This window comes from Phyllostomus discolor, chromosome 13 (assembly GCF_004126475.2).
Source record: "Phyllostomus discolor isolate MPI-MPIP mPhyDis1 chromosome 13, mPhyDis1.pri.v3, whole genome shotgun sequence".
Classification (NCBI taxonomy): domain Eukaryota; kingdom Metazoa; phylum Chordata; class Mammalia; order Chiroptera; family Phyllostomidae; genus Phyllostomus; species Phyllostomus discolor.
Window position 1 is genome coordinate 38753982 of NC_040915.2, and position 102937 is coordinate 38856918.

General features: G+C 66.6%; 2 protein-coding genes and 1 long non-coding RNA gene across 3 annotated transcripts; 2 read left to right on the forward strand and 1 right to left on the reverse strand.

Moving 5' to 3' along the window:
- The first annotated feature begins 12642 nt into the window (after nt 1-12642).
- Nucleotides 12643-87991, forward strand: TNRC18 (trinucleotide repeat containing 18). The gene is given in 31 exon segments (XM_036014290.1): nt 12643-13038; nt 14917-15349; nt 34924-35079; nt 37231-37356; nt 37803-38336; nt 38339-39514; nt 43633-43735; nt 44076-44281; nt 44569-44715; nt 45170-45360; nt 46679-47111; nt 48236-49222; nt 53596-53771; nt 54336-54472; nt 54670-54798; nt 56424-56595; nt 57987-58347; nt 61487-61762; nt 65900-66154; nt 70304-70734; nt 74429-74581; nt 75006-75147; nt 76395-76512; nt 76967-77042; nt 77158-77266; nt 81904-82020; nt 82657-82821; nt 83136-84475; nt 86953-87189; nt 87304-87378; nt 87665-87991. Coding segments are annotated over 30 exon segments (8922 nt in total). The 5' UTR covers nt 12643-13038; nt 14917-15162; the 3' UTR covers nt 87872-87991.
- Nucleotides 79097-79325, forward strand: LOC118497966. Its single transcript, XR_004900486.1, has 2 exons — nt 79097-79138; nt 79231-79325. It is a non-coding gene; the product is annotated as an uncharacterized LOC118497966 (long non-coding RNA).
- A 2692-nt stretch (nt 87992-90683) lies between the features above and the next one.
- On the reverse strand, nt 90684-102675 carry SLC29A4 (solute carrier family 29 member 4). The gene is made up of 11 exons (XM_036013970.1): nt 102535-102675; nt 99099-99278; nt 97430-97558; nt 97113-97226; nt 96474-96602; nt 95513-95587; nt 94266-94513; nt 93500-93641; nt 93212-93399; nt 92166-92406; nt 90684-91415 (listed from the first exon to the last, which is right to left on the reverse strand). The coding sequence occupies exons 2-11, from the start codon at nt 99265-99267 to the stop codon at nt 91273-91275; spliced, it is 1578 nt and encodes a 525-aa protein (XP_035869863.1). The 5' UTR covers nt 99268-99278; nt 102535-102675; the 3' UTR covers nt 90684-91272.
- Nucleotides 102676-102937: the final 262 nt, after the last annotated feature.

The following is a 102937-nucleotide window of genomic DNA, read 5'->3' on the forward strand; positions in this document are numbered from 1 at the left end:
GCTTCACGGAGGCACGTCCGGTGTTCGGAACTGAAAACGAGTCGTTTTCAAGCCCCCTACTCCGCCTCCCCTCCTTGGGGACACCCTTTGTCATCTGCGCCCAGCTTGTGTTTGGGGTTCTCCCCGGACCCCGCACGTGTACGGCTGGCTGCCTCTGTATCCTCACACAGGGTCGGTTCGGGCCTGACCCCCCACACCTGGGGGCTTCTGAGGGCAGGGACCCGGGTGTGCGCACGTGTCTCCAGTGGCTCCTGCCACCCACATGGTCTGAGACCGTCCGAGCCAGGCTGGAGACGGGAAGTGCCAGGAACGGCCTGGTGGGGTCCCCGGTGAGGGAGCTGGGTCTCTGAGACCCCCCCCACACACCCAAAGGGGCAGGGGATGGGGCTGGTTCCCGGGGGCTCACAGAGGACCCCGCCGGGGCTTCAGGAGGGCGTGGCCCCCTGGCAGAGCTCCTGGCCCTCCCTCCATGGAGTCCTGCGTTCTGTGTGCATCCCAGGCAGCCCTTGGCCTGGAGGAGGCTGGGGGGACCAGCAACGAAGATGCCGGTGGCTGCACCAGCCGCCATGGGCAGGCCCAGCCCCACCCCTGCCCGTGGCGCTGAGAGCCCCGTGGTGGGCGGCCCCACGCCTAGCACCCACCTCACAGACCAGAAGATTGAGCCTGGCCCAGGCCACGGAGGGGAGGGGAAGAGGTGGGTTTTGCTCCCCACTCGCCCTCCTTGTACCCCACCCAGCCCCGTCCTGGTCCCTGGTCATTTCGGGGACCGTGACCCATTCAGGCCCGCACCGCCTCCAGCCAGAGCCGGCTTCCAGGGCATTCCGAGCCCCCGAGGCCACCTCTGACTGACGGTGAATTGAGCTGACATGTAATTTGTACCTTGAGTGTGAAGATGGGGCCGTTGCTGGGAGAGGACCGAAACTGGCCGTGAATAATTCCTGTGCTTTCAGCAAAAACACCAATAAAATGGAAGTTTGAATAAACACCACTCAGCCCGCCCAGGCGTGAAGGGGAGAGATGCTGCAAGCCACCTGAGCGGGCCCGAGGGCGGAGGCGCGGCCCGCTCCTCCCGGAGGCGGGGCAGGCCCCAGCCCGCCGGGTGGGGGCGGCACGGCCACCTCGGGGTGCCTGTCTCTGTCCCCCCCCACCCCCCGCCGCCGCCAACTCCCGTCCGTCCTGGAAAACCGGACCCAGGGGTGTCCTTCCGCTTGCTCAGTGCTCTGAAAGGGGCTCTCACGGAGGTGCGCTGGGCGGGCACGGCGGGGGGTGCCTGCCCTGTGGGCTGCACTGCAGGCTGAAGGGCTGTGTCCCCCCCCTGCCCCCCAAGTCCCGTGTTGGGATCCTGCGCCCCAACGTGATGGTGTCGGGAGGGGGGCCTTTGGGAGCTGGGGAGGTCGAGCCTCCAGGAAGGGGGTCAGCGCCCTTGTTCAGAGGTCTTGGAGAGCTGCCCCGCGCCCCGTGCTGTGGAGACACAGCGGAGGGGCGCCTGGCGCCCACGAAGGGGGGAGTGGGCCCCGGCCGGCCACCGAAGCTGCCGCGTCCTCACCGTGGACCTGCGGCCTCCGGAACCGACAGAGTGAGATCTCTGTCGTTGAAGCGGCTGGTCCGTGTCCCAGCGCCCGAGGGGACGACTGTAGGAGGGGTGGTGGGAAACCCGGGACAGAGGAACACAGCCCGAGGGCTGGACTCTAGTCCCCTCCATCACCACTCAGCCCGGGGACTGTGGACCGGCCGCTCCCCCTGCCTGGGCCTCGGTTCCCACCTCCCAACAGGATCCCTCTCCTGGGGCTCCGGGCTCCAGCCGCCCCCTTGGAACTGAGCGGTGGCAGAGCGAGGCTGTGGCCCGCGCCAGGACACCGGGACAGGACAGGAAAGGCCGGGCGGGGGGAGCTGTGGGCTGGAGGGCGGGCTCCGGGAGGCGTCCTGACTCTGGGACACGGCAGAGGGCCCGGGGCCCCAGTCGGGCGTTGAAGGTTGGATCCTGCGCCCAAAAAGACGTGTTCAAGTCCGGGCCTGTGGGGCCTCGGCACCTGGCCTCCCTTGGACACGGTGCCTGCGGAGGCGATCGGTGGACAGGAGTCGTGCTGGAGCCGGGGGGGGGGGGCGTTTCTTCACCCGACACGACTGGGGTCCTCGGGAGAAGGGACCCGGAGACCCACACCCCCACCCACAGAGGAGAGGCCCCGTGAGGACGCTCGGGGGAGACGGCCGAGAGACCACAGGCCACAGAGACTGGAGGGATGCAGCTTTGCATTGAGGGCCCCCCAGGGCCACTGCCGCCAGCAGCAGCTGGGACGGGCCTGGAGCAGACTCCCCATCGCAGCCCCGAGAAGGAACCAGCCCTGGCGACCCCTCGATTTTGAACTTCTGATGTCCTTCAGTGGGAGAGCGGGAGTGAGCGTCTGTCGTCCGAAGCCGCCCAGTCAGTGGCACTGGTCACAGCGGGCCCAGGGGAGCGGTCCACTCGGTGCTGGTGCTGTGCTGGTCAGGGCGCTCTGGGGCCCTGGCGCTGGCCGTGCAGCGCCGAGGGAGGGAGGGAGGCAGGCAGGCGCTGGTCGCCTGGGGCAGGGGGCTCCTGGGCCCTCGGGGCTTCCCCAAAACCTGCTGGTGCCCGTTCACACAGGTGGCCACCCTGGCCACCGTCTACTGGCCCAAACTGTCCCCCCCGCACCCTCACTTGTTCCCGGGAAAGCCCCCTTTCTCTGCAGATAAACGGAGGTTTGCAGGTGGGCCCTGGCTTTGCAGATGTCACTCGTCGAGTGGGTGGCGGTCTGGGACTGGCAGCCAGGCCGGGGGGCTCCACCTTCATGGAATCAGCACCCCCCTGCAGGGGCGGCCTGGCCAGAGACAGGCCCAGCTCAGCCACCCCGTGCGACCCGGGCAGCCCCAGGACCCCAAGCCTCGCTGATGCCCGCGGCCGTCTGTGGGCCGGAGCACCCGCCCGTGGCCTGTGCAAGTGGCTGGGGCTTCTTCAGAAGCGCTGTGGGGCACGGTGGCCTCGGGCAGTCCAGCGAGAGACTCCCCTGGTGGCTCGGGTTCCGCTTGAGAGCATCCCAGCGCCTGGGGTGATGTGGACTCTCCCTTTCTGACCTTGACTCAGAGGTCACGGTGTCACTGCCTTGCGTCCGGCTGTAAGACACAAGGTTCCACCTCGGTGGGAGGAACGTCAAGGTCGCGCTGCAGAGGAGACACTCGGTGTGGCCAAGGATACAATGTGTCACGACCGCCCTCGGGAAGCCAGGCCGTGGCCTCCAGTGTGGTCGTTCATGCTGGGAATGAGACTGTGACCTGGTGCGGGCGGGTGGGGGAGGGGCAGTGGAAGGGGCTCACTGGAGGGGCTGGAGAAGGGGCACAGGGTGGGCGGCGGGGTCTGGCCCCTCGGGCGGGTGGGGCCGAGACAAGGCTCGCCCCTCAGTCACTCAGGTCCCACGGGCTTGTCCTGGGAGAAGAGCTCGCTGGGCAGAGCCTCCTCTGTCTGCCATGTGGTCGGTCCCTGTCGCCCCTTCTAGGGCTGACGCCCCCCCCCCCCCACCCCGAGGCTTTTTGGGCGTGGCCTCCCTCGTGCTGCAGATCTGAGGCCGGCCCCCTCTCCGCTCGGAGGAGGAGACAGTGGTTCGTAGGAGAGGAGGGAGAGTTGGGCGGGGGAGGGCGCTGCGTCCTTCCACACCTGACCGGGTCACACTCCCGGGCTCCGGCCAGCGGCACCCAGGGCTCTCCCCGGCGCTGGGGCAGCCGCCGCCCACAGCATCCCGTCCCTCCGGAGGGACCGGCCCTGCGCCGCCCGGCCCTGTCGTCCCCGGGGGCAGCGTCAGCCGCACTTTGGGCTCTTTGTCCACCAGCCGCCTGTCCCTCTGTGAGCCCCCGAGGACGGGACTGTGGTCCACTTTGTCCCCTCACCGTCAGGGCCTGACCTGGTGGGTGTTTGTTACACGAACATGAGTGGACAGATGCGAGGACGTGGGCGTGTGGCCTCAGGAAGGCCTTAGCCGTCGGGGGGGGGTGTCTGGACTGAGTGGGGGCGGGGGGAGCCACACGGGGGCCGAGCCCTGCGGGGCAGTTTTATCCGGTCAGCACGGCGCTAACCGCACTGCCCAGGAGCCCGTGCGGGAGGCCAGCTGCCCGGGAGGACAGCAGACGATGGGCCGGGGAGGATGGGTCTGTCTCTGTGTGCTGTGTCGCGGGGAAGGGGGGTCTTTGTCACTGCAGCCCGTTCTGACTGATACTCCGGCTTCCCGTGGACAGTGGCTCACCTGGCTGTCCCTCGTCTGCCCACCGGCTGCCCGCCTCACTCCCGAGGGTGCCTCCCTTTGGGGTCGTGTATCCGTCTGCCAGGGCGGCCGTCACCGCTGAGGACCCCAGGTGGGCGCACGCACCCCAGAAGCACCCTGTCCGCCAGTTTGGGGGCCAGGAGCCCGAGGCCAGGGTGTGGGCAGGGTGGGCTCCCGCCAGGCCCCGAGGGAGGGTCTGCCTGCTCCTGGCCTCGCCCCTCGCCTTGCTGCTTCCACAGTCTTCCCTCCACACCCAGGCCCCCTTTTTAGAAGGACAGCCGTCACGCTGGGTTAGGGCCCGCCCTGCTCCAGGGTGACCTCATCTTACCACACTTGCAATGGCCCTGTTTCCAAAGGAGGTCACACTCGGAGGTCCTGGGGGTCGGGACCCGGATGTGGGAACCCCTGACAGAGGGGGGTCTGTGGGAGCCCGTCCAGGTAAGTGGGGCTGGACAGGAGAGTGTGAGACAGAGTGCAGGCATTTCACGGCCGGCTAGTTCTAGAAGGTTCTTCCTCCACCTCCCCCCAAAGATTTTATTTATTTATTTAAAATGTTGTTAATTTTAGGGAGGGGGGAAGGGAAGGAGAGAGGGAGAGAGACATCAACGTGTGGTTGCCTCACGCGCGCCCCCTACTGGGGACCTGGCCTGCACCCCAGGCATGTGCCCTGGCTGGGCATTGAACCTGTGACCCTTTGGTTCGCAGGCCGGCACTCAATCCACAGAACCACACCCACCAGGGCTGGTTCTAGAAGGTTCTTAAGAAACTCCTTGTGTCTTGGGAAGATGGGGGCGTGCATGTGTGCGTGTGTGCACGTGTGCGTGTGTGAGGGTGCAGGGCGGGGGGGGGGGGGACGCCTGTGGAGCTGGGTCTTTGCGCGTTCGTTTCCGACTTTGTGCTGACTCTGAAAACGGATTGACGTGGGGGGTGGGGGTGAGACAGGCAGCAAGAAAAGGGAGGCTTTCAAAGCTATAGCCATGGGAAATGTTTTTATTTTCTGCTTGAAAGAAAATGCCAAAGAAAGTGTTTTTTTGAAAGGAAAGGAGGTGAAGAGAGCGAGAGAGAGATGGTGTGTGTGCGCGTGTGTGTGTCTGAGAGGAGGAGAGGAAGGGACAGACAGACACGGGGAGGGGGCGGGGAGAGGGAGAGGGAGAGGGAGGGACAGGCGTCCTGGGAGACCTGGGAGGAAGGGGTAGGCTCTGCTGGCCCCTCCCCAGAGATGTCACCCTGGGCCGTGGAGCAGCGAAGTCGCAGGGCCGGGCTTGCTCGTTTCCACCCAGGCCCGGTGACCTGAGGAGGGTCACCCACCTCTCTGGTGGCAGGGACCCTTTTGAGGAGTGTCCGTGGGGCCCAGAAGCACGGGACAGACCTGTGCGCGAGTAGCAGAAAGAGTACTGAAAGGAACACCTGGGGGTTGTGTGTGTGTGTGTGTGTGAGAGAGAGAGAGAGAGAGAGAGAAACCAGAGAACTCAGAGATCCGTGAGAAACGGCCATCTCCAGGTGAGCCCTGGGGGTCGCAGGGCAGGTGGGGCAGCTCCTGACCCGGCTCCTGGGCCAGGCCTGTTGCACTCCTCGCCACAGCCCCCTCCGGCCAGGAATGTGCCCTGGGTCAGCCTGACCTCACCCAGCCCCGGGCCAAATGGACTCCCACTGACCTCTGACCTGTCGCTTCCCCCCAGGGGAGGACAGGAGAGGCCCTGGTGGAGGCAGAGGATTGATGGGAAAGGGCGGTGAAGGGGATGGCAGGGTGGAGGGTGGGTTCCTGCCCCGCCCTTTACCTCCTGGAAGTTAATCTGAGTCAGGCGGGGGCTTCCAGGGCTGCCGGGGCTCCAGGTCTGTGTCCCCAGCGCCCCGCCCCCTCTAGCTGCCACTTCTTAGCTGTGCCTACGTGTCACTTCTTTCTGCACCTTGAGTCTCCCGTCTGTGAGGCAGAGGGACCTTACCAAAGTCAGGGGCCGTCCAAGTCATCCCCAAAGAGGGGCCAGTTTGCACAAAAGGAATTTTCAGACTATAAAAGAGGAAACTTCGAGCGTTCGGCGCGGAAGGGGTGGGACCGCCAGGATTGGCGGGGCCACGTGGGTCAGGGCCCTGGAAAGGGTCGGAGGCCCCTCCGGGGGCCAGGCTGGCGGAGGAATTTGCTGCAGAACTCTCGTCTTGCACAGGCCTGCCAGAGAGGGAGGGGTTCAGAGGCCCCGACGGGGCCGCGGCAGGGGAGGCAGACCTCTAGGAGCCCAGGCGGCCCCCCTCGGGGGCCCTGCCTCCCCGCCGGGGCCCTGCGCCCCTCCCCCACACACGTGCGGCCAAGCCCTCCATTAGTCACCCCGGCACTGACACACATAAATCCCATTAGTCACACCCACGCAGACTCGCCTGCAGCACACACCCCGGCACACCCAGACAAAGGAGGCGGCCCCCACAGTGCCCAGGCCGGTGCAGGCACCCTAGGCCGCTCCGTGCTCAGGTGGTCGGTGTCCCCCAAAGCAGCCGTGGCCCACAGTAACAGCCCCCCCCCCGCCCCGCGCCTGGGCGCTGACGGCTCCAGTAACCACAGCCCCCCCCCCGCCCCCCGCCCCCGACACACACACACTGCAAACCTCCTCCACCCGCTCTGGCCACACAAGCACCACAACAGACGCCCACGAACGCCCTTGGCCATCCCCTCTTTGCCTGTCTCTGGAGGGGGCAGGGCTGGCAGCGTGTCCCCCCTCCCCGCGCCTGCCCTCCGACTGTCTAGCAGGAAAACCATTCCCCAAGGTCAGCAGAGCGCTTCAGCGGGCGGCCGGGAGCTGATTTATTGGCGGTTTATTTGGAGAAATGCTATCGCTTTTAGATTCCGGTGGGGGGGAAGAAAACGCTCACGGTGGACTTTAACCTTGGGCTGAAACCGCAGCGCTTTGTTTTCGGAGGCGCTTCCTGGGGCGCCGCGGCGGGGCTGGGCCGAGGGGGCGGCGCGGCGGGAATGCGGCTGAGCAGCCTCCCCACTCCCAGGCTGCGCTCGGCCGCCCGCCGGGGCGGGCCTTCACAATCTTCCGGGCTCGGCGGGAAGCTCTCGGTCCTTCCGAATGTGCTAGAAATTCTAGGAAGGAGCCGAAGCTCCCGGGGCGAGCGCTCCTGGAAGCGAGGTGGCAAGTCCCTGCTTGCCGCCTCTGCCACTGACCGTTCTCACTCGCGTCGCCAGCTCCGGGAGGCCCTCGGGCGGCACCTGGAGCTGGCGAATGCTTCCCGCTTCCGTGGCTGTCCCGACCCGACGTCCTGAGCAAAGACTTTGTTGGTCGTGGTCCCGGATCCCGGGCATGGCCTGCTCAGCTGATACAGGATACCAGACCGAAGGCTCGTTCCCCACCCCTGCGGCACACAATGCGGGTGGCATCAGCGTCATTACAGCAAAGGCACTCTCTCTGGGCGCCCCTCGACTGTTGGGGTAGAAAGACTGCCTTTCCTGCCAGGCATCGCCCACCGATCCCTGCTTTCCCGATGGCTGGGCTGTTCGCGCCAAAGCATGTGGACGACAAAAAAGCCCAGGGCATCCCGGGCATGGAGGGGAAGACGGGCTGGCCTGGGCTGGGGAGCCACATGAGCGCCCATCTCCAGGCACAGCCCCGCACACATCCAGCTTGGTCCTCGCCTGGCAAAACAAACAAAACGCCCCTCCCCCACCCTGCGCGGCCAGAGGGCTCTAGGGTCGGAAGCATGGCGCGGGATGAAGGCGGGGTGCTGGGAGAGGCCGCTCAGACCCTGACCTCCACCTCACTCCTTTACGGTGAGGGTGGCGCGGGAGTTGCGCTCAAGCCGGTGGCCACACCCGTCCCAGCTTCACCCAGCTTTTGTAGGAGTAAGTGCTCGGACCGGGCACGATCTGGTGAGGCCCGGGTCACCACGAGGTCTGGCGACTGCGGGGACAGATGTGGTAGCACCAAGTGGGCGGCCGTTATCTCCCGTTGGGGAAAGGGGAAGCTCCCGGCTTGACGTCCCGGGCATACGGGGCCCTGCTCTCCCCGTTACGGCCTGGGGGTCCCGCGAGGCTGCGAAGGGAAATAAGCCGCAGCAGCCGGGAAGCACAGGGAAGGAGGGCCCACATGGAGATTTATGGCCACGGCCAGCCCCCTGCGCACCCAGCGCGTCCCCGTCTCTGTCCTCTGCACGCTAGGCAGTGGAGAGGAAGACCCGACCCGGGCCAGGGAAAAAGCCGGGGCCGGAGGCGGAGCCAGGAGGCGCCGGGATCCGCAGGGCCCCGCCTGGCGCTTCAGCCTCCGCTCCGTCCGCCCCGAGCCCTGAGCCCGGCTGCGAGCGCGGCTCTGGCGCCGTGTCCCTGGTGTTCCCGGCCGGCCCGGGCTGCTCCTAGCAGGGCTGCCCGAACCTTCGCTCGGCTCCCGATCGCGGCCGGGCCGGTAGCTGCACGGGATGGCAGGCACTGCTTTCCCGGGCGGGGCCTCTCCGGGTTTTAGCGGCGTCCGGGCCGGGAGCTCCCAGGTTGCTGGACCTGGGACCTGGACGCCGGAGTTGAAAAGACCCGGCCGCATCTCCCCAAACCGGCAAGAGGTCGGCGACAGCCCAGGCTCCTCTGCCGAGAGCCTCGCGGAGCGCGGGCGCGTCGGTCCCCACTGGGAAAGGCCGTTTGGGGCGAAGAGCGGAGGAGGCTGGGTGTCCTCACCTAAGAAACGATGCTCCCCCCCACCCCTTTGGGATAGGGGTGAGGGAAGAAACGCGTCCCCGCGGCCAGCAACCCCGGGGTTCCGGAGACCGCCGGGTTTGGCCCTGAATAGCGGGGCCGAGCCGGAGGACAAAAGCGTGGCCCGGGAGAGCTGGGCTCAAGGTTGGCTTGTCCTTTAGTTTTGAAACAAAGGGGAAGCGTTTTGTCGGTTGGGTCGCCACAGAGCCAGAGCCGATGGCCTGGGGGCACACAAAAGGCCTCGGCTCCGGAAGCCCACGCGGGCCGTGGACAAGGACACAGGCCTGGGCGCATTCTGCGGGACTGAGGTTTGGGGTTTGGAGGTCCCACCCTCCAGCCGATTTTCCGCTCAGTCAGTAACACACACACACACACACACGCACGCACGCACACTCACTCTCACACACACTACGTCAACACTCTTTTTGGCCACGGCTCCCGCGGGGTAGACAGAAGTATGTGGGGGGAGGGGACGGAAGATGGCGGCCGGGCTGCGGGCGGCGCGGCTGTCACCCGCTCCCGGCAGGCCGCCGGGGCCCGGCTTCCACATTGCAGCGCGGCCCGCCGGCGGGAGGAAGGCGTCGGCCCAGAGCCGGGAGGCCGGTGAGGGGTGCCGCAGAGGCCCCCCTGCGCGCGGCGAGCGTCTTCGCAGAAGCCCGGGCAGCTCCGCCTCTGGGCTCGGGAATCCGTCCCTCGCCCTAAGATGGCTCCCGGCCGCTGTTGATGCAGCGGCTGCGGGGGACGCCAGGGAGTGGGGCCGCGGAGGGGGCGAGGGTCTGGGCGCGCACGGGACTGCCGGCCGGGCGGGTCCTCGGCGCGGTCCCCACGCACGCCGCAGCTCCAACTGGCTCGGCCAGGGCCAGTCCTACCCTCCCGCCCCGCGGAGCTGCCACCTCCGCCGGCCCGAGCCCTGCACCGGAGCCCGTTCCGCCGGTGCGGGTGTAAGTGCGTGCGGGCGGGGAGGGCGGTGCCAGGGGGCTGGGACCACAAAGGCCGGGGAAGAGGACGCTGGAGGAGAGGGCCTCAACGTCCGGAGCCCGGAACCGCGGCCCTAATGAAATGCAGGCTCGGTTCATCCCGCCGACTAGGCAACACTCTTGGAAAAATGCAAACGCCATTGGCACATCCAGGGCAAACAGGCAGAATTTTTATTAGCAACTAAATGATTTATGGCACACAGACCCAGCCGTCACAATTACGGCGTCCTGGAGCACCCAGGAGTGAAAACATTAAACATTTATAAAAATAGGCTTTTGTTATTTTCCACCCTGCAAGCCCTTTGTATTCTCCAACCCCGGCTCTCTCAAGATACACTTTTTTTCCTTGAGCTATATTAAAATAAAAACATTCCAGATCTAGGGCGGGGATGTGGGATATGGAGGGGGGGGGGGATCTGGGTCTGGGCTCCGAATACTGGAGGGCAACCAGGGGGGTGGGAAGCACCGGGGACTCGGGCGAGGGAGGGTTTACTGGAAACCAGAAAGGCCTCTGGATAGGAATTGAGGATGGTCGGCGCCCACGAAGACGGCGCCCCTGCGCACGGCCCCTTCCCAAGCCTTGGCTTCCAGCGGCTCAACTGTGTTTATTTTATTTCTGCAGTCATCCCCCTCCCCCAAGGGACACAGACACAATACCTCCTTTCTTTTAACCCCCCTCTCCTCTCCGTCTTTGCTCCTGCCCGTCCGGGGCTGCGAGGGGAGCCTCCCGCTGCCCCGGCCGCCACAGAGACCAGTGCGCCCTGCTCCAAACGCGGCCGCCGCCGCTTGTTCCCCTCGGATCCGGCTATTTTCGTTCCTTTCTTTCCTTCTCCCTCCTCCCCCCTCCCCGCAGAGCTCTGGCTTCCAAAAGAGGGCAGCCTAGAAACCAGCGCTGGAGGCTTTAGGAAGGGCAACTTGAAACTGTCCTCAGGAGGCTGAACTTTTTTTTTTCTCCCCTCAAATTTATACTGGAATTAAATTAGACACCCCAGTTTGCTCTCAAACCGTAACCCCTCTTTTTTTTTTTTTTTTGCTAAAAATGGTTTAAATAGAACAAACGGGCGCTAACTAGCTTATTTTACCCCCCTCCAGAAAAGTCGCCTTAAAAATGGATTTTAAAAAAATTATGAGAGCTGTGTGAAAACGCTGAGTCCGCAGCGCGGGGGCTCAAGACCGGGCTCCTCTTGTTTTAATTAAAATCCAATCACCACGGTGGCTCTCCGAGGCAGGATCGGCAAGGATTTCTATCCCTTCCAAGCTTCCTTTTCAGGGTACGTAATGCCTAGCTGGGCATGGGTCCCTGCCAAGCTGCGGAGAGGGTGCAGGGTCCCCCTGGGCGGCCCCTACGACCGCGTCCTCTCTCCTAGCGCCCGCAGCCAAGTAGGTTGCCGCGGGCAGCTCCCGGCGACTCAACCCAGAAAGGATTTTGCTGAAAGCGCAAAATAAAAGTACAAAGTCTGGGGGATTGAGGCTCCCCTCCCCCTCCGGCCACCGCGGCCAGCCAAGCACTTTTTGGGCTTGGCTGCTGCTGTCTCTGAGCTCAACAGATTTTTTTTTTTTCTCCCGGTCTCGCCCTCCCTGGAGGGGGCGCGGCGGATGGAAGGCGAGAGAGGCCCCCAGCCAAGAGGTTTTTAATATTACACTTTAATAGGTTTCAGAAAGCCCCGTGGAGAAATGCTAATAGGCTGAAATGTCAGAATCGAGAGGGAGTTAGTTCGCGCTCAGCCGATCCAATCCTTTTTTCTGCTCTGATTTTTTTTTGTGGGGGGGAAGGGAAGGGGTGGGGAGTGCCCACGCAGAGAGACTTTGGGGAGGGGCGCGCGGTGCAAAGAGCCGCAGCCCTAGCTGGGGCCGTGGGGGTAGCGCTCCCCGGCTCGCGTTTCTATAGGAACCCCTTTTAGAAGATTAGAGACTCACCCGCTGCCGGCCGCCGCGGCCTCTCCAAAATATTAATCAGTAACCATCTGACACCGCATTTCTGGGAGGGACCCGCAAGCCGGGGCTAGGAAAACGGCCTTCTCGCCAGCCCATCCTACCTAACCGCGCTGCTGGGGGACCCGGAATGAATCGCTGCTTTGTTTTAAAAAGGGGGGGGGAGGGAGGGAAAGGCAGCCCTAGTCCGTTTTGGCGTCGCCAACGCGCGTTCTGGAAGGCGCGCCCCAGGGGAGGTGGGGGGCCCCGGCCCAAGCGCGGGGTGCAGCCGGCCGAGCCCCAGGCCCTTCCCGGCTCGCTGGGCTTGTCACCTCCTCCTGCAAGCAGGAAGCTGACAGGCGGCCCATTAAACCGCGCCTTGCAAAGCCCAGGATTGCGGCGACAACCATCTTCCTCTATTTTGATCACTAAGCCCAGACACTGGGGGAGGGGGGAGGAAAAAGCAGGAGGAGGAGGAGGAGGAAGGGGGGGCGTTGTCCGAGCTGGTGGAGGGGGAGGGCTGCCTAGAAACGGCCCGGAAAAATTCTCACCACCAGTTTTGATCATTCAGCCCCGCCGAGGGGAGCCTGGAAACTGCTGGAGCCCTTTGGTCCGTAATTGGTTTTATAGGAATGGCTGAGGGCCAAGGTGTTTACATGCGCGTGACTGGCGGCGCGCGCGACCAATGGGTGGCGGCCGGGGGCCGGCCTGGGGGGGAGAGGCGGGCCCGGGGGAACAATGCGTGTTTCTTCCGCGAAGAGTGCTCCCCTCCCCCAGCCACCCCTCCCCCCCGCTGGCTTTTTTTTTTTTTTTTTTTTTAGATCCAGTGAGAGGAACTTGAAAGGGGGGTTGTGTAATGTACCTTTTCCAATCCCGGGCTGTATATGGAGATTTGGGATTCTTTAAACCGGCGCTACCTGGATTTTATTAAAAAGCGGGGAGCTCGGCGGGAGGAAAGCTGGCTTTTCCGGGGGCTGCGGGAGCCGGGCCGCGGGAGGGCGGAGGAGTTGGCGCGCCGAGCGCTCGGCCCGGGGAGCGGTTTTCAACCAAAAAAAGGAAAGGCGGGCAAAAAGTGTGAGGAGGCTGCGGGTGGCGGAGGGGCGCAGCGGCCGCGGGATGGCGGGCAGCACGGGCGCGTAGCCGCGCCGGGAGCCGGGGCCGCCACCGGAGTCGCCGTCGCCAGAGTCCAGAGCCAGGAGCCCCGCTGCGCCAGGTACGCCGCCGGGTCGCCCGCCCGTCCCTGGCCGGGCGCGATGGTCTCCAAACTTCTCCAGCGGGTCCTCCACCCCACCTCACCCTCGGGGTGTGCCGGGGGATCCCTGCAGCTTTCCTGTCCTCGAGAGTGGCATCGGGGACCAGGGTCGGTGAGGCGGGGGAGCGCAGGGAGGGGCGAGGGAGAGCCGCTCTTCCTCCGGCTCTCACTTGAGCCCGCAGCCCTGCTCCAGCCCGCCCAGCCCGGCCCCGGGGCATCGGTTCTTTCACGGTTCCCTGTAGGCGGCGGGGGAGCCCGAACGCCGAGACGTTTTCGATTATGGGCTGTTTTTAATTAAAAGCCGGAATTCAGCCATTTTAACTATATTTAAGAGGGGGAGAAAGTGGGGAGAACGCAGCGCAGCTCGCAGATGGCCGAGCAGCTTCTCTGCCAGCGCGCGGGTGTTCCGGGGGGCTCCGCCTCGACTTCCCCAAAGTGGGGCATGCCCTGAAGTGCTGGCTTTTAAAAGAAAGATACACAAGGATATTTTTTTTTAAAAAATCACGGGAAGCTCATCGCCGTAAGACATGTATCCTAGGATGTGGCGATCTTAGATTTTTCCAAAGTAAACGCGGATCTGGTAACCAGAGCCTGATGGGAGAGAGCGAAGGAGGGAGGAAGGGAATAAGGGGGTGGTTGTAACCAAAACCGGGTTCAAATGATCACCTTAAGCAAAGTTGTGGAAGAAGGCTGGAGGGGGAAGCCGGGGGGTGGGGTGGGGTGGGAGCGGTGGCCAAGGGGTCAGCAGCTCGCTGCGCGGGGCGTTGGGCGGGCACCCGGGAGTCGGTGGCTTTGGCGTGATCCGCGGCTCTAGTAGTGCCCCGGCCTCCCGGAATCGGGAATCCAAGCCGCTGCGGGCAGACTGAGAGCGAGGACCCGGTTGGCTCCAAGACCCCCCCCTCCCGCCCCCCGGGGGAATCGGCAACCGACAAATCTTTTAAACAAACAGCTTTAAACTGGAACTACAGAGGGATTTACCCAACGCTGGGGGAGGCGCCCCTCGGTGCGAAGGTTTTCTTTGTAGGTTATTTTGGGGTTGGGGGAAGCTAGGGTAGGAGCGAGACTCTTGAGCCCCTTCCGTCCTCTGACGCCCCCCAAAACCCCGGCTCCAGGCCACGTCTTCGGGCCTCAGGATTCCCAGGCCAGGGCGTTGGAAAATGAAACCAAAGCTTGTTTGGAAGGATTCTTTTCAGTCCTCAGGCGAGAATGCCACGTCTCGGGTCCTCGGACTCAGACTTTGCGACTCACAGTGGCCCGAGGGGGGCGGCGAAGCTCTTTAAAAATAATAAACCCGCTTTGCACCCTCTCTCCCGAAAAACCTACGAGTTCGGCGCCTCGGGACGAACTGAGGGAAACTAAACTAAAAAAAAAGGAAGGCGAGGGCCCCCGAAGGTTAAATATTAAACTTTCCCGATCAGATAGTGACACGAACTGCTCTTGGAGAGGTTTCACGGTTTGAAATCCCGGAGCGTGTGACGCCCAGGAATCAAACACTCTTCGGAGGTTTGTATTTGCGCGGTCCGGGCGCCTGCGAGGGGCCTTCCCCAGTTTCCGGAGGCCCGGTGAAGCGCCGAGGCAGAGGCGGGCTGGGGCGCAGCGCGCCGCCGGCCTCTTTCCGAGTCGCGGCCCCGGGAGCCCGAAGCCGCCCGTGGAAGGAGTATGGATTTTTGCGTTTTCTGGAAAAGGGGCTACTCCCGATTTTATTTTTGGCCACCAGATCTGCAGCTCCCGACCCCGAACGGCAAAACGACTTTCTGAAACTTGTTTATTTTTTTTTCTTCCCCTTTTTTCTTTTCTCCCTTCGGTTTCTTCCGCGGCCCGTCTCCTCTCCCTCGCAAGACGCCGAGTGCGCCGCCTCGCGCAGCTCCGCCTGGCCGCCCGGAGGAGCCCCACCGCCCGCAGCCTGTGCGCTCCGGGCCGCGGGCCCGCCGCCCAGCGCAAGCCCCGCTGGCCGCCGCCGCCATGCACGCCGCGGAGCGCCCGCCGCCCGAAGACTCTGGGACTACGCCGAGGCCGAACTTTTAGGTTCTGCTGAGCGAGGCCCGCGGGCCGGGTGGGGGGCTGGCCGTGGCACTCCCGCGGAGGATGGATGGCCGAGACTTCGGGCCTCCGCGGTCCGTGCACGGCCCCCCGCCGCCGCTGCTGTCCGGCTTGGCGATGGACAGCCACCGCGTGGGCGCGGCCACGGCAGGACGCTTGCCCGCTTCGGGCTTGCCGGGCCCGCTGCCGCCCGGGAAGTACATGGCCGGTCTCAATCTCCACCCGCACCCGGGTAAGTGCCCTGCGCGGTGGTCGCCCCCGCTTGTCCCCCCGGGATCCGGGGAAGGGATGCCAGGGAGGTACTGTTGGGCCTGTTCTCGGCGTTTGCGACGGGGGTGCGGCACTATCCTCTCTCCCGGCGGATTCATGGGGGTGCAGCTTCCGAGGTGGGGAGACCCTGGAACTGGGGCGAGGCAATCCCCGAGGCACGGGTGTAGGGGTGGAGGTAGGCTCCGCTGCCTCCTCCGGCGCGCCGGGTTCTCCCAAGGAGCATTTCTCCGCCGCAATTGCAGTCACCGGGGACGAGCCCAATTCCCGAATCCCTGCGGCTGAGGCTGGGCTGGAGTTTTCAAAAATCTGGGCGAGAAAAGCACAAACCAGCCCCACACCCTTTGAGACATCTGTTCCCAGAGCGCGAATCTATTTCTTGGCAAACGCCCTTGCCGGCGCCCGTGGGCCCCGGGTTCCGTTTCTAGGTCTTCCACTTGCGTTGTGCGGGGTCTCCGGCCAGCCGGGAGCGCCCGAGTGTTCGGGGAGGACGGGAGACGCAGCCCTGGGATCTTGGCCTGCGGCGGGTGGGCGGCGGTCCTCGGGAGACCCCTCCAGAAGGAGAACGGCAGTCTTGGGACCCACACCCTGGTAGGAGAGCAGCGACTCCGGCCCCGGGGGCCCCTGGTACTCCGGCGGGAGAGCACGCGCGAGCGCGGCGGGCACGCAGAAACTGGGCCGCTGCCACCCCGAAGCTGAGGGAAGGAAGCGGTGCGGGAGCGGATCGGGCCAGGCTGGAGCGGCGGAGGGAGAATCTTGAGTCGGACATTAGCCGTAGGAGGAGGTGGCCGGCCAGGCTCGGCCGCCGTCGCCATTTCCCGAGAGGGGCTGCCCAGGCTCCGCGAGGACGGCGCCGGGGAGGGAGGGGAAGGTTGTCCCGGCGGCCGCGGCCGCTCGGGTCCGGCGCGGTGGGAAGGCCATTGCGGGCCCCTGCAGACCGGCTGCCGACCTCTGCACCAGACCCGGTCCCTCCTCCCGGCTGCCTCCGCCCTCTGTGTCCGGTGTCCCGCACTTCGACTTTTGGAGAATTCACCTCTCCTACTCCGAAATGTAGTTTAGGGCGTTTGTGGTTTCTCGGGGAGCCCCCGACGCTCTGCCCAGCCTTGGGGTCTTGGAGGGGACACCTTGGGCCGCTGCGCCGCCTGGGCCCTGCCCCACCGACCCTGCCGCTCCGCCGGGCTCGCCGTTTTTGCCTATCTCTTCGGGTTTTCTCCTGTAACTTTTCAGGAACCGGAGTCCCGAGACTCGGTGGGACAAAGGACCTTTGTGAGGCGCCGGGCGGGGGAGGGGCGGCGCGGGGGCCCGGAGCGCGGAGATCCCAGCCGGCGGGGTGCAAGGACCAGGTCGCAGTCCGGGGGAGAGTGTCCTCCGAGAGTGGGGGGCTGCATTCCGCCCCGGGGGGGCCGCGAAGAGGGCAACGGAAGGGACCCCCGGGAGGATGGGTTGGGGGTGGGCCCTGGGGTACAAAAGGCCGCCGGAGCCGTCCCCTTTTGGGCGCCGGCAGAGGCGGCAGTAATTTTTGCGTGTCGTTCGAGCTCCTCCGGGGTCCGCGGCCCGGGAACCTGACCCGAGGCTTCCCCGCCCGCAGGGCCCTCGCCCGCCTTCCGAAAGTCAGGGTTAGAGAGGGCGCTGCGGCCTCCGAGTCTCAGGTCTGGCTGCGGCGCGCACAGGCCGAGCGCCTTCACCCGAAGCAGTGAAAACAGCCACTGCTCCCGTGGCGCCCGGCCTAACCGCGGCGGCCTGACGGCCCGGCGCCCATTAGGTGGATGGGGAGGCTGAGGCGGGAGAGGGGAAGCGACCTGGGGCCGGCGGGCGGGACCGGGGACCGGTGGGAGGCGGCCGCGGGGGCCTGTCTCGCGCCTCCGCGTCGGGCGCTGCCCGCCTTCTGCGTGCTCGGCTGCTGAGGTCACGGAGGAAACAGCAGGCGGTTTAGTAATCGCGGCCCGGGAAGGGAAGGCCCGGAGCCACTCCCGGAGCCGGACTCGCCGGGGAGGGAAAGACGGGAGGCCTGCTGCCCCCACGTGGAGTGGCCTCACGGAGACCTCGGACCCCAGGCCAACTCTCAGAACGGAGTCCTGTGCTAATCCCCTGAGCTGGGGAGCCGCTCCCCCCTCTTTGGGTGGGGCCGGGTTTACAAATTCCTCTGCTCAGCTTCCCTCCCCCTCATTTTATGGGGTGCAGGTGTTAAATTTTCCCTTTCAACACCCTCGCCTTCTTGGCTGTCAGCTTCTTAGGTCGGGCCAGCTTTATCAGTCCCATCTTTGTTTATTTTTGCCCCGGGAAGCCCAGAGAGGCCAAGCCATTTGCCCCCGAGCCCCACAGCAAGGCAGAGGCTACCCCTGTCGTCTCAGACAACAATCCACTCCCGACTCCTGCGTGGGTGGGGTCCTAGTGCTGGGAGGAGAGTCCTAGGCAGAGGGAGCTGCCTGGGGTGGGGCACACAGTGTGAGGGGGCCCCCAGCTGCCCCGGGTGCTGGCCCCCCTTCCGGGCAGGTATGGAGAGGAAGGTCCCTGTGAGCGAGGTTCTTGGGGGGAGCCGCCTTCTGCTTCAGGGGTCCAGGCCAGGGACCTTGGCTGTGGTCTCCGCAGAAGCTGGGAGAAATCAAGAGTAACTGGGATTCGGGGTCAAGGGTGGTGCTCACCTTTCCCGTAACCTTCAGTGTGTGTGGTTGTGTTTGTGGTCCCTACATGTTCGCAGGCGACGTGACAACGGACAAGTGGCAACGACCTGTTAGGCTTGCCTCTCTGCTTTCGGGCCGGGAGGCTGGGGCCAGTCCCCAGCGGCAGGGAAAGAGCTGTTCCCGGAATTCTGTGTTTGGGCACCCACCGCCCCTGCCCTCACGCTCTGGGCCGCCCCCCCATGGGGCGGATGGAGGGGGGTGGGAACCGAGGAGCAGGGTGGGAGGCCTTGCCCTTTGACTGGCCCGTGGACAATAGGGGGCCGCCGTTTTCTCCGAGCCCGAGCCCGTCGGCCCCATCTGTGGGACCCGGCCCCGCAGCCTGCTGGGATGGGTTTGGGAAGGTTAGTCGGTGCGCCGGCTGGCGCGGCGATCCCAGAGATACGGCAGATGTGCTGGGTGCTTCCTCCTCTGGCCTGGGGGCGGTGCTGGAATCTGGGAGGCCCCCCCCCCCCCCCCCCCCCCCCCGGCTGCCTGAGCCTCCTGGTGCTTCTGCACTTTCTCTCCGGGCTTGTTCCCTCCCCCAGCCAACGATCTCCAAGTGCGTCCTGCGAGCCAGGCGCGGCTCTGGCCCCGGGGGTCCAGCAGGGACCAGACAGACAGGAGGAATCTTCGCCTTCCTTCGCTGGAGCTCAAGCCCCAGTGTGGGGCGGGCAGGAAACACGGACAAGGGAAGGAAGTCATTTTGAGTGGAGATGCAGGCCTTGGGGGCCGCGGCATGCCATGCCGAGGGCCTGTGTTTGCCGCAGCGGCGAGGGGCGGTGAGCCTGAGAACGGCTGGGCTGGCGTGGCGGGGAGGTGTGCTGGGGTGGGGGAGGGGGGGAGGTTGGGGCCTGTGATGAGGTCTTGGAATGTCAAGCTGTGAGGCAGGAGAAGGCAGCGGAGGCAGTGGAGGGTCCTACACGGAGGGAGTGACTCAGGGGAAGGGGCGTTTTACAGCAGGGTGCCCAGCCCCCAGGCCACGGGGTACCAGGGCTGGGGTGCCCGGCAGGGCCTGTTGGGAACCAGGCCTTGCAGCAGGGAGTGAGCTTGAACGAGACGCGCTTAAATCACCCCAAATCTCCCCTGCCCCCCCCCCAGGCCCCACTTCCTTCCTTCTGTGGAAGAATTCTCCTCCACAGGACTGGTCCCTGGTGCCAAAAAGGCGGGGGGCCTCTGTCGTACAGAACTGGTCTGGGCTCTTAAAGAATGCCAGTGGCATGCAGGAGTGCAGGAAGGCCCGGAGTTGTTCCTGGTTACCAGACACACGCACGCACACACATGTGCATGCACACACGCACACACACACAACGGGGCAGCAAAAGGCAGTGGAAGGCCCTCGATTGGATCTCGGGTCACGGGGGAAATGGCCCTGGAGGGTATCGGCGGGGCAGTGGGCGAGATCGGAATACGGACTGCGGCCCAGCTGATAGGCGCTCGCCGATATCAAGCCTCGTGCAGTCGATAACCGTGTCACACGCTCCTGTGAGAGGACGCCCTTGCTCCCAGGCGGGGCGGGGGGGCCCTGGAGTGTTCGGGGGCGGGGGTCTCGGTGTCCGAAGCTTGCTCAGGGCCGGCCCGGGAGGAGAGAAAGTGGGGGACAGTGGTACTTCGGATGACGAGAGTAGCATCTGACACGCAGGGCCAGAGAGCGGTTCACGGTGGCCGGACCTGGGGAGGGTCCCCTGGACGTTGGTTGTAGTATTTTTTCTTTTTTTTTTTTTTAAGATTTTATTTATTTATTTTTAGAGAGGGAAGGGAGGGAGAAAGAGAGAGAGAGAGAGAAACATCAATGTGTGGTTGCTGGGGGCCATGGCCTGCAACCCAGGCATGTGCCCTGACTGGGAATCAAACCTGCGATGCTTTGGTTCGCAGCCTGCGCTCAATCCACTGAGCTACGCCAGCCAGGGCCCGTTGTACTATTTGAAACTTGTTCCGAGTTTGAAGTTGTTTCTGGTGAGGGTTCTGGCTGGAGACTGGCTGATGGCAGATGGGGCGGGAAGCGGGTGCTGGTCAGGGGCCCGGAGGCTTTGGGAGGCTTTGGGGCGGTGACATGACCGGGAAGGGAGGCCGCAGGTGGCCAGTGTGTGGGGCTTTGTGGGGGCTGGGCTGCTAAGAGATGTGGAGGGGCAGAGGGGGAGCGACACCAACACCGGGGTTTTTGGAAAGGGCTACTTGGGGAGCAGTGGAGAGGACCGGATTTGGGGAGAGGGCCGTGACTGGGCGTTCTTGCTTTGGATGTGGCCAGCTCGGCATGCCCTTGGCTTCTGGCCCGGACCCCTCTGCAGTCTGATCGTGTGTGGCCCTGTCTTCCTCCCAGCCCCCAGCCCCATCGCTGGGGCACGCCTGTCCTTCCCAGCCCAGTGTTTGAGAGGCCCGGTGGGTGCCGCTGCCAGCCAACGCAGTCCCCAGGGGCTGCTGGGACTCCTGGCCAGCGGTCAGTCTCGGCCTCCAAGTCTCGGGTCCTTAGCATACTGACTGCCCACAGAGGCCTGGCCTCGGGCTTTGGGGGAAGTCAGACCATGAGGTGGGAAGCACCAAAGCTCCCCACGCCTGTACAGGCCCCGGACACCCCCAGTGCCCACACCCAGGATTCCTTCCTGAGCTCACGGAAGCGAAGGACCCCCCGCCCGAATCCAGAAACCCACTTCGCACATGCTCAGGAACAGCCCTGCCCGTGCTGGGCTCTCGTAAGCCCCCTGAGGCTCCCACCCAGCAGTGTCCGGACCAGACAGGACAGCCTGGAGGCTGAGCTCAGGGTGCTGGGGTTTAGAGCTGGCCCCTCCACTTCCTGGCTGTGTGACGGCTCTCTAAAAGCCTTGATGAGCTCCTCTGTAAAATGGGCCCACGAGTGGCACTGAATGCATTCGATTGTTGCGAAGTAGGAGTGAGCGAGGGCAGGCCGGCGCCTGGCGCAGTTGCAGCCCTCTGCAAAAGTGACAGCAGAAGGGACCGTTGTCACTGCAGTGGTCGTTGACTTTGGACTCAGGGATGCTGCGCCTTCGCCCAGAAGCCGTCCCTGAGGTCCATGGGCATCCTAGACTCCAGGGTCCATGTGTGTGTGTGTGTGTGTGTGTGTGTGTGTGTAGCAGCAGCAGTTCTACCATAAAAGCCTTCAATCGTGTTTGGTTCATTGAATTTTCTTTTCTATTTCTTTAAAGATTTTTAAATTTATTTATTTTTAGAGAGGAAAGGGAGGGAGAAAGAGAGAGAGAGAAACATCAATGTGCGGTTGCTGGGGGCCGTGGCCTGCAACCCAGGCATGTGCCCTGACTGGGAATCGAACCTGTGACACTTTGGTTTGCAGCCTGCACTCGATCCACTGAGCTACGCCAGCCAGGGCTTGGTTCATTGAATTTTCATGAAACGCACCCACCCGTGTGCGACAAGCCAGCTCAAGGTCAGGGCCTCCCCAGCACCCTGAGGGCTCCCCGGCTTGCTTTCTGGTCACCGCCCCCTCCCGCCATCATTTCTGTTGCCACGGATTTGCCTGTGGGAGGGCTTCCTGTACACGGCATCCTGTCGCTGGACACAAGGTTGTGAGGGTCGCCCCCTGGTTGATTTCTTGCTGCTGCTCAGGGCGTGGCCGCCCATCTGTGGAGGGGCACTGACTGGGGCTGTTGGCAGCGTTGGCTGTCGAGAGAGCAGCTCAGAAGTGGCCTCTCCGGCCACCCAGGCCCACTTCCCTCCCGATGCAAGTCTCGTGTGGCGGTGAGTTTACCAGTGGTGGCCCCACTGTGCGCCCTCCCCGCCCCGCTCCAGGGGCTGTGTCCTCAGTTGCTCTAAACTCTGCTCACGTTGGTGAGTGTGTGGCGGTATCTGAGGGTGTGTGCACTTTTAAACGTCTTCCCTCATTTATCGTTGTGAGCTTTATCAAGAGGTGCTTTGTATACCGTAAAACCCACCCACTGAAAACGTTCAGTTCTGCTTTATGCTTAATATGAACTCGAGAGGGAAGGCCACACGTCGTTTAAGAAGTCGGATAGCGTGCCCTTGGCCGGCGTTGCTCAGTCGGTTGGAGCGTTGTCCAGTAAACCGAAAGGTCAAGGGTTTGGTTCTCGGTCAGGGCACGAGCCGGGTTCCGGGTTTGGTCCCCGATGTGTCTCCCCCCCACTGCCTCCCCCTCCCTTCCCTGCTCTCTGAGATCAATACGCATGCCCTCAAGTGGGGATTTAAAGAAGAGGAAGAAGAGAGGAAAGTCAAGGAGCGTTGCAAGAGTTCTGAAGAAAACCAGCAGTTCCCTGCCTTGGGTCTCCCCGTCTGGACTCCCCCTTTGTGAATCCTCGTGGCCCTTTCTTTCGGCTTTTCCGTCCGTGCTTCTAAAGAGGAACCTGCTTCCGCTGCTGGCCATGTTCCAGCTTTGGTATTTCCGGCGGACCTCTATGGGAGGTGACCGTTTCGCACTGACTGAGTCCAAATCATGGCTGTCCCTTTCCCTAGTGGGAGGCCGAGGGCAGGTTTCTTTGCCGTTTGTACCTTGGTTTTCTCATCTGTGAAATGGGGGTAATAGTGGTCTCTCCTTCCTGAGATTGTCGGGAGGGTTAAATAGTTGTGAAGGTAAAGCATTTAGAATAGTATCAAATACGAGGAGCACTTGGTAAATGCTGTTATGTCCTCCGTGTGCATTTCTTCTGTCCTCCAAGTATAGGTGAAACACCGTTTAAACCAGTTTTGCGTTTATGGCTTTAGCTTTGTGAATGTTGTTTACATTTGGGCCAAGAGGTATAAAGTTTATGTCTTTATTTCCTGTAGTTAGTAGTTGCCTCTTTTTTTTTTTTCTTTTTCATTGGCTTGTAGTTTTTAGAAGTCCTCTCTTCTGATCTCTTGGTACACCTTTTCATTCGGTCACACCTATTGAATGAGCTTCCTCTTTCTTTTCCTGGAGATTCATTTCCTGGAGTTTTCCACCGTCCTGCTCTCGTCTGGTTCGCTTGGCGCTTGGGCGTGTGACCGTGTGACCCTGCTGTTTCAGATCCGTTTCCTGATTTCCATGCTCCCCTTCCTCCTGCTTTGCTTTTTGTCTTGGTGGAGCACACCCTGCAGTAGCTTTCTGCCTGACAACGCCTTGATTCTACCCTCCCGCCTGGCTGGCATTTGGGAAATAATGTTTCCTTGCTGTTTTGAAGTAATTGCAACACCATCGTGTAAGTTCCAGTGTCACGTTTGAGGAGCGTTGCTGGTGTTTTGATTCTGGATCTTGAATCTTTGGAGGTGAACTTTCCTTTTAACTTTTTCCAAGTGCTCAGAACCTTCCGGGACTGCGTCCCGGTGACCGGCATGGGCTCTGAAAGTCACCTCCGTGCTCCACGGCACCCGCCGGGTGGCCTTGGACGTGTGGCCCAACCCCATGTCCTTGGGTTTCCTCTTTTGTAAAGTGAATAGTAGGGCTTACCTTTTATGGTGTGGACGGGGACTGACGCGTGTGTAAGAGTGTGCACACCTGGAGCCCTGCGTGGCGCCGCGTGAGCCTCGTGGATGTTACCACGGTCGTTACACTTTGATCACGGGCGTTACAAAGATTTCACGTGGGCGTGCCCCGCTCCAGGCCCTGTTGGATGTTGGATGTTTGGGTGCTCCGGAAACCGGACCGATCTGGGAGTGAAGTCTTCGGTCTGAACAGTGTTTGAAATTACCGATCGTTTTGTGAGCGCTTCCTGGTTCCCTTCCCAGCATCTTTGCTGTTCCCTGCGGCACCGCCGGCAGCGGGCTCTGCCGGACCAATAGCGTGGCTCCCGGTGGGTCCCCTGCTTCCAGCCGGTGGCCTCCGCTGCGTGTCCCCCCGCCCCGAGGGTCAGCCTCCAGTCAGGCGTCATGTTCTCCGTTTCCAGGAACTGTTTCTTAGACTCTGGATACCTTTCTTTTTCTTTTCTTTTTTTTCTTTTAACGTTTTTTTAATTGTTCAAGCACAGGTTTCTGCCTTTCCCCCCACCTCTCCCCACCACCCCAGCTCTCTCCACCTCCCTCCCCTGTTCCCACCCTCCCTTGTTGTCCACGTGTCCTTTATCCTTGTTCCTGCAAACCCTTCACCCTTTTCCCCTACAGTCCCCTCCCCTCTCCCTTCTGGTCACTGTCAGCCTCGTCTCAATTTTCTTTCTTTTTTAAAAAAAACTTGAATTTAAGCCCTGGATGGCATAGCTCAGTGGATTGAGTGCGGGCTGCGAACCAAAGTGTCACAGGTTCGATTCCCAGTCAGGGCACATGCCTGGGTTGCAGGCCACGGCCCCCAGCAACCACACATTGATGTTTCTCTCTCTCTCTCTTTCTCCCTCCCTTCCCTCTCTAAAAATAAATAAATAAAATCTTAAAAACATAAATAAATCTTTAAAAAATAAAAGCATTCGACAAATTAAAAAAAGTTGAGTTTATTGGGGTGACGTTGGTTAATAAAACGAGATGGGTTTCAGATGTAGAATTCTGTGATAACACCACCGTATTCTCTGTTTTAATAACACCCTGTTCTTATCTTGCACGTATATTCTTTCTCGTCACTTTGAAGATTTGTTTGTTTTTTCCCCCCCGGAGTTTTCCTCTCTCCTGCGTTGCCTATCGCCCTCGCGATCTCTTCTTTCTCATTTGTCTGTCCTGGCGGAGGCCCCGCGGGGGCCGGCGGTGGGTCCTGTGCTGCCGTCTCTTTCCGGGGAAGAGAAGCGCTGACCCGCCGAAGGCCCTCGGTCCGGGGGTGGGGCCTGCGGCCCCTCAGAGCTGCCTGCACCTGGGTCTTCCCTTCCTGACTCAGTCTCCCCTGCGGGCAGGGCCCTGTCTCCTGCCTTCAGGCAGTGTCTGTCTGTCTGGTGGTGTATTCGTGATCCTCGTGCGAGGACAGACTTCTTCATTCTAGAGGAGGGGGGGCACGGATGCGGGCGAGAAGCGTGGATGGGTGGCGGCTCCCGCGAGCCCGGACCAGGGACTGAACACACCCCCAGGGACCGACCGGCCACCCGCCCCGCCGCCTTCTGGGGTCTGAGCCGGGACACAGTGCACCGAGCTGCCCGGCCGGGCCGGCGCTGCCTGCGCGGAGCCGACACCTGGCCCCGCCCCTCTCCCCAGAGCTGAGTGACGTTGGAACTGGGCACTCGGGTCCTGGATTCTATGGGTCCCCCCCAACCCTGGGAGACGAGGCTTGTGGGGGGCCCTCCACGCACCCCCCGCCCCTCTCTGCACCCTGGCCTTGAGAGGGGCCGACTCAGGAATGCCCGGTTGGGGACGGCTCCCCGCCCTGCCAGGCGGCACCCCCCCAGCCCCGGCTTTCCCGCCTGCAGGGCTGTTGTCTCCTCCCATCCCTCTCTCCTTGGGTTTTCCCGCCTCTTTAAACCCTGTTGCTGCCATTCTCGTGAGGTTCTGGCTTTGGGGAAAGGAATCGTCTGGTCAGAGGCTCTGCGCCCCGTCTTCTGGGGTCACCCCCTCTCCTTCAGGGCGGTGCCTGGGAGGTGTCCGCCTTCCCCACTCGGGTGCCTCCTCCTGGGCCTGGAAGCTGGGGTTCCTGGAAGGCCCACCCTCCATCCCAGCCTCTTCCTCCAGGCCCAGGTCTCCTTGGTGGGGAAAAGCAAATCTACGGGGAAATCCTCTAATTCTAAAGCAATTCTAATTGCTTTGGCATCCAGGCGTCTCGGGCCCTGGGGAGGACAAATTTGCATATCATTGTGGCCTGGACCCCCCCCCCCCCCCCCGGGGGCCCCTGGGCTTCCCGTTATTTAGGTCTGAGCACCCACTTGGTGGGCTGGGCACTCGGTGGGGGAAAGCTCAAGTGCCTTTGCACAGGGGCCCCAGATTCCAGAACAGGGAGGGGCTGGCGTCAGACCCGGGGTGCCCTTCTCAGGCTGTGACCTCTGGGGGGGCAGGAGCTGGGGGCCACGGGCTGCTAAACTAAAAGATGCCTGCTGGGATCTGACCCCCTCGTGGGGGTGGGGTCCCTCGGCTGTGGGAGGGACTGGGAGGGGCAGCGAGGGGCGGGGTGTCTGGGCGGGCCTTCGGGCTCCCGCTTTGCGCAGGCCGGCCCCCAGGCCCCGCTGGGTCCCTCCCCCGCTGACAGTCAGGTGGGTCTGACCTGGTGGCCCGGAAGCTCCTGTACCTCCTGCAGCTCCTGCAGCCCCTGGGTGTCTGCTCCGTCGACTGGGAGGAACGTTGTCGACTGGGAGGAACGTCGGCATTCGTAGCCGCTCGGCCGGTCTGCCGCAGGCATGGGCGCGCGGGGACGGTCGCGGCAGAAGCCGCAGGTCTGGAGGCCAAGCCGTAGCACCGGTATTGTGCAGGGTAAGGCCCCCCCCCCCACCGCCATCCCCTCTTAGGCCCCCCACCCCCACCCCGTCCTGTCCTCTGGGAGACGGGGTTGCCTCGAAGCAGAAGACACAGGGACGGCCCCAGCCTCCGCTTCTGTCCTCGCTCGACGCCTTCATTGGCTTTAGGGAAAGGAAGGCCCAGAGAGGTTGTGCTACCTTCCAGGGTCACACAGCGGGGGAGCGAAGGGCCTAGGAGCATGGCCTGAGAGAAGGCAGGGGCCGGGGGGGGGGGGGGGTGTCGGCAGGGATATTTCTCTCTCTTCCTTTTCCCTTTCTTGGCTCATTGTAATCTGTTTCCTAGTTTTGGGTTTTTTGCAAATTCTGTCAAAGCGAGATTTCTGTGAAAATGACCCCAAGGGTAGTATTTACCGTGCTGTGATTAGATGGCCCCTCCCCCATCAGTTGATCTCTCTCTCTCTCTTTTTTTTAAAGATTTTATTTATGTTCAGAGAGAGGGGAAGGGAGGGAGAAAGAGAGGGAAACGTGGATGTGAGAGAGAAACATCGATCGGTTGCTTCTCGCATGCCCCCCAGCCAGGGACCTGGCCCACAACCCGGGCACGTGCCCAGACCGGGAATCGAACCCGAGGCCTCTCGCCCTGCGGAACAGCACCCCGCTGGCTGAGCTGCACCAGTCAGGGTGGATCTCTCTTTAAAGGATTTTTAAATGGAGGTTTAAGATACACGGAAAAGCGAGCACCGATCGTAAACGTTCAGCTCAATTATTATTATTTTTTTTCCCACCCACTGAACCCACCAGTGTAACCATCCGCCCGGTTAAAAAAGAAACCCAGAAGCCCACCTCTCACTGCCCCCTCCCTGTCCCGGGGCGACCCCTGCCCCCACTGCCCCCACCCCGGTTTGCACACTTGGTGTCGGTGGGGGCACACGGCATCCGCGTGGTTGTGGTTCTGTTCGCCGGAGGCGTCCCACTGCATGGAGATGTCCTAGTTTGCTTATCCGGCTCTCAGCGGGCAGTTGGGTGGTTCTCCCGCTTCGGCCACGGTCAGCGGGGGGACTCGGGCCACCCGGCGCACTGAGAGCCTACCAGGGCGAGCCTGGGTCGGAAAGGCTGGCGGGCTCTGCAGAGCTCACGCTGCGCTCTGGCTGTGTCCCACTAGGTCCCCCCTTCCTGCTTTCGGACGCGTGAACCCTGGGCGGGGTGCGGGGTGGGGGGGCGGTGCGGTATCTTTGATTCTCGACTCCTCCCTGGTTTCGGATGCCGCGTGGCTCGTCATTGGGGCCTTTTCCCTTGTGACCCTCCCGTCGATTTTTTACGGTGAGCGGTCTCTCCTTCCTGACTCGTGGAAGTCGTCATTTATTCCGGACACGAGCCCGGCCTTTGGGGGCCGTAGGCTGCGCGGGGGGGGGGGGGGGGGCGGGGGGGGCGCGCCTTCCCTCTCCCCTGAAGGTGTCTTGTGACGAACAGTCACGTTGGCTCAGCACAGTCCAGCTGGGCAGCCTTATCTTTATGGCCCGCGCTGCTTGTGTGGTGGTTAAGAGCCCTCTGGGCCTGCCCCCGGGCTGAAGGTGTTTCCCGGTATTTCCTTGGAGGCGCTTCCTGGTGTGGCCTGGTCGCCTTTCGCAGGGTTAGGTCCGCTGCTGCTGCTGCTCAGCGGTTGGTTGGTGGGGTGTGAGGTAGGCGGGCAGATCCATGGACTGTCCCGTGGGGAGGCCCGGGCTGACCCGCAGCATTTGTTACAGGGCCGCCGGGGCCTCACCCGGTGTGCCGGGGGCCTGGCTGGGCCATCGGGTCCCCTACGGCCTCTCGTGTGGAGCCCCTGCCCTTGCCCTTGCCCGGGGCGTGTCACTGTGGGTGCAGAGGTGGTGGTGTCTGATAGCATTCGGCCCTCACCTCCTGTTCCTCATGTCCAAGGTTGCCTTGGCTGCTCTTGAGCCTTGGCTTCCCCATCGCCTTTTTGTGAACTTATAAGTGACACAGGACAGAGATGCGCCGTTTGGGGCATTTTTAGGTGTGTGGTCGCGCGGCCCTCGGCACCTCCACGGTGTCGAGTCCTCAGCTCTGTCGCCGTGAGGCAGGCCGCTGGCCCCCCTCTCTCCTTTCTGTGTCTGTGAAGTTGACGCCTGCAGGTCCCTGTGTGAGTGGGGTCACTTGGTGCCTGTCCCCTGGGGCCTGACTGGGGTTGCCCTGGACTATCCAGGCGAGTGTGCCGTTGCCCTGTGATTTCCTCGGGATGGACCCCCGGACCTGGGTCTGCGCCTTCCTGGGCCTTCGTCGTGGGCCTGTGGACCTGCAGGAGCTGAGGACAGGCGTCCCCCGCCCCCCCCCTCCCGTCTTCTTCCTCCTCCCTGCCTGCCGCCCCGCCCCCGGCAACCAAGAGAGGCGGGAACTGGTTCGATGGGTGAAGATGACTTCATCGGTTTGGGTGGACCCTCGTGGTAACCCTTGTTACCTTTTTGCCGAACGCCATTTCCCGTGGTTCTTTCGTCTGTGACTTGGCTGGGAGTCTGGCCGGCTGATGGGATTCTGTGCGTACCGAGGGCTGGGAGAGCACAGCGGTCTCCACATCGAAGGGGACCCGCAGGAGTCTGAGGGTCCCTCGCTGTGTCCAGCTGCTGTCACGAGGGGCGCCTGCGTCACACGCCCGGGGCGCGAATGAGCTGTTTTCTGGGTGGTGACCCTGCGATCGGATCTTGCCGACCAGGTTCTCTAATAGCCTTTGGTGACCTCGGGGCAGAAGCGGTCTCTCGCTTGTGAGGCGCAGATGTTTCAGAAGAGAAAGGGAGAACGAGATTTCTGTCTGGTATGTGGTTAGGGAGGGGCCTTTGGGAGTGAGAGCAGGAACGTAGGGTCTCGTGCCTGGGCGGGGCGGGGGGCGGGGCGGCCGAGGGAAGGAAAGGTGCAGATTTTGGAATCAGACTCGGTTTCCTCATCTGTTGGAGAGACGGGACCTGCCCTCCCGGAGCTGGGGGTGGGGAGACGGGGAAGGGAAGGCCTGAAGCCTTTTTAGAAAACTAACTTTAAAAGTTTTTGCCCTGGCTCGTGTAGCTAAGTGGATTGAGCGCGGGCTGCGAACCAAAGTGTCGCAGGTTCGATTCCCAGTCAGGGCACATGCCTGGGTTGCAGGCCATGACCCCCAGCAACCACACATTGATGTTTCTCTCTTTCTCTTTCTTCCCCCTTCTGTCTCTAAAAAATAAATAAGTAAAATCTTTAAAAAAGTTATCGGTTACAGTTGGTGTACAATGTTCTGTTAGTCCAGGGGTACGAGGTGGTGATGGGGCGTTGTGTAACTTATGGAATGATCACAGAGTAAGTTGGGGGGCCCACCTGACCCCCAACAGCATCACCCACCCACTCTGGTCCCGTGGACGCCTGCGGCCAGCCCCGCCGGGGCTGGGAGGTAGGGCCCCGGGGAAGAGCCCCTCCCTCCGCCCTCCGCCCCTCCCCTGCCATAAATGCCAATGGAGCAGCATCTCCCCTGTGTGCGGAGTGGGGTGGGGCGGAGGAAGCCCGCATTGTGATGCAGGGGTCTGCACTCCGGGGCCGCACCCGGCCCTCCCCGCACCATTTTTGTAAATAAAGCTTTATTGGCACGGAGGCCAGTCCCTCGAGTGTCGAGTGTCGTCGGCAGCGGACAGAGGAGGCAGCTTTGGAGTGTTTACGGCGGGGCCCTGTCCAGACCGAGCCTGCCGACTCTTGTCCCAGTGGGTGGAGCGGCCGTAAAGGAGGAGCTGATGTGTGTGACGAGAGGCACAGCGATAAGCACCGGGAGGAAAAGTCACGCTGGGCAGAGCGGGTTTGGGGGTGCTCAGGGGAGGCCCCCGTGGTCCTGTGCCGCCCCCGCGGGCAGAGAGGGTGTGAGGTGTGTGCAGACCGTCAGGCACGTCGGGGGGGGGGGGGGTGCGGGGGACAGTGTCCCGGCCGCCCCCGCCGCAGCCCAGCCCCCGGCCCGGACTGTTTACCGGACCTTTGCACCCAGCATGATGTCATCGAGGCCCCGCCCGCTCCCACCGGCGGGGCCCGCAGGTACCTGGGACAGAGTCAGCTTCCAGAAAGGTCCCCGGCACACTCCTTCGTTGGGGAGGCAAGATTCCGAGGGGGCCTCGCCGTCCCCGTCCTGGGGACGGGCCAGCAGGTGGCACAGCGCAGCCCGGGGAGGGTGCGCCTGGAGACTCGTCCTCCGTCCTCCGGCCCCAGGTCGGTGAGCGCGCAAGCAAGGAAGCGAGCACACGGGCACCCCTGCCTGAGTGTGGAGGGCAGGGAGGGAGGGGTCTGGTCTGGATTCGAATTCTGCCTTGGGGTGGTCTTGGCCGGCCTCAGCGCCCAGCCGAGTCCGCGGACCCCTCCCCTGTGTTCTGGGTGCCTGTGAGGGGGGCGGCCGTGGCTGAGGCTGGCTGGCTCGGATCCCCACACTCTGGTCACTGTGGCTGCTGGCGTGGGGGTGGGAGGGGCTGGGAGGGCCTGCTAGCTCAGCATTGGCGGAGTTGGGGTGGGATCGGGGGGTTGTGCCCAGCTCCCTGTTGCTCAGCCTCCCTGCGTAGCCAGACTTGGGGTCCCCTTTCCTGGCCCTGGGGCCACCTTCCCCTCTTACTGGGCACCTAAGACCAGAGGAGGAGGTCACTCTCTAAGAACCCTTGAGGGCCGGGACCTGCACTGGGTGGGTGGGGGGCACCTACCCTGCTCAGGGCTGAGGGGCCATGGCCCGGCTGGAGCCAGGGCTGAGCTGAGGGCCTGGGGGTGGGGTTCCAGAGCTGGACTCCCTCTGGCTGGTGCCTTGTAGCGCTGGCTGAGCAACCTGGCCGCTCAGGGCCAGTAACCCGGACGACCTCTCCGAGCCTCAGTGTCTTAGTCTGTGCAATGGGGGAGCCAGAGCCCCTCCCCCCGGGGCCATGGGGGGGCGCTGGTGAGTCAGGACGGGAAGGGGCTGCCCTGGGACCTGCTCCGCTCTGGGGCCCGGCCGCGCGGCTGGTCCCCTGGCCAGGAGGCCGGACTGGGAGGCGGAGAGCAGCTCTCACCCCTCACTTTTTAAAAAAGACCCAGGTGGAATTTACACAACGTGCAATTAACCCCTGGAGAGTGCGGGTGGCGGTGGCATTTAGCGCGTTCCTCACGGGCGGGCGCCCGCTGGCTCGCGCTGGCGCTGGCGCTGGCGGAGCTGACGTTCCGTCGAGAGGCGGGAACGGGGTGGCGGGAGCAGCAGCGGCTCCGCTTCCCTGAGCCCCAGGGTTTGTAGCTGTAAGTCGTGGGAGTAACGGCAGTGACACGGCCGACCTGGCGTTGCCCTTGGTGAAAGGGTTTTAGAAGTAGGGACACGTCCACCCTCCGGGGCAGATGCCATTGTCATCCTTCGTGCAGTCCGAGGGCCTTAGGGACTTGCCCGCGTCCCGGAGCGGCTGCAGGTTAGCGTCTGTGTCGTCCGGGGGACGGCTGTCCGGCCCCGCCCCTTGGTGGTGGCCCCGCCCCTTCGTGGAGCCTGGCCTGCCGGAGGCCCCCAGGCCTGCCCCCCCCCCACGTTTCCGACAGGGAGGGGCCTTCAGCCCGGCGAGCGGCTACAGTACGTCTAAGTTCGTGAACGTTTAATGAAACTTGAGATGCGGCTGCTCCGTCTCCTGAGCCGCATTTCAGTGCCCCGTTCTCCACCAGCGGCTACTGCTGTGGCGTCCAGGGCCGGAGGGCTCTCCCAGGGTCTCCTGGTGGCCCGAGCGTGACTGCCCGCAGGAGGGATGGAGGGCCGGCCTGGGGGTGCCTGCGGCCCTGTGTGTCCCTCGAAGGGCTGGGGGACGCCGTGGGCGGGTGGAGGTGGAGCACGCGGGGCATTGGTGCCTCTCGGGGCCGGGTCGGCGTCGGCCACCGCTGTTAGGAGAGACGACGAGGGCGTGTGGGTGACTGCGCCCTCGTCAGGTCTGCAGGGTCCTCGGTCCTGGCTCCCAAGGCGTCGACAGAGAGGCCTGTAGCCACCCAGGGGGGCCCTGGGACCCAGGGTGGGGCCGGGACGACCCTTCTCAAACCCAGGCTGTGCTGGAGGATTTGACTGGCCCGGAGGTCCACACCCTTTCTGGTGAGCCGAGGCCACCAACGCTGGGTGCCCCGGGGTGGGGGGTGGGAACCCGGGGCGTGGGGGGGGCACACCTAGAGCGTGAGAAGAGTGCCGGGGGTGCTGGCGGGCGTCAGAAGGCAGTCTGCAGGCCTCGGTGCCGTGGGGTGGGGTCCGCCGCCCTGCTGCACCCTGGGAGACCGGCAGGGAGGGCCCGAGGTGGCACGTGGCGCCCGTGGGGGCGGGCTTGTCTCCTGTCCGAGTGCTGTCTGTCCGTCTGCTCTTGTCCTGCAGAGCTGGGAACAGTGCTCACGTGCTTGGGCCACAAGTTGACGCCGGCTGTGTGCCCGGATGGTCGTGGCCAGGAGGGGGCCGCGGTCTCCACAGGCAGAGGGGCAGCAGGCTGGCCTGTTGGGGAGACGGGTTTGGACTTCCAGGTTGTCCTGAGTGGGGACGGGGGATGGGGCTGGGGTCCCCCGTCTGGCCTGTCCTCATCCCTGGCCTGTCCTCAGGGATGAGGCCTGAGGACAGGCCAGGAAGGCCCCAAGGTGGAGTGCGTGAGGTGGGGTCCCGAGCAGGGTCTGGGGCCTGGCGCCTGAGGGCACGGCGGATAGGGAGGCAGGGTGCCCGGTGGTCCCAGGTTCCTCTCCCTTGTATTTGTGATCCTGCACCGGGCTGCTCGGGGAGGACCGCTGGGGAGGGCGGGGCCTGGAGGTTGTGCAAACAGATGCTTCTGCCGTGGCTGCCGTCCTGGGGGCGGGGGTTGGGGCGCCTCGGAGCCCTGGTGGGGGGCTCTGGCCGTTGGCGGCATCCGGGCCTGGGGTGCTGCCGGGCGGGTTTCACAAGCCCGGGCAGAGGCAGGCCCGGGCCACCCGGCTTCCGCGTGGCCCGGGGCAGGAAGAGCTGGCGGCTGATGTAAGCCCTGCGCAAACCTCGGGCTGCCGGCTTCCGGAGCCTCTCGCCCGCCCGCCCGCCGAGGAGGAAGCCGGGGCCAGGCAGGGCCCCCGGGGGCCCCGATGCCCCAGCTCGGACTGCGTGGCTGGACTGGCCGGCCACCATGGCCCTGGGTCCCCAGGCCTCGGCGCTGGAGTCCGGTGAGGGGCCCGCACGGGGCCGGGCTGCCGTCTGGGGCCCCGGGCACGGGGCCGCGGCGCCCTCCCATTACTCAGCCTGCCGCCGGCCCCACTCCGGGGGACTCCGGTGGGCGTCCTGCCCTTCGCAGCCCCAGTTTCCCCGTGTGTACCCCAGAGGGTTTGGGTGGGCGTTCTGGGGTCCTGTGCCCCCTGCCCGAGGTGGTGTGCGAGCATCTGTGGTACTCGGGCCCTGCCCCTGGGGCTGCCGGGGACCCACAGGTTGGGTGGGGTTCTGTGAGCCTCCGGGGGCCGGCTGGGGTCTCCTGGGCACCAGAGTCCCGTGCCCCCTGCATGCCCCCTGCGGTCTGGTCACTTCTGGACGGTCACAGACAGTGCCTGCCGCGCAGGAGAGGTTGCCCGAGGGGCACAGGGGAAGCCCTTAGCTGGCGTGGCCAGAGCTGGACCTGGCGGGGTGCCTGGTGACACCCGTGCCCAGCTCTGCGTGCCGGCCTCGGTCTCTCCTCCCGAGGGTGTCCAGAGGACAGAAATCACCTGCCTGGTGCTTTCAGGGAGTGGGCGCTGCCAGGACTCACCACCATCATCGTCATCATTACTGTCGTTTTTAAGTCCAAGCCTCCTGATTCGCTACAGTTCTCAGGGGAGGCGTGATCCCCGTTTAGCTGATGAGCAGACTGAGGCCAGGCGAGGGAAGCCCTCCCTCTGGCCTGTCCCCGGGAGGCCTGCCAGGGTCCTCCCTGGGGCTGGGGTGCGGCGCCCTGGGCGGTGAGAAGGAGCAGGCAGCTCCCTGGTGTGGGCCTGGCCCCGTGTGTGTGGGAGCAGTGGGTGCAACTCCCCTCAGGTTCCAGCTCACTGTCTGCTAAGCAGCAGCCACTGTGCCCCCTGCCCCATTCGAGAGACCCCGGGTGGGGGGCTTCTGCTCTCCGAAGGGACGGTCCCCCTGGTGGTTCATCCGCTAGGTCACCGTAGGTCTGGGGTCCGCTCCGGGTGCGCATGGAGGAGTCACGGCTCACCAGCCGTGGGGCCAGCCCCGCCCCGTCTCTGCGCCTCAGCTGACTCCTCCGTTGAATGGGTGCACGGGGCCGGCCGAGGACTTGGGGGGCCTGGGCCCGTGCAGGCGTACCGTGGGGCCCTTGGGGAGGCCATTCCCCGACTCGTGGGAGACCCCCTGGTCCAGGAGCCCAGAGCAGAAGTAGGGCTTCAGCATGAGCCCCCTCCACCTCCTCACTCCATGGCCTTGGGAGGTCTCCCCCCCCACCACCCCACAGCCTCAGCTGTTACCCGTGGGTGGGGAGAATTGCTCCCCCTTGGGGCGGAGCTGGGCACTGTCCGTGGGGCGAGGGTCTGCTCCAGCTGACCCAGGCCCGTCCTGAGGACAAGGGGCGGGCAGGGGTGGGGTGACCAGTGTCCGCTCCTCACGGTGGGGAGGGACGGGGATCCACGGATCCACGGGCGGCGGGCCGGGCAGCGCGGCCCGGCGGGCGGCTGCCTGACGAACAGCCCCCTCCTCTCCGCAGGCGAGGCCTTCCTGGGCAGCTTCGTGGCCGGCGGGATGGGGCCCTCGGCCTCGTCCCACGGGAGCCCGGTGCCCCTGCCCTCCGACCTCTCCTTCCGCTCCCCCACCCCGAGCAACCTGCCCATGGTGCAGCTGTGGGCCACCCACGCCCATGAAGGTAAGGAGCGGGCAGGCGGGTGGGTGGGTGGGCGGGTGGGGCTGCTGGGCCTCTGCCCCCAGCACTTCCCGAGTTGCCCCCTCACCTCCGTGGCCACCCCTCCCCACTGTGGCTCCCACATGTCACCGGGAGAACCCTGCTGTTCCTCCTCCTGTCGCTGTCGCAGGGCCTTTGCCCGAGCTGTCCCCCTGCTTGCAGCCCCTCACACACCCCACAGGCTGTCTCCTGCTCACCCTCTGGGGCTCAACCCGCCCCCATTGCCTCCCAGGTGTGAGGGCGGACTCGTCTGTGTGTTTATTTGTGCACCAGCTGTGTCGCTGCCGGAGCGCGCTCTGAGGGAGCGCCGAGGTCGCTCTGCCAGCCCGTCCCCCGGGGAGGTCCGCTGGGTAATCCTTGTGGGAGCAGCGGCCCAGGGGCCGCCCAGCTCTCCTGCGGCAGCTCTGCGGCGATGCCCCGAGCATACCTTCATCTCTGCTTCCCCTCCTCTGTGAAAGGGCGGTCTCGGGGGGGGGGCCTGCACTCCTCCCCCCACTCTGGCTCTGGTGCATTTTGGGTGCTGGGTGCTAGCTGCCTCCTCCGGCCTCCTAGGTGTCCCACGCTGCTCCCTGTCCTAGCAGACGAGGGCCCTGGGAGCTCCTGCTGCAGGCTGAGCCCAGCTTCCCTGTTTCCTCTCTGCCCAGTCTCCTCCCCTCGGGTGCGAGCTGCACCGGGGCTGGCGCCTGGCTCGGGGCCCGGAGTGGTGGACAGTCCTTGCAGGCAGGAGTCCCATCGGAGCCCACTTTAGCCCCCCAGGGAGGGGCCGGAGGAGCAGGGGCTGCTGCCTCTGGGTGCCACCGGCCCTCCCCAACATCCCCATTTTTTTTTTTTTGCCAACAAGTGCCAGTGATGATAAATGATGGCAACAGCAAACCAAGGGTGCTCACCGAGCCCCAGGCATTGAAGTGAACTTGAACTCTCTTCAGCCTCAGAGCAGGCTCGGGGGGGCGTGGTCACGCCCCCTTCACAGATGAGAACTCGGAGGGACCCGACGCCTGTGTAGGGTCCCTGGTTCAGCGACTCAGCTCAGTAGTGTGTGTCGGTGGTCTCGGTCATTCAGTGACTGTTGTTTCACTCCAAGGTGGCGATGTGGGGGTGGGGGGCAGGGGCCCAGTGTGGCCAGGGACAGCCCTGCACCCCTGGTGTGGGGGGGCCCCAGTCCCTCAGGGACACCCGGTGGGGGGCCTGTGGTCCCAGAGGACACACAGCCCAGGCTGAGCGCCCCCCCAACCCCAGGCGCCGTTTCTCCCTCAGTGGCCCCTTTCCTGTCTTCCCTGTCCCCAAAGGCTCTGAGTCTGGGTGGGCGGCACTGGCAGGGCCTGGCGGGAGCCCTGGGCGGGAGGGTTCGGTCCTGGGAGCCAGAGGCGCTGCTGGGTGAGCTGAGGCTCAGAGACCGCCAGCCACCTGCTCGGGGGTCTCACAGCAGGGGAGGGGCCAGGGAGCCAGGTAAACCAGGTCTGCGTTGGGTTGAGATTCGGGGTCGGGGTGACCTTGGTGGGAAACCAGGCTCCCCTGACCTTGGCAGGCGGTCCTCTCTGAGCCTCGGTCCTGGGGGGTATGAGAGTGTTACTTTCTTTTTTGTCTTTTTAGAAAAGAGACTTTATTTATTTATCTTTAGAGAGAGGGGAAGGGGGGTGTGGAGAGACAGAGGGAGAAAAACGTTGATGTGCCAGAGGTACATCAGTTGGTGGCCTCTTGCGCATCCCCAGCTGGGGACCTGGCCTGCAACCCAGGCCTGTGCCCTGACTGGGGATCGAACTGGGGGCCTTTCGGCTTGCCAGCCGGGACTCTTCCTTGTCTTCTGAGCTTCAAGGGAGAGTCGCAAAGGCAGAGCAGCGGGCGACACTGCTTGGCCAGGGCTGAGAGTGGCCACTTTCGTGGTCCCACCGGGTTTGGGTCCGTTCCGACCCTCGTCCCGATGGGTTTCAGAGCCCGAGGGCCGCCTGCCCTGGGACGGTGGGCGGGAGGGAGGCCTGAAATCCCCGGGCTGGGGACAGGCCTCCAGCTCCAGGGGCCAGCCGCACCCTGGGGCTGGCGTTAAACCTCGGCTTCCTCTGTTTCCAAGGAAGGGGGAGGCCCCGGGCGGCCCGGCCCAGCTCTTCTCCTCTCTTCCAGGCTTCTCCCACCTGCCCAGTGGGCTGTACCCGTCCTACCTCCACCTGAACCACCTGGAGCCCCCCAGCAGCGGGAGCCCCCTCCTCAGCCAGCTGGGCCAGCCCAGCATTTTCGATACCCAGAAAGGTCAGGAGGCAGGCGTGGGGAGACGGTGGGGTGGGGTGTTGGGGGGCGGTGGAGGGTTTTTCCGGGACTCCCACCAGGCAGCACCTGCCCCCTAAGAGCCCCTCCAGTCTCCTGGGCTACCCCTTGGACTTCCAGAGGCTCCTAGCTGTTCTCTGCTGGGCTGCTGCCTTCTTAGGCACTCGGGCTGCCCTGGAAGCCACGCTGGCTTTCTCCCTTTCACAGATGGGGAAACAGGCCAAGAAAGGTTAGTTGGAGGCCAGGCGAGATTTAAGCCGGTTTCCGCCCATTTCCAGAGCCTGCCCTCCGAGGGGCTGCGCTGTGCACCGCCCTCCTTAGCCTGGGGGTGGGGGCAGGGCACCCCTGGGGACCCCTCAAGGGCCAGCCACCCCTAGTCTTGGTGGGGCAGAGGGGCCGCCTGCTCACCCCGGGCATCTCCTCCTCCTCAGACGGCTTCTACCTGCCCGCCCCAGGGGCTCCGGGCGCCCTGCACTCCCAGGCGCCCTCCTCCAGGACTCCAGGCGGCCACTCCTCGGGCGCCCCCGCCAAAGGCTCCTCTCGGGAAGGCCCAGCCAAGGAGCGGGCAGGCCGCGGCGGGGAGCCGCCCCCGCTGTTCGGCAAGAAGGACCCGCGGGCCCGGGAGGAGGCCGCTGGGCCGCGCGGCGTGGTGGACCTGACCCAGGAGGCGCGGGCGGAGGGCCGCCAGGACCGCGGCGGGCACCTGCGCCTCGCAGAGCGCCTGTCGCCTTTCCTCGCCGAGCCGGGGCCGCCTCGGGCGCCGGGCGTGCCCACCGCCGACTCCAAGAGCAAGAACCCGCCGCTGCCGTCTGCTCACGGCCTCTGCAACGGTGCGGGGGACCCGGGGCTCCCCGCGCTGATGGCGGAGGCGGCCCGCGGCGCCAAGGACGCGACGCGTCAGGACGAGAGCACGCGGCTGCGGCGCGCGGACGCACTGCTGCCGGGGCCCTGCCCCTGCCCCTCCCCCTGCCGCCTTTGCCCCCCGGGAAGGGCCCGCCCGCGCCCCCAGCCGGCTCCGCCGGCACCTTCGCTTCGCAGCCGGGCCCCGCCGGCGTCTACACCATCTTCCCCGCGGCGGCCGCGCGCGAGCCGGGCCGCGAGCACCGCGTGGTGGCGCCCACCTTCGTGCCTTCCGTGGAGGCCTTCGACGAGCGCCCGGGACCCATCCAGATCGCGTCGCAGGCGCGGGACGCCCGGGCCCGGGAGCGCGAGGCGGCCAGGCCTGGCGTCCTACAGGCCCCGCCCGGGTCCCCGCGGCCGCCCCCGGACCGGCCCGAGGGGCTCCGCGAGAAGAACTCCGTGATCCGCTCCCTCAAGCGGCCACCACCGGCCGAGGCCCCACCGACACGGGCCGCGCGCGCCTCCCCGGACCCCCGGGCCTACCTCCCCGCCAAGGAGCTGCTTAAGCCCGAGGCGGAGCCGCGTCCCTGCGAGCGCAACCCCCGCGGGCCCGCGGCCGCCCAGCAGGCTGCCAAGCTCTTCGGCCTGGAGCCCACGCGGCCACCACCGCCCGCGGGTCCCGAGCACAAGTGGAAACCTTTCGAACTGGGCAACTTCGCCACCACGCAGATGGCGGTGCTGGCCGCACAGCACCACCACGCCAGCCGCGCGGAGGAGGAGGCCTCCGCTTCCAAGAAAGCGTACCTGGACCCTGGGGGCACGCTGCCCCGCGCCGCGGCCGCCTGCGCCAGGCCCAGCCCCGACCTGCACGCCGCCGCCCACGGCCCCGGCGAGGGCTCCGCCATGCAGAGCCTCATCAAGTACAGCGGCAGCTTCGCTCGCGAGGCTGGGCCGGTGCGCCCGGGCGGCTGCGGCAAGAAGAGCCCCTTCGGAGGCCTGGGCACCATGAAGCCCGAGCCCGCCCCCACTGCCACGGGCGCCCCGCGCTCCCAGGCCCGCCTCCCGCACCCTGGGGGCCCTGCCCCTGCCGGGGGCCGGCAGCTGAAGCGGGACCCGGAAAGGCCCGAGAGCGCCAAGGCCTTCGGTCGCGAGGGCTCCGGGGCCCAGGGTGAGGCGGAGGTGCGGCACCCGCCCGTGGGCATCGCGGTGGCCGTGGCCCGGCAGAAGGACAGCGGTGGCAGCGGCCGGCTGGGGGCGGGGCTGGCGGACCAGGAGCGCTCCCTGTCGCTGGGCAACGTCAAAGGTGAGTCCCGGACCCCACCCCTCCCGTCTTTGCTCTCCCTGCCTCCCGGTGCCATTGGTTTTCTGTTGGGGGTTGGGGGGGGGGTGGGCTGCAGCTGCTGTTTAAAGCATATCGCTCTTTCCCTCGGGCGCGTAGAAACACGAGTGTGAAATGCAGAAGGGGAGAAAGGTGAACCCCCTGAACGCTTGAGGTCTTTCCCGGCGTTCGTTCCCCCACGCGACTGGCTGCTTTGCACCTGCAGCAGTCCTGGCGCGCGTGGGCCCCGCCTTCCTCCCGGGTCGCGGCGCGCCGTGTCTGCTCACCTGTAAGGACCGCTGTTTCCGCGACCGGCCTTGAGTGCGCCTCCGGGCGCGCCCCTCCCCCCCCTCCCCGCGGGCACCGCGGTTGCTCCCCCTCGGGTGGTTTCCGCGTCCCGCACGCGGCGTTGGATGTCTCCGCGGGTTTGCCTTCGTGGTGTCTCGAGTCCGCTCGTAAGGAGAGGTTCCTAGGAAGAGGCCCGTTCGAAGCCTTCCGTTCGAAGTCCGTGAGGGCGGGGACCGTGCCTTAACGAAGTCGGTGTCCCCGGTCCCTGGCGTGGGGCCTGGCGCTGGTGGGTGTTTGGGGAAGGAGTGGGTGACTGGGTGTGACGGGCGGGTCCCGGTGTCTCCGTGGGCCTCAGAGTCAGGACCTGAGGGACTTCTTAGGTGGTTACATGCCCGTGAACAGCGTCCGTCTCCCTTTGGACGCCACAGAATTGCGTTTTAAGGTCGTTAGAGGAGTCGCTAAGTGCGGTAGAGACGCGTGGTGCGTTTACTTTTTGTTCTTATTTTTCTGCTTGTGGACTTGAGTGAGGGGGAGGAGCATCGGCAGGTCGTCCCGCCCACTCACCTGCTTGTCGGTCAGTCGGTTCGCGTCCGCTCCCTGACGGGGTCAGAGCCCCGACCTCCGTGTGTCCGAATGAACGGCTGCTGTTAGAGCGCCCCCTCCAGGGCGCTGTGTTTCCCGTGGTTCCCCGTGAGGCCGGGTGCGTCCCTGGAGCCGGGCGGGCGGGTCTCCAGAGCCTCCCTGGGTGCCCTGCGGGTTGTGTGGTGGGAATTCTTTCCCGGGATTTCCAAGAGCTGCTCTCTGTGGCACTTCCTTTGGGACTGGGACTCGCCTGGGCTGGCCCAGACCTGGTCTGCGGCACCTGCACGGCCGCCGTCCTGCACTCCCAGACCTGACCTCCAGGCCATGTGGGCATCTCGGGCGCACGCTCCTGGGTCTCCGTCCCCGCCCGGTTCTGGCCATCCTGTGCCCGCCCTAGCTGACACCAGGGCTCACCCTTGGTCCACAGTGAATGGCCACTACTGTGTACTGTCACTGCTGCCTCCTGGACCCACGGTCTCAGCTCCACTGTCCTATGGGAGCCCTGCCCCCCCCCCCCCCCCCCGGGCTGCCTGGAGCCTCACACCGGCCCTGCCAGTCTGCGGCGGATGGATGCAGCACAGCGAGCTGTCTTAGGGAGTGTTCACAGCAGGCCTGGCGGAGCCCTTGGTTCCTTGGGGAGCCCCTGTCCCTCCAGCCTGGGGAGCCCCACCCTCTGGCCCTGAGGGGCTGCGCCCCAGGCCCTGCCCTACTCTGGGATTGAAGGAGTGGGCACAGCCGTGGCCAAGGAGGGATAGTCACGCCTTCCCACACCGGTCGGAGGTTTGGGGCCGGGGCCCTTCCGGGAGGCACATCTCTTTGTGTCCTTTACCTTAAAGGGTGCTCCGGGGTGACACCCCTTTTGGGGTTCGTGGTCCTCAGGACGCATCCCGGAGCCTCGAGTGCCTGACCGCGCCCAAGGGGCCCGTGTCCGTGGGGACTCGAGTGTGCGAGTGTGTGCACGTGTGTATGTGCGCGTGCACAAGCGTGTGTGACGGGAGTCTGTGCGAGAGTGTGGGGGCGGGGAAGGAGGGGCCCCGGGCTCGGGGTGAGACCTTCAGGGGCCTGTCGTCTGAAGCTGCCTCTTCCTGTCGCCGCTGACGGTCGGCCGTGTCCTTCCTCTGCTTAGACCAAACTCTCAGACACCGCGGTGGTCTCTCCCCAGCCTGGGCCTCGGAGGGAGGGGAGGAGTTGGGGCACCCCCGCCAGGTGGGTGGCCGCCGACCCCGGGCCTCCTGGCCTCCCCCTCCTCCTCGGTGGCCCGAGCCCTCGGCCTGTCGGGGGTTCACACCTGGGCTCTGCCTGTTGCAGCTGCGTGACCTTGAGGAAGAGGCCTCGGCCCCCTGGGCCCTGTTTCTCGCCTTGACCTCGTGGCAGTCGCCAGGGCTGCCTCCTTCCTTGGTGCCAGGGGGGCAGGCGGGCTCGTAGTAGGTGCTTCACAGGCGGGTCTGCCGTGCCCGTGTGCCTGAGGCCCTTCCGGAGGAAAGCCCGAGTGCTCTCACAGGGCTGGGCCTGGCCTCAGGGGGCCTTGGGCCCCGGGTGGGCTCAGGGGCGGTGTGATCGGCACCCGGAGGCCCCGTGTGCTGGCCGCCCTGTCGGGACACCACTGTGACCCCATCGGGCCGCCGTGTCTGTGGGGAAGCTGGGGGCTCAGGGACCGCGATGGTGCTGGAGGCCGGGGTGCCCTGGGCGGTGAGCATCCAGCCGGGCGGCACTGCCCTCTCACCGCCAGTCTGTGGTTCCCTGTGCTTCCTCCCTCGGCCGCCTCACGGTGCTGGGGACACGTGGCGACCTCGCTCGGAGACGGAGGGCCCTCTCAGGGCCTCTGCCGACCCATGGCTGCGAGCGGAGTGCCTTCGCAGGCGGCCAGGGCGAGTCGGGAAGGCGGGGAGACGGGGACAGCGTCCACCCTGCCTGCCCGCGCTCCTGCTCTTCTGTGCTGAAATTCGCTCTGCTCTCCCCGTCGCCTGGGGCTGGGGACTTCCCAGAACTTCGGAACATGCAGGCCAGCCCCCCAGGGCTCGGCTGTCTGCCTGTCCCCGAGCATGCGCGGTCTGTGGGGTGGTCTGTCCGGAGGTCTGGGGGGCGTGCCACAGGGTCCTCTCCAGGCTCCCCCCCTCGGTTCAGAGTGGGCGGGTCCCCGAGTTCCTGCGGCCCCTCCTGGGGGTCCTGGTCTGCGTGAGGCCCCGGTCGGGGGCTGCGGGAAGGTAGAGATGGTGGGGGAGACGCCCAGCGGCAGCAGTGCAGAGGGGACCCCTGCCCCCGAGGCCCCCCGTCGGGGAGCTTGTGCAGCGCACAGTGACACCCGGCTGCCTGAGGCTCTGGCCGCTTCCGCCCCGTGTGCATCCCCGAGACGGCGGGGTCTGGGGGCCGAGGCTGCCCGAGGTTTGTGGGATCCTGAGGATGAGGGGGTGTGCGCTGTGGGCGGGTCCTGGGCTAGTGCCGGCCTGCCACCCACAGTGGCCCGAGTGGGTGGGAGGACACCAGCCCCGGGAGACTGACGCCCAGACAAGTAGTTTAGCCTGCACAGAAGACTGCTCCGCTGAGATGACAAGTCTCAGTCCCCTGCCGAGACCGGGGGCCAGGGCTGCTGCCCCCCCACTGGTTTCCGGCTGGCTGTGTGACTCCTGCCCCTCCTCGCCCCTCCCCACCTGCATGGGCCAGGCTGGACCCGGGACCTACCTTCTGAGGTTTTTTTTGGGGGGGGGGCGCAGGGAGCTCACACAAGGTGCAGTAGAACTGGTCCCCGGGTGGGGGGGCCCCAGGACAGGGACGCGCGGGCCAGGTGGCGCAGCTCCCACCCACCCCATGAGACAGTGCGACAGTGCTCCCCGGTTTTACTTTCCTGTCGTGGTTTCTAAAAGGTCAGCCGTGTGTCTGCAACAGACAGAACTGTGTGGGGACCTCAGGGGGGCCGCTGATCGCCGGTGACCGGGCTCTGGCTGTGCCTCTGACTGGCGGCCCCTGTGTTGGGCCGGGGTTTCCCTCCACCTTGACCTCCCGGCCCCACCCCCACCCCGAACGTGCCTCGCTGACGCTGAGGTAGTGAGGAGTGCCGGTGAACCCCTCGCGGCCTCACGTCATGTTACCGTGCGGTCGGTAGAGGCTACCTGGCAGGGTTTGGAGGTGTCAGTGCCCCCCGAGGGCAGGCCTTCCAGGGGAGAGGGGCTGTCCAGACGTGGGGGGCTCCGGGCGCCGTGCGCTGGGGCTTACCGCCTGCCTGCCTCTTGCTGCAGGGCACGGCCGGGCCGACGAGGACTGCGGGGACGAGCGGGCCCGGCACCGGGACGAGCGGCTGCTGGGGGCGCGGCTGGACCGGGACCAGGAGAAGCTGCTCAGGTGAGGGCTGGGGCGGCGGCGGCGGGGCCTGCTGGTCTGGGAGCTCCTCCGCTGTGGCAGGTGACTGGGGCGACTCGATGGGCGTGGCCCCTTGGCCACTGGGGCCACGGTGCTGAGAGTGGGCGCCAGCCTGGCCCAGGCCCCTGACCCTGGTTGATGACCCTGCTGGGCCCCCCAAGCCCCTCTCCTGGGGGTGGCCCTGGGGTCCTTCTTTGACTCTGAGCACTCTCAGCGGCCTGGGTGCAGTGTTGTCCTTCTGGCGGCCCAGTGTCCACCGGTCACTTGGGGCAGGGTCCCCAGGGCCGTCCGGGCCACTGCCGACACCTCTGTGTCCTTCCAGAGAAAGCAAGGAGCTGGCTGACCTGGCCCGGCTGCACCCCGCCAGCTGTGCTGCCAACGGCCTGAACCCCAATCTCATGGTGACCGGGGGCCCGGCGCTGGCGGGCTCCGGGCGCTGGTCTGCCGACCCCGCGGCCCACCTGGCCACTCACCCCTGGCTGCCCCGCTCGGGCAGCGCGCCCATGTGGCTCGCCGGGCACCCCTACGGTGAGTGGGGGGCTTCTCCCTCAGCGGGGACCCTGCTTTCTCTGCTCACGTTTCAGCCTTCGCGTGTCCGAGGAGGGGGGTCACGGTAGCCCCGGCCCGTGGGTTCTCCGCTGTGGGCCTGTTTGTGGGGAGCCCGGGTGGGCAGCCGTGGGTGTCCATGATGCGGTGAGCCAGCCCTCACCCCTGGCCTTCCTGCATGGCCCCAGAGGTGGGGGTCTGAGGGGTGGGCCGGGGAGGGGCCTGGCTCGGGGTCCCCGTTGCTGACTTCGGGCCTGGGTCTCTCCTAGGCTTGGGTCCCCCCTCTCTGCACCAGGGTATGGCGCCCGCCTTCCCGCCCAGCCTGGGGGGCTCCCTGCCGTCAGCCTACCAGTTTGTCAGGGACCCCCAGTCGGGCCAGCTGGTGGTCATCCCCAGCGATCACCTGCCTCACTTCGGTAAGTGGCAGCGGAGGGCCTCTTGCTGGGGAGGGGGAAGGGGGCCCGGGAGGGGGTGGGGGGCCCACCCAGCAGAACAGATGGCAGGCAGTCGGGGGCTCAGAGAGCACTGTGATGTCTGCCGGTGCTGTCCACATGTGACAGACCCACAGGGGTCCTTGTGATAAGCTGCTCCTACCCGGAAACCACGTGGAGAGCCAAAGCAAGGCCACCTGGGGGGGGAGCATGGACCCCCCAGGCGCCCCCATCCCTCGGAACCCGCTCTGCAGGGAAGAGTAGGGGGAGGACTTGGGAGCCCCCAGGTTGGCTCGCTGCGCCTGGGAGGCTCAGGGGGCATCCCAGGTCAGGTGTGGCGGGGCCACCCTGTGCAAGCCCCCTCGCTGGCTCAGCTCCCCGTCTGCACGGCGGGGCGGTGGGCAGCGCTGGGTGCAGCTCACGGTCTGTGTCCCCCCAGCGGAGCTGATGGAGCGGGCCGCCGTGCCGCCGCTCTGGCCAGCCCTGTACCCGCCGGGCCGCAGCTCCCTGCACCACGCGCAGCAGCTGCAGCTCTTCTCCCAGCAGCACTTCCTGCGGCAGCAGGAGCTCCTGTACCTGCAGCAGCAGGCCGCGCAGGCCCTGGAGCTGCAGAGGAGCGCCCAGCTGGTGGTGAGTCGGGGCGGGGGCGTCATGTTCGCGGGGGGCCGGCCGTGGGGGCGGTCGAGTCCCCTCCTCCTGTCGCCGGCGGGGCCCACAGAGCAGAAACTCCAGAAAGGTCAGGGCTGTGGGGGAGGAAAGGTGAGAGAGGCTGGTGACCAGGGAGGGCTTCGTGGAGGTGGTGACGTTGACCTGGAGCCCCGGAGGAGTCTGAGTCCTCCTGGCAGAGGGCATTGTGTGAGTGAGGCCCAGAGGTGGACGGAGCTCGGCAGGGCTGGGGCGCAGGGAGCAGTGGGGAGACCGAGGCAGGAGAGGTGGTCCTGTGAACGGGGGAGGTGTGGATGGGCAGTGAAAGGGTCCCAGTGGGCTCCTGCCCGGCCCTGAGCCCAGCCCATCCTGGCCGCCTACTCAAGGGCCTGGGCTGCTTTCTGAGGCTGGGATTGGCCTCTTGCGTCCACGCTGCCTAATCCCCTGAGATAGGAGACTCGAGGCATACCCCCGTGTGGTGGGCTCCCCAAAGCCCACTGCCTCCCACCTCCTGAAAGGCATGGACGCCTGCCCTCAGCCCGGCCTTGTCCCCCCTCCCCGGGCAGCAGCCGCTCGGGAGGAGTCGGCCGAGGGGCGCACGCAGCAGGTGGCACCCCGGCTTGGAGCCTTAGCGCGCTCGCACCTGGCTGTGTGCTGTGCCAGTGGCCTCACCTCTCTGGGCCCCAGGTCCCCTCCCCTGGAAGAGGAAGGCGCTGGTCACCCCTGTGTGGTCAGGGCTGTTCGGCGAGCGTCAACGCTCGTGCGCGGCCGTGGCTCAGAGCAACTCTCCCGGTGTGTGGGCCGCCTGGCCGCGGCAAGCACTGGCTGCCCCTGAGCCCTGTCCCTTCTGGCTCCTCAAAAGTCACCAAAGGCAGGAGGGGGCCCCCTGCCTGCCTTGAGGGGTTTGGACACCCAGGTGTGAGAAGCAGGGGCGCGCTCAGCAGGTAGTGAGTTCTCCGTGCTGGCGGCCATCCGAGTGCCGGGCAGGTCCCCGGGGCGGGGCGGCCCCTTCACCTCAGGGGCCTCACCTCTGCCCTGGTCCTCCCAGCCCCCCACCTTGGAGGGTCCCAGCAGGGCCAGGGTCTGGACCGGGGGTCCCCCGGAGCTGCCTGCCGGGGTTCTCTCAGGAATGCCGTGCTCATTACACGCCTGTGGCGGCAGAGTGTCTGCCTCAGGCCGGGGGTGGGGGATGGGCTGTCTGCGCCCGGACCCTGCCTGGGGTTCTCTGGGAGCTGGGGGTGCTTGGGGATGGGGTGGCGTGTGCTGTCGCTGCGCTGACCCTGCCTGCCGGCCCCCTCCCCAGCAGGAGCGGCTGAAGGCCCAGGAGCAGCGGGCGGAGATGGAGGAGAAAGTGAGCAAGCGGAGCCTGGAGACCCCGGGCAAGGCCAGCCTGGCCGCCGCGGGCCCCGGGCTGCTGCCTCGGAAGCCCCCCGGCCTGGCCACTGGCCCCGCGGGCACCTACGGCAAGGCCGTGAGCCCACCGCCGTCTCCCCGTGCTTCCCCCGTGCCTGCCCTGAAGGCCAAGGTCATCCAGAAGCTGGAGGACGTGGCCAAGCCGCCGCCCGCCTACTCCTACCCCGCCACTCCCAGCTCGCACCCCACCAGCCCGCCGCCCGCCTCCCCGCCGCCCACGCCGGGCATCGCCCGCAAGGAGGAGGCGCCCGAGAACGTGGTGGAGAAGAAGGACCTGGAGCTGGAGAAGGAGGCCACCAGCCCCTTCCAGGCCTTGTTCTCAGGTAGGAGCGCGGCCGAGGCCCGGGGGCTGCTGCGTGCGGCCCTTCAGCCTCTCCCCGCCTGGGCGCTCTCGTTTAACGGTCCGGTCCCTCCGTCTCTGGGAGCCCCTGCTGCGCGCTCTGGAGCGAACTCAGGAGCCCCTCCGCAGTGGCCGTGCCGGGGGAGTGGGCGGGGCTCCAGGTCCACTTCAGAGGGGCTCTGCCCAGCACTGAGCAGAGAGACCGCGGGACACACGGCCTGGCGTGTGGTCGGTGCTATGGAGTCACGTCTGTAGCTGCATGCAGGGACCCCCGTTCTGGGCTCTGGGCCCACCCCCTGCGCCATGCACGCGCTCTTCCCTGGCCCGTGTCAGTGGGGACGTGCAGTGGGTGTCACGCAGGGGCCTGAGGCTTAATAGTCCTCCTCCCTGGTGGCTGGGAGGGTGGGCTGCTGCGGGGGACCCCTTGAGTGTGACTTCAGGTTCTGCAGCCAGGATGCTGTGTGGTCTTGGGCAAGTAGCCGCCCCTCTCTGGGGAGGTTCAGTGCCACGCTGATGCACATGCCTGGCCCTCGGGGCCGCTCTCCGCTCTGTGCATCTGTCCCATCCCCCGCCCCCGCCCTCCGCCCCGTGTGATTCCCGTGAAGCACCAGCCGCTTGGCAGCTCCTGGGGGGAGGGGGGACTTGGCGCACCGCCGGGAGTCGGGCCTCTGCCGTCCCGTGGGTGTTGAGAGTGGGAAGGTGGGAAGCAGCATTGTGTGCGGTTGAACAGCTTGGTGCCCGGTCTGCCTTCAGGGGTGGGGCAGGCGATTCTTGGGGAAAGGAGGCAGAGGCGCCCGGGCTGGGTGAGACCCTCTGGGGTCTGAGGAGGCCTTTGCTCCTGGGCCGGCCTCACCCCGGGAGCTGGGTGGGAGGAGCTAGAGGAACCGCCAGCGGTGGCCCCTGCCTCCGTTGAGGCGGAAGACCCGTGGGGACAGGAGGTGGCCCGTTGTCCCCCGGGGCCCCTCTGATGCTGCGTGCACCAGACCCCGGAGAGCAGAGAGGGGGCCCCGGCCCGCTGGTGGGCGCACGGGTGGGTGTCGGTGGGGACGCGGGGACGGCAGACGGGGCGGGAGCAGGGGCCTCGCTGACCCTCGGTGTCCCCGGCAGACATCCCGCCCAGGTACCCGTTTCCGGCGCTGCCGCCGCACTATGGGAGGCCCTACCCGTTCCTGCTGCAGCCCACGGCGGCCGCCGACGCCGACGGCCTGGCCCCCGACGTGCCGCTGCCGGCCGACGGGCCCGAGCGCCTGGCGCTCTCGCCTGAAGACAAGCCCCTCCGCCTGTCGCCCTCCAAGATCCCCGAGCCGCTGCGGGAGGGCCCGGACGAGGCGCCGCTGGCGGAGCGGGAGGTGAAGGCCGAGGTGGAGGACCTGGACGAAGGCGCCGCGGAGCTGCCCGCCCTGGGGTCCCCGCTGGCGCTGCGCCCCGAGGAAGCCATGGTGGCCCCGAGCCCCGAGGGCGGCTGCGGGGGCGGCCTGCCGGAGGTTCCGGTGCTGGGCGCCGGTGGCCAGGGGGACGAGGAGCCCTCCGGGTGCCTGGACTTCGCTGAGAGGGCGGAAGCGCCGGCGGACTCGCCGGGCCGGCTGGTGTCCTGCATAGCTGCCCCGGACTCGGGGGGGCGGCTGAGCCCGGAGACGCTGGTGGAAGCTAAGGAGGAGCCCGTGGAAGTGCCCGTGGAGGTGCCTGCGGCCACGGCCGTGGCGGAGGCCGTGCCGGAGGAGGCCCTGGCGCCCGGGACGGCGAGTGAGCCCCGGCCCAGCCTGGAGCTGGGAGACTTGGACGTGGCCCCTGGAGAGGGCCTGGAGGCCCAGGAGGCCGGGCCCGCGCCCAGCAGCGCCTGCTTCCTGGAAGAGGAGGACTCCGACCGGCTCCCGCCCGGCCTGGAGGACCCGCTGGCCGGCATGAACGCCCTGGCGGCGGCCGCGGAGCTGCCCCAGGCCAGGACTTTGCCCTCCCCGGGCGCCGGAGCCCAGGCCCTGGAGCCTCTGGAGGCCGCGCAGAGCCTGGCCCTGGAGCAGAGCTTCCTGCAGGGCATCACCCTGCTGAGCGAGATCGCCGAGCTGGAGCTGGAGAAGAGGAGCCAGGAGCTGGGAGGTGAGCTACGCTGGCGGTGGGTCCGTGCGAGTCTGGCTCTAAAAAACTTGTTTAAACGTTTTTATTTATTATTTTTAGACAGAGGGGAAGGGAGGGAGAAAGAGAGGGAGAGAAACACCATGTGTGGTTGCCTCTTGCACACACCCCACCGGGAACCTGTCTGCGCGACTCAGGCATGTGCCCTGACTGGGAATTGAACCAGCGACCTTTTGGTTCTCAGGCTGGCACTCAGGCCAGAGTCACACCCACCAAGGCCAAAAACAAAATTTTTTTTTAAGATTTTATTTGTTTATTTTTAGAGAGGGAGGGGAGGGAGAAAGAGGGAGAGAGAGAAACATCAATGTGTGGTTGCTGGGTGCCGTGGCCTGCAACCCAGGTATGTGACTTGACTGGGAATTGAACCTGCGACACTTTGGTTTGCAGCCCGAGCTCAGTCCACCAAAAAAATGTTTTTTAATAACATTTAAAATTTTTGAAAAAACTCAGGACATGGTTTACTCCCATAATTTCCTAACAACGGTGGTAAAACACACTCAACACCTTCCTGCAAGTGCTCAGGGGAGTGTGCTGTGGACTTCCGCGTTGTTCGGCCGGTTTGTGGGGCTGCTTAGTGGTGAAATTGCTCCTTGTTCCCGTGGTGAGTTTTGTGTGAGCAGGACTTTTTGGGTTTTGAGGGACAGAAATGCATTTTAACTGGCTTAGGAAAAGGTGGGTGATTTATTGGCTTGCAGGACCAAGTGCAGCAGTAGCAATCAGGATACAGTTTCAGGTCTGGCTGGATCCAGGCGCTCAGACCAGTCATCAGGCATTTCCTTTCCTCCCACCCTCATCCCCCTCCCTCTCTCTCCTTGTGCTCCACTCTTCTCTTTGTTGGCCTTGTTCAAGGGGGGCACATTGTTCTTAATGGGGGGGGGGGTGAAGGAAACACTTGTCCCCCCATACTTGTCCCAGGCCCATGGGCTTCTGGTAGCTCTAGCAAAGATGCCACAGCTCATTCTCGTTGGCTCTCTGGGATTCGTGCTTTTTGCAAAAGCAAACCCCGCAGCCCAGAGGAGGGGATGGACCAGACTGCTCATGCCCCACCCTTGACGGGGTGTCACTTCCTGAGTATGGGGGCCTCCAAGGAAGTGGGGTGCCGTCTGCAGAAGGGGCATTGAAATCGGGGCTGGGCACACAATCCGTGGTGCTCCATGCAGAGACGTAGGGGTGCTTCGAGGAATGTGTGAAGGGGCTGTGGGCCGGACGCCGTCTTGCTACCCTGCGCCGGTGGCATGGCCAGGGGCGGGGGGCCCCGGCGACAGCTGCGGAGGAGTCAGTGACAGCGTTGCCAGTGTCTGCGGCGTCTCCTCTGGAGCTGCTTCCGCGCAGGTTTCTGAGGTGAAGCCCACGTTGTAAACGGTGCCGTGTAGCCTGCCCTTTCACTCAGGGCACGCTTCGCTCCCCGTGTGTCGGTTTTCTTAAGACACTGTCAGTGTTTTTGATCAAAGACATTCGTGTCTTTTAAAATGTTTTTTGGACCCGGCTGGTGTGGCTCAGTGGATCGAGCACCAGCCTGTGAATGGAAAGGTCGCCGGTTCGATTCCCAGTCAGGGCACATGCCTGGGTTGCTGTCCAGGTGCCCAGTAGGGGGCGCTGGAGATGTCTCTTGCACATCGATGTTTCTCTCCCTCTTTTTCTCTCTCTCTAAAAGTAAACAAATAAAAATAAAATTGTAAAAGGTACACTAGAAAAGTAATTAAACATTTTTTAGGGGACTACCCGGTGTTTTGGCCGTGGGAGGCCCCAGTCCTCCGTGGCCGAGTCCTGGGTTGTCAGGCTTTCCCCTTTTTCCTTTTCTTCCCTTTTCTTCTTCCTGCTGCTGTCAGTGCGGCGCTGTCTTCCCGTGAAGAGAAGCCTTGGCCCGAGCCTCGGCTTCTCCCGGCCGTGTGCTCCCAGGGGCAGGGTCCCGGGTCGGAGCAAGGTGCTGTGTGTGCAAGGCGCCGCGTGTGCAAGGCTTTGCCGTGGCTGCGGCCGGTGGCTCCCCGGAAGCCAGGACGGGGGACTCCCCACTTCTGCAGGCCCGTGCTGGGCTGTCGTCCTGAGGTTCACGGCTGTTTCTCTTTTGTTCACATGACTCGGGATCAGAAAACTTTTTTCGGAAGACAGAGCAAACCCTGTCGATCCTACCAAGGCGTTTTTTCTTTTCCCCCCTGTGGGGAATGCAGAAGGCCCAGGGTGCCTGGGCAAAAAGGGGGCTGAGGGAGGGTCCCCCGTTTGGGGGCTGCTGCCCCTTTTGTCCCTTTTCACTCTCCTCCTCATTTTCTGTTGGGGCCACACACGCCCCCGTTCGGCAAGTACTCAGGAGGCACCCGCTGCGTCCCTGGTGTGGTCTGGCCGCCGGGGCCCGGCCGGGGGCCGGCAGCCTCCTGAGGCCCTCGGCGCTGCCTGGCGGTGCCGGGGGTGGGGGCAGACGCCGGGAAGAGCACAGGGAAGCCCCTCACGATGCGGGTGCCTGAGGAAGGTGAGGGAGGAAGGTGGTTCTGGGAAAGCCGTTCCGGCTAAAAGAACAGCGTGTGCAAAGGCCCTGAGGTGACGGCGTCTGGCGCGGGCACGCTGGGACAGGAGCTGGGCGGCCGCGGTTGGAGTGGCGTGGGCGGGGAGAGCGGTGGCGGGGAGGTCGGCGGGGTGGGGGCCGTCCCGGGGGCTCTCTCCTGCAGACGGTCTGGAGCTGGAGTGGTCAGATCAGACTTAAGCAGGGTGGTCGTCGGGGCTGTGGGGACAGGGAGACCCTGGGGAGGCTCCCGGTTGGGGACAGGGCCCCAGCGAGGCCCACCGGGGCCCGGAGTGGGGGCGGGGCAGAGGCGGAGGAGCACGCTGAGGGGGAGCCGGCAGGCTGGGCAGGGCTGTGGAGGGTCGGTCCGGGGGTTCGGCCTGTGTTCGAGCTGGGGAAGCAGTGGGAGCAGGTTTTGGGAGAAATCACTGTTGGTTTGCTGGTTTGGACACCGACCTCTGAGATGCCCTTTGGCACTGCTGCGCGTGGGGGGTGTGGCCTGCGGCTCTGGGGCCAGAAAGAGCGCCTGCAGGCAGGGGTGGCCCGGGGGATCCTGGCGGCCCCCTCTTCCCTGCAGCCGGGACGGGGTTGCTGCGCGCCAGTCCCTCCTGGTTCCCCGCGGAGCTGGGCAGCAAATGGCCCGGGTGCAGGCAGGTGCCGCTTCCCCTCGGCTGCCCACACCGAGGGGACGGGGTGGGGGTGTGGCTGGTAGGCCGGCCGTCCGTCCCATCCCCCGAGGGCCTTCGGCCTTGGCAGCTGACCCGGGTCCTCCGGGGGTTCTGGTCCCGGGTCACCTCCGCCTCAGCAAAGCCACAGGCGTCTCCCAGTCCCGGAGGCCGGAATCTCGAGACCGGGTGTGGGCAGGGCTGGTTTCTCGGAGGCCGCCCTCCTGGGCGTGAGGACGGCCGTCTTCTCCCGCACCCTCACGTGGCCGTCCCTCTGCGTGGCTGTGTTCTGAGCTCCTCTTGCAAGGACACAGTCACATCGGACGAGGGCCACCACGAGGATTTCACTTTAGCTTGATCACGTTTTTCAAGACTGTCCCCAAACAAGGTCATGTTCTAAGGTCCTGGGGTCAGACTTCAACATGTGGCTTCAGGGGTGGGGGCACAGGTCAACCTGTAGCAGCTGTTGTCAGAGTTGTCCAGGCTGCTGTGGGCAGTCGGTCCCGAGAGCCCCAGCAAGACGGGGTGTGGGCGAGTGGAGGAGGTGACGAAGCCTCGGCCCCCCCTCTGCCCCAGAGCGGCCTCGCCCCCCGACTCCGGACCCTGTCGGGGCCTTGCAGCCTGCTCCCCAGGCGTCCCCACAGGGCGGGCCATGCATGTCAGTCACCCCGACGGCACCCGTGGGAGCTGACGGGTTCACCACGTGGCTGCCTCATCTTCCGTCTGGACAGAGAGGGCCACGCCAGGGACTGTCCCTGGGCAGGGACAGGGCTCACGGCGAGCACTGCTGACATCTAGTGGGTGAAGGCGGGACATGGCCGAGCACCCTGTGAGGGAGCGGGGACAGCACCCCAGGGTGGGGTGGCGCCCACCTGAAGTGGAAGGTGCGCCCAGGCCGAGAGGCCCCGGTCCTGCTGCATAACCAGGGTGTCAGTTCCACAGAGCCATACACACCGGGAGGAAGGAGGTGCGTGGAATGGTCACGGAGACTGGCCATGTGTTATGTCACAGAGAGAACATGAAGTTAAAATGCACATCAATCTGGGCTGCTTTCTCCCCACTGCCAGGGGTCCCGGGACGGGGGGTCCTGGGGCGGGGGATGGCCGCAGTGCCGGACGGATGGTCCTGTCCCCTGGGAGCACAGGTGAGGCGGTGGCTCACCCCCCTCCTGTCTGCAGGTGCCGAGCGGGGCGCGGCCGTGCGGCCCTCCCTGGAGAGCCTGCTGGCCGCCAGCAGCCACATGCTGAAGGAGGTGCTGGACGGCCCCTTCGCCGACCCGCTCCGGAGCCTGCGGCTCCCGCGGGAGCTGAACCCCAACAAGAAGTACAGCTGGATGCAGAAGAAGGAGGAGCGGGTGAGGCGTTCCGGCCCGGGTCTCCCTGCCTGCCTGCGGCCTGTGCGGTGGGGGTGGGGACAGCCGGCGCCCCCGGGTATCACCCTGCCTGGGGCGCTGCTGCTGGCTCCCGAGTGGGAGGGGCCTGATCTGAACCCAGCTCCCGCCCCAGACTTGCCGGGTGGCCCTGGGGCAGTTGTTTCTTTTTTCCGGGCCTCAGTTTACCTTTTTGATAGCGTGTCGAGGTGTGTCCCGGGGGCAGCGCGTGATGGGTCGGGAAGAGCGGCCCTGGTGTGCCCTCACTGCTGGGGGTGGGCCGTGCACAGGGGCTTCCTCTCTGCGCCCCCACCCTCGCGAGAGAGTGTGTGACGGCCCACGCGGCCCGAGCAGTTCTCACAGGCAGAGTGGGCCTCTGGGTCCCTGCCGCGCAGGCGGGGCCACACCTGGGAGTGGCAGAGACGGGATTCGAGCTGGGCGGCACCGGGTCTTGGCCGTGGAGCCTCGCCACCCCCTGGCCGACCAGCGCCGGGCGGGGCGGCGGGGCAGGTGGGCCTCAGCGTCCTCACCACCTCCCCCCCCCCCCAGATGTTCGCCATGAAGTCGTCGCTGGAGAACATGGACGCCGTGGAGCTGGACTTCCGCATGCGGCTGGCCGAGGTGCAGCGGCGCTACAAGGAGAAGCAGCGCGAGCTGCTGAAGCTGCAGAGGCGCCGCGAGTCCGAGTGAGTGCGCACCCCGCGGCGCGGCCCGGCCCCGGCAGGGCGCCCGTCGTCGGCCCTGTGGGCGCCGGCGCGCAGTAGGTCCCCTGTGGCAGGCCGGCAGAGGTGTGCGAGGGCCCGAGCGACGTGGGCGTGGCGTGCGTCTCCCCTCCGCGCCCCTCCGCCCTCCGTTCACAGCCCAGCGTGTGATTCTTTTTAAGGGACAGGCGCGAGGACCCCCATAGAAGCTTGGCACGCAGAGGCCCTGGCAGGCCGCGGAAACGGACCCACGCCCTGAGCGCCCTGTCGCCCCCCCGCAAGAGAGGGAAGAGCCGCAACAGTAGCGGAAAGTAAGGCTGGCCCCTCGGTGGGTCGGGAACTGGCACGGAGCTCCGAGGGGCGGAGCACGGGCCCGCGCAGGGCCTGCGTCTGGGCGCTCAGGACCTCGAGTCCCCGCGCTCCGACCCACCCGGTTCGGCAGCTCTCAGGGCGCCCGGAGGGTGAGCCAGGCGAGGGGCGGAGCAGGCAGGCAGGCACCCCCAGCCAGGGCCGGCGGGCGGGCGACCCCTGTGCGAGGTTCCTGGGCACCGTCCCGCCACGCCCGCTTTCTCTGCGGCGAGGGACCGGCACCCTCGCTCCTCCAGGCGCCTCTCCCCATGGACGGCCCGCTGAGCTCCTCGTCCTGTGGGGTGGGCTCCCAGTCCACACTGGACACTTGGTGCCCTCTGTGCTGGACAGTGGCGTGCCCGTCCACCTGGCCCGACCTGCTGGCTCATCTCCCTGTGACCTGGGGCCATCTCCTTCGGGGACACGCTCCTTGAGTGGCAGCAGAAGTTAGGTGTGGCCCCTCTGGAGGTCGTGGGTGCCGGCTGGAATGGGAACTTCCCCTCCAGGCCGGGTGTGGATAGGAGAGGTGCTGTGGTCTCCCCTGGGTGCCAGGAGCAGTGTGCACTGAACGGGGCCCATCTCGGGAAGTGGGGGGCCTGCGCTTCAGCCTGCCACACCCATGCGGGCAATGCCAGGTGGCCCCATGCTCGGCTTGCGGAGGCAGAGGGGGCCAGGGGACATCTTCAAAAGACACGGGCGAGTCAGTGGGGCTGCTGGACGTCTTCTGAGGAGAAGACAGTCCCGAGGGCCCCCACAACTGGCACCCAAAGTTCCCGGGTGTTCCAGACTGAGGGGAGGGGTGAGGGTGGACAGGAGGAACCGCGCGATCACCGGCCACGGGGGCCAGGGGAGACGGCTGCTGGAGAGGGCAGCCGGGCTGGGCCCACCACGCAGGCCCACTGCTTGGGAGTGCCGGCCCCAGCCCTGGCTGCAGCCTTGGGCCAGGTGCTAGCTTTTACAAGCCTCAGACGCCTCAGCTATGGAAAACAGTGCGTAGAACCAAAGCATTGTTCCGTGGCTGAGGTGGGAAGCACTCACACGGAAGGAGACAGGTAGTAAACACCAGGTGGAAGTTAGATGCTCTGTTGTTGTCGCTACTGGTGAGGGTTTAGCTCGGAGGAGCCGAGAGACCTATCCCTCGGCGGGACCGCGTCCCGGCCGCTCGCACTCCCCGAGGTCTGCAGACCGGCCGGGGCGTCCTGCGGAGAGGCGCTTGATCTTGGTCCCCTCCCCCGTGCCGGCGGATGTCCTCGGCACGTCCGATCCTCGTTCTTGGCACGTTTCGGTGGAGAGGCATCTGACCGTGCAGAGCTGCGAGTGTGCGTGTGTGTGGAGGGCCACGGGGGAGGCGGCGGCCAGCAGAGGGTGCTGCCTCGGGGGAGCTGTCCTCCTTTCCCACTACACTCTCGCTCTGGCTCCCTCACGAGTGTCCCAGAGCCCCAGCACCGTAGCGTCCCAGGATCCGACTCCCCAGACGCGCCGCTGTGCTTCCACGTCCAGAGCCCACCGTTCGGGGCCACGGGGGCGGACCCCGGGCCCTTGGGTCCTGCCTGGACAGGGCGCTGACCAGCGGTGCCTCTGGTTGCAGGCTGAGCAGCAAGCCCCTACTGCCGTCGGACGCCTACGAGCTGGGAGCGGGGATGAGGAAGAGACACAAGGGGCCCGAGGAGGAGCACGGAGCCCCCGTGGGGACCGGGAAAGCTAGGGGGAGAAGCCAGCCCTGGGACGAGCATGACGCCCCGACAGACTTCATGAGTCAGGTCAGTGACCCCATTTTCCCGCTGTGCCACCGGCTCGGGCCGAAGTTCTGGAGTGGGTGTGGAGCTCACACTCCCTTCGCCGGCCTGTTGGACCTGCTCCTGCACGGGAACTGTAGGAACGGTTGCCGTACTTCCTCCAGCCTGCCTTACTGTACGGAGGAGGGACACGGTGGCCCACAGGAGCTCAGATTCTCAGCAAAGTAACACAGCCGCGGGCAGAGCGCAGACTGAAAGCCACGCGCCCTGCGTGTGCTGCAGGACCCTTGGCTGAAGCCGGGAAGACAGGCTGCAGGTTTCTGAACAGAGGACGCAGCCGCACTGTTGTTTAACAGGGCGGTGGTTTAAGGAGCAGCCTCCCCATTCTGGAGTTCTAGGAAACCAGGGCTCCGTGCCACTGTAATTTCCTCTGTAACTCTCCGGAGGTGATGGGGTGAGAGCCAGCTCTGCGATTTTCCCTTTTTTCTGCAGAGCGCTGAAATCACCCACTCACCGCCCTCATCTCTAAGTACCGGCACACCTTGCCCCCCTCCTCGTGAGGCTGGGTGTGAAGGGGCTATTTCGGTTGCCGTGCCCATCGGGGGCAAGTACTCCCGAAAGGGCCCAGAGGCAGGGGACGGGCCAGTCTGCACGCTGGGACCCTTGACATCCTTAAACTGGGAGGCACACTTCTGTTGCTGAAATGACACTATCCCAGCTTTTTTCTCCTTGTGAAGTGTTACACACTGATGAAAGAAAATCAAGATAAAACATTCAAACGAGGGGCATTAGTGGCCTCGAAACCACACAGTTCACTTCCCCAACAAATGGCTGCAGCCGACGGTGAGAGGGAAGGCAGCGATTTAATCTTTGGAATCGCTAATCCTTCTGCTTTGGCGTCCAAGGCACGTTCCAGGCATTTTCTTGGCAGCCTCGGCCCCCGTGGTTGGATGGGCCGATTGAGGCCTCCTCGCCGGCTGCGGGAGGTGGCTGAGATAAGCAGATCAGCCGGGCTCTGATCTGGGTGTCGGATCTCGGTCCCCCGCCGCCTCCCTGGGTCCAGCTGGCCTCTCCCGGGCCTTGGCAGCACTGTTTACTCTCAGCGCTTCCCGGGGAGGCACCAGACAGCACCGGGAGGGCCGGGGTGGCGATCCGTGCCAGCGGTCTTTGTCGCCACGATGACAGCGGTTGGCTAAGGGGTCTGAGTGCCTTCTCTCGGTCCATCTGCAGAGCGGCCTTCGGGTGCCCGTACACAGGTACCCCCCTTTCACAGACGAATGCTAGGGGCAGTTGAGCGGTTTTTTGGGAGCCACCGAGGCAGGGAGAAGGGCTGGCGTCGGGCCGCGCAGAGCTTGCACGCTGAGCCCCACTGCCCGGCCTGGCCCAGTGACCTAGCCCGGGCCTTCCCTCTGCAGCTCAAGATTAAGAAGAAGAAGATGGCCAGCGACCAGGAGCAGCTGGCGAGCAAGCTGGACAAGGCGCTGTCCCTCACCAAGCAGGACAAGCTGAAGTCCCCCTTCAAGTTCGCGGACAGTCCCGGGGGGAAGTCCAAGCCGGGCGGGGGCTGCGGCAGGTACCTGACGCCTTACGACAGCCTGCTGGGCAAGGACCGGAAGGCGCTGGCCAAAGGCCTCGGCCTGTCGCTGAAAGCCGCCCGAGACGGCAAACACAAGCGGGCCGCCAAAGCCAGGAGGATGGAGGCGGGCTTCAAGGCCCGAGGCCCGCCCAAGCTGGCCCACTCCCCGTTCGCCTCGGAAGTGAGCAGCTACTCCTACAGTAAGTAGCCGAGGCCGCGCCGCCCACGGGCCGCTACTTCTCTCTCCTCTCTCCTTCGCGTCTGGGTCTCGGGCCCTCGAAAGTCTCTCTCCGGTCTCGCTCCGGCTCCAGGCCGGAAGTGGGTCCGCCTGGGGCGGAAGTACTTGCATCGGCCATATTAGGTGGGCGCCGGTGATTGGTGGCGCGAGCGGAAGTCCGCCTGCCCCCCTCGTGCTCGCTGGGTCGGAAACCGTCCGTGTGGAGGCTTGGCGCCACCGAGTTTTTGGAGGCCCCGCCTAGAGTGGCCACTCTTGAGGACCATAGAGAGGGTTCCGCCTATGCAGCCCCCGGCGGTCCTCCTCCCTCGGGTCCAGTGTTGGTAAGAGCATCCATTGAGCGCTCTCCGTGCTGGGCGCCGAGCTGCCCGGGCAGGCTTTCGCTTTGTCTTAGTGACAGTCATTTTGGCAGCCCCCGTTTTGGTCTTTAGGGTAGATGTTGAGGCCGGGCGAGGTTGACCGTGCTGGGCGGGGCCGTCGGGCTGGGATCAGGCTCAGGACTGCAGCCCGGGTGGACGTGTCCTGTGCGCAGCCTGGGATCGTCGCCGCTGGCCGCAGGGGGCTATGGAGCCCCAGGACAGAGCTGGCGGCCCTGGGACTGAGTTCAGTTGGTGGACTGAAGCTCCTTTGCTGGGAGCTGGGGACAAGGTCTCCCGTGTCGGGCAGCCTGGTGTCGGCCCCTGCGACTTTTCGTGGCCTCCGGCGGCTCGATCTGCCGTGTGACATGTAATGGGTGTCACTGCTTGTGGGCAGAATACCTAGTGCCCAGGATGGACGTGGACTAGGGGTGTGGCCGCCGCAGGAAGGCCAGGAGGGGCTCCCTCCGCATCTGGTGCCGGTCAGCGGGGTCTGTTGTGGGAGTCTCAGGCTGTGGCCCCCCGGGGGGGGGCCTTTTTGTTGGCGACTGACTGCGTTCCTGAGTCTGGGCTGCTGGCTGGCTCTGCCTGGTTCACTGGGGGAGGCTGGGGAGTTCAATGTCAAGAGCAAAACCGGACACTTTCAATGTTACAATAAAGCATGCTTCTTTTTAAAGATTCTGTTTATCTTTAAAGAGAGGGGAAAGGAGGGAGAAAGAGGAGGAAAGAAGCTTGAATGTGTGGTTGCTTTTCAAGTGCCCCCAACTGGGGACCTGGCCCGCAGCCCAGGCCTGTGCCCTGACGGGGAATCGAACCAGCGACCGTTTGGTTCATGTTTGCTGAGCCACACCAACCAGGGCAAAGCACGCTTCCTTAAGGAAAGAAGTTGGGATTGTTGTGGACTTGGGAGTTGAGACCGCCTGCCTCGCAGGGCTGCCGTGAGCTTTCAGCGAGCTCACATCGGCAAAGAGGCAGACGGGGCACCGTATGGGAGGTGTTGCTGGGGTTTGGTTTGTTTCTTAGTGTGTGTCTCCGGTTGCCTAGGACTAGTGGGGCACCAGGGCCGGTTCTCAGACGAGCGGGGGGCAAGCAGGGACGACATAGCTTCTGTAGTCCCTCGATCCGGAGGGGTGTGGTGCAAGTAGCACGGCCCAGGACCCGCGCCACTTCTGGAGACTGGGAGGCTGAAGGCAGGCAGAAGAGCTTCCCCCGATTTCTGCCCCTGATGGCTTTATAAGGAGGAGGAGGTCGAGAGGAGGGCTGCAGGGCCTCCGTCCTTCGAGGCAGGGTAGTGCTCGGTGTGGCCTGGCTGCCTGCTGGAGGGATGCAGGAACCCATCCCCCTCCCCCACTCCCACGAGCATGCGATACCGTTAGACACCAGAGGTCCCTGCCATCTTGGGGTGGTCTGAGCCGGCGAGTCCACGGTAGTGGATTCGTGCACATGTGCGAAGCCGTGTTCAGGTTGCCAGCCCAACTCTGTTACGTTTTTGTCTGCGACTCCGTTGTTCCAGGAGGGGGGTGGGTTAACGTGGCACCGGGGAGTGCCACAGGCCCGGCCCGGCCCCAGCCAGCTGGTTGTGGGGAGAGGTCCTCTCTCGTTCTTGTCGGCTTTCCTGCGGTCTGGGCCCACGACAGAGGCAAAGGTCAAGGGTGTGTTCTGGCAGAGGCATGCTGCCCTGGCAGGAGGCGGCCAGGGAGAGCGCTGCTGCTCCCCCGCTTCCTCCCTCGGGCGGATGGGGGGTTGGGGGGCACGCCTGGCGGCTCTTGGCAGGAAGCCCGGTTGTTCATTGTCACCTGTGAGCGTCCCCAGTTTGGGGTGGAGCACACGGGAGGGAGAGGTGTGTGGCTCGGGGTCGGGCAGTGGCTCGGCCGGGCTTGGCCTTGTCCTTGTCCAGAATTGCCAGGCCACCTGCAGGCGGGGTCTCCTTGGGAGTGGGAAGCATAGTTATTGGAGGCGGCCGCCAGAGGGAACCCCCGCCCACGGCTTCCCTGGGCCTTGGAGACCGCGGGTGCGGGCGGCGCTGTAGCTGTGCCCCGGTCCTCAGCGTCCCGAGTAGGTTTTACCAGGTTAGGGGATTAGGCTTTGGCTGCGGAGCCCTTGATTCCCGTGGAATCGTGCTTGACAGCCCCAGCGTAAGACGGATCAAAACTGTGTGTGTTCGGAGTGGGTTGGTTGGCAGGGGCGGGGACTGTGCCCATGTAACAGCCCCCTCCTCGAAGCTGGGCGACCCTCCCCCGGGAAGCCTGAGAACCTCCGCCTGGCCAGTGCGGTGAGGCTGAGACTTGTGGCAGCCAGCGGCAGTGTGCTGGTAACCGGCTCCTGCCCTGGCCTGCTTCAGCCCGAGCGCTGTGCTGGGAAGAGGCGTGCTTGCGTGCTAAGTGGGTACTGTGGGGGAGAAGAGCTTTACCTGAGCCCTCCCTCCTGAGCCTCGTCCCTCCCCCTGGCCGGTTGCAGTCCTGTGGGGCCGACAGGACCCGGCGGTGACCTCCCCAGCCTGGGGAGAGGCCTTCCTGCAAATGGGACGCCCTCCTCCGTGCTGGGGGCGGTGCTGGCGGCCGCCTGCCTGAGAGGGCCGGGGGCTTCCCAGGTAAGGGAAGGTGAGAGCCCTGGACGCTTGTTCCGGGGCCAGCAGGTGCAGGGTCCTGTCTGTTCCGGCGCCGGGTGCGCTCCCAGCCACACAGTAGGACAGACAGCAGCCCCCCTCCCCCCAGTGACTCACTTTACTAAAAACTACTTTGACCATAGATACGGACTCAGAGGAGGAGGAAGACTTCCTGAGGGACGAGTGGTCTGCCCAGGGCCCCTCCGGCTCCAGACGGACATCCCCTGTCCTGTGTGGTGCGGCGGCCAAGAACAGCAAGCCGGCCGGAGGCCCCAAGCTGCCCAAGAGGGGCCTGGCGGCTGCCCGGACCCTGAAGCCCAAGCCGGCCGCGGGCAGGAAGCAGCCGTTCTGCTTGCTGCTTCCAGAGGTGGAGGCCCGCTCCTCCTTCAGCGACTCCTCGGAGGACTCCTTTGACCAAGGTTACTAGCTCCAAACACACCCCCTCCCGAGTCTCCCAGCGCGAGAGTGAGTGAGCGCGAGCGAGCGAGCCAGGGTGCAGGAGCGATGGCGCCGCGGGGCGGCCGTCTCGGTTCTTGGCAGCGTAGCCTGCCGTGTCAGCCTCTTACCGGGTGTATTTGTACCTGTATCATTGTGATAACGCCACGCTGGCTCTTTTTGAGCTTTTATACGGACTGATTTTAGTCTTCCCCTCCCTCCCCTCCCCCCTCCGCCCCACCCCGATCCCGCCGCCTGCGTGCCCTAGGCCGCGGGCCGGGGTGGGGGTCTCGGCAGGGGGCCCCCCCAGGGACGTTTTGTAAATGGAATTCTGTCGTGTGGGCGTGTGACTTGATGTTTGTACTGCAATTTTGGTAATACCAAGCTTTATTAAATATATCGAGTTCATTTTTAACTAAACCCGTGTGCCTTGTCTCTCTTGCTGTGTCCTGACTTAGACCGTTAGGGTGCCGCTTCCCCCCTCCCTCCATCCCCCTCCCCCACCCCTCCCCGAAGGGGCGGGGACAGAGCGCTGCTGCCCTCTGTCCCTCCCGCCCCCGGGCGCTGCTGGCATGCGGGGCGTGTCTCCGGTCTGAGTCCGCTGCTTCCACCTCCAGCATCATCTTTTTTTTTTTAGCTGCTTGTCTGTCTTTTGTTTTCTCAAAGCTCTGTTCCTCCGCACCAGTGCCTTGAACACACGTACACACCCTGGTCTGCTAACACACGTTTCCGCCTGGAGGGGGGCGTGCAGGCAGCGCAGGGTCAGGATCGCCTGGAAGTCGAGGGGCCGAGCGCAGGGCTTGGAGGGAGCACCGGCCCGCGAGTCCAGGGCCCGGCTGCTCGCCGCTCCCCCCGGGCCGCCTCCGCCTCACGTGTGCAGGGAGGGGCGGGGTCCGTGGCCTCTGGCCGGCAGACTCTGAACGGTTTCCTGCCCTGGCTGAGGCTTTGCTTCGGGACGGACCCCTACAGGGGTCCCAGGGCCCGGGCGGCAGCCTCTGGGTGTCAGAGCCAGGACCCCGACCCTCCCTGAGTGGGGCGCAGGCAGGTGGGGGGCCTGGCCGGGGCCTGGACCCGCACGCCGCCCGGTCCAAGCCTGGCGCTCACGTTCCCGGTCCCCCTCCCCCACCTCCCGTCCCCACGGCCCAGATTCGTTTTGGGTGACCAGCAGATGGCACCGCAGGGAGCCAGGTGCCCCCCGAGGCTCACGTTCTCCTGGGCAATGAGCCAGCCAGCCCGGTTCCCCGGGCGGCCTCCGTCCTGGGCCTTCGTGGACCCGTCTGGCTGGTGTGCTGTCCCCCCCACCCCCCACCCCCGACCTGGACTCCATGCCTCCTCCGTGCAACACACTTCCCCGTTTCCCCTTGAAGCAAGGGTGCCAGCGTCCAAGTTTGGGGCTCCCCTGCCTCAGCTCAGACCCCGTAAAGCAGCAGGCAGCCCCCCAGATCTAGCAAGGGGCCGTTAGCCGCAGGGGCCGCCAGCCCGGGCAGAGGGCAGAGCCCAGCTAGGGGAGCGCAGGGGCGCGGGAGGGGCCCCTGCACGCAGATCCCTCCGCCAGGCCTCCGCAGGGATGTCGGCACTAAAACACCTAACCGGCTCGGCTTTTCCAGCGTGTCTGCTTTCTCCCCCCGCAGCTTGACCATCCCTTCACCCTTGACCCCTACCCATGACGCTTTGAATGTCTGTTTTGGTCTCTTGCATTCGCTCTCACGCTGCACTCGGACGCAAAGCGAAGGCTGGGAGTAGGGCAGACGGCGCCGCGGGTCACTGAGCTGGGGCCCCGCCCGGCTCGTTGGTCCGTAGGTAGGCACACCCTCCCCCGTACCCCACACCTCCCCCCTCGGGGCTGCCCCCATCGGCCATGGCAGCAGCGGGTCGCTTGGGCACTTACTGATGGGGTTTTGCAAAACCGAACCACGTTCCCGGCCAGGAGATTTTTAATAAAAAAAAAAAAGTTCCCCTCCATTTCCCTGGGTTTCTTTGTCGGGACTTTATTCCCCCTGCTCCCGGCAAGCCCTGTCGCCTCAGGTGTGGACAACTCCGAGTGCCTTTCTGGCCGCCCCCTGCTCCCCCTGCTCTGCAGACCGGGTCACCGGCCACCGTGGGAAGCAGCCAGGGCGGGCCCATCAGGCTGGGGGCGGGAGGCGGGAGGGACCCAGGAGACACCCCCTGTTTTGGCTTTTGCCTTCCAAACACTCCCCCGCATCTCGGGGCGCAGGGGTGGGGCTGCTCCCGATGCAGGGATTCCGGCCCCCAGAGGGCCACAGGCAGCTGCCCCCGCCCCGCCCCTGCAGGGGAGACCCCTCCTGGGTGGGGGCGGCTTCCGAGTCTCCACACCTGAGCGGCCCCGGGAAGGCTGGCCACCGCCCAACCCCGCGCCCCAGCCCAGCCAGCCCCCGCCCCCGGGGGCCCGGAGTGGGGGACCCAGGCGCTGTCGCGAGTCTGCCTACACTTAGCCTGCTTTGCCGCTGTGGCCCGCTGGGGCGGAGACAGACCGTGTGACGTCCGCAGCAGCGTGCACGGCCGCAAGCGTGCCTGCCTGCCTGCCTGCCGCCCGCCTGCCCGCTGGCCTCCATCCCGCTTCATCCATCGCTCGGCGCGCCGGCCTGCTCCCCTCGCCCCTCCCTCCCTGCCTCCCTCCGCCCCCTTCCCCTCTCCGCTCCCTTCAGAGCGTCCGGTTCCCGCAGCTGGGGGTCACTCCGCAGACACGGCCCCGGGGGGCAGAGCGCCTCTGCCCTTGTCGGCACCTACAGGGCCGCCCCACGCGGCCACTGGTTGCACTCAGACAAGCAGGTGGCCTGGGGCGTTGGCAGGAAAACGTGGAGCTGGCCAAGCCCTGACTGTCCCCACCCCAGACACCGCTTCTGCCCCTAGCCCCGCCCGGTCTGGCCTTGGCCAGCAGCCCCCGGAGCCCCTTAACGCTCCCGTGCTCTGGGTGGACGGGCACCCTCGGGCCAGTGTCCCCCGGGGGGTCCTTGGCCGGTTAGGTGAGCCCGGGGAGGCCAGAGCAAGCTCGTGCCTCCCTCTAGCCCCACCCTCAGTGTAGGTTCCCGTGTGGGAGCGAGGGCCCCCCACCGCCCGCCCTGCCTCTGTCCCGCTGATCGGACGGGGCCAGGCCCTGGGGAGAGGCGTGTCCAGTCACCAGCTGGAGACACGGGCCCTTAGAGTTCCTTTTCACTACGCTGTGGGCACGGGCTGGCCGGCCAGCCTCGGGTTCGAGTGCTGTTCTCTGAGCGCGCGAGCCTGCTAGGCCCTGGGCACCTGGGGCAGCTGGCAGCCTGCGCCCTCCCTGCGCGCCCGCCGCGGCCCGGCGGCACGGCCAGCAGCTCCTCCGTTGCAGGACAGGGCGGCTCTGTGGAGGTCTAATTCTCTTTGCGCCTGCAAAGTGCTTTCTCCTACCAATGTGCAGTCCTGCGTGCACCCTCCGTAGCTGGGGTGGGCCTAGGGGGTCGCCCTGTGCCACTGATAAGGAAAGGGGCTCCGAGAGGGCCAGGGACTCGCCCCAGTTGTGCCAGAGGGGGTGGTACTGGGAGCCGGCCTGGGGCCTCGGAGCCAGCTCAGGGCTTCCACCGCGGGCCTCCCCACCCCCAAGAAGAGACCAGGCTCCACCTTCTCCTGCCGCCAGCTCCCAGGCCCCCAGCTGCCCAAACCGCCCCAGGTGCCTGTGCCCCCAACCCCAGCCTGAGCCCCCAGGCCCTCTCCTGTCCCCCCCACCCCCTCCCTCGGCCTCCTCTCGCCTCTCTTCTCTCCTGCCTCCTTCCTCAGCCTTCACGTTGTACGTCGGGGCGTGTGTGTGCGTGTGAGACCGTGGAGAGAGCCGTCTCCAGTCCTGTCCGTGTGTCCCGCCCCCGCAGCACGAGTGCATGTCGGTGCTCCCCTGACAGAAACCCCTCTGGCCCCCAAGCCGCTGCCCACTCTGGGCCGCCACCCGTCCGGGATGCCCGCGGCTTGGGCTCGCTTTGCTGGGGCCCTGGGCCGTCGGGGGGACGCGCGGGCTGGTTCTGGACCCACCCCCAGCTGGTGAGGAGTGAGGAGCTAGGCTGGCGCTCCGGCCGAGTGGGGGGCGGCAGGGGTGGCGCGGGCCCAGGCGAGGCTCTGACTGCCCCCTCTCTTCCGCACGCCAGATGAAAGCTCCGAGGAGGAGGAGGAGGAGGAGGAGGACAAATTGGAGCAAGAAGAGGACGAGGCCATAGGCAGCTACCGGCTGGGGGCCCGGGAGCGGGACCTGTCGCCCGGCCTGGAGGAGAGCGGGCTGGGCCTGCTGGCCCGCTTCGCAGCCAGCGCCCTCCCCAGCCCCACGGTGGGGCCGTCCCTGTCGGTGGTGCAGCTGGAGGCCAAGCAGAAGGCCCGGAAGAAGGAGGAGCGGCAGAGCCTCATGGGTGAGTCCCGGCCGGGGTGTCGCCGGGGCTGGGAGCCGGGAGCCGGAGCAGCGGGCTGGGCACTCGGGCTGGGCACTCGGGCCGGGCCTCCGAGCTGTGCAGAGCGGCCTTCCATCCGACGCGGCCTGACCCGCCCCCTGACCCTGACCCCTTCGGGTTCTCTGTGTCAGGCGGTTCTTGGGTGCAGAGGGGTCTTAGGTCCGAGCCCAGGGCTGGGAGGCTGTGACCCAGCTGGGGGAGTCCCGGGGACCACTCCTGACCGGGGAGAGATGTGGGAGCTGGCCGAGCACACGCACAAGGAGCAGAGTGTGGGCGGAGGGGACGGGCCACGCAGGGCGTGCAGCCCCAGTGGGGCTGGGGCTGACGTAGGGAGGGGCCGTCAGGGGCGGTGGGCAGGGCGGGGGGTGGGGTGCGGCACCATGCCAGCCCAAGAGCCCGTCTCCTTTCTGTGCCCTGTGACATTCCGCCGTCTGGGTGGGCGGCAGCTCCTTCGCCCCTCACCCACGGGGGCGGGGACACCCAGTCGCAGCGGTCAGGAAGAGAGCTGCCGTGGGCGTCCGAGGGCAGGTGCTGTGGGCAGTGAGTCTTCAGCCCGTTTGGGGAAAGGGGAGTGCGGCGGCTGGACGGCGTGGTGAGGTGCGGCGAGGGTGTGCTTCGTCCTGTAGGAGGCTGCCCTCCAGGGTGGCGGCCCCCCTGCGCTCCCCCTGGCGGCGGCAGAGTTCCCGGGACCGTGCCTTCACGGCCTTCAGGGCTGGGCTTTGGATCTGGCCGTTCTCACAGGTGCATCCTAGTGTTTCCTGGCTGTCGTTTACATTTCCCCGAGGACAGACACGGGGCTTTCCCTGTGCACGCCTGCCACCTGTGTCCGTTCCTTGAAGCGTCGTCTCTTTAAGGTTCTTCTCGGCCCATTTTTAAATCAGGTTATTTGTGTCATTTGTTTCCTTGATGTTGTTATTCTTTTAAAGATTGCATTTATTTGTTTCCAGAGAAGGGAAAGAGAAAGGGAGATAGACATCAACACGTGGTTGCCTCTCTTGCGCCCCCTGCTGGGGACCTGGCCTGCAACTCAGGCGCATGCCCTGACTGGGAATTGAACCGGTGACCCTTTGGTTTGCAGCCCTCACTCCATTCACTGAGCCACACCAGACGGGGCAGAGTTTTAACAGTTCCTTACAGTCCTTTCTCAGTTGTATCTCGTGTAGACATTTTTCTCCGAGTCCTCTTTCATTCTCTTGCCGGCATTTTTCGCAAAAGCGAGATTTTTCGTTTTAGCGACGTCCGGCTCAGCGGTTCTCTCTTTCAAGGCTTGTGTCTGGTGGTGGTTTTACAGACTCCCCGCCACACCCCAAGGCGTCTGGGTCGTCTCCCGTGCTGTTTTCCAGAAGCGCCGTAGTGCTGCGCCTCTCGTTCGGGCCGGGGATGCATTCTGGGGCAGCTTCTGGGAAGGGGGGTGACGACCTGTGTCCCCGGTTCTGCTGCTGCTGCTGCTGCTGCGGCTGCTGGTCCGCGGCGGCGTCCGTGCGGCACCGTGTGCGGAAGAGCCCGGCTCTCCTCCCTCATCAGAGCCCCCGACCGCGGTGCGCGTCTGTCTCCGGGCTCCCGAGTCCCCCCAGGGATCGGCCCGCCTGTCCTTCGCTGTCCTGGCCACCGGGGGGCGCCCGTCCCCCACCCTCGCTCCTCTCCCTGGACACAGGCGGCTCCTCCAGGCCTTGGCCTCCGTGTGCCCCCAGAGTTGGGCCGTCTCTGCCCACAGTTTGCTCCCGAGGCCGGGACGGGGTGCCCCAACGCCTGCCTTCCCAGCGGCCGGTCTCCGCGCCAGAGGGTGTGGCCCGTCTCTCCCGTCCTCTGCGTCCCCTGAGGCGGTCACGTGGTCCCGGCCCTTTGTTCTGTTCCAGGATGTGTCACGTATGTGTTTGGTGCGTTGAACCTTGCCTTCCCGGGATAAATTCCACACCGTGGTGACGCGAGGTCTTTTTATCTGCGTCTGGATTATCTTTTTTTTTTTTTAAGATTTTATTTATTTATTTTTAGAGAGGGAAGAGAGGGAGAAAGAGAGAGAGAGAGAGAAACATCAATGTGCGGTTGCTGGGGGCCATGGCCTGCAACCCAGGCATGTGCCCTGACTGGGAATCGAACCTGCGACACTTTGGTTCGCAGCCCGCGCTCCATCCACTGAGCTACGCCAGCCAGGGCTGCCTCTGGACTGTCTCCATGCACACGTGTAATTGTTACATTGTTCTGATGGAGGGACCGTGTTACCGTTTTAAAAAGTCCTTCTTTGTCTGAAGTAACAACTTCCGTCTTAAAGTCTCTTTCTGTCTGAGATCCTGGGGTGGACTGGGCGGCGGGGGGGCCGGCCCAGGTCTCTTCTGGTGACTGCTAGCCCAGCCTTTCTTCTTCGCGCGCCCTCTGGCTTTCAGTGTCTTTGTGTTTTACCTTTTTAAAAAATTTTTTGCTGCCTCTTCCTCCTTTACTGCCTTGTTATGGGGGTGGAGGCAGGAGCCCGGGACGCCAGGTGGGAGTCGGGACCAGGTCCTGCCCCCAGCCCCCAGCACCGCGCGGCCGAGAGGCTTCAACACGCCCTCCCCGGTCCCGGCTCCCTGCCCGTCTCCCCAGCAACCCCTGTCCCAGGCCACCCGTGCTGCCGCCCCTCAGGCCCCAGAGGGGTTGGCCCTCCGACGCCCCGTCCTGCGCAGCTCCGGCCTCCCTAAGTGGGTGCCGGCTCCCTGTCCCCGCTCCCTGTCCCCGGTGTGTCCTGCACCTCTGGGTCCTTGGCTGCGTTCTGCAGGGCGGTCGCAGCAGGTGGCGTCCGCAGCAGGTGGTGTCCGCTCCCTGGACCCCCAGTGCCGCTCCCGGGCCTGTGCTTCATGGTCCCCACGCCAATCAGCCGTGAAAGCCCCCAGCGGCCTCCCTGCGCAGCGGGAAGTCATCTTTGACAAAAGGTTGATTAAGGGGGTCGTTAAGCTCTGCAAGTGGCCCCTTCCCACGGAGCGGAGCGTGCCCCGGCCCTCCGCCTGTCCCTCTGTTGCGGCTGCACCTCCCCGGGCCTCGCAGTGCGGCCCCTGCAGGCTGCCGGCTGCCCCGGGGTCAGCGGGCCGGCCCTTGGCCCTGGCTCCTCGGTCCCTGTGCTGTGGGGCCCATGGCCAGTCCTCCTCTGGGGTGATGCCAGCTCCCGGGGGGCTGTCCAGACCCCTTGTCCCCAGGACCTGCCTGGAGGGGGAACACACCTTAACGCTCCTGTCCCCAGTTCCCTGGCCACTGGCTCTGGGCCAGGCTCTGAGCGGCACGACCTTGGGGGCTGCAGGAGAACTCGGGGACCCGTTTGCCGCAGGGGGTGGGGGCAGGATGGAAACCCCCGCACAGAGGGTGCGCCAGGATGCTGAGCGGGTCTCCCCGGAGGTCGGGGCGTGGCGTGCTCGGGCAGAGGGACCGGTGAGGCCGAGGATGGAGACGGAGGTGGCGGAGGGTGGCGGGCGGCGCTGTGGGCGGGAGCCCCGGGGCCCTGCTGTCAGGGAGCGTGTGTGTGTCCAGGGCTGGCCGGGAGGGCTTGGCTCAGGTTGCCCTCGGTGGTGGGGAGGGGCGGGGCTGGGCCCCCGGGTGGCATGGGTTCAGGGGAGGCCCATCCCCTGGAAAGGGGACTGACCAGGCTCCAGGACCACCCAGCTTGGGGGGGCACCCGGAAGCGGTGGAGAGGCCCCTCCAGGCTCGGGGGTTTTGCCTGGGCTCTCCCACCTGCCTCCCTGCGTGGCCCTCCCCACTCACCTGTCCTGGCTTCTGGGGTTCTGGGGGGTCTCTTGGGAGGTGGGGGAGGAGCTCCCATGGGCCCAGGCGGGAGTGCCCACAGCCCAGACACGATGCTGCTCAGGAGAGGGGAGCAGGGTGGCCGGGGTGGCCGGGGCGGTTTGGGGACAGGAGTGGGGCCCGGCGGGACCTGCCACTCACAGGCATGTGGCCAGGGCATCCTCCTGCTCTGGGCCCCAGGCCCCCACCCTCGGGGGTCGGGAGAAGGCTCCCGAGGGTGGAGAGACCCCTTGGAGGAGGGAGGGAGGGGGCTGTGGCCTCCAGCTGGTTGCCAGGACAGTGGGGCAGGTGGGGCGTGGGGACCCCACGAGCCCCCGCCCACAGCCCCCTCCCTCCCCTCACGTCCAGGCACGGAGTTCGAGTACACCGACTCGGAGAGTGAGGTCAAGGTGCGGAAGCGGTCCCCTGCTGGGCTGCTGCGGCCCAAGAAGGGCCTGGGGGAGCCCGGCCCCTCCCTGGCCGCGCCCGTGCCCGGCGCCCGTGGGCCCGGCCCCACCAGCCCCGACAAGGCCAAGCTGGCCGCGGAGAAGGGGCGCAAGGCCCGCAGGCTGCGGGGCCCCAAGGAGCCGGGCTTCGAGGCGGGGCCCGAGGCCAGCGACGACGACCTGTGGACGCGGCGGCGCAGCGAGCGCATCTTCCTGCACGACGCCTCCGCCGCCGCCCCCGCGCCCAGCAGCGCCGCGCCCGCCGCCGCCAAGCCCAGCCGCTGCGGCAAGGGCGGCCCCGTGAGCCCGCGCAAGGACGCCGGCCGCGCCAAGGACAGGAAGGACCCCAGGAAGGTAGGGGCGAGGTGCGGGGGTGGGGCCGCGTGGCACCCGCGGGGGTGGCCCGCCCCAGGAGGCGTCCGCCCCAGGTGGCCCAGGGCCCCCCTCCGTGACGCCCACGCTGCCACCTCTCAGTCAGCGGCTCCGGTCGGGGCCGGTGGCGGCCTGGCAGGCGCCGGCAGGAACACGAGTGACACCTGAGGCCACGGCGGGGACGGTTGCGTGTGTGTGACGGTGGTTTCCGTCGGTGCCGCCGCCCCAGGACCGCTGGTCTGGCCGTGGTTTGTGCTCCACTCGCGCCCGCGGGAGAAGCTCGGTTCTTCAGGGGCTGGTGAGAGTGGACACGGGCTCTCCCTCCCCGCCACCCACGCTCCCGGAGGCCCCGAGCTCTCCCGTGGGCGCCCAGGCCACGCACACGTGTTGTCGGCCACCGCGTGCTGGGCCGGCCTGTCCCCCCATCCGCACGCACAGGCTGCTGGGAAGCCGGCGGCTGCTCGTGCCCTGGGAGGCGGCCCCGCTCCAACCCGGCCGCCGGCTCTCAACAGCGGCCCCGGCCCCGGGCCTCCTCTCTCTGCGTCCCTGGTGGGGGGTGAACCTGAGTGACAGTGACCTTCTGGAGAAAGTCACACAAAGGGATGACACTCCGCACTGACTTGTGACAGCGGGGGGCCGTGAGGAGGGGGCCGCACCCGAGTGTCAGTCACAGGCACCTGGACGGGTGCTTGCCCCTGGCTTCCTCGTGGCCGCTGCCACCAGAGGCTCCTGTGGGTGGTACTGGGAAGGCGCTGGAGGGACGAATGGCGGCAAACAATAGCAGGGTCCACGGTGGGTGGGGCCCAGGCACGGGCTGGCCGCTTGTCCACGCGTGCCTAATTTCCCGGTGAAGGAAAATGTGCTTTGGGCACGGCCGGCGCGTTTCCCACCTACGTAACCTGAGTGGGTGCCAGCCCCACGGGGGAGAGTGGGTCCCACGGGTCCACCCCCTGCTTCGGGGACCAGCTGCAGGTCCCAGGCCGCCTGTACGTCAGACCAGCAGGCCCCAAGTCGGGGGTTCCCGCCACCCGAGGTTTGATGAGTCGGTAGGATGAAGCACCAACTCAGGAAAAGGCCGCCCTCACGTTCACTGGGCCCCTGCAAGGGGCACGACTCGGGAATAGCCCGTGGAGGAGGAGACGCACGGGGCGCGGTCCGGGGAAGGGCCGGCCAGGGCTGCAGTGCCTCCTCCTTGGGGGCCCGCCCCCCGCCCACCCCTCCCGTGTCCATGGCCAGAAACTCGCCGGACCACGTGGCTCGGGTTTTACAGAGGCTTCGTCCCAGGGACACGATCGGTCATTGGTCTCAGTCCCCAGAGGACCAGGAATCATCTCCTGGGAGCAGGAGAGGCTCCAGGATCCGGGAGCTCAGTGTCAGCACCGGGGGGGGGGGGGGGGGGGGCTGCGTCCTGGTGTCTGCTCCTCATGTCTCGGCTGGGTGCTCCCGAAACCACGAGCGGCAGGTCACTCGAGGGGACGGCGCTTCACAGGCAGCCCCTGGGAAACCGCCCAGAGCCCCCGCTGCCACTGAGCATCAGAGCGCGGGCCCTGACCTCTTGGGCCTTCCCCTGGCGGCCCCTCTGGCTGGGCAGAGCAGGGCTCACCCCGTCTGAGCTGCGGGGGACGCAGCGAGGGAAGGGACAGGAGTGGAACAGCCCAGTCGCCGGCAGGAGGAGTCCGACGCCCTGTCCGGTCACCCCTGGAGTGGCCGCTGCTGCCACTTCTCCAAGAAGCACTTCCATTCCTGAGTTTTAGACTTGGCATCGTGTCTCCTGCGTTCCCGTGTGCCAGGCTTCCATTTCACTTTTCAAAACCCCCGCTTCTACGTGTCTGAGTGAGATCCCACCGTCCGGCTGGCCCGAGACGGTCATTGTCCTCCACCATCGAGCCTCCCGGGGGGCTGGCGGCCTTTGCCATCCGGGGTCGCCGGGGCAGCAGACGCCCCCGCTCCGTGCCCAGCCTGGTCCCACCGGTGTGCGGTCCTTATTTACAAAACTGGTGAGGCCCCCGGGAAGGGGAGACAGCGCCCACCTGACTGGGGCCGTGGTTCGGAAGGAGAAGAAGAGCAAGAAGATGAAATCTGCTCAGACCGCGTTGGCCGTCCCGTCCCCCCCCCCCCCCCCCCCCGGCGTGCAGAGGCATGCACGCTGCAACACACAGGCTGCCCCGCGGCCGGCACGACAGGGGAGAGCACACGCGGCCCCGGACGCCTTCCGGGGCGGGGAGTGTGCACGGGGCCGGCTGGAGCGCTCACCGGACACGGAAAAGTGCGACGAGTGCACGGACGAGCCCCCCAGCGGCCCCCCCAGAACGGGGTTGAACGGAACACCTTTGGCCCCTCTGCCGTCCCCCGTCCTGCCCCTTCGAGTGCTGCTGGCCCTCACGCCTCTGCTGTTGTCACGGCAACGTTCGCCCGCACCACCTCTCTCTGTTTCTCGTTGCCCACCTGCTCCGGCCCCTTGGGTTGGGCCGCGGTGTTGTGGGCGGGTCTCTTAAAGAGCACAGAGCGACTTTGTCCTCCACGTGGGCCTCGGATGGCGGTTGGAGGCCACCCCCCGCCCCCGTGCCTCCCTGCGGCCCGGGGATGGCCACTGGGGGTGCATCTCCGGAGGCCCCCGAATCTCTGAAGCTGGCGCTGACATCCAGGCGGCTCCCAGCTCTGCACACTGATAAGCGAAGCCGAGCACAGTGCCCGTGCCCCCGGACCCTTTGCAGTCCCCCTCGAAGGGGGACCACCGCCCTGTTTCCCCAGCTGGGTGGGGGGGGGCGTTGAGCTGGGGTAGCGTGGCAGCTGCCCCTCCTCTGGGGCCAGGGCACCCCACCCACTGCACGCCGTCTGGAGGAGACCCGGGTGGCCGTGGAAAGCTCCCAGCCAGCCGCCCCGCCCCGGGCAGGAGCGTGCTGGACAGCCTGTCTGTCCGTCCTGTTCATCTGGCTTCATCTGCGCGCGGCCCTCGCGCAGGGGGCCCCTCTGTGCCCCCCCCCCCCCCCCCCGATCCCAGCGAGCACGTCTCGGACGTTGTCTGCGAGGGCGGGGAGCCGGAGGCGCCTCTGCGGGCGGTTGAGCCGCGGTGGCCGTTGGCAACTGTCAGAACGAGACGAGGCTCGATGCTCCTCGGACATCCGGTGGGGGGCGGTTGCGAGGCAGAACGTTTGGTGAATTCCCGTGTTCGTTAAAAAACAAAGCACCGTGTTTAAAAAAAAAAGCTGCCCGCCAGGCGGGCTGCACAGCTGTCAGATTCACATGGGTGCCTGCGCTCAGGGAAGGTTCCGGAAGGGCGCACCCCACTGCCGTGAGGGGCTCCGCTGACCTCCGCTGGGACAGGAAAAGGACTCGCACCCACAGACGGGCCTCACGCACGCCTCGGCGTTGTCCGTCTCAAACCCGGAACGCACCGCCTGGGGCAGACGGGCTTTGCGGCTGCTCGTGGGGAAGGGGGCAGGTTGATAAGTGGCCGCACAGGAAGAAGCCCGGTGTCCCGTGCGCCCGCAGCCGTCACCCTGCCCCGGCCCCGCTCTGTCCGGGAGCAGCGGCCCAGCACCGATCAGAACCGAAAGTCCTCGAGGGGCCGGGGGGGGGGGGGGGGGGCGGGGTTCCCCTCGGGGGGGGGGGGGCAGGGGGCCTGGAGGCAGGGGCCCTCCCGCCTCTGACCGCCCGCCTGGTGCTCTCTCCCCAGAAGAAGAAGGGCAAGGAGGCCGGGTCGGCGGCCGCGCTGCCTCCGCCCCGCGCACCCGTGCTGCCCTCGGACGCCCGGGCCCCGCACGCCGGCTCCCCGGCCTCCGCCAAGAGGAGCAAGGCCAAGGGCAAGGGGAAGGAGGCGAAGAAGGAGGTGAGGCGCGCTGTGCACGGCCGGGTCGGCTCCCTGGGGATCCCCTGGGGATCCCCCGGGCTTGGGCGCGTGGGTAGAGAGATGGGGCGTGCCCGGGCATGCCCGCCCCTGCCGCTGGCCGCCCCACAGGCCCGGCTGTCTCCCCTCAGAGCCGCTGCCTGTGGCTGCAGACGCTGCTGCCTCGGTTTCTCCCGGGAGGGAGCCAGGGCACCTGCCTTGCCGCCGAGCGAGCAGCGCAGGCCCTGGCCGGGTGGGTTTGGTGCTCCCTCTGGCCTCAGTGCTGAGCCCGGCCGGGACCCCCAGTGCACGCCTGGTGGCCGGCACCGTGCCCTGAGTGACCGTGCGTTCCCGGGAGGGGCTCACCGGGCAGGACTCGCGTGCCCCGCCCTGAGCCGCCCGCCCGTCCGCCATGCTCTGCCCCCAGAACCGGGGGAAGGGGGGCGCGGTGAGCAAGCTGATGGAGAGCATGGCGGCCGAGGAGGATTTCGAACCCAACCAGGACTCGAGCTTCTCCGAGGACGAGCACCTGCCGCGCGGCGGGGCCGTGGAGCGGCCGCCGACTCCGGGTGAGTGCCGGCGCCGCCGCGCGGGCCTGGGGCCGGGATGGGGCGGGCACCGTGGCCTGTGCGGGGCAGAGACTGAGTAGGAGCAGGGAGGGCTGGGTGACGGGGGGCAGCAGGTGCAAAGGCCCTGAGGGAGGGCGGGTGAGACCCAGTCTGTGGGGTGACCCGACAGAGGGCCAGTGGGCTCTGGCCTGGGAGTCGCGGGTGTGAGCGCGGCCCGGGGCCGGCAGGAGGCAGAGACAGTCCCCCCCCCACTCCCACGGGGCCTTGGTGTGGGATCTGGGTCTCACGTGTCAGAGGGCACCCGTGGGAGCCGTGTGGTCAGAGGGGTTTCAGAGTGAGCTCTCCGACTGCCGCCCTGTAGAGAGCGAGTTGCAGGGGCCCCAGGGGGGCAGGGAGTCAGGTGGGGGGCCGTAGCCAGGACCCAGGGGAGGGGCGGCGGGGCTGCCGTGGGGCTCCAGGGAGGGAGACCGGCTGGGCGTGGACAGGTGAGGAGAGGGGAGGGCTGCAGGCTGGTGGCGGCCCAGCTGTCCCCACGACGCACTGCCGAGGGGGCAAGGGCAGGTCACGCGACGGGCTCTGCAGACTGCAGCTTGGGGTGCCCGGAGGGAGGTCCCGCTGGGCCCGGGACCCCGGGGGTGCAGACCTCAGAGGGAGACGGAGGATGTCGGTTGGCCCGGGGGGCAGTGTGGAGCGAGAGGAGGGCCCGGGCCAGCCCCGAGGAGCTTCCTTCGCCTCGTCAGCAGTGTGTCCGTCAGCTTACGCTGTGTAACAAACAGCCACGCAGTCTCCGTGGCTGGTGGGGGGGCAGGGGTGACCGCGGCTGGCCTGCTCCCACTGCATGGGAGGGACTGGGGGCCGGCCGGCCGGCTGAGGTCTCATGGCCGCGTGCTGGGGGCTCGGGAAGGAGAGTGGAGGTGGAGGAGGCCTCCAAGGGGGAGTTTGGCCGTGGGGGTGGTTTCTACCAGGACAAATGGCATTCTGGGACGGCAGGTCCTGCAGGTGTGGCCGAGGGGGCCGTGGCGGGGGCTGATGGCCCTCAGCCTCCTGCCGGGCTCAGAGGCTGGTGGCTCTGGCATGGGGGAGGGGCAGCACGTGTAGGCTGCCACCTGGGGTCTTCGCAGGTGTGGACCCCCACGTGTGCACACGGGTACATGCGTGTGTGCCCCTGCATGAGGGGCTGGTCTGGGAGGAGGTGGGGGGAGGGAGGGCGGGCCCCAGCCTGCCCGCCTCACGGCCCCCGCCCGCAGCCCCGCGCTCCTGCATCATCGACAAGGACGAGCTGAAGGACGGGCTGCGCGTGCTCATCCCCATGGACGACAAGCTCCTGTACGCCGGGCACGTGCAGACCGTGCACTCGCCGGACATGTGAGTGGGGCCGGGCGGCCGTGGGGGTGGGGGCTGGGCGGCTGTGGGAGGGGGGTGCAGGCTCAGAGCCTGAAGGCCCTCGCCCGGCCCTGAGTCTGGGGCACCCTGCTGGGCTTCCGGGGTGCCCCCCCCCCAGCAGGACAGGGTGAGCGGTGTCTGCTGGGCACTGGGACGGTCCTCTGTGAGGGGTGCTGGGCCTCAGCTCGGGGTGCAGGAGAGCGAGAGTGGCCTCTCCCGGGCCTGCAGCCCCTGGTTGTGCAGATGAGGAGACTGAGGCCCGGAGGGGAGGGTCTCGGCCCCAAGTGGCCTCGGCCTCAGCAGACCCTCCAGCTCTGACGTCCCGTTTCAGTGGTCTGGGGGCTGGCGCAGGGGGTCCGGGGGTGCCGGGGACAGAGGTCCCTGCGGGGGGACCCTGCCTCTGCCAGCCCACCCCACTCTCGCCCTGGCCTTGCAGATACCGAGTGGTCGTGGAGGGTGAGCGCGGGAACCGGCCCCACATCTACTGCCTGGAGCAGCTGCTGCAGGAGGCGGTGAGGGGAGGGGAAGGGGAGGCGGGGAGGGGAGGGGGAGGGGTCTGGATGGGTAGGGCGGGGGGGCCGGGCCGGTTCTGGTCACCTCCTGGTGCTCAGTCCTGGGCCTTTTCAGATCATCGACGTGAGACCGGCCTCGACGCGCTTCCTGCCGCAAGGGACCAGGATCGCGGCCTACTGGAGCCAGCAGTACCGCTGCCTCTACCCGGGCACCGTGGTCCGAGGTGGGAGGCTCCCCTCCCCGGCACCCCGCTTCCCGCTGCCGGGCGTGTCAGTGCGGGCTCCTCTCGTCCCGGGGACCCGGCTCCGACTGCCGCCTTACGCACCGAGCCTGTATCGGCTCGTGCGGCCGGGCCCTACAGGCCTGTGGGAGGGTCGTCCTGATGGCTCAGGCGTCGGGACTCTGGGGTCTGGGTGCCTGCTGTCACCCGCGCTGTGTCACACCCAGGGCCCCAGGGGCTGTGTTTCACCGTCTTGAGTCCTGTCACCAGAGAACGTGTCACTTTCCCCCTATATGTAAGTCCTGGCGTGCCCCGGGTCCCGTGTTTGTCCCCGGAGCCAGCGAGGGAGGCCGGGTCCCTCATTCGACATGGGGCCCGGGAGAGGCGGGCAGGCGGCTTTCCTGGGAGCACTGGGGCGTTGTCAGCAGGACGGACGAGAGAGAAGGGGGAGACCAGGCAGACGGTAGCAGGTGTCCCGGATGGTGTACGGGTGGCAGACGCCCGCCCCTTGGCTCTTGCAAAACCCACATACCAGGAGATGGGGCCCTGGATGGTTGCTAACATCCAAAGCAAACCCAGAACCCCAGACAAGGGAGACGCCGGACACCGCCCGCCCGTGGCCGGCTGGCCAACAGGCACACCCAGGTGGCAGAAGCCGCGCTGGGCAGGACGCTCTCTCGCCGTGAGAACGCTCGTCTTCCTTCGGGTCCCCCGGGGCTCTCTGTGCTCCACACCACACGGGCCGCTGCTCTCCAGGCCTGTGTCACGGGCAACACTCTGGGGACTTCTTCTCGGCACCCCTCTGAGCCTTCCCCTCCAACTCTCCTCTCGGCTGCACCCCGTGTCTCCTCTGCCTCATCTCCTTCCCTCGCTCCGTGGGGCGTCTGTCCACCCCTTTCCAAGGAGAGAGGCTCAGGGGGTGCATTCCTCAAGCAGGTGCATGTCCAAAACCTCTCCTCGGCCCTGGTCCTCTGGGATAGTCAAGCTGGGTGTCAATTCTAGGCTGGAAATCGTTTCCACAGTCCCCGCTCCCCTTTTCTCCGACTTCCAGTCTTGCCTGAGAAGTTCAGTGTCGTGACTCCTCCCAAACCTTTGTGGTCCTGTTTTCTCCTCCCTGGAAACTTGTAGGATCTTCTCCTTATTCCTAGGTTTGGAATTCCATTGGGGGGGTCGGTGCTGTTGCATGCTGGGTATTTGGGAGGGGCCTCTCCTTTGGAAGCAGGTTTCCTCTTCCTGGGAACGTTCAAGTCCTAGCAGCTCGCTCTTATTCTGAGAATGTTTCTCTTTTATATTTCAGTTTTAATCTTTAATTGTATTTTATCCATTGCGCTGTTACGGTTGTCCCGATTTCCCCCGCCTTGCACCTGTCCACCCCGCACCCCCCATCGCTCAGGCAGTCCCCCCACTGTTGTTCACGGCCATGGGGCGGGGGTACCGGTTCTCTGGCTGCTGCTCCGTTGCCCACGCTGTGTGCCCCGTCCCCGTGGAGGTTCGGGACCGACCCACACGGGCTTCTCGGTCCCTCACCTCCCCGCCCGCTCCCCCATGCCCCCTCCCGTCCGGCAGCCATCAGAACACTCTCCGTATCCACGACTCCGTCTCTGCTCTTGTTCGCTGGGTTTGTTTTCTAGACCCGGTTGTGGATGGAGATGTATTTATCGCCAACAGATACGTACTCATCGCCATTTCTTCATTGTTCCGTTACAGCCGTCCCACCCTTTTCCCGCTGCTCGCCCCCCCCACCTCGCCTACCCCTTGTGTTGCCATTTTATCGTTCATAGTTTTGATCTTTTTCTTAACTAAGTCCTTCTAACAGTTCATATAATAATGGTTTGGTGAGGATGAACTCCTTTAGTTTTTCTCTTGCCTGGGAAGGTCTTTTTTTTTTTTTTTTGGTCTCTCTTTTTTTTCTTATTTTTTTTTATTTTATTTTAATCATTGTTCAAGTAAAGTTTTCTCCTGGGAAGCTCTTTATCTGCCCTTCGATTCTAAACGACAGCTGTGCTGGGTAGAGCGGTCTGGGTGTGGGTCCCTGCTTTCCATGCCTTTTCCCTTTCCCTTTTCTTTCTTTTTTTTTTTAAAGATTTTATTTATTTTTAGAGAGAGGGGAAGGGAGGAAGAAAGAGAGGGAGGGAAACATCAATGTGTGGTTGCCTCTTGCACGCCCCCTACTGGGGACCTGGCCTGCAACCGAGGCATGCCCCCTGACCGGGAATCGAACATGCAACCCTTTGACTTGCAGGCCAGCACTCAGTCCACTGAGCCACGCCAGCCAGGGCTAACCTTTGGCATTTTAGTTCTGATGTGTCTGAGGTGGACCTCTTTGCATCTGTCTTGTTTGGAACTCTCTGTGCTTCCTGGACTTGCATGTCTATTTCCTTCACCAAATTAGGAAGTTTTCTTTCATTATTTTTCCAAATAGAGTTCCAATTTCTTGCTCTTTTTCATCTCCTTCTGGCACCCGTATGATGTGAACGTTGGATCTCTTAAGTTGTCCCAGAGGCTGCTTACACTGTCATTTTTTTTTTTTTTTTGGATTCTTTTTTCTTCTTGTTCTTGACTGACTGTTCTTTGCTTCCTTGTGTTCCAAATCATTGATCTGAATCTCGGCTTCATCCACGCTACTGCTGTTTCCCTGTAAATTGTTCTTTGTTTCAATTAGTGTGTCTTTTGTTTCAGACCGGACCTTTTTTGTGCTGTTGAGGTCTCACTAAGCTCCTTGAGCATCCAGAGATGTTTTGAACTCTGCATCTGACAGATTGCTTATCTCCATTTCGTTTAGTTCTTTCCCAGAGTTTTGATCTCCAGAAGGAATCTTCGTTTGGGCCATGTTTCTTTGTCTCCTCGTTCTGGCAGCCTCCCTGTGTTTGTATATATTAGGTAGAGCTGCTTGGACTCCCTGTCTTGGTAGCGTGACATAATGCTGTCAGTGTCCTGTGGGGTCCAGTGGCACAGCCTCCCCCATCACCCAGGCTGGGTGCTCAGGGTGCACCCTTTGTGTGGGCTGAGTACACCCTCCTCTTGTAGTTGAGCCTTGATTGCTGTTGGCAGGTCAATGGGAGGGATTTACCCAGGCCAATTGCAGCTGCTAGGACTGGCTGTGACCACCGACCACAACGCTCCACCTTCCGTGGAGCATCAGCTGTGCAGGGGCAGGCTGGTGGTGCCCCAGTGTGGTCTGTGGCTGCCTACTGGGTGCACTGGCCCTGGGGTTTCCCTTGTGGTGCAGGGCAAGGTCAGCCCCCACCTGTGTTTCACCTAGGACCACCCCGCCTGAGCTACAGAGCTGTCTGTGATGGCTGCTACTTGTGCTGGGCTTGGAGGTTCCCAGGCAAAGCCAAGCTGTGAACCTAGGCTGGCTGCTGCTGGTGCCGGGCCTCGGGCCCCTTAGCTGTTGCTTGTTTGGGAGGATTTAGGAAATTGGGGAGCATGAGCCAGGACCAGCCATTCATCTGGGAAAGCAGCTTGGGTGGGTCTGTGAGTTGGGTGGGGCGGAGTCTCTGGGGGTCTCCAAGGCGGGTCAGACAGCGGAGTCGGGCTGCTGGAGTCTCAGATACGGCACCAGCCTGCTGGGGGAGGCTCAGCAGAGGGACAGTGGCCTCCGCCTGCCCCAGTGCCAGACACTTCAGTCCCTCCCCAGGTGCCACCGGTGCCTTTCAAGCTGCCACCCCGGCGCTGGCGCTCAGGGGGGCGAGTCCGAGCAGGTGAGTCTGTGTGCGGGCTCTTTAAGAGGAACTGCTGGAGGCTCCAGCAGCTTCTTCTGCCGACTCAATCCCCGCTGGGTTTCGCAACCAGAAGTTGTGGGGACTTCTCTCCCTGCCGCTGGAACCCTGGGCTGGGGGCCTGGTGGAGGCTGGACTCCTCATCCTGAGATAACCCTCCCGGATTTTTTATGCACGTGGGTGTGGGGCCAGCCTGGTCCGCACCTGCACCCCTCGCCCACCGGTCTGGATGGACGTGGTTTCTTTAATGCCACGGTTGCCGGACTTCCCTTCAGCACGGTTCTCTGCTTCAGTGGTAGTTTTGACGTGGCCGTGTGAGGAGGCGAACCGAGTCTGCCCAGGCTGCCATCTTTCTTCTGTTTCTTCTTTTAAGTAGTCTTTTTCATGGATACGAATGTTTAATTTTTTTGAGGATGTCTTGACTTCATTCTCGCATCCTTGAGCTGCCTTTCCTTCCAAGTCTCCCTCCCCCTCTCCAGGTCGGGCTCTGTCCCCGAGGCAGTCCCCTTCGCTCTGCCCTGTGTCTGTCTCCTGTTGGGGGCCGTCCTGTGGCCCCTCGGCCCTCGGGCGAGGGGGAGGCCTCGTGGCATGGACGCAGGGCCGTGTTGCTTTCCCCCCCTCGGCTGGTCGGACAGCCCAGGGCCTCCGCCCTCCAGGGTCTGGGCTCAGCAGCGGCCGCTTAGGAACGGGGTCGAGGGTCGCTGTTCCAGGCAGCACACCTCCCTGCCGGCCCTGCCTGGGTGGCCCCCAGCCACCCTCCCCCGCTGTTCCCAGGCATCCAGGGTCTCTCCCCTTCCCAGGGGTCAGCTCCCGGCTCCTGCTGCTGTCTGGTCCCCCTCAGCCTGTCCAGCAGGGGTCCTGGGCCCCTCGGCCTGTGGGGGGGGGGCCCCCCCTCTGACCCCATCCCTCCCCCAACAGGCTTACTGGGCCTGGAGGACGACGGGGACCTCATCACCGTGGAGTTCGATGATGGAGACACGGGCAGGATCCCCCTCTCCCACATCCGCCTCCTGCCCCCCGACTACAAGATCCAGTGTGAGTGGCGGTCCTGCCCCAGCTGGCCCACCCCCAGGCCCTTGCCCCCTGCCCCTGAGCCCGGCTTGGAGTCTGCCCTGTGGACCCTTTACAGCCACAGGGGATGGAAGGGGCAGAACTCGTGGGTGGGGGCTCCCAGGACGAGCTTGGGCGAGGGGGATCCCAGGGCCTCCCAACTTATGCGTCCTGAGGCCCAACAGGGCGGTACAGGCCAGGTGACCCAGGCCGGGGGAGGCCGGTCAGTCATGCTTGGAGCCCCGCCCCGTCCGCCCGCCTGTGCCGCGTTCCTGCCTCATCCCGCGTGTCCCGGGCTCCCGCTCCCTCTGCCCGGAACGGGTTCAGAGCGGCCCGGTGCCTTACCCAGCACCCTGAAACTCAGTGGCTTGGGGCGTCCTCCAAGTGGGGGACCCCAGACGCTGGCGGCCTTGCCGAGCCCCCCCCACCGCCCGCACCACCCCCCTCCATTCATGGGCGGGGGCTTCCCGCTGAACTTGCGCACAGACGCCCGAGCGGCCCCTGCAGGGCAGGCCCCCCACCCCCTGAAACAGCAGGTCGGCCCCGCGGTGTCGCTGCCCCCTCCCCAGCCCCGCTCTCCGGGCGGAGGCCCCCGCCTGACAGCGTCTGTCCCGCCCGCAGGTGCGGAGCCGTCCCCGGCCCTGCTGGTGCCGAGCGCCAAGCGCCGCAGCCGCAAGACCAGCAAGGACGCCGGGGAAGGCAAAGACGGGGGCGCCCCCGGGTCCGAGGAGCCCGGCGCCAAGGCGCGAGGGCGCGGGCGGAAGCCCAGCACCAAAGGCAAGGGCGGTACGTTGTCCGGAGGGCCCTGCGGGGCCTGCCGCACGCAGAGCGCCCCCTCCTGGGCGGGTCAGGAAACCGGGGGTCGGGGCCCATCCGCCTCTCAGGGGTGCGGCTGCGACTCCTCCGCGGTGTGCGCCCCAGATCTCGGAGAACAGCGCCCCTGGCTGACAGCGGGGCTCCGGAGAGCCACCTGGGGGCCGGGCCTGCGGGACCGAGGCCCAGAGAGGCTGCTGTGCGCCGGCCCCACGCCGGAGCCGGCAGCGCCGGGTTCCCGCCCCGGCCGGGCTCTCACTGGAGCTTCCCCTCCTCCTCTCCTGCAGATAGAGCTGCCGTCCTGGAGGAGGGGGGCCCGACGGGCGAGGCGCCCAGCGCCCCGCTGGCCCTGGAGCCGATCAGCGCCCCGGGGTCCAAGAAGAGCCCCCCGGAGCCCGCGGACAAGCGGGCTAAAGCCCCGAAGGCTCGCCCGGCGCCCCCTCAGCCCAGCCCAGCACCGTCCACCTTCACCAGCTGCCCGGCTCCCGAGCCCTTTGGGGAGCTGCCTGCCCCCGCAGCCGCCCTGGCACCCGCCCCCCTCGCCCCGGGGCCTGTCACCATGCCCGCCACGCGCCCCAAGCCCAAGAAGGCCCGGGCTGCTGAGGACTTGGCCGGCAAGGGCGCCCGCAGGCCCGGGGAGGAGGCCGAGCTGCTCGTCAAGCTGGACCACGAGGGCGTCACGTCGCCCAAGAGCAAGAAGGCCAAGGAGGCCCTGCTGCTGCGTGAGGAGCCCGGGCCCGGCGGCTGGCCGGAGCCCAAGGGCCTGCTGGGGCTCGGCGGCGGCTACGGCCCCGCGGCGGCGGGCGGCAGTGAGCCCAAGGCGGGCCGGCCCAAGGCCGGGGACGGCGACCTGGCCCTGGAGCCCGGGGCCGGGCTGGCGTTCGAGGACTCGGGGATCCCCAAGAGCCCGGACAAGGGCCAGGCGGAGCAGGACGGGCCCGAGGAGTCGGAGAGCAGCAGCAGCAGCAGCAGCAGCGACAGCGGCAGCGCCAGCAGCTCGGAGACGGAGGGCGAGGAGGAGGGCCGCGGCGGCGGCGGCGGGGGCCGGGCCTGCGCCGCCTCCAGCTCCAGGGCCTCCTCCTCCTCCTCCTCTTCGTCGTCCTCCTCCTCCTCCTCTTCCTCCTCGTCGTCGTCATCCTCCTCCTCCTCATCCTCCTCCTCTTCCTCCTCCTCTTCTTCCTCCTCCTCCTCTTCCTCCTCCTCATCCTCCTCCTCTTCCTCCTCCTCTTCCTCCTCCTCCTCGTCTTCGTCCTCCACCACAGACGACTCCTCCTGCAGCTCGGACGACGAGGCAGCCCCCGGCCCACCCGCCGGCGCCTCGGCCCCGCCGGCCCTCCCCGGCAAGGCGCCCAAGCAGGCCGGCAAGGCGCGCGCCTCGGCCCACTCTCCCGGCAAGAAGGCGCCCCAGCCCCAGCCCCAGGCGCCCCCGCCGCAGCCCCCGCCGCCGCTGCAGCCCAAGGCCCAGGCCGGGGCCAAGAGCCGACCCAAAAAGAGAGAGGGCGTCCACCTGCCCACCACCAAGGAGCTGGCCAAGCGGCAGCGCCTGCCGTCCGTGGAGAACAGACCCAAGATCGCCGCCTTCCTGCCCGCCCGGCAGCTCTGGAAGTGGTTCGGCAAGCCCACCCAGGTAGCCGGGGCGGGGGGCGGCGGAGATGAGGTCTTCTGCTCTGCGCCAGCCCCCGCGGCCTCCTCCCCCGCCCCGTCCACCCAGCACCGTGACGGTGGAGGGTTGGGGTGCGTGGCGGGGGCGCCCCACTCGTGGATGGGAACACGGAGTCCCACTCCTGACGGCCAGGCCTCCCAGAGCAGCGCCGCCCCCAGCCCCTGCCGGGACCCAGGTCGCCCCGTGCGCCGGGGCCACACAGACCCCCCAGTAGCGGCCCCAGAACCTCTCGGCCGTGACCCTCTTTGCTCCAGCTCCTTCCTGGCCCCAGGGGAACCCCAGGCGGTGGAGCGGGGCCAGGCTTCCGCCGGCCCACCCGGCAGTCCCAGCAGAAGGCGCATCTTTCCCTTTATTTTGTTTTTATATCGTGTTCATTGATTTTAGAGAGAGAGAGAGGAAGCGGGGGAAGAGAGAGGGAGAAACACTGATTTGCTGTTCCACTTAATTGTCCTTTTGTTGGTTGCTGCTTGTATGCACCCTGACCGGGGACTGAACCCCAGACCGTGGCGTATCGGGATGACGCTCCAGCCAGCTGAACTGCCCGGCCAGGGCCTCTCGCCCTCCGTGTGCCCGCGGTAGTCCGGGGCTCAGTCTCCGGGCCTGGAGGGGTCACGCGCCCCTCCCCCCCAGCTGAACAAACGCTGTAGCCCGGAAGCCAGGGCGTCTGCTCGGCCAGGTCCGGTCGCCCCTGGAGCAGAGGACGGTGGGGTCTCCAGAGCAGCCCCCCCAGCCCCCCCAGGGCCTACCTAACCTCTGCACACACAACACACGTGTATGCAGGTACACACGTGCATATACTCACAGTTCCATGTGTACTCACACACATGCACACTGCGTATATATGTGTGTGCCTATGTATGTGTGCACACATGAAGCTTCCGTGTGCAGAGAGGGAACGGCTGGTGGTTGCCGGCCCGCCCGCTCCATGCCCCTGGGTGCAGCCGGCCGTGCCTGAGGCGGCCTCGGGGGAGGCACCTGTTGCACCTGCACCTCCAGAGCCGGGGCCTGCCAGGCGGAAGGGCAGACTGAGGGCTTCGGAGGGCAGCCGTGATGAGCTGCCAGGGTCCGGGGCACGGCCCCTCACAAGAGCCTTCCGGCATTTTTGCATTGTCAGCTCCCGGGGCGGGTCCACCAGGCAGGAGGAGCCGCGGGGTCTTCCGAGTCAAGACTGCAGCCTGGGGCCTTCTGTCTTGGCAGCAGCCTTTAGGGCCCCGGCCCCACCCCCCAGGAATGGCTAGGACCCCCACAGCACAGAGGGCAGCTCCCCCTGCCCCAGGCCGCACCCCTACAGGACCCTTTAGAAGGGGGCAAGGGGAGGGTGCAGAGCGTGAAGTCAGGGACCCCCCCCATCGGCCCTCGTGGCATAAACCTGAGTGGGGCAGCCCTCTGACTTGCAGTGTCTTATGGGCTGGCTCCGGCCGACAGCGTCCCTGTTGGCAGAGTGCCCCGCCCCCGCCCCCAGAGACAGCCGTGGGAACCCAGACCTGCCGGGCAGGCGCCCCGAGCCCCGGAGCCGAGGAAGGGCAGGTCCCCACCGTGACCCGCCCATTTCTCTCCTCTGCCTCCACCACCCACTGGGTGCTCTCACTGCTGCGGAGCCCGCCCTGAGCCTGTTGGTCTCTTAAACAGGAGAGTTGGGGGCAGGGCCCTGGCTTCCTGGGTCCTGGTCGCTTTCTCCAGCAGGGGGCAGCAGCGGGATGCGATGCTGGACTGGCCAGACCTAGGCCTGTAGGGGGGGTGGGGTCGGTCCCACCGGGGAGTCCCCTGCCCCCAGGGGGCGGGGTTGTGGGGAGGGGCCTGGACTCTCACATCCAGAGAATCCGGGCTGGTGTTGAAGATGAGCCGGTTTAGCCGCCGTGGCTGCCCCTGCCCCTGTCACCCTGAGCTGACCCACACTGTGCCCAGAATTGAGAAGAAGTTGAGCCGTTTGTGGCACACAAATTATGACCCTTAGCGGCAGGGACACTGAAAGGCCCATCACAGCAGGGACCCAGGGAGTGAGAGGCAGGAGGGAGACCGTTGGGTGAGGGAGGAAACGACCCGGCAGGTTCCTCGGGTTTAGGCTAAAACCTTGGTTGTGAGCCCCCTGGGGGGCCGGCCTCGGCCTCGCTCCGTGACCTTGCCCGCTGCAGGTGGTCTTCGGTCAGCACCACTGCCCTTGTCTGGAAACGGGGGTCATTGTGGGCCGCTGTCGGGGTCCTGCTGGGTCCCCCACAGGTGTGGGGCCCGAGGGTCTCGAGGCCTCTTCGCCAGCGCTGTGCTCTGGGTCGGGCAGTCGCAAGCTGCTGTCTTGTGGGAGATGAGGAAGCGGCCCCACTAGAGCCAGCCGGGGAGGGGCCGCTTCCCTCCGTCCCCTCCCGCTCCCAAGCTTGGGGGGTGCTGCAGGGCTGGGCCCGGGGTGGGGGGCGGCACCCTGACCCACCGAGCCTGCCACCCCGCAGCGCCGCGGCATGAAGGGCAAGGCCCGCAAGCTCTTCTACAAGGCCATCGTGCGTGGCAAGGAGATGATCCGCATCGGCGACTGCGCCGTGTTCCTGTCCGCCGGCCGCCCCAACCTGCCCTACATCGGCCGCATCCAGAGCATGTGGGAGTCGTGGGGCAGCAACATGGTGGTGCGGGTGAAATGGTTCTACCACCCCGAGGAGACCAGCCCGGGCAAGCGCCTGCACGAGGGCCAGGTGCGCATGGGGCAGGGGGCGGAGGCCGCGGCCCCCCCAGCGGTCTGGGGCCGGGGGCCTGGGGCGGGGGAGGCCAGCCCGGGCTCACCGCCGGCCCTCGTGTGCCGCCCACAGCACTGGGACCAGAAGTCCGGCCGCAGCCTCCCGGCAGCCCTGCGGGCCTCCAGCCAGAGGAAGGACTTCATGGAGGTACGTGGGGGGTGGTCGTGCGGGGGGCGGCGCCCTCCCGGACCCTCCTGTCCCGGCCCCCGGTCTCCGCACACAGGTCTCGTACCCCCGGGCCTGTCTCTGGGTGTCTGTCTCTCCCGGCCCCTGCGTTGTGTCTGTCTGCCTCCCAGCCTCTCGGCCTCTGTCCCAGCGTCTGGGTCTCTGAGTTCTGCCCCGGCCGCTCCCAGTGCCCCTCTGTCTCTGGGCCTCGCCCCTGAGCTCCCCCACCCCCCGGGCCGGGCCCCTGACGCTGCCCGCCCGCCCGCAGCGCGCGCTGTACCAGTCGTCGCACGTGGACGAGAACGACGTGCAGACGGTGTCGCACAAGTGCCTGGTGGTGGGCCTGGAGCAGTACGAGCAGATGCTCAAGACCAAGAAGCACCAGGACAGCGAGGGCCTGTACTACCTCGCCGGCACCTACGAGCCCACCACGGGCATGATCTTCTCCACCGACGGCGTGCCGGTGCTCTGCTGAGCCCGGGCCGGCGGGCCCCCGCCCCCGCCGCGGCGCAGGGCCACCCGCGTCGGCGGTGCGCCTGCGAGTGTGGACACCCTGGCTCGCGAGTGTGCGCGTGTGTGCGCCTGTATGCACACACGTGTGTGTGCACGTGTGCACACGTCTCCAGCCCCCGTCTCCGGACCCCTCGGTGCCTCCCCACGGGGGTTCCTCTCCGCTATCAGGGTATGGCTCTGCCCGGCCCCCCAGGGCCTCCAGCACCCAGTACACACTTGACCGGGCCGTGCCCGGGGCCCGTGCCATGGCCCACGCAGACTGACGGGGCGTTTCTGAGGAGCCGGACGGACCCCGCTCTGGGGTGCCTGCTGCCTGTGGACCCTCCCGAGGCTCCCAGCGCTCAGCTTCCCCTCGGCATGGAGCCCACCCACCCTCAGCCTGCCCCCGTGGGGTGGGGCAGCCGGACGCCCACCAGCCTCCCCGGCCCGGCCAGGCCTGCCCTGGGCACCTGCCAGGGGCCCGGCCTCCACCCTCTCAGGACGGCCTGGACTTGGGGAACAGAGCCAGGTGAGGGGGAGCCCCGACGCGCCGGCCAGGCGCCAGGCAGAGGGGGCCGCGCGCCCTGAGGCCTCCCGGTCCAGACCCTCGTGACACTACAGACAACCCCAACGGTGCTGAAACCCCGGCCCCGGCCGCGCCCGGAGGGAGGCGGCCGCTCTTCGCCTGTACAGTTTTCTCGTGCCGAGACTCTTCCCCTGTACCATACACCTTCAGATGGAGTCGACTTTTTAATTATATATATAAAGATAAATATATATAAATATATATAAATATAAACTTTTTAAAACTGTGAAAAAATAGCTATGAAATTATAAAAAAAAAGCGAACACACTCTGACGTGCAGAATATTATTTTTTATTTCCTGTTAGATTGTGAGTGTAGCACCCAGCTTCTCGGGCCCCGCCCCAAGCACGCCCCGCCCCGCCCCGCCCCGCCCAGGTGTACTGTACTCGCCCCCAGGCGTCGGAGAGTTAGGGAGAGCGGAGGCTGAGGGAGGGGCCGCCGCGCGCGGTTTGGCCCAGGAAAGCACTTACAGCCCCGCGGCCTCCAGGGAGACCGGAGGTCTCGTGCAGACAATCTTAAGGGAAGGAAAAGCCAGACTTCGGTGTTATTTTTGGGGGGAATTATTGTTTTCCTTTTTTTTTAAGTTTCTTTTGGAATTTTGTTGGCGAATTCTGTGTGATCTTTTTCATAAAAAGAAAAAAAAAAGAAAAGAAAAAGCTATAATTGGAAAAATACGGTTGTGTGGAGTGGTTCATTTCAGGGGTCCGGGGTGGGCTTGGGGTCAGGCTGTGGCTGCCGGCGAGGGTGGGGTGGACGCGCCTGAAGTTCCAGGGCCCGGAGCGGGGTGCCGCCCAGGGCAGTGGCCTGTGGCCACAGGTGGGTGGGTCTTTAAATTGGGTTAATTGAAACGAAAAGAAAGGGAAAGGGCCTCGGTTGCACCAGCCACGTTTCCCAGCCACTACAGCCGCCAGAGGGCGCTAGTGGCTACTAGTCCAAGCAGCCCAGGTGAAGGCGTTTGTCCATCAGCGCGGGAGGGTCTCAGGGCCACGGCCCGGCCGGGCCCGCCACCCTCCTCTGTGCACGCGAGCTGAGCGCGCCCAGCTGCGCCCACACCTGCAGTCGATGCCGACGGCCCGAATGCACCTGAGCCGGCCGGACCCCATGGGTGCCCGCCGGCAACCCAGTGCCCGGAGAACGGATGACGCGGCAGGCTTTGCTCTTTCACGACTGCGCGTCGGGGGCACGGCCAGGCGATCGGCAGCGTTAACTAAAGGACGGCGGCGTCTGGCCGGGAGAAGGGCTCGTTCCCGACACCGACTCCCGCGCCTCTGGGCGGCCCCTCCCACATCCCCCATCGCCAGAGCAGCGGCGCGCTGGCGCCCCCTGGCGGCCGCCGCCGGCGCCGCCCCGCCCGCTCTGCGCCCACGTGGTTGCCCGCTGGAGCGCGCCCGCTGGAGCGCTCCCGCCCCGCTCCCCGTGCGTAGGTCCGGGGGCTGCAGGCTCGGAGCGTAGGGGACCCTTGGATGGCCAGCCGCCCTCCCCAATTCTCCCTCTAAGGAACCCACGTCCAAGAGTGGACAGACCTTACTTAGTCTTTGCGGAACCTGAGGCACAGGACAGTGTGGGAGTTTGTCCGAATCTCACTGCTCGGCGAGAGAACCTGGTTTGAGCCCAGTATGCTCAGCCTCACTCACTCAGGCCGTTTCTAATTCCCCGAGGGGGCGGGTGGGGGGGGAGCTATCGCTCCTCTTTGTCTTTCTGTTCCTTCAAGTGGATGGGGTGCAGCTGTTCTCCCAGACCTGAGAGCCTGCAAAGCCCCAAAGCTCCCAGCCCCCACTCCTTCCCCCAAACCTGCCCGGGGCCTGCCAGCTGTGTGGGGCCCCTCATCTCCCTGAGTGACCCCGCCCAGCCCACAGACCAAAGGTGGCAAACACACGGCCCGCAGGCCGAATCCGGCCCTCCGCCTTGTTTCTACCGGGTGGCAGCTCGGAGCTCCTTGCCCCTAGTTAAGGAGCAGTTGCACGTACTCACACAGTCCTAAATGTCATTCAGCCCTTTGAAGGCAACCTTGAGGCCGATGGGGCCCCTGGTGACAGTGAGTTTGACACCCTGCCCTAGACGCTTCGGATTTGGGGGCCGGCAGGGCGCTCTCTGGATGGGAACACGAGCCCCAGCTCTGTGGCAGGTCTTGCCCCTCCCTTGGGGGGCCCCTGCCCCGACCCTGGGGGCTGAGAAGGCAGCGTTCACCCGCAGACAGGACTCGGAGGCAGCCGTGGGGCAGTTTCTCTGCCTTCGTCTTTTAATGGCCAGTGCGGTACAGTTAGTGGACAGACAGGTGGCTGGTGGGACACAGAGCGGTGGAGCGGCGGTCACAGCTGTGCCGTGGGCAGGGAGGGGCAGGCCGTCCTCCTGGAGGGCCCCCAGGGGAGGAGGGGCTCAGTCAGGGGCTGTGGGCGGGATGGTTGGGGCCCAGGGGCCCTCAGTGCTGACCTGGCAGTGGGGGTCCCCACGGGGGCAGTGGCTGGCGGTCCGCTCTTCTGAGTGGGGATGGCTGTGAGTGGCCCCCACAGAGCCCTGGACGCAGACAGAGGGCGAGGCGTGGGCGTGAGATGAGACGCAGAGCACAGTGCTGGGCAGAGCCCCGGGGTGGGGGCAGTGACACGCCCGAGGCCTCTGAGAGCTGGCGGAGCCCTGGGGCTGCAGTGCGGGCGGCCGGGCCCAGAGAGGGTGGCGTTGGCACGGAGGCGGCCAGGGCTCGCAGGCACGGCAGGCTGGGGTGGGGAGGGGGTCTCAGGCCCGGGGGCCCCGGTGCGGGTCTCGGTGGCCCTCCCTGGGCAGGGCAGGGCCGGCAGGCCGGCTCAGAGGCCGGCGGGGAAGGAGGCGTTGCCGGCCGAGGACTGGAGGCAGCTCCGGTGGCCGTCACGGGTGAGGCTGTAGGTGCAGTAGGCCACGGCGGAGCCCAGCGTCAGCCCCGTCATGTAGGACACGGTCATGGTGTTCCCTGCGGACGAGACCGGAGCTGGCGGGGGCGGGCCGCCTGCTGCCTTCTGGGGCCCCAGCAGCTGTGCGTGCACACAGGCAAACCCCCTCCATGTGGCCCCTCGACGGAGGGCCAGAGCGGAAGCCCCGGCCTCTCGGGTGTGAAGCGGGTGAGGGGGCCGGCACCCGGGGAGGGGCGGGGCGAGGACAGCTCCACGTGGGGCCCGGGCCCGGCCTGCTTCCTGAAGGTCATGGGTGGTGTGGGATGTCTAGTGGGCTCCGGGGACCTTCCGTGTCTGGAACCCAGCTCGGGCAGCCCTCTCCCGGGGGAGCTCCCTCCCCCTCTCAGCTGACGGCAATACCACCTTCCCGCCGTGAGCCCCCAAACTTGAGACGGCTTTTCTCACCCGTCTCTCAATTTGTCGGCTGGCCCTGTGGGCTCAAAACAGGATCCGGCGCCTTCTTCCCAGCCCCCCCCCCCCCCCCAGCACACACAGCTCTTCTGCCCTGGGGCCTGTACTCGGGCTCTCCCCTCCCTGTCACATGGCCGGCCTCCTCGCCACTTCCCCCTGGTCTTCGCTCAGAAGTCACCCCCTCAGTGAAGCCCCTGGAGGTGGCTCTGCTGGTGTCATGCGCCCGACTCACCCCTCCCCTTTCTCTGCTTAACTCTCCCCTGCCCTTCTTTGGCATTTGTCCGTCTGTCTCCTCTGGGCTGTCAGCCCCACCCAGAAGCGCAGGAGCACCGCCCTGTCACCGCGGCCCAGGGCGCTACCTGCCAGCTCCCGCTGCCGGGGGCCCACTTTGCCGGCCGCCAGGATCATGGGCACGCTGCCGAAGTAGCCGTTGCTGATGCCCATGAGCAGGGAGAAGACGCAGGGCCAGGCCGGGTGGCGGAGGGTGGGCGTGCCGCTGGGGTAGACGCACAGGATGAAGAGGGGGATGAAGACCACGCGGAGGCAGGCGCAGGCCAGCAGGTGCGTGCCCCGCCAGTCCATGGGCAGGGCGGCCAGGATCTGCAGGGCGGCAGCAGGAGTGTGGGCCCCGCCTCCCCCATCTGCCGTGGCCGCCAGACACACCCCCGTCCCCGGGCAGTCCCAGCTCGGTCCAGCTTTGTCCACGAAAACCCACCAACCCCCGTTGCAGCAAACCAGTCCCTGGCCCGTGTCCCCATTCAGTCCCCCAGGACCCTCGCAGGGTGGGGCTCTAGACCTCGTCTGAGGAAGGTGGCCACCGAGCCCAAAGGGACAGGCCCCCCGAACAGGGGGAGTGGTGGGCCAGAGGGTGGGGGGGACCCACTTGCTCTTTCAGGAGACACAGACTCCAGTGGCTCAGGCCTCCCAGCTGGGCGACCCCAGGCAAGCAGCCTCACCCCTCTGAGCCCCGCCGCATTCCCCCCTCTTCCAAACAGGGCCCACACAGCAGGCCTGCAGAACCCGCAGCTTGGAGCCTCCAATCTTGACCCCTGACCCCTGACCCTCCCCCCACTCACAGCACACATCAGCCATTTTAGGGGGCCCTGCCTCTCTGGGGCACTCCTGGTACTGTCAGAGACCCGTCACCCAGGGGGACAGGAGCCTGCCTTGGCCTCCAGGACACAGGTAACCCCAGGGCTGGCCTGGGGTCCACCCGGGCCACGCTCAAGGCCACAGCTGGGGGGGGGCGGGGCACATGGCTGGGCTCCACCCTCCGCACCTAGGAGCCTTGCGCATCCTTGGTGCAGGGCCCACCCTTCCCAGGGACATCTCCTTGGCGCCCCCGGTGGCCCTGGCGGTCTGCTGCCCCCGCCTGCGACAGCCCCCTCCCCAGGGGGCAGCCCACCTTGCCCACGAAGTCGGAGAGGTTGAACACGGCCATGATGAGGATGGGCAGCCACTCGCCCAGCGCGCAGTGCCGGATCTCGGACTCCAGCCCCGGGAACAGGCACAGCGTGATGAAGTAGGTCACGGCGATGGACAGCATGTCGGCCCAGATGACGCGGGCCACCATGTACCGGTGCAGCAGCAGGGCTGGGGGGGGGACGACCGGGGTCAGGGGTCAGCACCCCGCCCCACCCCCCGCCTGAGCGCCTCCCACGGGCGGGGCGGCGGGCTCGGGCCCGGCCCCCACCTGTGAAGGACGGCCAGCTCCGCTCCGCCCTCGGCCGCGGCACGTCGAAGCGCACGTAGGCTCCCCTTCCGCGGATGACCACCTCGTGGGCCGGGCTGCCCTTCGGCGACGCGCTTCCGGCAGGGGCTGGGCCCCGGTCCTCCTGGGGGACAGAGGGGGGCGGGTGGGCGCCTCTCGCGGCCCCCCCCCCCCACGGGGCTCCTGCCCGCCTCTGAGCCTTCGCAGCTTCTCCCTCCGTTCCCAATGCCTTTCCTGCGGCCGTCCCACCGCCCTCCGCCCACGGGTCAGGCTCAGTCCACACCGCTCCTCAGTGGCCGCCCTGACTGGGAAGGGGGCCCCTGGCCTCCATTCTTGTCCGCCCCGCCCCACCCCCGTGCCCGTCTCCGGGTCTCTGCGCTCCGAGGGGGGAGCAGTGTCTCTGGCTCACTGCAGCGTCCCCAGCCGAGGGCCCTGGTGGTGGCCGCACCGACTATGCAGCCCCGCTGCCACCAGAGGGCGCCGCGGCGCCCTGGGACGGCACTGGAGGGCCGGCCTGCCTGCGCATGGGGCTCAGGCCCCAGCCGTGTGGTGCCACTGGGGGATGGCACGTTGGTCGCGGGAGGAGGGACGCCCCGTGGGACGGACCCGGAGACCATGGCACAGCCAGGCCGCCCCGGGGGACCCCCGCGGGGGCTGGGTAGAGCTGGATCCCGGGGCCCCGGGCTCCTTCAGGCGTCGCGGGGGGGACGCAGGCGGCAGCGGGGGGGAGGGGGGGCCGCGGACTTACAAAGTGGATGTCCTCGGCAGCCACGTCGTGGTGCACGCGGTAGCCGGCGCCGAGGCCCGGGCGGCGGTCGCGGGGCCGCAGGGTGTGCTGGCGCACGAAGCGGCTGCGCCGCACCAGCAGGTGCAGCAGGAGGCAGAGCAGCTCCAGGCCGGCGGAGACCAGGAAGAAGATGAGCGTGCCCGCCCGCTCGTCCGGCAGCAGCAGCTTGGTGAGGATGCGGCTCAGCGAGACCATGACGCCGGCCGTGCCTGCGGGGGGGCAGGGGGGGCGGGGAGAAGGGGGGCGCGGGCCTGGGACCCCGCCCGGCCCCTCACCCCCGCACTCCCACCCCAGCCGGCCGGGCCCTGCCTGTCGGCCCCACTCCCCCCGGCCCCTCCCGCTCCCGGCCTCCACCCTGTCCGCCCCGCCCCGCCCCCACCCCAGACCTCCCTCCCGACTCTGAGCTCGCGCCGGGGAGCACGTGTCAAATGCCTGATGAGGACACAGCAGGGATGACACTCGTGGGCCTGTATTCCTGGGACTCGGTGGGGAGAGAATGCTAACAAGTCAGCAAAGTGCCAACCGCCGTGCGGGGCGGGCAGTGGGGGCGGCAGAGACCAGGGAACGGGCGTCCTGGCGGGGGGTGGGGGGGGGCAGGGGTGCTTCCTGCTGAGAGGAACCGCAGGCGCCGCTGACCCGGGCCCCCAGTCCCTGCACAGAACGGAGGTCGGGGACATCCGGGGTGGGTGCCCTGGTGTGCGGGGCTGGCTGAGGGTGGTGCTGCCCCTGGGCAGAGGGGGAGTCGGCCGCCTGGGCCAGGGGCTGAAGGGCAAGGCCAAGGCCTCGGGGTGAGTCTCGGGTTTGAGCACATGGGGCTGGGCACTGAGCTGGGGCAGGTGGGCGGCGGGGTGGGGCAGGGTTCTGGAAGGTGACTTTGAGAAACTGAGGCAGGGGTGCCAGCAGGGGCGGCCCGTGGGCGGGTGCTCCAGGGACAGCTGCTGCTTAGGTGCGGCTCTGACCTCAAGGCGGGGGTAGGGCTAACCCTTGCACGCACATGCAGACACACGCGCCGACACACAGACGCACACCACACACAGGCGCAGGGCACCAGCCCCTCACATCACAAAGGTCCCCGTCCCCAGCCGGCCAGGCGGGCCCGGCCCTTGAGACTGGCCTCGGTCCAGGAACGTCCTGTGGGTTCCCCAGGAAGGGGCTTCTGAACCCCCAGCAGCCGGTGACCCCCGTACCCCAGCACTGCTGATACTCACTCTCCCCAGTCATGACGCCCTGCGTGTACCTCTTGGGCAGCATCCCCGTGTACCCGTAGAAGCTGGATTGCTGCACTTGAGAGAGAGAGGGGGCGGGGCAGCCGTGAGACACCCCCGGTCGGCGCGGGACAGAACGCAGCGGGTGTGGGTGTGGGGAAGCGGAGGTTAACGCCGGCGGTGGCAGGGGCGTGGGGCCCAGCCGCCCCGCAGGGCAGTGGAGCCCCCTCTGGCCACCAGGTGGGGCGCGTCCTGCCTCCCACGTGCCCGCCCGGGGGCAGCTGGGCGCCTCGACTCGTCTGCCCGACGAAACACGAGTGGACACGCCACACGCCACTTCTGGCTGAGGCAGAGAGGAGCCCACGGGGACTTCCAGTCTCTCCCTCCCCTGACAGTGGCCGCCCGAGAGGCCTCCTGTCACCGACGGCCGCACGCAGTCAGCCTGCGCTGCCGAGGGGCGCTGCGTGGAGCCCCGCCCACGAGCTGGGCGTGGGGCGGGGGCCGGAGAGAAGTCTTGGCCTCGCAGCCGCCGAGCCTCCTGGGCTCGCTCGTTGCTGCAGCCTCCTGTCCTGACCGCCATGGGCCAGTGAGCGCCCTGGCCGGCAGCTCGCGGCCAGGCCGGTGCCTGCCGGGCTCAGCCCTGGGCGAGGCTGGCAGCCTGGCTCTCCTGGCCCCTACCGCATTTTTTTATTCTTTAACAGGACGGGCCAGAGGGCCCTGCCTGGCTTCAGGACGTAGTGCAGGAAGCCTTGGTTTCACTGACAACAAAGGGCTTCCTGGAGGAGGCATCGCGAGAGCTGGGCCTCCAAGCTGGTCGTCCCCATGAGAGGGGCGGGGGCCGGGGAGGACCAGCCGCTCGCCCCGCATAACAGGGCCCCGCGCTGCAGCGGGGCCAGGTGGGATGGGCGCCGCGGGCGCCTAGGGGCTCAGCCCCCCGCCTGCCCCACCCCCGCCCCGTCCCTACCTGTGCAGCCGAAGGCCACGGTGCCCACAGCGGCCAGGTTGATGGCGTAAGCCTGGTCCCGCGAGAAGAGCTGCAGCCACACGTCACAGATGCTGATGAAGAGGAGGGGGCCCAAGGCCAAGAGGTAGCCTGTGGGCGGGGGAGAGAGGGGCGGCGAGCGGTGGGCCGGGGCTCCCACGCGCCCACCTCTTCCCTGGCACCGGTTCGGGGGTGCCCTCTTCCTGCCGTCGGTCTTAATGCGTGGAGAGCGGGGGACACCGTAGGGGTCTGAGTGGGGTCCTGGGAGACTTCCTGGAAGAGGTGCTGTTTGAGCGGACCCCTGAAGCTGGATGTCAGCAGAGAGGCGGGGGAGGGAAGGGCTCAGGCCCCTAGACAATGTGGGGCCCACAGACCTCCCCGGCGGCAGGTAACGTGCTAGTGGGCGCTGTGCCCGCCACAGGCCCGGGCCTTATCTTCACACGCAGAACCCCACAGGGAGGGGCACCCACTCTACAGACTAGGGGGGTGTGGGGCGGGCGAGGCCCGGGAGAGCTGGGAACCCAGGGTGGGGGCGTACCCGCGGTGACCCCGGTGTGCGGGGAGGGGTGGGGGGGCGTACCCTCGGGAACCCCGGTGTGCGGGGAGGGGCGGGGGGCGTACCCGCGGTGATCCTGGTGTGCAGGCTCAGCCTCTCCACCAGCACGTTGTTCAGCAGCACCGCCGCCAGAGCCACCAAGATGTAGGTGAGGCTCATGTCGAACACAATGGAGGTCCCTGTGGGGGGCGGCCAGCAGCAGGTGCCCAGGGGGAGCCCCCACGCCCTGCACCTGCCCCACCAGGCACCGCCTCCTCACCTGAGGGCCCAGAGAGGGCGAGGGGCCGCCCCGAGGCCCTCAGGGCAGAGAGCCGAGCCCAGACGTGGGCGGGACAGGCTCCCCGGGCAGGGCCCTGCCTGGGGGGCGCCCGCAGGGACTCACCTGGGAACTTGTGGTGCAGGTAGTCCACGTCGGTGATGAAGCTGTTGTAGGGCAGCAGGAAGCCCACGCCGGCCAGCAGCATCGCGAAGTAGATGGCGTGGTAGCGGTCGTTGGGGGCCGGGCCCTCTGCTGCTGCCCCGACACCCGGGTGAGAGGGCGACCGGGCCGCTCGTGGCCACGGCCGCCCCCCCGCCACGGGGCTGAAGTCCACCACCACCGTGGCCACAGCCCACCACCAGCCCCGGCCACTGTGTGTGGCATCCCCGCCATCCCATGCACTGCCCATCTGTCACCAGAACCATGGCCACCTTGGCCACCACCACGGCCACCACCATCACTATGGCCACTTCCACCAGGCCCCCCCAGCATCATGGCTGTCACCATGGCTTCCGTTGCTCTCCACAGCCATGGCTGCCGGTGCCACTGCACCATGGCCACAGTCACAGCCACTGTGCCCGCCTTCGCAGCCGCTGCAACCATGGTGACCGTCGCTTCCATTGCCAGCACCGTGGCCGCCACCCACGTCCACGGCCACAGCTGCCCCCGTCCTCAGACTCGCGCTCCTGGGGCTCCAGCCTGTCCCCACTCGGGAGAGCTGATGTCCCGCCCCAAACCCTGAGTGCGGGCATGTAGCTGCCCCCGCCCCCCAGAAGTGGCCCCCCGTCTCTGCCACTGTCCGTGCACCCCCCGCTGGCCCCACCTCTGGTCAAACCCTCAGCGGTCCAGCCAACACCCCCGAGGCCACTTCCCTTAGAATCACTGTGGTTGCCGTCCCCTCCTATGGCCACGGCAGCTGTGGCCACAGCCCCTCGATGTGGACTGCCACACCGGGCCAGGGGGCGTCTGGCACCAAGGGTGGGCCCGGCTGGGCCCTGTCCATGCACATGGGCACAGAACTAGAGGGAAGACCCCGTTTCCGGGCCTGGAGTGGGGTTAGTATAAACCAGAGCCCCCCGCCCCCGAAATGCGCTCTCAGGGACAGAGTTCAACAACATTTTGGGGTCCTGTGTCCGTGGAGAGTGGCACCAGCTGCTGCTCCTTTCCAGAGGGAGTCACCACGGCTCGGAGAACGGGGACTCCCTGAGGTCCCCGGAGGGGGCAGAGGGAGTGCGAGCGGCTGGGGCTGAGCCCTGGTGCGCCGGACAGGAGCCCCCGCGCTGGCCCTCCCTGCCGGTGACGCCGCAGGCGGCCGGCCGGTCTCCTCCGGCTCCGAGAGCCCGAGTTCCTGGACTGCGGCCTCGTGGCCCGGCCCAGAACAGGCCGTGCGCCCCACGGTGGCCCTGCCTCTGGGCACTCTCCCATCTCCACTGGCGCAACGAGGCACGGCTCGCTTTGGCCCACGAATGGGACCGACGTGACCTGTGTCACTTTAGAGAAGTGTGAGCACAGGTCGGAGGGTGAGTCACCATGCACCCTTCCACCTGGGCCGGGGGTCATGGGACCCCTGTTCCGAGGGCGTCTCCTCGGCCCGGCTCTGTGCCCGCACTGGGGACGTGGCCCGAGGGTGAAGGTGCCGAGACCCCCGAGGGGCCGGTGAGTTACTGCTCAGACCCCATCCGGCCGGCCCACGCCGCCTCCCGCGCTCGTGACAGCCTGCGGGCCGGTCTCTGCCGCTCCCTGGCCGTCTCTGCCGTGGACCAGACACACGCCCGCCCGCACCCCCACTCACCAGAGTCTGCGAGAGTCGGGGCTCCCCCGGCCGCGCAGAGCCGCCCCTCCGCAGCCGCCGCCTCCTCCAGAGGGCAGTTGTCGAAGCCCAAGCTGGTCGCCCCGCTCCTGGCCGGCGTGCCCGCCACCGCGCCGGGCTCCTGCAGGCGCCGGCTGCCCCCGGGGCCCATGGCGGCCCGCGCTGCGGAGAGAGGGAGGCTGAGGGAGTCCCTGCTGCTGTCTCGTCACCACCAGGCCCGTCCCCGCCCGCTCCGAAGCAGCGCAGCCGGGGACGCAGACCCAAGCCAGTGGGGCAGCTGAGGGGGGGGCCTGTGTGTCAGGAGGAGGCTATGACAGGGGCCTGCGTGAGGGCGGTGGCGGCGGGCATGGGGAGGTGGGGTGGGGGGTGGAAAGGCAGGCGGAGGAATCAGGATGCCAGGGCAGCGAGCAGTCAGAGCAGCAGGTGACACCCTCAAAGTCACTTCCCTCTGGGGGGAGGGACCCAGGTTCGCCCCCCCTGGTGGCCGGAACAGGGAGGGTTAGGGGATGAACCAGCCCCCCGCCCCGCTGCCCCGGTCTCACAGGGGGTCAGCAGGGTAGCCCGACCCAAACTCAGGCCGGGGGGACGCTCCGAGCCACTGGGCCCCATTCGGGGGGGGGGCCACCCTCGCTGGCGGAGTGTCCTCGCTCTGGTCTTGCCTCCATGTCCCAGCTCCAGCTCAAACCTGCGAGCCCCAGGACGGAGCTGACCGGTCTGCGAGGGAGAGGGCCCCCCCCAAGACAGGCAGCTCTGTGTGGGGAGGGGGGCTAGTTTTACCCAAGTCACGTATCAGTTTGTTTCTCTAACGACCTTCTGTGTCTATCGGACTGCAATAAACGTTCCCTGGAGAGCATCTGAGGCGGAGACGGGAGGCCACGTGCCGGGCCCCTGAGGGTGGCACCTCTGGTCTCCGGCTCCCGCATGCGTGGGAGCACCCATGGGGGAGAACCCGCGGGGGAGCAGGGGGACCACTTCCTGAGGGCCCCCACGTGCCCGGGTGACAACCAGTGTCTCTGAGGTGGGCCCACAGATGTCTCGGAGACGCCCCCCGCCTGCTCACTCCCTCCAGCCTGCCTGCCTCAGTCTCCCCACTCCCAGGCAGCTGGACAGGTTACCCAGTGCCCCCCCCACCCAGGCCCATGGTCCCCCCGCCTGGCTCCCGACAGGCTTGTCACTGGGGCCTGGGGGCTGGGAGCTGTCCCTGCTCCCAGGCTGGTCCTGGTGGACCCCGCCTGCTGGCTGGTGGGCTGGCGGGCACACGAGCACTGAGCAGGGGGCTGGGAACCCAGACGCAGCCCCCTCGGGAGCCCCCCATCCTGCGCTGGGGCCCCGAGCAGGACTCCGGACAGAGCTCAGCCTGGCTGGATGTGAATGACTGTGGCCTTCGCCCGGGCCACCCCCTGCAGGCGTGGGGACCGGGGCCCACCCGGCTCCACGCACGACCTGCTCAGGGCAGAGCGGGCCCAGCCCCAGAGGCCGCCCGCCCCCGACCCCCAGGGCCCGGCCAGCACAGGGTCAGAGGCGCAGTGCGCAGCGGGCAGACGCCCCGGGCCTCCGCGTGAGCTCTCCGCCCGGCGGAGACGCCGCGCCACGGGGAGGCGGCCGTGCTGGGCATGCAGCCGGAAGGCGGCCCCACCTCTGCCTCCGGCGGCTCCACCGGGCAGCAGGCAGCTGCCGCCCACACCGGCGGCCCCAGCCTGCCCCCACGCGCTCCTTCAGACCCGCTCCTGCAGGGGGTGGGGGCGCTCCCGCTCCCCCTGACAAGGCCCCGGGCCCCTCACACCGCGTCGCTGGCCTGGGCAGAGGACAGGCTGCACAGATGGCGGGCGGGAGCCGGGGTGACCGCGGGGTCGCCCCCACCTCTCCAGGCGGCCGGCCTCCGGTGCGCCCTCCCCGGACCCCGCGGGCTCCACACCTCAGAGGGCCCAGAGCCTCAGGTGGGAGCGAGCGCACCCCCTCCTCCCCGACCCCGGGTCCCCCTTTAATTAAAATCTGGAACGTGCACATGGGCTCTCCTCTGCCCCTGCCCCCCACCCTGCCGGGACCCCTCCGTGCCCGCCTTGGGGAGTCGCCGGGACAACCCACAGGTCGCCCTGGGCCTCAGTTTCCCCCTCCATGGCCTGGACAAGGAGGGTGGTGCCCCTCCCAAACAGGGAAGGCCTCGGCCAGGAGGCGCTGGCCGTCGCACGAGCCCCACGTCACGGCTCTGCTGGGGGCCCACGGGGGCTCTGACCCTGACCGAGCCCCAAACCCGGCTCACCCGCCACTTTGCAGAAAGGGCAGCGGAGGCACCGGGAGCCACGTGCAGGGGCCATGCAGTGGGGAGACCCCTGTGGCTCCCCCGTTTCAGCGGTGACTGAGGAGGGGACATGGGTTCTGAATGCACCCCAGGATGCTGCGGGGGTGCTGGGCGTCCACACCCCAAGGCTGGGCTGGCCCCTTGGGGGCTGTGCCCCGCCTGCAGAGTGTGTCCCCGTGGAGGGGACGGGGACCCTGGATGCTGGGTGGGAAGCCAGCCCGCCGGCCCTCTTGGGGCCTCACACTCCCTGCGGGCCACAGCCCCTGGCAGCTGGGCGCCCTTGGGTGGCCCCGGCCCCGCCACCCGCCTAGGCCGGTTCGGGCCTTCTCTGCTGCTCCCTCCGTAGCCGGGCCCTCCCCGCTGCCCGACTGCCAGCAGAAAAGTGGGTTCAGGATCCTTTGATCACCCCCCCACCCCGGGTTCTGGAGCCCCCCTCCCCCAGGACAGCTGACTGCACTGGCCACTGGCCACCGGCGCGGGCTGCCGGCTGGGGCGTGTGGACACCCTCCTCTCCCATCCCGGTTCCTGCAGTTTCTGGAGGCTCCCGGCACCCCCCACCCAAACTCCGCTGCCCGGTTCCATCAGCAATAAAGTTGGTTCCCGGCCTGCGCCCCCCGCCCAGGGCAGCCGCCCGGCCACTGCGAGGTGACCTCTGGCGGAGGCCGGCCTCTCCTCCAGGCTTTCCCCAGAGCTAGGAGAGGGCTGGCGGGGGGACGGGCAGGGGACGGGCGAGGGGACGGGGGAACTTCGGGTGAAAGGACCCTTACTTAGCCCGCGCCGCGGAAGGAGGGGGCACAAGACCCGGGCAGGCTGGGGCCCCGGCCGCTCTGCCCCTTCCCGAGTCTGTAGCTGCGCTCGCAGCTGGGCTGATGGGGGCGGGGGAGGTGGTGGCCCCGTACGGATGCTGCACGCGTGGGGTGGAAGCTCCCTCTTCCCGGGACAGGGGCTGGGGTGGGGGGCTTGGGTTCCCCAGGGTCTCCTGCCTGCGCCCCTGGACGCGGCGGCCCGAGCCGGCGCGGAGTGGGGCCGCGCGCGCTGCAGACAAAGGCTCCGACAGGTCTCCGCAGCCCAGCCGGTCCGCACGCCCGCCCGCCCGCCCCCTCCGCGGTGGCCTCTTACCTCGGCCCGGTCCGCCCGGGGGTCCTCGGCGCGCCGGACCCCTTCCTGCGCCCGCCGCCCCCGCGCCGGGACCCCTGGGCACCAGCGCCCCGGCCGGCTGTGCCCCGCTCCTCCCACTCCGCACGCCGCCTCGGGCCGGGCGCAGACAACGTCCTCCCTGGGCGCGGGTCCCGCGGCCCCCGGTCGGCAGGCGCGTCTCGGGGGGATCAGAGGCAGCGGCGAGCTCAGCCGGACCCCGCGCTCCGCCCCACTGGCAGGGCCCCGCCCGCCCGCCCGCCTGCCACCCCCCTTCGCCCCCTTCTCCGCCTCCTGGGCTCGCGGCCTCCGCAGAGGTGGGGACGCGGCGGAGGCTGAGGTCTCGCCAGACGCCGACACTCCAGGGAGGGTTTAGTGGCCGCGCAAC

Coding starts and splice junctions, on each gene's coding strand:
- SLC29A4 (XM_036013970.1), bottom strand. CDS start 99,267: ATGGGCCCCGGGGGCAGCCGGCGCCTGCAGGAGCCCGGCGCGGTGGCG. Junction 96,603..97,112: donor GCACACCAGGATCACCGCGG/GTACGCCCCCCG, acceptor CCCCGCCCACAG/GCTACCTCTTGGCCTTGGGC. Junction 93,642..94,265: donor CTGCCGAGGACATCCACTTT/GTAAGTCCGCGG, acceptor TCTGTCCCCCAG/GAGGACCGGGGCCCAGCCCC.